Source organism: Vitis riparia, chromosome 8, assembly GCF_004353265.1.
Source record: "Vitis riparia cultivar Riparia Gloire de Montpellier isolate 1030 chromosome 8, EGFV_Vit.rip_1.0, whole genome shotgun sequence".
Lineage (NCBI taxonomy): Eukaryota > Viridiplantae > Streptophyta > Magnoliopsida > Vitales > Vitaceae > Vitis > Vitis riparia.
Window position 1 is genome coordinate 12,338,229 of NC_048438.1, and position 120,552 is coordinate 12,458,780.

General features: G+C 35.5%; 7 protein-coding genes across 8 annotated transcripts; 5 read left to right on the top strand and 2 right to left on the bottom strand.

The window, feature by feature from the left end:
* The first annotated feature begins 11,846 nt into the window (after positions 1–11,846).
* LOC117921151 (probable auxin efflux carrier component 1b) lies at positions 11,847–15,361 on the top strand. The gene is made up of 6 exons (XM_034838956.1): positions 11,847–13,589; positions 13,959–14,229; positions 14,318–14,403; positions 14,486–14,643; positions 14,742–14,818; positions 14,905–15,361. The coding sequence occupies exons 1-6, from the start codon at positions 12,455–12,457 to the stop codon at positions 14,969–14,971; spliced, it is 1,794 nt and encodes a 597-aa protein (XP_034694847.1). The 5' UTR covers positions 11,847–12,454; the 3' UTR covers positions 14,972–15,361.
* A 4,947-nt stretch (positions 15,362–20,308) lies between these two features.
* On the top strand, positions 20,309–21,974 carry LOC117919835 (transcription factor bHLH106). The gene is made up of 2 exons (XM_034837100.1): positions 20,309–20,724; positions 21,196–21,974. Exons 1-2 carry the CDS (start codon positions 20,437–20,439, stop codon positions 21,625–21,627), a joined length of 720 nt encoding a protein of 239 aa, XP_034692991.1. The 5' UTR covers positions 20,309–20,436; the 3' UTR covers positions 21,628–21,974.
* Positions 21,975–37,674: 15,700 nt separating this feature from the next.
* Positions 37,675–45,199, top strand: LOC117920467 (CDPK-related kinase 1-like). The gene is made up of 11 exons (XM_034838016.1): positions 37,675–38,939; positions 39,629–39,759; positions 40,384–40,425; positions 40,520–40,628; positions 41,845–41,923; positions 42,033–42,329; positions 42,598–42,710; positions 43,881–43,988; positions 44,071–44,133; positions 44,275–44,442; positions 44,577–45,199. The coding sequence occupies exons 1-11, from the start codon at positions 38,457–38,459 to the stop codon at positions 44,709–44,711; spliced, it is 1,728 nt and encodes a 575-aa protein (XP_034693907.1). The 5' UTR covers positions 37,675–38,456; the 3' UTR covers positions 44,712–45,199.
* Positions 45,200–47,533: 2,334 nt separating this feature from the next.
* LOC117920274 lies at positions 47,534–54,371 on the top strand. The gene is made up of 6 exons (XM_034837706.1): positions 47,534–47,965; positions 48,801–48,893; positions 49,154–49,387; positions 50,375–50,477; positions 52,386–52,615; positions 53,742–54,371. The coding sequence occupies exons 1-6, from the start codon at positions 47,652–47,654 to the stop codon at positions 53,962–53,964; spliced, it is 1,197 nt and encodes a 398-aa protein (XP_034693597.1). The 5' UTR covers positions 47,534–47,651; the 3' UTR covers positions 53,965–54,371.
* A 1,583-nt stretch (positions 54,372–55,954) lies between these two features.
* Positions 55,955–67,524, top strand: LOC117920275 (dual specificity protein phosphatase 12-like). Of its 2 annotated transcripts, none has more exons than XM_034837707.1 (8): positions 55,955–56,138; positions 56,730–57,202; positions 59,267–59,319; positions 64,576–64,640; positions 64,754–64,832; positions 65,955–66,263; positions 66,858–67,091; positions 67,241–67,524. In XM_034837707.1, exons 2-7 carry the CDS (start codon positions 56,763–56,765, stop codon positions 67,010–67,012), a joined length of 1,101 nt encoding a protein of 366 aa, XP_034693598.1. In that variant the 5' UTR covers positions 55,955–56,138; positions 56,730–56,762; the 3' UTR covers positions 67,013–67,091; positions 67,241–67,524. The 2 variants fall into 2 exon arrangements, with proteins under 2 accessions (XP_034693598.1, XP_034693599.1); XM_034837708.1 differs by lacking the exon at positions 55,955–56,138 and adding an exon at positions 56,434–56,548.
* A 115-nt stretch (positions 67,525–67,639) lies between these two features.
* LOC117920277 (rhomboid-like protein 20) lies at positions 67,640–95,706 on the bottom strand. The gene is made up of 8 exons (XM_034837709.1): positions 95,558–95,706; positions 95,138–95,238; positions 87,953–88,093; positions 86,643–86,709; positions 70,091–70,242; positions 69,831–69,932; positions 68,467–68,592; positions 67,640–68,241 (listed from the first exon to the last, which is right to left on the bottom strand). The coding sequence occupies exons 1-8, from the start codon at positions 95,580–95,582 to the stop codon at positions 68,071–68,073; spliced, it is 885 nt and encodes a 294-aa protein (XP_034693600.1). The 5' UTR covers positions 95,583–95,706; the 3' UTR covers positions 67,640–68,070.
* A 16,596-nt stretch (positions 95,707–112,302) lies between these two features.
* LOC117919622 (F-box protein At2g32560-like) lies at positions 112,303–117,092 on the bottom strand. The gene is made up of 5 exons (XM_034836822.1): positions 115,352–117,092; positions 115,125–115,204; positions 114,712–114,884; positions 114,448–114,522; positions 112,303–112,811 (listed from the first exon to the last, which is right to left on the bottom strand). Exons 1-5 carry the CDS (start codon positions 116,195–116,197, stop codon positions 112,624–112,626), a joined length of 1,362 nt encoding a protein of 453 aa, XP_034692713.1. The 5' UTR covers positions 116,198–117,092; the 3' UTR covers positions 112,303–112,623.
* Positions 117,093–120,552: the final 3,460 nt, after the last annotated feature.

Here is a 120,552-nt window from a genome sequence, read left to right on the forward strand (position 1 = left end):
ACGCTTGGTTGTGTAGAATGTGTTGATTTGGGGCACTTTCCTTCAAGTGTTCAACCAACGATTATTAGGTTGATGTGTGAAATCCAACAAGGGCACAGTGGTATTCTACAATGATCTCAAGACGGGTTTGACACTTGTTTGTCAAGTTAATATGTAAAATCTAATAAAAACGTTGATGGTTCTTCTGTGGGTTAGGCATCTAGTTTCCGGATGACTACACCTAGTATAGAATCAACTTGTGTTTGAGGTTAACTTGTCGATGAGTAATCAGTATTGAGGTCCTATCAATTAGAGGTACCTAAGCTCACCTAGTTCCTCAAGTCCTCACCCATCCAATCGTAGTTTAACACTAAAAGTTATATGGCATCATTATTTTTATAGAAATAAAAAAAAATAGGGGAACAAATTTCAAAAATTGGAAAGAAAAACCAAAGAAAAGTAAACATAGTAAAATAGTCCAAGTTTTCACAATTTTAATCCATGTAACTCTGTTAACCCTCACCAGAACAATAACTTAAAAGAAAAAAGACAAAATTACTTTAAATGAGATTTGATCATTTTGTTTGAATCACAATCTCCATAATTCATTTTGAATTATGAAAACTAATAATAGAATCTTCACTTTTCATTTCATTTAACAAAATTAACATTTTAGCTCATTGTGATTTAATTATAGATGTTTTCCAAACCGTCTTGGATAGATACTTCTAATATTATATTTATTTATTTATTTTTATGGAAAATGACTTAAGATGACATTTACTTGTTGGTGTCGTTCCCAACTGGAGTCAAGTCCGTCCAGCTTCATTGGAGTCGGGCAAACTTCTTCCCTTCTTTGTGCTTCTTGAAGAGTTCGTCCAGTTTCACTCGAGTCAAACGGATTTCTTCCCTGCACAAAAAAATGTCTGAACCAGTAGTTCGGGCACGCCCCTCCAAAACTTAAGTTAGAAAATGATAACTCTAACTATTTGTGGGAGAGAATGAGTGTATGTATGTGCATACCTTGTTCGTGCTTTTTAAGGGATTTATATAGAGTTGATAGCACTGTCCTTATCTTGTAATGATGATTGTGTGGACTGTCAATGTCGTTATTGCAGCATGGACTGGGCAATCATAACAAGTAAGAGTGGTTGACTAGTAACATTTGTTGACTGTCGTGCCAAAATCTTGGACCGTATAGCTCAAACGTCAGGCGGCTGATCCAATGCTCATATATCAGTCGTCTAAGTTGGCGCTCAAACATCAGGTGTGGTTAACCACGCATGCTAGAAATCCTGAGGACTTGACTAGATGGATTTACCCGTTTAAAAGATCTAGTCGACTCGATCTGTCCATTTCGATTGACATTTGTAGGCCCATCTGAAATGTCAGCTGACTCAGCCTGTCCATCCGTCTGGCATTGTGGAAGAAAGAGAGCTTCTCACTTTTGGTGCCAAACGAAGCTTATCTTGATCCAAATAGAGTGATTCAAGACGAGTTATATGTTTGTCCTTGGTCGACCAAAGGGTCTTGAGTGCGAGAAGGACACATGGAGGGAAGTCCCCCACATTGCTAACTTTAATTCTATCATTTTTCAAAAATTAGCTAAAGTCACTCTTATTGAAGATGGTTCCAATTTTATTTATTTATTTTATTTATTTTTGAAATTTTGATTAAATAGGCTTACAACCATTTTTATTAAGCACGATTTTCTCTTATGAAAAAAATGTTGAAAGAGTTTTTAACTTGATGTAAAGCACCAAATTACCACTATTGTTTAAATTGAATATAAAGCAAAGATTCCCCCCACCCCCACGATAACTAAGCTTCCACAAAACTCAATCATATAATTATCACCATTGAAAGTTTAGTCCATGTTAATTGACTATCGCTAATAAAAAAATTTATATCATTATTAGTTATGACAACTTGTATAATAAAGACGAAACATTTACTATCAACTTACATAGGATATTCGATTGATCATATTTGTATCCACAAATAAAAAAGAATCATTTTATCGTATAGCTGATTGAAAAAATAAATATAGAATCCTTAATGTCTTTATTCTCTGATCCATGATATTTTATATTCTAAATTACATATAACTTTCACAAATTCGTCGTTATCTTATAATTTATTTGTCATAACCCAAAGATGTCATAATACTTTTCTTGTAGTACTAGAAAATTAATATTATAATCACATAATAATATAAAATTTTTTAAATAATAATTAAAAATGTAAATAAAATTATAAAACCCATATATTTATAATAAATAATTTATTATATAGAGAATCACCTTTATAATAAATGTTTATTTGATTCTTTTCAACAATTTTTTAATAAAGTCAAGGAAAGTCTTAAACCCATCTTTTAGATTTATTATGTACCAAATTGTACAAGAAATCAAGTTGGGATGCAAAGATCTTTTTAAGTAAAGAAAGTTTCTTTATTATAAAAAAAGGAAAAAAGAGGAAAATAATATGCCTAGATGGGTGTTTGTTTGATGGAATCATGTACATGAATAAGATGGAGACATGTTGGAGAATAGGGAATTTGGAAAAGAGCCAAATGGAATAGGACAATTCCATCTGCCACTGTGGTTACGCATGAAAAGGAAAATTGAGGATTACAAATTAGAGGGAAAAGCAAAACAAAAAATTCCTCAAATGCTCGAATTATTGCAGCATCCATGGGAGTCTCAATCCCACATTATTTTTCGTGCCTCTCCATTTTTGCCATTTTTGCCACGTGTCGCCTGCGGGTGTAATCATTGTCTTGGGTTGGTCCTTCTTAATAAATTGGACTTTACCCGTTCGAAGGGACTTTTGCTTCCACAATGCAATTAATACATTGTTATTGTATGAAGCTTACCCAACAAGTAGTTTTATGAACGAATTCAAATATAGGTAGGAGATTTTATGGGTGTGATAGGTTTTACTTTGATTCTTCATCTTTGATTTTCACTAAAATTTTACTTTGATTGTAGAGCAATGGAGGTTATAGATTTTTATTTATTTATTTATTTAATTTGATTGATCATCCAATGTGTGAGCTTTTGAGGCATACAAGACCCGGGTTGCTAAGAGAAATGGAAGTGATAGAAGATGAAAATCAAGAGCTTTAGGTGATATTAACGAGGCTATCGGTGCTTAATCATATTTGTTTTTGATGTACTAGTGGTTTTGTTTGTTTAACAACCTTACCTAATATTATACGTTTGTGAGAGTTTTTGTTTGTTTCATAATAGTGGATGAGGATTTTATTTCGTTTATGTAGTTTGGAAATGGTTGAATCATGTACTTCAACAATTGGTTATTTTATGCAATTGGATTGTAATAGGTCAAAATTTTGGCATTTGGATAACAACTTAAACATCTATGTAATTTGTATTGATGTGTATCTAATAATAAAAAAGCTATAGAAATCTTACTAGTTTTTATATCATTGAACACTTAATATTTTATTTTTAGTAATTAGATTAAGAGGAAAACTAGAATGTAATAGTGTGGTATATGATGTTCAAAACATCACAATAATTAATAAGTAAATAACAAGATAGAAATAGTAATAAGTACAAGATTTCAATGGTGTTGCATATGATGTTCAAAATTACAAGAACACTTTAAAGAAGAATTTACAGAAATACAAAAATTTAGTCTCAAGCGATAAATACTTAAATATACCAGTTATAAAGGTTCTTTAAAAGCCTTTTTAAAGGTTTGAACATTTATTGCTGACCTTTAATACCTCATGTTTGATACTTTTGAACCTTAACTTCAATATTTGATGAGTTTTTTTGGTTTTCAATTTGCTTTCATTAAAAAATATAAGCAAATAATGCAAGAATTATAGGCCCAAATGGTTGAGTGGAGAAGGTGACAAAAGCTGAGAAATATTAAATGTGAGAGACAATTAAGCTTAGAGATCGAGGAGCAAGAATAATCTACTATTCTATATAGCATGATCGATTATTGTAAGCATTAACATGTAATTGTCCTTACTTGAACTAAGACAACTATTATAAAAAAAAAAAAAAAGGAAAGAGACTAGATGTTGAAAGAAAAGACAATCATGACAATAATCAAGCGCCTTAAGAAGCATGTGATCATCCTATCTTAACGGGTGAACGATCAAGTGCCTTACATAAAGATTCTAAATTAAGCTGGCACAAAAAGAGTCATGATCAAAATAAGTCAATGATAAAGATCAATACTTCAAATCTATACTTTTATTGTCCCGTGAAATTCAATAAATGATCAATCAAGTTACAAGTGAAACACGTTTAATAGTGCAAACTAGCCTTAATCATCCTGAATCACGATTATTACATATGATTGAAAATCACTCAACAATTGATTTTATTTTTATTTCACCGATCATTAAAGAAGTAGAAAAATGTTATAATGTTGTTATCTTTTCAAAAACTTCGATCGATGAACACCATGAAAAACATAATAACATTTTATACAATATTATCAACATACAAGAACTATCAACTGACATTAATAAACAATATCATCATAGAATTGCATATCATGCTCTTTGATATCCCAAAAAATATTAATAACCCATATCCCAAAATAGTCATTGATATTACAAAAGATTCAACAATCTTCTTTGCCTTTTGTTTTGATGCAAAGATAACCCATGGACATTGACCTTTGCAAATTGCTCTCATTTTATTCACAAATTTTATGGGTCTTCTAAACTTTATTGAACCTTACCTTGTACTTAAATTCTTCACCATATTTAAATAGCATGTCCAACTTGAATTCGAGGTTTAACAAATCAATGTCAATCCTATAATGAGGAAATTTAAGAGGTTTCACTTGCCCTTTTCATTAAGTTTTTACTCTTAAAGGCTTCTTCTCCTTAATTCACTAGCCACATTTATTTCCTCAACATTTTTGGATTATGCATTATTTCCAAATTTAACAATAGGACATACATTGACCTCAAAAAACAAATCATCATCTAATTCCTCATATGCAGCATTTTCAAAATCCTTATCTTTACTATACTCACCATTTCTACTACCTTTATTATTCTTACTCCCTTTATCCCCAACAACTTCTTTGTTCATGTCTTCCTTATCCTTATCCTTTTAATCCTCCTTCACATCTTTCAATCATTCACATACCCTCCTTCCTAATATCTTCCCCCTCTCTCCTTTATATGTCACCCAATACTAGGGCTTAATTCTTCATAAGTTTAAATTTATCTGGATGTTTAAAATGTACCCTAATTATTATAATTTTAAGTCAACAACTAGCCATGATAATTACATTAGAATCAATGAGAATAGGTTTAAGCCCACATTCATAATCAATGTCGATAACTCTATAAATACACCCAACAAGTTCGTTAAAACCTAGACTTTTTTTTTTATGTTAACCAATTTTATTAATGACATGTAATCTACATGACAATACTCACCATAATCTAATAGACCCTCAACAAATGAATTTCTATCATAATTATAAAAAAAAAACATAATGATTTGTAGTAAGCTTCTGTAATGAACATTTGAAATGAAAATCAAAACCAACTCTTTAGGGGTGGACCAAGTATGATGCATAATAAACTTTCAATTAGTAGGACATATAGTGTTCTTTGTTCAAAAGATGCCTAGTAAGCAAAAATCTAATAAGAAACTCATGGACCATATTTAACCCTTAGGAAATAGATAATTATTTATAATCATATAAAATGTGAATGCATATTTAGGAGACTTTGAACTTGTTTGGAAATTGTTGGTGAAAACAATTTTGCTTCTTTGGAACCAAAAAAATTGTGTTACGAAAAAACAAGAATAGACAATAAAAAAATAAGAACACATAAATTTATGTGAAAAACCCTAAAAAAAATAAACCATGGATATAAGATAAATAAATCCACTGTGTCAAAAATTTGTACAAAATGGGAAAGAATCGAGCAGCTACTCTATAAAAATAAACATCATAACCCTAAATATTATACACCATTGCATATGTATATGTCTGATCCCTTTGCTACCATCACAAACCCTAAAAAAAATCTCATAATCTTTCTTCACTACATATGTCAAACCGCGAGCTTTTCAAGTTAAACCAAATAAAATTCGGGTCACACTACCAAAAAATTAAGTATTATCAACCCACTTATATTTACTTTTGGAATGGATTTAACTATCAAAAATTTCTAACACACCTATTCCATTGCAAATTGAATTGTTTGTTGCTTATATGTAACTATTTACCAACGATAATTGCAACAAAAAATAATTGTCGGCAAAAATATTATTGTAATGGATTTAAACCATTACAAATGTTCAACTAATATACTTTGTCAAAAAAGTAATTTACTTGTAAATATTAAAAAATTTGGCGACAAAAAATTCTCATCAATAAACTTTTGCCAACACAGCTTTCCCCGACTACCATGTGCCAAGATTATCAGTTAGTAAATGTTTATTCCAACAATGTATATCAATCGGGAAAAGTCAAATTTCTTGTAGTGTCGCTAAACTTGAACAAAAGGTTTTTCTATTTTAGAAAATATGTTTGACGGGAAAACAATATTTTTATGATTTGTTTTAAAAAGATGTTTTTATAATGGATTGGAAGTATTTTTAGTTCTTTTTGTAAAATATTTTGAATGATAATTAAAAAATAAAAATATTTTAATAACTTTTGTATTGTACGTAATATGTCAATAAGTCAAAGAAAACTACTTTTCTTATTTGAATTTTCAAACAAAATTTTATTTTAAAAAAACAATTCAAAATTTCTTTAAGAACTGTTTTTGGGAACTTCTCACTTCTTCCTTCAAAAGATAATCGTTAACTAAAAGCATGTATTGTGAGTATCTTTCTTCCCTTTTTGACCTTTTGCCCACATGGGCCCAGAGCCCAAGAATGACTGAACAGAACTGTTCTCGCAACTCCTAGCATGTTAGCCCAAGGATTTGGGCCCATGACAGAATCGTGCCACTGGGCTTACAAGTCCACCACAGTAACTCCCTTTCACCACTGTAAAAGGTAGACAAAAAAATTGATCAAAAAGAAAATTAACATGACAATACAGGAACTTACATAAAATAAATAATTAAAGGGTTAATTTTACTTACACCTTAAGTTTTACTGTAATTAGATTCATTATTGATTCTAAATTTTAAAATAATTTTATAAATAAAATACATTTATACACACTCAAAAATAAAATCTGAGACCAACAATGGTTATGTACATTTTTATTAAATATAAAAAGGTGTAGGTGAAATTAACTTTAAATTTAATATTTATGATAAATTAATATAATGTAAATACGTTGTTATTCTTTATATTTCAATACATGAATTTTCATTTGAATTCTTCTAGAACATTCCTTTTCATCATGGTCTATGTGTTGTCTTTTAATTACTCAGTATTATAATTATTTGCGATAAAAGAATATTCTTTGAAATCATGCTATCATATTATCGAGAACACGATCATATAATCGTGTTTTTGTAAATACGATTATACGATTATAGTATCAAGAATACGACCACGTGTTGGCACCCCAAGATGGCTACCTCTGGTTCATCATGTGCCCACTTCTATAATAAAAAACATTTCAAACATATTATGAAACTTATTATTATTTATTTTTAAGAATATATTATAATTTTGTAGAAAGTTTAGGCATTGGCCACCCACTAGTAACAAGAGCAACATGGAAAAGGACAGTTGCGTAAATATGAGGAATTTGCAGCCGTGGTTGCCAGTAATGAACTAGGGATGGGAAACACTACCATCTTTTTCCCCTTCCCTTTTTAGCATCTTATTAAATGCGCCAAATCCGAATAATAATAATAATATCACTTTTTTTTTTTTCTTTTTTTACCGCCAATGCGTGCTGATTTGTTTCCTGATTCACAACTCCAAAGCGGTTTTGCGCCTCGCAGCGATTATATTAGAAAAGGTACTCTCCCGCAGACGCCGAGATGTGCGGCAGAGATCTTCTATCACATCAATCCTTGGGTTGATGACAGCGAGTACTGATTTTTTATGTAGGCGAGGCGGTGGGAGTGGGATGATTGAGTGTGGGTCTCCGCCACTTAGATTTTTTCTGACTTTAGAGAGTGGCGCCGCCTGCGGGAAGGCAAAAAAATCAAAGAATTTAATGATCGCCGTTTTTCATCTGTTACATTAATAAAAGTTAAAAACATTTACGAGGACAATGATACCCTCAATAAATAAAATATACAACTACAAAAAAAAATAAAAAAATAGTATATTAAAAATTAATTAATATATGTTACATTTAAATTTTAAGGGTAGGTGGGGGACGAAGCATGACATTGGAAACAGAAGCCCGGGCGAGACAATGATTACACCTGAGTGTGACACGTGGCAAAAGGGGCTCACGCATGACAATGAGGGGGTGGGAATTTCAGATTCCCATGGATGCTGCAATGATTCCAGCATTTCAGGGATTTGTGTTTTTGCTTTTCCTCTGATTTGGTGTTCTCTATTTTCTTGTTTTTTCATGGCTCATGAGATGGCACGACTGCAGATGGAATCGTCTCTTTCCCGTTTGACTCTTTCACATTCTACAAAAATGTCCACATCCCATTCATTTATTTCTATGATTCCCATCCAAATTAATACGCATCTTAGACCTATTATTTACTTCCCTATGTCAATTCCATGGAAGGGTTTTTCAAAGCTTTTTTGACTTTTTTTAAGTTAATGAACAAATATATAAAAAATAAAATGAATTTTATGTTAATAAAATTTCCTTCCTTTCTCCACTTCACACAATAGGAAAGAGCAAGCTATTAGTAACTCAAGCTAGCCTACAAATATCTATCATGTAAGTGATTTGAGGAGTCATCTTTTTGTCTTTTATGGTGGTTAGAAATTATTTAGAAGCTTATTTTTTATTAGTAAAATCGATATGTCAAATTAAGATCGAATTTAGAATTTTATTAATTAATTTATTTGTGATTAAAAACAATTGATAAATAGTGGGTCGAGGAAATCTATTTTCTTTTACTAATGTGATTATATAATTTTGCATTTATGTGTTAAAAGATTACACGGATTTTTTTTTTTTTAACATGCTTGTATGTGTGTTTTGTAATTATTTTATAAATGGGTATGTTAAGTTCAAACACATGCATGGGAAAGCCTATATGTATTAGGGTGATGTATGAGTGATGATGATAACTTTTTCGTATATGAAAAAGATATCAATTCAAAATGATAAATATGCAAAAATTAATGTAAAGTTTGAACTAGATAGATGTGATTAGGATTGTAACTTGGATGGATTGGTCTTATTGATGATTAACGCAAACCTAATCCAAATTAAAAAACATTAAATTCAAACTCTAACTCGAGACACTTAGTCTAACTCCACTTTTCTAAACTCAAAATGAGTTTAAGTTATTCAAGTTAGACTTAAATTAATTGAGTTAGATTCGAGTTTAGTAGGTTGAGTTTAGGTTGGTTAGATTGCACAATTCAAAATCCACGTATAATTTTTTTTAATTTTTTAAAATATATTTATATAAAAATTTAAATAGTAAATAAGATAAATTTTCAAAATACCAACGAATGAATAAACTTGAATTTATATATATTTTTTTAAAACGAAATATATACGATATAATATAATTTTATACTTAAAATAAATATTATTATATAAAATAATATATATTATAAATATAATAAATCGTGTTTAAACTAGACTTAAGTTATATGAACCTTAATTTGAATCTAACTCAAATTGAATTTATATTAAAAAAAAACCTAACTCAAGTATTGAAAATGATTATCTAAATTTGTCGGATTTAGACTAGATTCTATCTACCTGCCAAAATTACACCCCTAGAGGTGATGTTTTTCTGCTATTTGATGTAAAATATAATTATTTTTAATCTTGTTATATAGCAATATGACATGAATTGATTTTCTTCGATCCACTAACTAATAATAGTGACTCTTCTAGAATGACAATACTTTAGAATCTAGACATAGAAATAGCACACAAATATTATTTCAAAAGTCTATTTTGTTTTACTTATCCTCTACACCTTATATGTTATATTCACAACTCATTAAAGTTATTTATGTCGCATTCGATCCCACCAATATATTTATGTAAATACCTAAAGAGGTTAGGAATCATTTTTCAATCGTATGTCTTATTCCATCTAATGGATGGCTGGATTCCAAATTTGACTCCCACACGAATGTTGAAGAACCATTGTTGGGGAAGAAGCCACAACACTTATGAAAGGTGATTACAGCTTATGCATCGAATACAAAATTTTGTCACGAAACGTGATTCTAAAAAAGTTTGAAGAAGTAAATGAATTAGCGCAAAAGTATAAAAACACTTTTGGCGAAAGCTACTGAACACCGATTTTCATGACATGATTTTCAAAAACGGTGTCTCATTGATGGGGGTGAGGCCATCGTTTTATTCATGGATGCATCTGATTTGTGATTGCCAGCAACGAAGCAAAATTTTCGGTGGTCTCTCTCTCTCAAGTCTCATCTAATATATGCTTTGGTCTTTGGCATTCTTCTCTTCAGAGGGGTAGGGGGGAGCCCTGAGCGTTTTGAAAATGACATGACTGGTTGGAATTGTGTCGATTTTTTGGAGAGATAAAGTCATCCTTTGCGAGCTCAAGGCGCAAAATAGAAGACGATAATATCTCATTTAACATGAAAGATACCTACCCCTAACATGAAAGATTCTCCACCAATTTTCCTTTGGTGTGTAAAATTTAAAGGGCACGTTTGAAAAAGTTTCTAAAAATAGTTTAAAAATAAATTATGAAATAAAAAGTTATCTATTTTTTTAGAATAATAAAAGAATATTTAAAAACTTGAAATATTATAAACTTATTTTTTATATTTAGATAATTATTTTTAAAATAGTCTTTAATTGTTTACAAAAACACTTTCCTATTCTTAAAAAAAAAAAAAAAAGTTTAATGCCTAAGGATGCTTTTAGATATTTCATTTATTTTTATGGGTATTTTACAAATAATTAAGAAAATATGAATAATGATTAAAAATAAAACAGAACATATTAAAATTATTTTTAAAATATATTTTAAAACATATAAACATTTGAGGATGAATTTTAAAAAATATTTTAAAAAACTGTTTTCAAATAGAGTATAAAAAATATGAAAAATAATCTTATTTTAAAAAATATAAAAAAAATTAAAAAATAATTTCAAATAGGCTCTAAATAGATGTGTGGATATATATATAGTACTCATGGGGTCAAAGTCTAGTGACCCTAAGGACATATGGGGTTGCCAATGGAGTCGCTCTCTTTTTTAAGAAAGGAAAATTATTTCCAAATCTCCTAAAGCATGAATTATTGAATTAAAGATGAAGATGTATGAATTCCTAATGAAGAAAAGTAACAAAAGAGAGAATAAATGCAAATAGTATAACATTTTACATAGACTTGAAAATGAAAGAAGAAATAATGAAATTCAATTTCAAACCCGCCTGAACTTTCATTGAACACACAGTATCTAGAGTCAAACGAAACCTAACACAAACCCCACCCTTTACCAACTATACCTAAAAAGACACTGGGAGAAGACCCAGAGGTCTGTAGCTTATATGTGACAATTATATTTGATTATTTCCTGAAGTGGTACCTTATGAGAATAATTTCAAGAAAATGGGGAGAAGGAGCAAAAGGGGGTCCACAGCCCACTCCATGAGAAAATATATGGGTTTGGACAGAGGAAAAAAAGGAAAAATTTTAATTAATAAGTGGAATAAAGAGGCTATAAATTAGCGGAAAGTAGAGAATCTTGTGAAGGGCTCTCTCCTTCCCTCTGGTTTTTTCTTTTCTTTTGATAAACATTTTCTTCTGCTTTCAGTATCTCTTGGATGCTGTTTGGTCTTTTGCCTTCTCACACACACAAAGTACTTTTCCTCTTTACTCCTCTGAGATACCAATTTCTCCCTATATCTCTGTGAAAGTGTGAAGAGGTTTCTCTTTCTCATCCAGAAAGACTATAAAAAAGCGTCTGAAAAGCCCTCTGCTTTTACTTCTCTTGTCTGCCATTAAAATGCCTTAAATATAACTACGCTTCACTTCCCTCCCACACACCCCCCTTACGCTTCTTCGTCTATTCTCTCTTTCTCTGGAGCTGGTCCGGAGGCAAGCTCCGTCCTTTTATCCATCGTTTTTGTATCTTCTGTACCCTTCTTCTATTTCGTTTTGTTTGCTCTACTGTCTGTCATTTTTATGAAAATGGGTTGATTTAAGTGCTTATTCTCTTTATGGTACTGTCAATTTTGCGTCCATTTCTTACTGCACTAGCTCATCTTGTCGGACTGGTTTTCCGGTGACTGAAAAGGTTCCGGGAGTTTTTCTTCAATTTTCTGCTTATCCATCTTCATTCCATTTTTTAAGTAGAGAGTTTCTGCGAAGGAGGGAAAAGAAAAGGCAAGAAAACATGATTAGTATTACGGACCTCTACCACGTCCTCACGGCTGTCGTTCCTCTCTATGTAGCCATGATATTGGCGTATGGGTCTGTTAAATGGTGGAAGATCTTCAGTCCTGATCAATGTTCCGGTATCAACCGGTTCGTGGCACTGTTTGCTGTCCCTCTGCTTTCGTTTCACTTCATCTCCACCAACAACCCATATGCCATGAACTATAGATTCATAGCTGCAGACACTCTTCAGAAAATCATAGTGTTGGTGGTTCTAGCTATCTGGTCCAGAACCAGCTCAAGAGGGTGTCTCGAATGGTCCATCACTCTGTTTTCGCTCTCAACTCTGCCCAACACTCTGGTTATGGGCATTCCTTTGTTGAAGGGTATGTATGGAGAGGCTTCAGGAACCTTAATGGTGCAAATAGTCGTTCTTCAATGTATAATATGGTACACTTTGATGCTGTTCTTGTTTGAGTACAGAGGAGCCAGGCTCTTGATCGTAGAACAGTTTCCAGATACTGCTGGGTCTATTATTTCATTCAGAGTTGATTCTGACATCATCTCTCTGGATGGGAAAGAGCCTCTGCAGACCGAAGCTGAAGTCGGTGAAGATGGAAAACTTCATGTTACAGTGAGAAAGTCCACCAGTTCTCGCTCTGAAATATTTTCCAGGCGATCACACGGCCCTAATTCGGGAGTCTCCTTGACTCCCCGGCCTTCCAATTTAACGAATGCAGAGATTTACTCTCTTCAATCATCCAGGAATCCAACTCCCAGGGGTTCCAGTTTCAATCACACTGACTTCTATTCAATGGTGAATGGAAAGAATATGAACAATGTGAGCCCGAGGCAATCAAATTTCGGGAACTTGACTTTTGACGAGGAAAACGGAATAGGCGGATTCCCAAATCCTCCCAGAGCAAATGGTGTCTATTCACAGGGTGGTGGTTACCCTGCACCGCCGAGTGCCGGAATCTTCTCTCCGGTGGCGGGACCGGGAGCAAAGAAGAAGGCCAACGGGGCAGACGGAGGGAAGGATCTTCACATGTTTGTTTGGAGCTCCAGCGCATCACCAGTGTCGGAAGGAGGCATTCATGTTTTCAGAGGTGGAGACTATGGGAATGAGCTTGGTGGGGTACCTCACACTAAAGGTTTGACCGTTGATCTTTCACACTATAAGTTCATGGATTTTGGTTGTTTTCTAGCATATGGTGCTTGTGATTTTATATTTTTTTGTGCATGATTACACGCAAATTATTGGAATTTTATGCTTTGTTGATGTAACTGCGTTTTGTCCAGCTGAAATCGGTCTTGTGCGTGACAGTGGGGTTATTGGATTTTGTTTGTTATCTTTGTTATGTCTTTTCTATTCCTTTTCCCGTTACTATGGTATGGGCATGTTCTTCTACCTTTCTTCAACAGATTCCTCCAAAGTTTTGGCCTCATTAGTGACGTTTGTTTTGTTTTCTGTTCTGTTATTAGTTTGCTCATCAATAATCGTTTGCGTGCTGGTGTTTTAGATTACGATGAGTTCGGTCAAGATGAGTTCAGCTTCGGGAATAGACCGACTGTGAATGGGGGTGACCGAGAAGGGCCGACCATGTCCAAGCTCGGCTCCAGCTCCACCACAGAGCTTCACCCCAAAACTGCTCCCCAGTCCAAGCCAACATCCATGCCCCCGGCTAGTGTTATGACCAGACTCATCCTGATAATGGTGTGGAGAAAACTCATTAGGAATCCCAACACTTATTCTAGCCTCATTGGCCTCACCTGGTCTTTGGTCTCTTACAAGTATGCAAAAATCATTTCTCCTTCTCATTTTCCACTATTCTTTTCTATTTCTTTGGCTATTTCATTAACAAATATTGTAATTCTGCAGGTGGGAGATTGAAATGCCTGCTATCATAGCTAAGTCTATATCCATTTTATCTGATGCAGGTCTTGGGATGGCCATGTTTAGTCTTGGTATGCCCATTTTCATAATCCATTTAATGGAAATCCTTGGCCTTTTATTTCATGTCCTCATCATCGGTAGCAATGCTTGCAGGTTTGTTCATGGCTTTACAGCCCAAAATTATTGCATGTGGGAACTCAGTTGCAACATTTGCCATGGCTGTTAGATTCCTTACTGGTCCTGCGGTTATGGCTGCTGCTTCCATTGCAGTTGGATTAAGAGGGGTTCTTCTACACATTGCCATTGTACAGGTAAAATTAAGTGAAAACCCTGAGAAAAATGTTATCCAGTCTGCTTTTCCATTTTCCTTTCCAATATCCTTACAGCTCTTCTTGTTTTGAATTTGCAGGCAGCCCTACCACAGGGAATCGTCCCCTTTGTGTTTGCCAAGGAATACAATGTTCATCCTGATATATTGAGCACAGGGTTTGAACCAGATGCCCTTGTTTAATCTCTAATGTTTTTTTTTTTTTTCCCCTCATATTTTAATTTAATTTATTTCTTTATTGCAGGGTTATATTTGGGATGCTAATAGCTTTACCCATTACGCTGGTTTACTACATTCTGCTGGGGCTTTGAAGATGGAAACCACTGTCAGATGAAAAAGACTTGCTACCAGACACCAGTTGCCTTAGATTTTTTACCCTTCTGGTATCAGTTGTTTTTTTTTTTTTTGGCTTCTCTAACAGAACAAAATAGAATTTGAGAAGAAGTTAATAGAGCATAGAGAGATGGAAGAGGAAGGCAAGTTGTCAGGGACACGAAGGGTGAAGAAGGAGAATGCGGAAATGAGGGATATTTTGGAGCATATGACCGTTTTAGGGTTAAGAATTTTTGTATTCCTTTTTGGCTGTTCTGAACACCTCTGTGCTTTTGCTTTTGTTCTTTTCATCTAAAGAAAGAGCAGTTTGTTTGTAGCTGAGATACCAGTTACTTTTGACATTTTTCAGGTCAAAAAGATTTACCCAACTGGAATCCCTATGCAATAGAGAGATTGAGACCCTCCATAAAAACGTGCTTCTCTAGAAGTCAAAAAACAAACAACAAACCAAAAAAAAAAAAAAGAGAGAGGGGACCAAACGTGGCCCTGCCTCTATGGTTTTTCAGCCTTTCAGAGCAGGTACAGCCTTGGGGGTCCATTTTACTAATAAAATTGAACAGAGAAAAAGATTTATTGGTATGGTTGTCAACTTTAGCATAGCATCTGCTGTGGATTGAAGAACTCTAGTTACAGCCTATATTGGGACCCTTCTATAAGGAGTATCAAGGACATTGCAGCCCTTCGGATTATTCAATTGCCCCATAAATGTGGCTTTGTACTTGCATCATCAAAATTAAAATAATCACTCTCCTATCAATTTGCCTAACAAAGGCATTTTTCTGACCTGTGGGCTATGGGTTAATTTATTTATCTTTTTGTGATGATGAAAGTTTTTATATATAATACCGTTTGCCCCACATGAAAAGCAGCACAACTATGCTAATGCAGAGGCTGCCCATTCGAATCCCAAAAGTCCAGAACCCAACACCCAGAGACCTCCAGTAGAAGGGTTTCATCAGCCTCCAAAGCTGCAAGACATGCCTCCCTGCATTCGACACCCACAGTGACTGATGGGCTTACGTTCCTGCGGATCTGAAGAGGATGTGACACATTTGTAAGAGAGACAGCCTCTGGGCTTTGGGTATTTTGAGGCAGTGGGGTCCGGGGAATTCCTTGTCCCCACAAGTACAAAGGCAAACAAAAAGGTGTGAAGAAAACAATCAAGCATGGTTGAATTGTTTTTCCAGTCTTGATCAAAATAAACAAATCCTAATGTCTCATTAAATGGCTTGGAATTGTAGTTTGTGATGCTATGATAACCCACCCCATAATGAAGACAATGGAAAATAATCACAGTAGATTCTAATGATTTCACCATTTGCATTACTTAAATGAATGGATTGGATTTCAGAACATGTTTTCAAACACTCAAAATAAAAAAGCATATTGTCAAATTTTGCATCTCATGATGTCTCCATGGCCAAGGATGATGTCAAAAGAAGTGTAAAATCTCACTATTCTAGGTGGTGCAAAAGTGAGGCATAGTCATTTCACATAATCTCAATTGTAGAATCAAGTTGATGAGTGTTGTGACAGTGAGTGGCAACAAGGCATTGCCTCCAGTCAATGCAGTTATTCACACCCCATCATCATGATCTTGGGTTTGCTAAAGTAAATATTTTTTTTCATCATTTTGGTTTATTAAAAGCACTGCCTTTTCACTCAAAGCATGCCATTCAAAATTATGTGAAAAAGGGTGAAGGTGGAAAATGGGAATGGATTTCCCCTAAAAGGCTCCTTCTTTCTTTCTCTCTTTTGTCCTTTTAACCATCATTTAAGTTAAAAATGAAGGGCTTGAGCTTTACAACTCATCGACCCAATTAGGGTTATTACCTCACTTGAATGGCGTTGTGGTGTGTGAATGTGAATGAAACATAAATAAACATGTTCCTATCATTTCAATCCCCTCAAAAGTCAGTACTTTGAGGTAAAGCTTGCTGCAAATATTGAAAAGAAAAACAAGTAAGAAGCTGCCTTTTTCACTCACGACCACCAAATCCTGGTCGATGGTAGTGATTATCATAATGGGCTCTTTTAAGTTAAAGTGATCACACCAATCTCCATCAAAGCCGACAATCCCATATGGTCTGGCTTATTAATTTTCCAGTGGGTGGGTTCTACTTTTCCCCCATTCTCTCCATGGATCACCCCCCACACCAAGTGTACGAAAAAGAATGTCATCTCGGTGAATGAAATGATGAAACCAGATGCTTTTTATTTTTAAAACTCAAATCATCTTTCTAAGTATGGTATCAGTCATCACATGTGCCACTCAGGGGCCAACCCCACTCAAAAAGCTTCTATTTGGTTGTGCTTTTCTGAGTTTGAATAGTTTAGAATTTGGGAATTAATTAGTAAAGCAAAAGTGTAGTAGTACTGAACTTGAAAGGATGGATGATCCACAGTCCACACCACCCATTTTCTATATGAGCATTGTAGGTGTAAAGTAGTTAAAGTCACATGAAGCTCTGGTTTTATGTGGAGACCATGAAGAATATGTATCATATGTGGTACTTGGGAGTTTGGAAAAAGGGGTGGATGTGAAAGACTGGGTTCAGTGGCCGGTTGTATAGTAATATTAGTCTTGCTTTTGCCACAACGTGAACATTTTGTATACATATGATAATGGCTTCTGCGATTTCAACAGGCGGGCGAGTACGGGAAAGGCAGAAGCGACGCCGTTTAGGCTTAGTGGTAATAAAAAGTAAAAACAACATTACACGTGTTTTGCTTCGGTCTAAGAAACGGACGAAGTAATAATTAATAATAATAACCCCAAAAAAAGATATAGAAGGTAAGACACGTAAATATGGGATCATAAAACGACGTCGTTTGGGTTGGTCTAGGAACGTTAGAAAGCAAAAAATGCCACGCAGCGGCGTTTGGATTGTGTCAAGCAAAAAAAAACCCAACACAAAAATGCGCGCAGACAGAGAAAGAAACGACATATACCATGGCATACAGCATATGAAACTTGAAACGACGTCGTTTCAAAATTCCATGAGCAACATTTGGTTGGCCAGGAACGACGACGTTTAATTGGAATTGGGTATGAATGGCCTGGGCCGTAGGCTGTAGCCAGTGAGGAACAAAACAAGTATGAATGGTGGTCGTCTTCCACACTCCATAGTCCAGATCACATCTTCAGAAGCCCAAAAGAGGAGGAGAGCCTGGGCTTGGGCTTCTTATATCAATATGCTAGACCCATTGGGCTTTCAACCCAACTTCATAGGACTGGATTAGGAACCCAAAACATAACCCACCTTCCCATATGTCCTATTCCCTAATAAAGCTTTTCCACCACTTCGACACCAATAGGAGTATGATTACGTGTGTGGGTAATCAACTCACACTCACGTTTTAAATACTTATGATCCTTCGGATAAAATTAACTTCCACCCCCGACGTGCAACTCCCTTTATCACCTTTTGGCCTTTTTTCAAACACCTAACGAGTATACCATTGAAAAACTTATGTCACACAGACAGAGCTCCTCAGTCATACCCAATACACTGCCGCTTTCCACGACCGACGAGGACTATTATTAAAAAAAAAACACAAACAAACAAACAAACCCTTAGACCTAACAAAAAATTGAAAGCAACTTTGGAGGGACGACCACATCTTCAACCCCAGAATGATTTTGCTGTGTCTAGTGCGTACTACTGTTTTACCACTTAATATTCCACGTGACTTATTCCTACATGGATGATTTAAGCAATGCAATCTTTTTTACTGTGGGGTAATTACATTATTTAATTCGATGTTTGAATAGACAAAAAAGATATCCACACAAAATCAAAATAATAAATCTTACTAGGTTGCTATGAAAAGGGCATTCAAGGTCTAATGTCATGCAAGCACTGCCCGCCCGATCAAGCCAGCAAGCCAAGAACTGGCCTGATAAAATTACTGAACTAAAAATTGCCGCCCATGCAATGCAAAGGCAACATCTTCAGAAGTGCTTTTACACGTCCAAAAAGACTCTTCAAAAGCAAATGCGTGATATCATTACAAGAACGATATTATATATATATATATATATTTGGAAAGGAAAAAAGAAATTATTTCTGATTAATATCGCTTGAGATCGGTTTTCTGTTCGACGAAGATTAATCCATGAGGTGGAGCCTAACGTGAGCCACGGGTTCAAAATTTATGGTCCAAGGTAATGATTCCAAATTAACTTACCCATCTATTTTGCTGGTCAAGTTCCAAAATTTCATGTCCATCTAATTATTACTTCTATTCTTGTGCCAGCTGTTTCTTTTGACCGCAATGTGGGATTATTCTGCTAAACCTGTGAAGTCAAATTTTGGAAGTGAGACCAATATGTAATACTACTTCATTTAAATAAATGTCAAAATTATTTTATTTGAAGTTATTGAAAAAGTGATAACAAAATATTTTTAAATTTAGAAGAACAAAAATCTCAAATGAGAATTTCACAAATGAAACTAAAATAAACTTTGAAAATATTATGTGATGAACCAAGAAATTCTTAGGTTGTTGGGTGATTGGTTTTAAAAATAGTTTTTTTTGTTCTTTAAAATAAAAATTAGTAAATTCTAAATTAGTAAAATATGTTTAATAATAAAAAATTATTTTATGTTTTCTAGAAAATAATGCATTTTCAAAAAATATTTTTTAGTTATTTTTTTATTGTTTTCACTTTTTTTTTTTAGGATTATTTTAAAAAATAATTATATAAATATATAGAATGATTAAAAATAAAGCATTATATACAAAAATTATTTTTAAAACATATTAAAAGTAAGTTAAAATATTTTAAGTTTTTAAATAGACTTTTGTTCTAAAATAAATTTTTAAAACCTATTTTTCAAAATAAATTCCACAATTGTTTTTAAAATATTTTTCAAAATTGTTTTCGAAAATTATTTTTTAAAACTATTTTCAAAAACCATTTTTTAGAACTATTTTTCAGAATTACTTTCAAAAGCTATTTTGAATTGTTTTTGAAAGCTGTTACTAAAAGAAAATGCATGTTGAAAACTGCATCACAAGGATGAAAAATATATGTTTCTTGCATATGTTTCCAAATATATATTCATATTCCTTTGAAAGCACATACTAATAAAAAATGTGTTTTTATATAGACCATAAAAATATATATTAATATTTTTGGTTTAAAAAAAAATCCATACATGGATATTTCCTCACATAAATTAATTAAAAATAATTTTAGAAAAAAAAAATTGTGAAAAAAGACATGAAATAAGAAATATAGCCAAATCTTGAAGTACCACAAAAAGGTTTCATCGAGGGCCAAGCATGATAAAAGCACCTCAGTCTATACCTAGTGGGTCTCTTCCAAAACGACATCGTGGAGAGAAGGAAACGACTGCAAAGAAACACATCAACAGAAACCCTAAACCTGCAATCGAAACCCTCGATACATTCGGAGAAATTCTGAAAGCACGGCATGCAGCCAGAAAACACGCCAGAGGGTTCAGAGTTTTGCCGGTTTTTGGCCGGTAACGTCCTAAACGACGTCGGATGGTACGGGTTTCCTGGGAATTGTGACTTTCCGGCTATTCAAAGCTTTTGTAGCTCTTCGTTTTACCCTTCGGAGGTGTCGGGAATTGCGGATGTACCACAGTCCCGAGCTCTGACGGCTTCCATAAATCACAAGGAAGCTGAGAAAAGAAGAAGAGAGAGAATTAACTCCCATCTCGATAAGCTTCGGAGTCTTCTTCCTTGCAGTTCCAAGGTATAATCCGTTTGGTTGCTCAGAAAATTGAGGAAAACAAATGAAAATTTTAGATGTTATCTTTTATATAGCTTATGTTAACTGGCTCTGAATTTTTTCATGTTAATGAAGATTGTAACACGCATTCAAAATTCTCTTTACTTTTTCGCCTGCTTTTTCTCAGCAACCACATGGAATTTTGTTGAAAATTAAAATTTATGTTGCGCTTCTGCAGTTATGGTATTGAGAAGCTAGAATATGACGACCAAAAATTACTTTTCATCTTCTTTTATGGATTCAGATTCTGAATTTTCAGATCCAGACTAATCTTTAATTTGAGCCTTTTGCTGAACGAAACGATGTTGAGTAGTACTGTAGTAGTGTCTGAAAAAGAACGAATGAAGCCTTTATGGCATTTCTAGGGTTGATATGATTGGGAAAGTCGATTAGCTTTTCAAAATTATATTTAAGATTTAAATTTTATTTCCACAGACCGACAAAGCTTCGCTACTGGCAAAGGTGATTCAACGGGTAAAAGAGCTGAAAGAGCAGACCTCAGAAATCACACAACTCGAAACCCTCCCCTCCGAGACCGACGAAATCAACGTAATCCTCTCCGGAGATTACTCCGACGATGGAAAATCCATATTCAAAGCCTCTTTGTGCTGCGAAGACCGCACCGAGCTCTTACCGGAGTTGATCGAGATTCTGAAGTCACTCCGCCTGAAGACTCTCAAAGCAGAAATGGCGTCGCTTGGGGGACGAATCCGGAACATTCTCGTCGTCTCCGGCGACGGAGATCACAGCGACGAGTCTGTCCACTCTTTGCGCGATGCACTGAAAACCTTGGTAGACCATTCCAGTTCCAGCGGTCGGTCTAAACGGCGACGTTTCGGTGTAGATTGCAGAAAAGTTTCTGATTGATTGATTTGGTTCTCGTTTTTTAGCTTGATTATATTCTGTTGTCTAATCTGGTTTTTTGCGTGGATGCGTGGGTTTGTGGAATGAAGTAGCTAGGGTTTGTAGGAGTCGAAGAATCTCAGGTCACAATGAAGAAGACGATTAAAAAAAAGGGAAGAAGGTGTATATCAGTATATGTGATGTGTGTTGTTGTGATGGATGATTGACAATGGAGCCTGTAAAAGCAATAGCTTACTTGAGTTTTGTTTACAAACTTGAAAATGGCATATCATCATCATCATCATCACCATTAATGTGACCGTTATTATTGTGTTGAAGAAACAATCATTATTTTAAATTCTTGAAATGAAGGATGCGGTGTTTTTGCCATTTTAGGGTTTGTGGAGAGAGGCTCTGGCCTCGTGCTGCTGCTCAAAGACGTTGTAAAGGACAAGCGCTGTCCGTGTTTGGTAGTCTGAAGGTTCCAATTCTGGCATTGGGGAAGACAGATGAAACTGAATAACATTCTCACTTCAATCTAGGAATATTTTATATTTACTTGTGTTAGTATGTTTGCCCTTTCTCTCCGATTTAAAGGAAGATATGGAACACCCCCTCTTGTACTCTGGACTGACAGTAGTGCTTTGGGCATGCAAAATAAGCCCTTTAGAACTGGCTTTATAAGCATGGGAGATGTTCTTCTTCTCCAAGCAGACTCGTGCATCTGCTTTTTCAGAAACACTCCAATAATATCACTGTACTATTCTATTATTATTATTATTATTATTATGAAAATAATCTATATTTTTCATTTTTAAATAATAAGACCTCTGAAGTCTTATAAGTTTTTTTGTCTGGTCTTTCTCCCACTTTTTCTCACATTTTCATTGACATGCAAGAAGCCTGAATTTGCCTAAATCTATTAAAAAATAGATTATTACATTTTACCCCTTAATTTATAGCATATTTTGCATATTATTCCCTCAAATTTAAAATCAAGTAATATACTATCTATACTTTATAATTACATGTAATAGATATTTTTAAAGTGATGGTGTTACAATTTTAGAAAGAAGATATATGTGCTTTTTACATGATTTGTTTAAGTGAGGGCAAAAGGGTAATTTTGTAACCAAAATGAAACCTCTCCAACCCTCTCCTCTTCCTCGTCATTCCTTTTATTGAATCTCCAAATTACAGTTGAGACCCTAAAATTCCAAAGAAGTTAATATAAGCATCAAAGAGTTGACATTGAAGAGAAGACATAGAGTTCAATGATAAGCTTTTTGTCTTATAATTTCTTTAGTAAAAAAATCTCAACAAAGAGGGTTAGAGTTGGGGTTTCTTTTTTCTGTTTCAAAAAATTTGGAGAAAAATTATGGAATTTTAAAAAAAAAAACTCAATGAAGAAAATTTTTATGTAATGCTTTAGTTTGTTGTTTTAGAATAGGATTTCATTTTGATGTTTTAGAAAAGTTAGGAAAACTTATTTGCAATTTGTTATGACATTTTTTTTAAAATTTTAAATTTGGGGGAAATTTGGTTCATCAATATTAGTTTATTTCTTTATAGGTCTGCATTTTTTCAATTGATTTTTCATACATCAAGTGATTTTTTTTTTTTACTTAATGATTGCCTTTTGTTTTAATTATGTCTTTGTTTTTGTTTGACATCTTTGTTTTTCATTGCTTCCACAGTTTTTTAAAATTTTGATTTCTTTTAGTTTTATTTGGATTTATACTTGTTTTGACATAGAATGTTTTTGGACATATCCAATGATTTTTCATTTTTTTCTTTTTGGTTAAGGGCATAGGTTTTTGGATTATGAAAGGTTTTTCGAGAAAGTATTTTATATCGAACAATCAATGGAACCTTTTCTAGCTTCTTGCTTGTCCCATTCATTTCTAGGTAAAACAACTTGTTTAGTTGTGTTTCTTTTTTTTTTTTTTATGAATTTGTCTATTTTTTAAGACACTACAAACATATTTAGTCAAATTTGTTTGGTTGTTGAGAAAATGTGGTTTATGGAAAATGAAGGAAGGAAAAAGGAGAAGGGTTAGGTTAGAGTTTTGGGGTTTTAAAATGAAATGACTCTTTTATCCTTAATTTTTTAAAACTACTATTTTACCCTCACTTACATTGAGAGTACATGTCATTCTATAAAAAAAAAATATAACGTCGTGATTCAAAAAATACATATTATATATATTTATAAAACTTGGAGGGTGTATTGTTTGATTTTTAATTCGATGGGAGAATATGTAAAACATGATATAGATCGGAGGTCCGTATAAATAAAGAAAAAATGAATGGGTAAGCCAATTAAAGTACTTATCCAACCAATGTGAAAATGAAGGTCCGTATAAACGGTAATGATATATTATTTATGGTAGGTCTAATATAAGAAAGAAAAGATGTTTGATCTTGTCATCCCTTTACGGCCCTTTCTACCGTGTGATTGAAGTACTAAAAGAACCGACTTGTATGAAATAAAATATTTAAATATATTTTCCATTCAATCATCATCTAAAAAATATATGATTTAGGAGAAGTGGGATCAAGTACATTTTAAAAGACAAACAAAATATCCAGTGGGGTTTCCAAATCATTGAAGGAATGAATGTCATTTTTATTAACTTTTGATAAACGACAAATAGATGTTAGCTATTAATTTGCTTTTGTATCAGACTAGTTTTTAGTATTATTTCATTGAAAATTTTTTAAAAAAATAAAAAGAAAGAAATTTAATTAATTTTAAGAGCAATTTAAGAACATTTAATTATTTTTAACCCTTAACTAGTTAAAAAACATGATATAATTTTAGTGGAAAGTTATATTAGGTGCTTCTCTGGTTTTTTTTTTAATGAAGTTTAATTCTTAAATATTTTATTTAAATATAAAAATAAAAAAATTAATTTAAATTAAATAATTCTTTTATATCTACTTCAACTTATATATATATAAAGAAATTGGAAGGGGGAAACGGTAGAAAAGGGTAAGGAAAGAGTAAAAAACTAGGAGGGATTTGGGAAGTGGAGTGGATGGAAGTATGATGAAGAGGAAGTGGCAGCGTGATTGATGGAGGGGGAAATGAAAGGAAAAGTAGGGGAGGGAAGGGAGGAGCGTGCTGGAGCAGGCTGACAAGGACAATGATGATTCAAGACTAGAGACAAAGTCGAAGACTATGAATGTGAATGATATGGGGCAATGGATTTAAAAATTGAAAAATATTCATTTTTACATTCATTTTTCTCTGACTACGTGGGCCGGCAGAAAGACGAGAAGAAAGTAGAAAAAGCAGAGGGTAGAAGGTAGAAAGCAGGAGGGGGAAGCGGTGGATGAGGAGACAAGGTGTTGGGATACCGAGGGCTGCTGTCGGGGACGTGCTCTGCTGCTCTCTGCCCACTGCTGCCGCCTCCTCTCTCTTTTCATTCCCCACCTTTTATTCAATCATTACTCCCACTCCCTCCTCCCCCTTTACTTCCTTCTTTCTTCGTTTAATTCCCTGTCTCTTCTTTCTTTTCTTTCTTGGGATACGATATTTCTGATGTTTTTTTTCTCTTTGACCCATGGGGAAGGGATGGATGAGCATCCCAATGCCAACTTGTATAGAGGAAGAAGCAAACGTATTGATCTATTAATCTATGGGAGAAGAATATTCATCAAATTGTCATTCTTATCTTATTTTATTCTTTCAACCATTTTTTATGATTGAATGAGAACTAATCAATTGATTGAATGAGAACTAATCAATTGTTTCTTATGTTTATCCATGTACAGGTGTCCTTATTTATGAAACTCAGGAACACCACACAGCTTCTATAACTAATAAATGCCACAATAATAAATATTTTAGTTCAAACTGTAGGGATCCAATAATATTATTATATTTTAAAAAGGGTTGTTTGATTTAAAGGTAGATCGAAAACAAATTTGTAAATCTAATATGTCATTTTTTTAATTTCATTTTAATAAAAATGTCCTTATTATTTTTTATAAAAATAATATTTTTAAAAAATTATAAATATTCAAAATAATAAAAAATATTTAAGTTAAAATGAACTATTTTTCAAATAAAAATATGGGAGATGATAAATTTACAAATATAAAGATTGCTTCATGGTTTTTGACGAATTATTTCTTTAAATAAAATATATTTAAAAAAGTTTATATATATATATATATATATATATATATATATATATATATATATATATATATATATATATTAAATGAAACAAACATAAGAATAGGTTTTCAAAAATGGTATGATTTTAGAATGAGACAATCTAAGATAGATTAGAAAAATGACATCAAATGAGTTTGCCTATGACACAATAAATTAATTTTTAGAACATATGGTGAAATCTTCTACCCTACCCAACTAATGCTATCATATCCAACATTGTTAAGGCCTATAAAACGCAATTTTTTGCCTTATGACAATCATGGATCATAATTAATCAATTATTATAATCCAACTTGAGCTCCACACTAGCTAATATTTAATCCCAAACTAATGGGTATATGGTTGTTAAGCCTTTTTTTTTTTTTTTAACTTAATTGAAATATTAATAAAAATTTTAAATTTTAAATACCACCCACCCCCATTTCTCATTTCCCTCTCCGTATATATAGAGAGCCTCTCTCTCCTCACCTTCAACATCTGCCTTCTTCAAACCCTTTGTTATTCATCTCCTACTCCACTCCAACTCTCCGACATCCTACATTTCGTGCCAATCTTCAATTTTCCCCCTCTTTCACTCCAACCAAACACCTCTTGCCTCATTTTTCTAACATCTTGTATCCCGTTTTCCTAGCATCCAAACACCTTGCGTCTTGTTTCTGTTCCTTTATTGTTATAAATTTTATGATGGACAACCCTGCAGGGTGGGCCAATAAGCGAGTTAGGGAGGAGGACTCAGATCCTGACTCGGTCGAGTCGAAGCGGATCCGAGTTGACCCCCTCTTGGCATGTGCTGGCTCTGCCAGTGTTCATACGTGACCTCGTAAAATTGCATTTACAAGAATGGTATGCAAGCACATTTGGGATTAAGCCTTGAACTTGCATGACGATATTTCTTTTTATTTGAAAATTGAATATGTTTCAATTTATTTAAAACTTAAATAAATATTAAATATTAATATAAAAATGTTATTCTAATAAGATAAAATTTAAAATTTTACTTTAAGGATGAGGAGAATATATTTAATAGAATTTAATTTTAAAAACCAACTATACTAAAACATTTAATCTTTAATAAAACTTAAAAAAAAAAAGTTTTTTATTTTTATTTTCAATTTTTTAAGAAAATTTCAAAATCCAAATTTATTAGAAAATAATCTTACCATTTCGATTTGACTAGCTCGGGGTGATGTTTGATTCTTCGAAAAAAAACGAGAACAAAAAATAGAAAAGAAAAAAAAATCATAAATTAATTTTTATATCATATTTTTAAATTATTTTATTTATATAAATATTTTACATAAAAATTAAATAATTTTATTAATTTTAATTATATGTGACTTTCTTTTATATTTTCCTTAATAAAATCAAATATGAGGAATTGTTAATATTTTTTTCTTTTGGAGAATCAAAAAGAGTAAGTATTTTATCGCGATTAAATTTTATCCATTGGCTAATTTTAGAAGAAATGCATGGTGTGATGACATTGAAAGCAAATGCATCGTGTGAATCGTATTCGTAATCTGGTGTTCGCGGGCTGGAAGATGACTGGGCCCATTCTGGGGCCAGGCCCAGACATGCCAATATTTTAAGGTCGTTTTTAACGAGCCAAAATGTAGAAACAAAGCCCACACCATCACAACATGTCCGTTCAACTCATATTGGGCCTAAAATGATTTGTTTATTTGTTAAAGAAATGGAAAAGCCCATTGGCTCTGCCCATGCATTTAAACCTTCACCTTAAAACGGTTTCATTATGGATAGTTGGATTTTAACGTTATCCAGGACCCATGAGCCTTAAAAAGAAAGTGCCGTTGGGTTGGTAACTTGGTATAAAGTAAGGGAGAATTGTGTTTTGGATCTGTGCTCAAAAATTAAGATTTGATCCATAAAAGTTATATAATTGATGGAAATGATATAAAATATAAAAAAATCAATATACCCTTCAAAACCATTTTCTACAATGTTTGATAAACTTTTATTATCTTAATTTTTTTTAATAATTATTTTGAAAATTTATTATTTTTAGAAAACTAATTTTTTTAAATATATTCTAAAAATATATCATTCAAAAAAAAATAAATTTGATATATTTTAGCTATTTTTTATATACACAATTTAAAAAATATATATTTTCCAAGATGTTTGATTTTTAAATAATAATAATAATAATAATTTATTTTTATTTTTTTGGAAAATAGTGTTTTTTTTTCCAAATCACTAAATTATATTAAATTTTATTGAGATTTACAAAATGAATAAAATTTAAATTAATGTTTTTCTGCTCTTTTTTTTTTTTTCATAATCAGCAAATGTCATTTTTGGAAATATAAAAAATTTATATCATTCTTCTCAATTTTCACACTTCATTTAGGTATCGAGCTTAAATGGTGAACTTATATGGATCAAAACTTAATTTTTAAACTCAACTAAGTCCTAAACACAATTATCCTTGAAAGGAGTTGGAATAAGAATAGGAATGAAGGTGAGTTACCATATCATATACCAAAGAGAGATTTAAATCTTAAGGATTTCATTTTCATCCCTTGTTCCGACATTCCAAACATATACTAAAACTATAAGTATGTATGTAAAACACAATCTAACACATAAAAATGTTTAAATACTTATTTTTTGCTTCACTAAGATGGTTCAAAACCGTTGAAATGAATTAAAAGATTTCTTTGATCGTAAATTCAGGCAATGGGGTGATTCGATTTTGAGACCAACAATATGAAATGGGTATTTGGCTTGGACATGAAGACCAAGTTATGTTATTTTCATTGTCTGATTTAAAAAAAGAAAAGAAAAAAAAAAGGAAAAGAAATCAAGTCTAGGATGATGCTTGTTTTTTTCATTTAAATCTAAATAGAACTTAATTTAATTTAACTCTAAATACAACATAATGATATTAAATATTAAGTATTAAGTTGTTTGGTCGATACAAAGACTCGATTTAAAGTGTTAAAATATGAACTTAGAAGATATCATGAGAGTAATTTTCATTTTTTAGAGTAAATCTTGAGGTATAAACTAACAGGACTTTACATGGGTTGGGCTATTCCATCATAAGCTCACATTGGGCTTGCTTACTTATTGGGCCTAAACTAACACGACTAGGTCATATGTTATGGCACCAGGGAGACAAAGTAACGATAATTCCATTTTTCACCTGTCGGACTAAAAAAGGAAAAAAATAAAAAAATAAAAAAATAAAGTCTTCCTTGAATTTCCATCATCCCGTTAAGAAATAAGTTAACCTAAGTTTGGTCTAAAATGTGACTAAGTTACTACATGGCATGATTAGATACTTCTAAAATTGACAGAGCTACCTAAGTAGACAAAGTTTTAGTTACTTTCCAATCTAATCAAATTACCGTTCTAAAAAATCAGATTCCAAAATTGAAAGAAAAAGGAAATTAGTTTTTGAATTTGGGTTGGTCAAAAGAAAATATAGAGTCAAGTTTGAATTGGATCATATTAACCTAATAAGACAAGACGGGTGAGACAAATTGGGCTTAAAGTTGTCCTTGATTATGTTTATAGATTGGAGTTTATAATAATAGTGTCAAAGAAAATATGTGATAAGTCATGCCCCACTGCATTAAAAGGTGTCACATGGGGGTTCTACAACGCTCCCCTAAGCCTTCTTAACTTGTCTTGTGTTGCACAATCACCCTCAAACAAAGGACTATATGCACCAAACATTGTTCCACGACATTGTTTATTTTAGTCTCCTCTCTCAACTCTACACTATAAAACAAGATTGGCCTCAACCCTTCCCACTCCACTGGGGTTTCAAATGTCCTTTCTTCTTGTTCAAAATGAAGGAAAGATGTCTTTGATTGGGTAGAAAGAAATATGGTTAAAAGCCAGATTTTCTTTGGACTAAGAGTGTAGGAAGTTGGGTGCAACCATATGGTATTAAAGGGTTTTGTATGATAACTTAGAATTCAACGAAGGCTGTTTTTTTTAGGTATTGCATATTATTTTACATGTGTGATAGATAGCCATAAGTTTTGGCCGGATTGTGGCACATATTATGGTGAAATTGCTTGGTTTGTTGTTGGTCAATTGAGTGCACCTAACCATAAATGACTGGAGAAAGAAGGAGGCTAAGCAGACTTAGCTTATGACTCTCGATCACATCGGGATTTGAATTAAATAACGGAGGTAGGAATTATATAGTGGTGTACAACTGACTTATGAGAATATGTTTGTCTAAAAGTCAAAAGCTATTCTTTGAGGTTAATAAGAATTTTTATTTACGTCTTATTTATCTTATTTAACTTAAAAAATTGTTTAATATGAAAATTAGAAAAATGTCGTTTTTCATAGAAACTTTATTTGATTTATATAAAAATAATAAAACCTACAATGTGAATATTATTTTTTAAATATTATAATATTTGACTTTGTTAAACAATATGATATATATATTGAATTTAAATCTTATAAGTTTAAATGTGACATCCCACATTGGACATGGGAGAAAGTTTCTAGCGTTATATATGTAGAGGTTTTTCTTAACCAAGTAGACACGTTTTAAAGCCGTGAGGGCCTTTGGGTCCAAAACGGACTTATTCTACACGGTTGAGAGTGAGTTGTTACAAATGGTATCAGAGCCGATCTCCGACCCTAGTGTGGGGGTTTGTTTAGCCCCATAAGGGGTGTTTGTCTGTTTGGCCCTGCAATCCCATGAGCTGCATGAGGGGGTGTTTGTGATGTCCCACATCGGATATGAGAGAATGTTCCTGGCGCTATATATGTAGAGGCTCCTCTTAACCAAGTAGACGGCTTTTAAAGCCATGAGGGCCATTTGGGTGCAAAGCGAACAATATCTACACGGTTGGGAGTGGGTCGTTACAAATGGTATCAGAACCGATCCACAACCCCGGTGTGGGTTTGTTTGGCCCCGTAAGGGGTGTTTGTCATAGAAGTTCCTCTTAACCAAGTAGACGCGTTTTAAAGTTGTGAGGGCCCTTTGGGTCCAAAGCGAACAATATCTATACGGTTGGGAGTGGGTTGTTACAAATGGTATTAGAGCTGATTCTCAACCCCAGTGCGGGGGTTTGTTTAGCCCCATAAGGGGTATTTGTCTATTTGGCCCCGCAATCCCATGAGCTGCATGAGAGGGTATTTGTGATGTCCCACATCGGATATGAGAGAATGTTTCTGGCACTATATATGTAGAGGCTCATTTTAACCAAGTAGACGCGTTTTAAAGCTGTGAGAGCCCTTTGGATCCAAAGCGGACAATATCTACACGGTTGGGAGTGAGTTGTTACATTAAATTTTTAGGAAAATTAGTTGTTTGACATGATATCAAGACTGTGTGGTGTCTCTATCTCCTTTATTTATCTCGTCCATTAGATATCTTTCTCGAATATAAATCATTTTACCTTTTATCTTCTAATTAAAACAAAAAATAAAGAAGCTATCCCAATAGTGGTATTATTTTTACTTTGATATGTGGTTGGGATTTGAGACATTGGATTTTGAATAGTGACCCATGTAGTTGGGGGTGGCCATGATTTTATTAGTAGCTAGTAATCTTAGACTTTGACCAAACTTGGAGGTGATTATTTTATTTTAAGAAAATCTTTTTCTTTCACTTCACCACCTCTTTTCACACTCAATCTCTCTCTTTCCCTCCTTTCCTTCCCCCCTCCCGAAAATCCAACTTTACGGGTCTGCAACATCTTTGATGTGCCTCATATCTGCTAAAAAGATAAAAAAATGATGGAAGGCATTGAAGAGACTCCTACTGTCATTATCTCTTTCACGTGTTATTTGAATAAATCAGTTGAGTAAAAGAAATTCACATATATTTTTTAACAATCCATTTTTTTTTAAATAAATCAATTAAAAACTTTCACATATATTTTTGAACAATCCATTTTTTTTTAAATAAATCAATTAAAAACTTTTTTTTTTAATTATTATTAAGATGCTTCCAATTCTCAAACAGTTGGTACACAAAAAGAAGGAAAGGGGTGGGGATGAGGAGAATAAAATTAATCCTTATACAAAGTCCCACAAAGCATAGTCTTTTGGCCAAGGGAATACTTGGGGGGAATCAACCATCTCGTATTTGGCACGCATCCTGGCTCGGTCCTTGAAAAATAAATAAGTAAATACAAGCAACATAAACTTACATTTCCCCAAGTGGCACAAGGGTCCTATATGTGATAATTCCAATCATCATACCCCCCAAGTGGTGGTCCATTTTTTGGGCTATGGCCAGAGCATCAATATAGTGAAAAGTGGCGATGGTGGGTCACCTAACAATGGCCATAATGGAAAAATGTAATACAAAAATAATGACACTTTCTCAAGGGGTTTCACTGCATATGCTAGGCAACTCAGTTTCAACACCTTCTCATTTAGACTTTTTTGCTCAATCTACTTTGAGAAAAAGAGCAATTTATTTTTCATGATTTCGATGATTATGGATTTGTTAAAAAGGTAAATGTTTAGGGTTTTGTTTTGTGACTACCATTGGATTCTTCATTCTCATCACAACAGTGTGTTAACAACCATTGACCAAATGGCTAATGGTGCCTTCATGGTCAAGGAATTCCCCCTTGGAGATGGCTTGGAAACATCTGTACCCCATGTTCTTGCATGTTCACATGCAATATTTAATTCACACCCTAGCTGATTCTCCCCCTCTCCCTCCCTCTCCCTCTCCCTCTCCCTCTCCCTCCCTCCCTCTCTCTCTCTCTCCCTCTCAATGTATATATATTTCTGTGGCTTTTATTCTCCACCATTAGCTTTATTCCATTTTAAAAGGGAAAGGGGCATCAAAGAATAAGAATTTTTTTTGTCTCGCACTAACCTCCACTCTGCAATAAAGGACCACTAACAGAATACTTCTTTGTTTGTCTTTCCCATATTTAGGGTTCTATCAATATGTACAGTCCCAAAAGATAGCCTATCCCAAAATCTTGTTTAGGTCCCTACCCTAAAAGGGATCTATGATAACTTAAACCCCCACACACCCCTCCCCCCGCCTTTTTGTTTTTTGTTTTTTGTTTTTTTTGTTTTTTTGTTTTTTTTTATTTTTTATAATTTAATAATAAAAGCTTTTATGTTTCTTTAACTAATTTTATTTAAAAAATTAATATCAAAATTTAGAAAAATATTATTTATTATAAAAAATCTATTTTAATTTATATTTTAATAATTTTTTTTTATAATATCAATATTATTTTTTAAAAATTATAATAATGATTTCAGTGCCTATAAAATACCAAACACCAACTTTATCATTAGTTAAACTTTGCTTCAAAAAGTGGCTTTTAATTCTTATTTATACCCTCGTCTATGCTCCAATTCATTTTGTTTAAGGGTAATGATTGGTACATTTTCCACATTTTGAATTTATTTATTTTTGTTTGGTCAAAGACCTGTTTTAATTTCAAAGATTTGGTTGAGGGCCATGGTTTCATATTCATATTGATATAGAGTTGACCCAATTCAGATTTCCACTAAATAATATAAAGGTTTTAAAATTAGAACGAGTTCCAATCCGGGTTTGAAAAAAGGGGAAAATTTGACATGCTAACTCATGAAGTATATGTTACGTGTGGAGAAAGAAAATGTTTTCCCGGAAAATTGAAATTTATGTACAATAATTCGTAGCCTGTGATTTCGGGAATAAATTCTTGGGGCCTTTCTTTTTCTTTCTTTTTTGGAACAGGGCTCGTTGCTTGCCATGTTGCTGATTCCATGGCGCATTTACTCATCCGAGTCATGAGAATCAATTGAATGGAACTTTAAAAGTTACTTTTGGGAATTGAAAGTAAACTTTTTTTGGTAAAACAAAGAGAAAGGGAACACGCAATTTTAAAGATTCTCACCCGATTTGAGCTAACTTACAAATTTGTAACTTTTAATAGTTCTATTTGCAACATAATTTACGTATTAGTAGGTTTTTGAGTTTAATCATGTATGTAGAAGTTTTTCCAATTCAATTTGAACTTTTATTATTAAAATATCATTCTAAGTTTATTCTTTTTTCGGTCCTATCATTTGAACACCATCCTAGGTTCTATATATATTTATTCTTAATTTTTTTGTATTCATACTAGTAGGATATTATCCTAGGCTTTATATAAATTTATTTCTTGTTTTTCTGTACTACCATCATCGGGACACCATTCTATTTTCTATTTAAGTTTATTCTTTGTTTATTTTGACTCTTATCATTTGGATCTAACTTCTAAGTTTACAACAAAAATCATAATATAAGTATAAATCTCAAAAGAACATTAAAGGTTTGTTTGGAAATATAAACTATTATAAAAAACTATTATGGAAAAACAAAAACAAACAACAAGAAAATATGAATATATATATTTATGTTATCAATCCTAAACGGGAAAAATCATGAGAAGAGAAGAAAAAAATTTTACTATGTCTAAAATTGATACAAAAAAAATGAGATAATCAAACGACTATTACATAGACATAAACATCATAACATTAAATCATATACATTATCGCATATATATATATATATATATAAGAAAAATAAATAAACCAAACCCTCTACTACCACCATAGACCCTAAAAAAAGTATTGTAATTTTTCTTCATTACATATGTCATAGTACGAGTTTTTTTAGGTCGAAAGAAATAAAATTTGAGTCATCAAACTCTAACAAAAACAATTTTTTTTAAAAATAGTTCTTAATTGTTTCCACCTGTTTTGCAGAGCTCAAGCCACAAGATGATCTCAAGTTGATGCGAGCACAATGACATGTTACATTCAGATTGGTGTGAAATCAAAGGGCCTTCACCCTCACCCATGGTCCAATTTTTTAGCTATCGGCTGTAGACATTTATGGAAGCTCACCAAACTTGAGAAGACTGATCATCACTGTTGGTCACTTGATTAATTAGATGGGTTAGATTCCCACTTTCAAATTGGCTTAAAAGTCATAAATTAATCAGATGGGGTGGTGCACCAGGCCCTTTAATGGACCAGGACCCAGTCTCTTAAGGACCTTTTCAACTTTCAAATGCAGGTTTAAGTGGATTAATATTTCATCCACATTTTGCTGTATTTATTTATTTATTTAATTCTTTTGTATTGGGTCTGCAGCAGTTCCATTTGATGATGTACAATTATGCTATTGCATGATTACAAAAGCGTTACATTATAGAGGACACGTACAAAGTGCCTGAGAAAAAGGCTTTGTAAGTATAATGTTGATGATGATTGATAATTAAATTAATACTGAGTCCAATGTCAACTTGCTATAAGATGGTGAAAAATGATTACTTGGGTGTCAAGATTACATTTTGATTTGTCTCTCAAAATTGAAAGTTAGTAGCATTCATTTTTTAACCTACTATTTAGTACCACACTGCATTAAAATATTTTTTTGTGCATGATTAAACAAAAAAGAAATTAAAGATTTATTTAACAATATTTTCTAAAATAATTCTAATTTTTTTTATGAGTAAAATTTTATTTGAGAACTCAAATTTGGAAATGGGTTTCTTGACTTATGAAGTTATTATATACTTACACCCTATTTGACAATTATTTTTAGAAATAATTTTTTGTTCTTTAAAATAAAATAAAATATAAAAATACATTTGGTAATTGAAAATTTGTTTTTTGTTCTAAAAAAAAAGGGGTGTTTTTAGAAAATAATTTTTAGTTATTTTTTAAGGTTTATTTTAAAAAATAATTATATAAACATGTGGAATAATTACAAATAAAGTAATAAATATGTAAATTATTTTTAAAAATATTTTATATTTCAAACAAAATTTTATTTTATAAAACATTAAAAAATAATTTTAAAAACTATTTTTCATTGTTTTAAAACTCTCTCTCTTTATGTATATATATATATATATATATTATTGCTCCTCAAAACATTTTACAAAACAATAATTGAAATTCTCTTAAACCGAAAAATAATCTATTTTTAAAATAAATCCTAAAAAACATTTTTCTAAAATACAAAACTATTTTCAATCCACTTTGAATCCAACATATTTGTGAAATATATATTCTAAACTTCTAAGTCCGACTAATGTAGTATAAATAAATCTATTTTTCTTCGTATAGATTTCACCCATCTCATAACAAGGCTCCACCTAGACTATGATTAAAATATATATTTACACATCAGCAAAATTGAGATGCACAAGCAACAAAAAAAAAAAAAAAAAAGCTAGCTGTTAACCAATCTTGTATATACCATATTAAATGCGCCTCGAGCGGTATGCTGAAGTGTTACACTTGAGATTAATTAAAGGAAGACAAATAATACTTGAAAATGACAGCTCACCCTGTTGCATGCATAAGGAACTTAAAACAGGTGTACCTACTTATGAGTAGAGACCCGTTAAAGACCAGACCCAGAGCCACTGCTATTAATCAACCTAATCCAACTGTTCTAATGCCAACAACACTAATATCATTTTTATTTTCGTATTAGATCAATTAGGTGGAGTCCATCCCAAAAATTCCTAGCAGGAGGGAATTCATTCTTCTTCACCTTGTCTGATATGAGAAACAAAAAAAATTCTCCAAATGGGGTGCAAAAAGTTACTGAAGACAAATGGTTCTCATTATGTTGTGTCTATTCCTCCACCTAAAATCGATTGCGATAATGAGGGTGATTCAATATAACCAGCCACTTGGTTGAATAATGACATGAATTTAATGAGTCAACAAAAAGGGGGCATATATATTGGATGCCCACCCTTCAAAGTCTATGTTTAAATTATAATCTTTCTTTGGATGCTTTTTTTGGGGATTGGTTACCTGTGTTTTTGGTAAATGGTAAGGGAAATAGATTCAAATCATTTCAATATGGTAGATGAGGAGAGATTGCTTGATTCTCATTATCCCACATCGGAAGTGGATGAGGATAGAGTTAGAGAGAAGTTTTTTTTTCTTATAGAAGTTTTAAATAAATAAATCAAGAGAGAAGCTTTGGGACATTCTGGGTCATCTACCGATATGACGCATGGTCTACATTAGAAGCTGAATTTGGGGGATTTGTCTAAAAATGAAGCTAAGAAGTTACACATGTATTGAAATATATGTGGCCTAAAAAAAAGCAAGCAAATAATGTTTGTTGTTTGTTTTAACAATGTCGCTTCCCAAATTAGTAAGCTTGGATGGCATAACTTAACTGCAGTTTTTTCTAATAATTGGCGAATTTTCAATAGTTGATAATATATTATGAATATAAATAAATGATATTGAAGTATAAATAAAGAAGATTATATATAAATAGATGAGATTAAAATATAAAATAATAGATTACGGTATATACAAAGAAGAAAAAATAAAACGTGAAACAATATTATCAAATTTTATATGTCTCGATTTCTTTTATAGGCATTGATTTGTATTAACTGTGATATGAATTTGAGTTAATAACAAAGTTATTTTTTAGGATTTAGTCATTTAAAAATTAAAGCAAAAGATGAAGTTTGGAGAATGTTATTGTATGCTAAATTTAATTCAAACAAATTTGAGGGAATTAGTGAAATGCAAATTAAAGGGAGAGAAGATGTAAATGTTGAAAAAAAAAAAAGGAAAAAAAAAAAATTGAAGGCATTAATCTCAAAGGTACAAGTTTGTTGTTGTAAAGGGCAAACAAGCTTAGAGTTTGGACAAAAAAATGAAAAGGTGGAAAAAGAGAAAGAAAGATGCCCAAAAATCTGCAAATCAAAAATCAAAGATTAGATGTATGATATACATGGAGGTGGAGAGCTAAGACAAAGGAGGATTCAAATCCACAACAAAAGCAGGTCAAAGCTGAAATAGAAAGACAAGCTTAGAGCACCTTTACAATGCCCACAATCTACATATGAAATGAAAATACACAGCTCTCAGTTGTTTTGGGATCAATAAGGACAGGCTGGAAGGATCCAAACCCCAACCCCACTCCATTATTGTTACGAGTCCCCTCCCCTCTCCATCCCTCTAATAAAGTGGTATTTTCACACATAACCCCATCAACTACAGAAAAAAAAGGAAAGTTAGCTTACAGAAAAGCAGAAAAAGGAGGCTCTGTTTCTTTTCTTTTTCTTGCAGCTTATGCTAAGCATCTTTTCCTCACTTCTCCTCTCTTGTCATTCTTCTTTTTCTTCTTACAAAATTTTTGGGGTTTCTTGCTTTGGGGTTGAACCTTGCCTGTCGTTCTTCTTCTCTTCCTTCTCCTGAAATTTGCTTCACGTTGGGCTTATTTTAATGTCGGTTTCTGCCTGGCATTGTTTGTTTGCTCAGGAAAGTTGAATTGCTTTTTTTTTTTTTTTCCTATTTGTTTCGGGGTTGTATTTTTCTTTCTTGGGATTCTGTTTTTTTCTTTTGGAAGTCTCTTTACATTTGAATTTTTTAGTGATATTTCGTTCTGGGTTTTGTTCAATCAACTGAAAATTTCTGTCTCTGGGGTTTGATTTTGATTTCAGAGATTGGAAATTAACTTTCCTCTTGTACTGGGTTTTCTGTAGATTCTGGGTATTTTCTTTCTTGAAGTTCATTTATTGTTCAAGTTTCTCTGTCGAGCTTTGATCTTCTCGATTTCGTTTTCCACTTTTCTTTATAATTATCCTAGAGAACTTCTGAGTTTTCTTGTCTACTTCCTCTGTCATTCCTCTAATTCTCTTTTCTTGGTTTTGATTCCATGGGACTCTGTCAGGGAAAACCCATTGAAAACCCTCAGACACAGTCCCAAGACCTTATAATTCCCGGTGATGGCGAGCTTTCTACCAACACCCAAACCACCAAAACCCCAAAATTCCCCTTTTACAGCCCAAGTCCACTGCCTAGTGGTTTCAAGAACTCGCCAGCCAATTCAAGCGTGAGTTCCACCCCCTTGCGGATCTTTAAGCGGCCGTTTCCGCCACCTTCTCCGGCAAAGCATATTCGGGCATTGCTTGCTCGAAGGCACGGTTCGGTTAAGCCGAATGAGGCCACAATTCCCGAAGGAAACGAGTGTGAAGTTGGTTTGGACAAGAACTTTGGGTTCTCGAAGCAGTTTGTAGCTCACTACGAGATGGGTGAGGAGGTGGGGCGTGGCCATTTTGGGTACACTTCTTCCGCCAAAGCCAAGAAAGGGAGCTTGAAGGGGCAGGATGTTGCTGTCAAGGTTATCGCCAAATCAAAGGTCCGCTTCTATTGGTTATTTCTTGTGATGCTTCATAGTTTTTATTGATTGGATTAATCAGTTATATCAAATATGAAATCCTAATTGAAGTTCATTGGTAGTAAATTGTGTATATGGCTGTAAATATAAGGGGCGTTGGATGCAATTGAAGACAGTCTTGTTTACTCAGCAGACAAGTTGTGGAGTTATGGTCAATCATTCTAGCAGGGTTTTGTGTTTCTAGCTGTGTAGATCTTTGAAAGGCGAAAGACTTGTGTTTTAGGTTGATAGAAAACGTTCATACGCGGGCATAGAGTAAATAGGCACCTAGTTGTATTCTATATTACATCACAAAAGTCTTTTATTTATGTATGTATGCCTGCATGATTTTGTATGAAAAATAGTCTAGTATCAGCATAAGTATGATTGGTGGTGTTCTGTGCCCTCAGTGCGTTCAAGGCCATTGTGTTTATTGATTATTTTAGATGATTCAGATAAATGGTGTTTTGATAGTTTTAATGGTTGTGATTGTGATATTATATTTTAAGTTCTAAACTCATACAGAAAAACCATAGTACTTAATAGTTTTCCCAAAATTTTTGTCATTTCTTGGTATAAGCAGAACAATTGTGATATTTTAGATGTGGAATGTGTAGAAATCAAGGTAACTCTTTGTTTTGTTCTCACGGGAAAAGGTAATTTTTTGGCAGATGACTACAGCAATTGCTATTGAAGATGTGAGAAGAGAAGTAAAAATATTACGAGCTCTAACTGGACATAAGAACCTAGTGCAATTCTACGAGGCCTACGAAGATGATGATAATGTTTATATAGTAATGGAGTAAGTTGGACTGCTTTTGTTTTCTTCCTCATTATAGACCTTATTCTGTTATGTTTGATGCCATTGGCTGTGGTTGTTCTTATTAATTTTTCGTAGAATAAAATACTTATGGTTCACAGTTGAGAAAAAGGACCCATATTAACTTTTCCTTCGATTTTTGGCTACACTACAGTTGGATGTTGTAGTCATAGAGGTGGGTCCTGTGTTTGATTTGGTCCTCTGAAACGCATGGGAGTTTGATGTCTACTCCACCAAGTTTTATGTTTCTCGCTGGCAATTTGATGAAATGTGGCAAAGGTTTTATCCATGTAATTGGTTTATATAAGCTGGCTGAATTGTATGTAACTTGGTTAAAGTTTTGAGCTTTTAGGCTTTAATAAATTGGGAATATGTACTGACACATGCTTAATCATTTGGGTGATTTTAATGTACCCTGATTGTTGCCCTCCTCTATTCTCCAAATATTTTTTGTTTCCTCAAAGTAATGGGAGAGATTCATTGAGTGCTTGAAGTTACTGAGTTGTTCTTAGTTTTAAACAGGTCTTGCTGTAGCCAGGAATAGGAAACTATAATTTGATTTTGACATTTTGAAGCTTACTTTCTATTCCATTTTTATTTGTCTAGGTTATGCAGAGGAGGTGAACTTTTAGATAGAATTCTTGCCAGGTAATCAAATTTTTTACATTTTACTGCTACATGGCAAATCTATGGCCTGTTTTGCCGCCCTCTAATTGGATAAACTTTCTGCTGCACTCCCTAGGGGTGGAAAATACTCTGAAGAAGATGCCAAGGCTGTAATGGTCCAGATTTTGAATGTAGTTGCCTTCTGTCATCTCCAAGGTGTGGTTCACCGTGACCTTAAGCCAGAGGTAAGAGGACAAATAACGATTAGTGTTTTTTTACATAACTTAAAACATGCTATCTTCCTAAACATATTAGTTTTCTTGGATGTTTACTTTAACATTCATAACAATATATCTCTCTTGAAATTTTATAAATTTTAATGCTTAAAATTGGTGGAGATATCAACATATTGACAGATATTTATTGGAGATTTCAATTTATAAATGGTCCTAGACATTGGAGATATTGCCATATTGTCCAATATTATTATTATTTTTCCTCAAATGGTTAAACTGATGTCTTGAACTACATCCATTATTCTTGAGAAATTTGTTTCTTATTTGATGAGCTTGACTGTAATTTCACAGATTGCAAAAAGTTAGAATTTGAGAATTGTTAAGCAAGTGAATAATTTGGAATTTAAGAACTATTTGGGAAAATAACATATGGAAGTCAGGAAACTAGTAACAATGAGTTTTAGTAGAGGGATGATTCAATAACGGATTGAGAGTGGGGAAAAAGGAGCATTTGATGTTGACATTTTGGAATTTTTCGCAATACAGCCGACGAGTTAGGAAATTATATTTCATGATATTTGGTTGCTGTTGATGAATAATCCACATAAACTCTGAACTCTGAAATAATTTGGAAAAATTGTTCATGGTATTTGTAGTGAATAAAAAGAAATTTGATTGTGTAGATTGGAGAATAGTTACCATACAGTTAGTGAGCTTAAAGCGATCACAAGGAGATTTATTAACTGGACTGGAGTACTTTCCCTATTAATCTGAAATTTGGTAGCTATTTTTTTTCTAATTCAGGATGGAATATGAAAATTACTGCAGATTCTTGTTTGTTTTTGTCCTCTGGGTGGGTGATTGTTAGTGCAGGGTTGGTATGTTGGGTGGTCACTAGATAGGTAACCACTTCCTTGAGATGTTCCAAATTTTCTATTTCCAAGCCCTTCAGAAAGAGGCTGCCTTACTACCAGTACCATGATGGGATGAAAGCTTTTTTCCCTCCCAACATATTCAGGTGTTAGACACAATCTTTCCATTTTACTATAAATGTTGTAGATTAATGGCTGGATGCCTTGATTGTATTTTATCTCATCTTCTCGTAGTCATTGATTAACTTGGATGTTATAAAAAAAATTTTCTTTCTGGTTTATTTCCTGAATTGCATTTCTGTTAACATTGGGAAACTTTTCCATTTTTAATGACATATTGCTTTCTTCATCAGAATTTTCTTTTCATTTCCAACGAAGAGAATTCTCCACTGAAGGCTATTGATTTCGGACTTTCTGACTACGTAAAGCCAGGTTGATCTACCATTCAAGTTCATTCCTTCTTTTTTCCCCATTTTTTTTTCCCTTTTTTTCCTTGCCAAAATAATGCGGACTGGTGGTTTGATATTGGAACTTTTTGCAGATGAGAGGCTGAATGATATTGTAGGAAGTGCATATTATGTAGCTCCTGAAGTTCTTCATAGATCATATGGGACCGAAGCTGACATGTGGAGTGTTGGTGTAATTGCTTATATTCTTCTATGTGGAAGTCGGCCCTTTTGGGCCCGGACAGAATCAGGCATCTTCAAAGCTGTCCTTAAGGCAGATCCAAGCTTTGATGAAGCCCCTTGGCCTTCTTTATCTTCTGATGCAATAGATTTTGTAAAGAGATTGTTGAATAAAGATTACCGCAAGAGGCTAACTGCTGCTCAGGCTCTAAGTAAGTCCCTGAAATCATCTAAATTAGTTTAGTGCTGATTTAATAGCCACCAATGATCTATATGTGTTAACCACGTGTGCGCAGAAGGAGCAGCGTACCTTCTTAGTTGCCACTTCTATTTTCATTCTTAGTCAAATAATTTTGGAGCAGAAATAAATCAATAAATGAGACAGGGAGGGGCAGTACTCTGACCCTCATTCTTCCATTTGCATTATTCTCTCAAGGGTGTCATAAACTCTAATTATCGCAATTTGATTGTTGTGTTTAGGTCATCCATGGCTGGCCAATTATCATGATGTCAAGATACCATTGGATATGATAGTATATAAACTTGTAAAAGCTTATATATTCTCATCTTCTCTGCGAAAATCGGCTTTGGCGGTATGCTCTTCTGTCTTTCAAAGAAACTACTTGTGTTCATAACTTTGTAAATATATTTGTTTGAATATTTAGGAAATATGAATTATAAGAAAGTAATATATATTTGCACCCTCAAGATGGACTAAAGTCTGTCTTTTGCTCTATTGTCTCAATTATCTTAAGGTTAACAACCCCAAAAGAAAAAATCCAATGACCTATTTAGTATTTATTGCAACCAATCTGGAAAGAACTTTTTATTTCTCTTATATTACAAAATATTGCTAAAGTGTTTACTCAACTTTACAAATCCTTTATTGTTAATTATTTGGGCTCAAACATGTGAATCTTTTTTCACCTTAAGCTTGGTCTAAAGCAATATCCTCTACTGGATCTGTGCTTACAGTGTCTGGCCTCATGCTTCCAAATTAATTCCCTTTTGGTTGTCCACTTGTTCTTGTAAGGCTTTAAACTTGGATTGAAATTTTCAGGAGTTATATTGATCGAGGCATGAGTAAGTTTCAGACTATCATCAACTACAATGACCTCTCTTTAACCAGGCCCAGGACTGGCTTTATGAAAAGAATGTTGAAAATATTCAAAAATGAAAATTATAAAATCAGGTTGGAGATATAATCAATATCTAAGAATTTCTTTTAGTTTGAAAAGTGCAGGCTGGTTGGAGTAAGGAACAAAACCCTATAAGATTAAACGTCATCCTTATACACATCTTATCTTAGCCTGGTGTTAATTGCTGTTGACTTTTAGGTGGCAAACCTGCTTCTTTGGAAATCCCTTTTCCTCAACCAAATTAAACTTTTTCAAGGTGTAGGGAAAACCTTTTGAACGTTTTGAAACTCTGGAGCTCTTTCCTAAAATGATTTGGGAACTTTTGACAAACTTTCTTGAAAATCCTAGGGATTTTATTAAAAACATGTTGCCCATAAAATCTCTTCTTTCCTTTCCCCCTTCCTGCTTCATGGGTATTTTAAAACTTGTCTAGTTATTCCTAACTCTTTATTTGGGTTCATCATTTTACTTTTTACCATTCATATGGGTTTCATCTAAGTTTCTCATTGTGTTTTTCAATAGGTTTACCGTCAAGTTCCAAATTTTTTCAGTTCACATTTTCACTTCCAATTCCCATTCTTATAACTATGCCTTGGAGATTTAATAGTTCTTTTATTTTGTCAGGCTCTTGCTAAGACATTGAGTATAGCTCAGCTAGCTTATTTTCGGGAACAATTTACACTTTTGGGGCCAAACAAAAGTGGATTCATATCTCTGCAGAACTTTAAGACGGTCAGCATATTTTTTTTATTCTTTGCTCGTTTTCTGCTTATCTTTTATTGTGCCATCATCCTTAAATTGTACTGGAAATCAGGCTGTGACAAAGAACTCCACTGATGCCATAAAGGATTCACGGGTCCTGGAATATGTCAGCATGGTAATACTCCCAAAAATCATGGCTTCTTTTTTTTCCTTCTTTTCTTCATTATACTGATGTGTTCCTACTTAACTAAATTTACTGTCTTGAAAATCAAAATAAAGGGAATGGTGGCTGAATGTATACTCATGTATTTTGCAGGTGGGTTCTCTTCAATATAGAAAGTTGGACTTTGAAGAATTTTGCGCAGCAGCCATAAGTGTGCTTCAGCTGGAAGGAATGGAGAGCTGGGAGCAACATGCACGGCGTGGGTATGAGCTATTTGAGAAGGATGGAAATAGGCCCATTATGATAGAGGAACTTGCTTCAGTATGTTCCTCTTTCTCATTCTTGCCTTTTTTATTTCTCCCTGATAAAGGCATTGCTTCAGTTTGATATAACCTCTATGATGTTTTATCATCTTCATGGATCTGAGTACCAAATTTTCTTTGGTTTTTTACCAGGAACTTGGACTTAGCCCATCGGTACCTGTTCATGTAGTTCTCCAAGACTGGATAAGACACTCTGATGGGAAGCTTAGCTTCTTAGGGTTTGTTAGACTCTTACATGGTCCGTCTCGTGCATTCCCCAAAGCGTAAAAACAAATACCGAGCTACACTGGCTACATCCTCATCCTTTTTCTCTCCTTGAACTGGAATGTCTTTAAGGGGATAAAATGCATGCCTAAACCGAGAGCTACTCTTAACAAGCAAGTGTTGTGTCTTAGCTGCATAAGGGGTTGCTGCAAGTTGAAATTAGAGTAAATGCAAATGACCTTACCACCGAAGCCAGGCATTGCTGGCATATCTCATGTTGGGTATGCTCTTTTTTTCTTCCTTAGTTGTCTTTTACTTGTTTTCTTGCCTTGTATAATTTTTTTCCCCATGTTTGGTGCTATTGCAATCTAGAGGATTGTACAGATGAGAGTAGATCACAATGTATTTAGGGGTTAGTGAAAAACTCAGAAGAACTGAAGTGAGTTTTGTGGTTTTTGGGTTTATCCCTGGTGTACCCAATGCACTTTGGTTTCTCAATAAATTCTTACTGTGATCTACAGAAGTTGAATGACTGATAACTTCTTTTGTTATTTGATGTTGAGGCCATTGTTTCTCAGGATGTTTGTATGCAACTCAATATATATATATATATATATAATAATAATATTTAACAAATACAATGAATAATAAATAAACATTCAACAAGGTATCTATCTTTTTGTAATAAATAAATAATTTCTCACAATATTTTAGTATCATTGATGGAAAATGAAATTGAAGGTACATATATTTTCATATTTAAATTTGTGGGAACCGACCTCATAGACACAACAACTTGGGTCAGACTTTGGTTCTATGCTATAAGCGATTGAATAGGAGGAACTATAGATTGTTGCTAGGTTGACATGGGACTAAGGCCTCATATGGTGCCACCAGCAAACCTTAAAGATAGGGATAATAATTAGAGGAGGTTTTTTTTTGGGTACTTGTGCTATTAGCCTCGAATGGAGAGGTTTGAGATAAAGATAAATGGTTTGAGGTGGATTTAGGAAGTTTTCAAAATCATGAGACAAGTTTGGGATGGGTTCAGGTATCACTCTGTCTTGTGCCGATTATACATAATTTTAAATAAAAAAATTATTTTAGTTGATTTTTCTTTTTCATTTTTCAACTTTTAACATAAATAAAATATTACTTTTTATAAAAATAAATTATAAATGTTTCTCATATTTCTTTATTTATAATCATATTTATTTATAATAAAATTTAAATTTTAAAAACAAAAAATTAGGAAAAAAAATAAAAATAAAAAAAATAAACGAGGTCAAACATGTATGAGAATTTCCTATACCCATTTAACCTCATTTAAACCTTTTTTTTTCGACGAGAATAAAAATAAATATAAATAAATAGGATGGTAGTGGGATAAGGGTGACTTGTCTCAAACTTGCTTCGGTGCCATCTATAGTTGGAGACATGCCATATTCAAGGTAGGGTACGAGCCTGCACATGCAAGAGACCACATGGATGGCTTAACTCGATGAAAATTTAAGTTTGAGATTCCCTTAATTCGTGATTTTTATTAAAGGAGATGCCAAAGAAGTTTTAAAGAGGAGAAATATTTTTTCAAATTTATTTTTATCATAAAAAAAATATGTTGTCTTAAAAGCATTTATAATGTCTCCTTCTACCAAAATAGAAAATGCTTAAAAACCTAATTTGAGGGTGATAATAAAACACGGATGATAACTATTATACCATATCAAGAGCACAACATAGAATCTCGGACATGAGCAAGGTGTGATAGTGGATTATACTAGCATCTACGCATGAGTGTAACACCATGTGTAGTGCAAGCCATGAATGTAATGTCATGGGACAACTATGACACACAACACGAGTTATGCATGTCATGGATGAAAGGAATCAACAAGGTTAACACCTATGAATTACTAATGCAATGGACATAGGCTATGGGCTAAGAAAAGGGCTTAGTATATGAAGGCTATTTTGCAACAAATATGTAGGCTAAGAGGGGGCTTGGCACCCATGGGTCACCTATAAATATATTAGTGGGCTGAGTGATACATATAAATCAATAAGATATAACACTTGAAGTTGATGAGAGACTAAAGGTTAAGAGCATGACACCTTGGCCTTGGGGAAGCATAAGGGGCTATTGGTATATCAAAGAGATGACACCTGACATAGGATATTGCAAGGCATCTGACATGAAGCACATGGTAACTTGAGATGCTACATATAACATGAGCCAAGAAAATCTTTGCAATGGTGGGGTAAGCAGTATACAATAGTATAACAAGAGCTATAAAGGTAGCATGCCCAAGAATGAGTTAATGAGCAAGATATAGGTGATATGAATAGAAGCAAGTATTGCAATTGTTGTGACAAGTGACATGAGTAGAGGTATGAAATATAACTATTAAATTATTTAATTAATGATATTTAAATAGTAATAAATTTTAAGAGTTTAATTAATATTTAAATGATTTATCTTATATAAAAGTTAAAATATTAACTTCTTATTTGCAAAAATTAAACCGTTTTTCTATGCCAAATTGTTTAATTGGATTGATGGATCTCATATATTGATAGGATAATTCGAGTTATGAATCAAGTAGGGTTGAATTGTTGCAGATGTGATTCTTGTTATGATAAATTTTATAAATTTGTCATAAAAAGGGTGACCAACATTAAAAGAGATGAGTTGACCCGGAGAATTTTTAAAAAATATAATAACTTAAAAAAAAAAATATTAAAATGTGATACTTTTAAAGCTATTTTCAAATCTATAGAAATCCAATTAAAAGATATCTTTTGAAGGGACAACATCAATTGAAATAATTTGGTAAATGAAGGAGATTATATTAGTGGCTTCACTCAAATCCGAAGAAGTGGAGACACATGGGGCAGATGAATACTAGGTCCCACGTGGCCTTGGATCTTTAATTTTCATGGTGCTTCCAACTCCTTCCACATGACTCAGCTCCTCCACCTTCTTCTGCTTCCTCTGCAACATCAATGGCGATTTACAAAACCCTAAGGACTAAACCAAAACCCAACAGATCCCCCATCCTCTTCCTCGTCCTCTCCATCCTCGCCATTGCGTTTCTCTGCATTCTTTCCTCTTCCATTTCCATCAATGGTTCCTTATTTAGATCCGAAAAAACCCAATTAAACACCCTTAAATCGAGGCACAGTGTTGGCCATGAGAAGTACCTTTATTGGGGCTACAAAATTGATTGTCCTGGAAAGCATTGCGACTCCTGTGAGGGTTTGGGCCACCAAGAATCGAGCCTCAGGTGTGCCCTTGAAGAAGCGTTGTTCCTCCAGAGGTATATGCGCATACTCATGTCAATCTCCATCGCTGAAATTCTTAAAGCTGTTTTCTTTTCTTCCCACTCTTCCCATGGAACGAACGGAGGGTTAGATATTTCATGTTTCAGCTTAGGTGGGTTGAATCAATTGCTCCTCGTTTGGAAACGCGAAGAATTGGAAACATAAGATCGAAAGTTTTCCTTCGTTTTGCTCGCTTTTGTTTTATCAGGAACTCTACATAGTGGTAGGGTTTTGATTATGAATTTCTTTTAGAACTGCGGTCGATGGATGACGGTATAATAACATTATGAAATCCAGAATACAGTTGTGCGAAATTTGTAAAGAATGTGCTCTATTTTGATCATTGGGAAGCTTGCTTCGTGAGAAATCTTCACCATGATCATACTTAAGCTTGCTTTGTGCAGGTTTTCTTGTATATATATATATATATTACTAAAAGCTTTGTTATCAGAAATGTGGATGTGATCATTGCACTTGCTTTTGCAAAGTTTATTCCTTTCTCCGGTTGAGGATCCTAAAGCATGGACATGTATGTGAGGAAATTGATTTAATTGATCGGTTTTTGGATTTGCTAGAAAATCGAATTGGGCCATTTGTTTTAACAATTGTAGCATAAAATGAGGATATTTTGGGTTTTCACCAAACTAACATTGTTGCTATTTTGCTTTGGTGATTATGATGATGTCTCCTTGTCATGGTTACCAGCTTGTATTTTTTCAATACTATGTAACAACAAAAATGGAGCCATTCAATATTCATGAAATTTCCACTTTGGATAATGATATTTCTCTAAGTTCTGTCAAATGAGTTACTGTATTGTGCTCTTTGCAGAACTCTTGTGATGCCTTCTAGAATGTGTATCAACCCAATACATAACAAGAAAGGGATTCTTCATCACTCCAGTAATGCGACTTCAGAGGAGATGTGAGTTTTGTTACACTTCCTTTGTTGGTTATCTTTGAAGAAATTTGGTGGTTCTTTTGTTGTTTTAAAAATAAATTTTCTTTCAAAATTGTACATGTGTTACTAATTCCTTGTCTTCTGAAAAAGAAAATTTTGCAGCAGTTGACTGGTTTCTATTTGCATTTTCCCTTTCTCTTTTCCGAATATATGTTAAGTACTAATCAATTGTTAGAGAAGAAAATAGTTATGCAAATTGAACTTGCTTCCTTTCATTTTTTTAGGTGGGCAGCAAACTCTTGTGCTATGGATTCTTTGTATGATTTAGATCTGATGTCCAACACTGTACCTGTAATTTTAGACAATTCAAAAATGTGGTATCGGGTACTATCAACAAGTATGAAGTTGGGAGCTAGAGGGGTTGCCCATGTGGCTGGAGTTAGTCGGATTGCTCTCAGAGACAACAGTCACTACTCAAATCTCTTACTCATAAACCGAACTGCAAGCCCTCTTTCATGGTAAAGTAACTATTTACATCTTATTGCAAATTTCCACCTTTTTCATGTCAAATTCATGATTTGGTGTGTGTCATATGCAGGGAATTGTTTGGAAAAGTTCTTTTAGATGATAAGAAAAATATATTATTAAAAACACCAAAAGAGGGGATTGTGAATGAGTTGGAGAGAACTTCAAGATTGGGAACATTTATTTTTCCAGGAATGTTCGATGGGGAGTTAGCTGGGAAAGAAGTTTTTGTTGTTGTGATTGTAAACTATTTGAAAAGCTTAAGAAACTTCACAATTACTTTTGAATTGTTCTCTATATTAGCAGTATTTATGAATTATAAATATTTCCACAAACTGTTGAATTTGATGCAATTGCAACTTTGCAGAGCCTTAATAAAGAAGTTAGGCATGTTCTATACTTTTCTAAGCAATTCAGAGAACATTTTCTGCATTATTCTCAATATTATGAATATTTTTAAATATTTCACAAACTGTTCAGTTGCAAAACTTTGCATAGCCTTAGTAATGAAGTTAGGCATATTCTGCTCTTTTTAAAGTGATTCAGCAATTTAGTCCTATTACTATTTGAGTCATGAACCTCTTCTCTCCTTTTGCAACTTGTAAGAGTTTTGTACATGCAAGCTTACTGCATTTATTTTGTAGGAAGTCTACTCATTCATATGCATGAGTTAATCCAGTCGATGTTGATTTAAAGAACATGGAGCAATTGAGTGTGGGATAGATTGAATTATTACTGTAGTTTCTGATCAAATTTTTTGGCCTTGAAAAGTTCTGATCTGGTTGAGCTAGATTTCAAATGCTGCAATCTTACTGGTTTCTTCAGAGGGGGACAGAAAGACATCTGTTCCCTGGATTTGGCTTTTATTCATCACAAAGCATTATAACTTGCAGTTTCCTTTCAAAAGCTCACTATAAATCCATTAAGATTTTTCAATCCTGCTAGTTTTTATATTTGCTTTAATCATGATAGACATTCAGGTTTATGGAGTGCAAGGATCGAAACAACCGTAGTGCTATAATGTTACCATATTCATTTCTCCCTTCAATGGCAGCTAAAAAACTGAGAGATGCTGCTGGAAAGGTTTGTTATATGTAATCCCTTTTGAGTTTTGGTTATGTACTTATATTTTATTTACAAAACTTTGCATAACCAACAAATATCTTTGTTCACTGTTTGCTAATGTCCAAATGTGGTTCTGAATCACATCCCATTCCCATTCTTATTCTCAATATTCTTTTCACATGCAGAAAGAATACATTAACTGAATTTAGTCCAATCACTTTATTAACATGGTTCTGTACTCTTCAATTCCTTTCCTCACTTTTGTAAACTATATACATGGAATATATTAGGGTCTTCCACATCAGCATTTATCTATTTTCTACTTTCATCATATAATGTAAGGTTATATTTATGAAATGTTCTCGCTACTTATAAAGTAAAATATTAATTAGCTGAGAATTATTGGGAGGGAATTAGTTGGGCTAGGGTATACATAAAGGACCTCACAGTGATTATGATTAGATTGTTTTAGTAGGAATATGATAGAAAAGCTGCCATGAGTAATAGAATTTGAGACTAATATTGTGAAGTTCTGAGAGAAATTTGGGACCATGCAGCAATAATACTAGAACTATATTGTCTACTTCCATGTTATTTTTACCCTTGTGCTTAGTATGCTTTAGCTGTATGTCAATTTTTTCTTGAAACAGACATGAAATTTTTTAATTATCTTTGCATTTGGTATGTGGTAGTAGTATGCGAACTTTTCCTCAAAAAAGCCTGTTCATTTAACTATTTGTAGTGCTCTAGTTTAATTATTGGGTAGTCGGATGTTATTCACATGTTTGACTAAGGAGTGATGGACATAAGGCAAGATTTATTGAGGATGCCTTGGGTTCAAGAATATTAAGATAAATCAGTTGAAAACTGAATACATGAATGCAAATCTTAGGTAGATGATAGAATAAAGTCAGGCAATTGTAGGTTTTACCTTGGGGAGAGAATGATGGTTCTGTCTGGGATGCCTATGGGATTAGAGTTGGGTGGATAAACTCTTTTTGCCTAGTTTCTTGGTTGATGTTTGTATACTTTGTGTGTACTGTTTTCGCCGCTTCTAGACATTTCTAATACAGGCTCTTATTTACCGATAAAAAAAAAAAAAAAAAAAAGAGCTGGGTGGATAAAGTGGACATGTGATTCCAAATTATCATTTGGCTTTGCACTATAAATACTATAAAGGGGAAATCATGTAAAACAGCAGGACTAGTTTATTTTATGAAGCATATTGTTAAGAAATGGAGTGTTCATAACAGAAGGAATGACATGATGAGGATGCTAAGGTGGATGAGCAGGAGACCAGCAAAGATGGTGTTAGAAACAAGTATCTAGAAAAGAGACTTAAAGGTGCTCCCAATAGGTGGTAAGAATTCAGAATGCCAATTTAGGTGATCTAAGTAATGTCCTAAGAAAACTAATGGACCATGGCTGTCCCAACAAGTAGTGAATATAGGGGTTAGGCATCTGGCGCAGAGCTGCTTGCAAATCTCAAACCTCAATTGGTCATATGTTTCAATCCATTCATGTGGATTCAATTGGAATAAGAGTTATTGGTTATTTAACTTACTACATAGTTATTTTCACCATTATTGTGATCTCCTTGGTTTTTGTGCATGCAATTGTATGCTTAGCCTGTGCAGGCACATACAAACATTCAGTATCATAGATTACAAACATTGTCATATATAGGTGTCCTTGTGTCTAGATTTTTTGTTGGACACCTTGTGTTGGTTGAAACACAATAACTCATGGCCATTTTTTGAGATCAAAGTAGATGCATAATTTACTTTCAAGTTAAGTATCTGCATTATTATTCTCTCCTTGCTTCACTCCCTTCATATGTTGGTGATTATGCAAAAACAGTATCAGAAAAAGCAACCAATTATCCTCTCCTATCAACCTATTTGTAAATCAATCTTGTCTCCACAGATTAAGGTGCTCCTTGGTGATTATGATGCCATGCATGTTCGTCGAGGTGATAAGATAAAAACCAGGAAGGATAGATTTGGGGTTGATAGGACCTTACATCCTCATCTGGACAGGGATACACGGCCAGAATTTATTCTCCGTAGAATTGAGAAATGGGTGCCCCCTGGACGAACTCTTTTTATTGCCTCGAATGAGAGGACGCCAGGATTTTTTTCACCTCTCTCTGCCAGGTAAAATCTTCTGAAGCAAGATCCAGCAGTGCTGTAACCGCAGTTATCAGTATTGTTTATTCAATTTTTTATTGGCTGTTGAAATTTGAGTGGGAACTTGGAGGCATAAAAAGAATACGCATGTTTGCTTTCCCTTCATTATGGCTTGCTCAATTTACAACGCATCATATGCCATTGGTTTGCAGCCTGCATCAATCTTAAGCATCCCAAAAAGAATGTGTTTAAATTCCCATTTATGCCAAAGAATTCTTATCTAAACTATTTGGGTCAGCTGTACCATCTACCATTTGCAGCAAACATATTTATGATGCATGTTCAGAAATGCAAATGCATTTGTCTGGAAGGCTTATGTCTTCCAAAGAACTGTTGCAAGATTTGAAATGATTTACCATTTGGGCATTATCTATACTCTATACTACAGTGAGCGGCCCATGTATGCATAGATGCTTATTGACATGATGTTGGTTACCGTCGATTTTTTTCTTTGGGGAGGGGAAAACAAATAATAAAAAAAAAAGAATTCATCCCAAAAGGTCAGACAGATTCACTTCTTCTAAGTCAGATAGTTGTTCTATGCTCAGTAGAGTGGAGTTCTCATTTGTTCAGATCCCAAAAATTAAATTCTGAGATTTGAGGTGATTTTTTATCCCCTTTGTCTGGCAGTAGAACTGAGGAAATTCTTATTCCAAAGGAATCAACTCATATGACTGCTTTGAGGCAAACTTTTGTAGCATTTATTGATGACTTGTACTGTGGTTTCTTGGTTATCATGGTTCGTTTTATTTTCTCTAGTTTTCCCTTCTATTTTAATCTTCTGTAATTCTGCCTTTCCTGGATTTTTCCAATGTATACATCCTGTGTATGAGGGTTCACCCTCTTCAAAGTTTCCCATATTTCTGCTTTTAAAAAGGAACCACATTTTGGGTTTGTTGTGATATGCTGATTCCCAGTTTTCAACACAGCAATCTTTCTTAGTAAATTTTATCTAAATTCTCAGTTTGGTAAGTTGAGAAAGCTGTAATAGGTTCAAATTTTGAGTGCAAATTTTTAGCATGGTTAAAACTAACTGATTTTCTGACATTACTATATTGGGGGCTTACCTGACCTTGTTGGCCATCTTTTGCAGGTATAGGTTGGCATATTCATCAAACTACAGTAAGATTCTGGATCCATTAGTTGAAAATAATTACCAGTTGTTCATGATAGAGAGACTGATTTTGATGGGGGCCAAAACATACATTAGAACATTCAAGGAAGATGAAACATATCTCAGCCTGACTGATGATCCAAAGAAGAATACCAAGGCATGGCAGATACCGGTTTATACATCAGATGGGGAGGGAAGCTGACGTTGCATCCTTTCTGGTCCCTCCGCCGTTTTTTCTGTTATTCAGTTCATTCTCTGATCCCTTAATTCACTTGGTTTTTTGTGGCCTTCCTCTTGCAACCGTGAAAGCAAACGTTGCATGGCAAACTGGAACATTGTAGCTTCAGATGAAGAATCAGATCCTGGAAAATGAGAGGCTGGCTGCGTTGTCAATGTTGTAAATTGCAGTCAAACTCTAGTGGAGAGTTTCACGGTGTTCTTTTTATACTGAAAATTTTGAAATATATATCTCTACCATGATATTTTGGCTTGTAATGACAAGTTTTGATTGGAAAATGTTTTTGTTTTTATTTTTTATTTTATTATTTGGAGTGAACAATGTTTCGCCCTTATGATGGCATTGCAATTTACAGCAGTTTGGATCCTCAATCGGTATATTGATTTAAATTTCCAGGTGAATGAAGAATGATTGTAAGATATGGCATGGGGAGTGGGTTAAGCCCAACAATACCAACAAGGAAGGCGCCGGTGGGTTAAGCCCAACAAGACCAAGCACTGCCTGATCAAAATGACTTGAACGCTTGAAGCACCAAATCAAGATAATGTTTAGGGTCCCGTCCGTGGAGATGAACAAAGCATGTGGATGGGTCATGGGTGGGGGGTGTAGTCATCAATCATGATTCGTCACTTGGAAGCCTTTGGTTGGCTTTGATGATGGTTAGGCGCTATATTTTGAAGTCTTGGATATATTATTGGCCCAATAGGAACCATATATGTCATGAAGGGTCATCAGATCGAATGTCGCTGTCATATCACAATCACAAGTGCCTACGAATGGCTCAAATAGTTGCGCCGCTTTTCCGTTGTTTACGGAGGTGGGTCAAGTGAAGAATGGTGGGAGGGGGTGGTGTCCAAATCCAAGGTCCATCCGTCAAGATTCCATATATGGAGTGGCCTATGTTTTGCGGGTGAAGTTGGGTTTGATGAATTGTTAATATAGCAGCACATGCCAATCCAACCTATTTCTCCAATCACAGCAAAATGCGTGGGGGTCTTACACTTTCGGCCATCAATTATGAATTATGAACAAGCAGAAGATTGCATATTTGTGGGTCAATAATGACGCATACGCCAGTGACATTTTGGCGCTTTTCACATAATTCTGGGATACTGGGACTCTGCAGTTGATTCCTTCCTTATGCTTGATGTGGACAGCCCACGTGTCCCCTTGCAACCGCCTTTATGAAACAGACATTGGAATATTCCCTTTCTCATTCCAGAATCATTTCTTTCACCCTTGCTCCTGATATATCCCTCTAGGAACATTACGAATTAGTACCTCCACTTCCCATCTTCTTTACTAGGTTAAATATGGAACATTCGAGGCAAATTTTCATATTATATATTTGATTATTATTAATTTTATATTATAGTTATAATTTAGGGATCGCAAAAGGACAAGGACAGGAGACGCATCACTCATTCCGTTAGGGGCGAGATGGAGGCCAATTTGTTCTTATAAAATCATTTCTTATTTGTCAGCCAACAATGAACTTGACACATACCTCAATCAATATCTAGTTGACGAAAACTATAAAGAAGCCTCACCCTCTTAGAGATTCGTCTTCCTCGAACAAACCCTTTGGCTAGCTTCACTAGTTTGTTGGAGAAGCGTAGCTGGTTTCACTTCTGGGTTATGCTTTATTGCAGGTGCTAACAAGTTCTATATCGATCGGAGAATCAATACATATCATTGTTGGAAGTTGGAACTCCTCCATTGCGAATAGACTCCCAGAACCTATCCCATATTACCCCTAAAAACTTGCCTTAATGCCATCTCTATTAAAGCCTTTGAATTCAATTAATTAATCACCCAACTCCGACAACCTTAGGGGTCAGCCTAAAACACTAATAAGAAGAGCCCAGAGCCCAGAGCCCAGCCGACTCATAAAAGCGACCCACTCGAACAGCACTTCCGAAAACGCCTTGGCCTCACCCTTAACTGAAAGCGCACTCAGGGCCAGGCTTACGTCTTGGACACGTGGAATCTCCCGATTGCTCCACAAGATCGCACGTACCAACCCCTGATAGCAGCTATTCTCACGTGCCATGCCCATATATAAGCGGCTAGTAACGGAATCAATGATAAGCAAAGCAAGAGAGAGGAGAGCTTCTTCAGAAACTCCGAATTTTCAGGTTCGATATTATAATTGTTTTTAAAATGGAAATATTTTCTTTATTGTTTATCTGATTTTATTTTTGGATTAGTCGTATGTGGCGAAGAAATTCGATTTTGAAAGAAAGAATCCTATATTCTACTTCGTTTCCTGTTTTCTTTTACCGCAAACCCCTTGTTTGGCTGCCGAGAAATCTTCGGAAAAGTATTTTGGTTCTTGCGTTTCGTATTTTCTTGATTATTTATTTATTTATTTATTTGATTTGATTTGATTTGATTTTTTTTAATAAATGGAAACGTCTAAATAGTGATAAACTAAATTATTGAATTGGGGTCGGTGGCGGGGAGGTTTTGATGTTTCGGATCTGAATTCTTTTCCGACATATCGTCAGCAATCAAAAGGAGGATAAAGATAGTTACGAGAGATACGGTATCTAATAATTAAAATTTTAGTTTTTTTTCCCTACATTTTCTCGATAACTAAACACGGCATATACATCATCTCGGAAGTTCAGTTTCCGATTGTTTCAGGACCAGTTCTAATTCAAATTTTAGGTTAAAACTCATATTAAAAACAGAATCATTTAATTTCTTGTTTTCCCACAATCTAGGGTTCCGACAAAGATCACTGATCGAGTGTTGTCATGCCGTACCTTGTCCGGGAGAATCTATTCATCGGTAACATTAGTGACGCAGCGGAGATTCTCCAGAACGGTAGCGCCGAGATCACGCATATCTTATCGGTTCTCAGTTCCGCCTCGATTTCTTTTTTCTCTGAATGGCGCGCCGGACTTTCTATCCCTACCAAAGAAATTCGCACAGTCTTCGTTGGTGGGTCTGGTAGTAGTTCAGAATCCGAGGATAAACCGGTCAATGGTTCAAAGAGTTGTTTATCGCCAGAGAAAATTCTCTATTCACTGGAATATGCGGGCAAGGATCTGAAGCTGGTGAGGATGGCGGTCTCATTGAGGGATATGGAGAGTGAGGATTTGTTGGATTATTTGGATGTGTGTTTGGATTTCATTGACAAGAGTAGGAAAGAGGGTTCGGTTTTGGTACATTGCTTTGCTGGGGTATCAAGAAGGTATGTATATATGTTCTGAATGTAATTGATAAGAGTTAGTTTCTTCCCCCCCCCCTTGGTTTATGCTTTCTGGTTGGTGATGCATATTTTTTAGTTACCATGTGAAGTAGAAATTCTTGTTGACAGCAAAGTAACTTTCTGCATTGTATGTTGAAATTGTGGATCTGTTATGAATTTATGAAATTTATTCTCATATTTTTTCTATATTAATGATATGTTTATTTATTTGATAGGTTATATTAATGTTATGTTTATTACCTTTATGTGAATATCAAATCACCCAAATTTTCTATGTTCAAATTTGTGCTAAAAATTCGAGAGTAAGACTTTGAAGATAAGCCTGACATAAAAGTTTATCCAATTTCTCTTTGCTGGTTAGAGTCTCCGTAACATAGAATGGATATGAGGATTGACAAACCTTATATGAGGCTATTCCAGTCTTAGCATGAGAAAGCAGTGTGCTAGTAACATTATTTTCCAAAGACTGTCTTTTTGCCAATACTAGTAATATAGTATATACATTTTTTTCTTCCAATAGGTAGTTTGAGGTTTAGAGCTTCCTTTCCTCTGGAACCGTAGTTCTGAAAGGGGAAAGGCGCAAAGTTGCCTAAGCCCAAGGTCCAACAGCCTAGGGTGCATGTGCAATTATATAGAACACTATGAATTTGGGCATGCAAATGTGTTCATTTTAGAAGGGCAAAGAAAAAAAAAAAAACGGTTTTTGCCATGAGCTTAGAAAAACAGAAAGAGGAAAAAGGAAAAAAGAAATAGATAGACAAGTTGTGCCTCTTCAATAATACACTTCCTTGGTAGGTGAGGCACCATAACTGGGGAGGTGGTCCTAGGCACCCCTTAAACAACCATATGTATTCCTTGGAAAAACTCTTTAAAATACTGATTTAGTTACACCCTCAAACTTATTCAGAATAGAGTTTTTTTATGGTATAAACTAACTAATTGCTTTTACTTCTAGTTAGGCATGGTATGAGTATGGTTGCAAGCAATAAAGTTGTGGCTTTAGCAAACTGCAACTCAAGAGACATTCATCTTCTTTTAAATAGGAAAGCCACATTAGTCTTTTTTTTCTTTCCCCAATTTAAGATACATTAATTACTTCCCACCTCTTCACTAGTCAATAGTCTATATGATGTATTGAAACAGTGTGGAGGTATAACAGAAGACTGCTTTGTTGTCTAGGCATTTCGTTGGCAACAAACTGTGTATACCTTTTGATAGGATTTATATCTGTTCGTTGGTCCAATACCTTCCCTGCAAAATCGACAATTAATCACATAACAGCCATCAACATTGAGTCCAACTAGTATGACTACATTTAAAAGGTCTTAGTTACTAAAATTTATGAGGATGAGTCCAAGAGATCAGCCATTGTTACCTTTTTTTTTTTCATTTGTATAAAGTATTGTTTTAAATTGGAATCATAACAACCCTTTGTATCTAGTTTTTGTCTAGACAAATAATTTAATCTAGTCTTTGTAATTATTTATGATGTGATGACACGGCTTCAGTCTTGCTACCATTAAGCAAAGTTTTAAGTAGACAACCTTGATAATGTTGGAGAAGCAACCTTTTCTGTTGCAATATAATAAAAGCTTTCATTGATACTGGTCGAACTTAGATGTAACAGTCAACCTACATTTATAAGGCCAAATATTGACATAGTAGCAGTGGTATATTGATCCTTAAATTACTTAACATGGCTTATAGCATACACTTGTAATTTTGTCCTTTCATAGCTTTTGATTCTTGAGGTCATGGATGTGACCTACTTTGATTTTTTTTGGCCACTTGATCCAGTTTTTGTGCATATAAAAACGATTCTGTAGCTTGTAACTAGTCAAGCGATTTATCTGCTATTCTTAAATTTATTTTTATGGATTTCTCAGTCTTGTAGTGCATAAAAGTATAAAAATTGTTTTTCTTGTCACTTGGCCTATAAATGCCCAAAAATTATCCACAGCTGCCTAGTTTGTAATAGCTTTCCAGTTTTTATGCTTTGACATGTCCGAAGGGTTTTACACCCTTCTTTCTGTGTGTTTGTTGCAGTGCATCTATCATTACAGCATACCTGATGAGAACTGAGCGTCTATCTCAAGAAGGTTCGAACAATTCCCATGTTTGTTTGGAGTATTTTGGGTCTATGTATTGGTATTTACTTGTTGCCTTTTATTTCATTTCTTGCAAATCTTAATTGCCTTTTTTGTGATGATACAGACTGTGAAGAGAGAGAGAGAGAAAAGAGAGAATCCCTAATTATTGTTATTGAAAAACTGTAAAGAATACACATTGGACTTGGGTATATATATACATGCTAGTGGGACCCACAATGCAGTAAGGAAAGAAAAGGGAAAAGAAAAGTAAATAACCTAAATAACTATACATTGTCTAACACTCTCCCTCAAGCTGGAGCATATATGTTATATGCACTAAGCTTGTTACAAATATATTTAATTTTAGGACCTCTGAGAGATTTAGTAAAAATATCTGCTAGTTGATCATTTGAATTGACAAAACTAGTCGCCACACATCCTGATGCGATCTTCTCTCTAATGAAGTGACAGTCAACTTCAATGTGTTTGGTCCTTTCATGGAAGACTGGATTGGATGCAATATGCAAAGCGGCTTGGTTGTCACAGATGAGCTTCATCTGTTCATCCTTTCCAAATCTCAACTCCCAAAGAAGATGTTTCAGCCATATGAGTTCACATGTTGCCAGAGCCATAGCTCGATACTCGGCTTTAGCACTAGATCTAGCCACTACATCTTGTTTCTTACTCTTCCAAGATATTAGGTTACCTCCAATAAAAACACGATACCCGAAAGTGGAACGTCTATCTGTGGGTGAGCCAGCCCAATCTGCATCTGTGTAACCAACAACTTGGGTATGACCTCTGTTCTCGTACAACACACCTTGGCCTGGTGTGCTTTTGATATATCGAAGAATGCGGATTACAGCATCCCAATGGCTATTACATGGTGACTGTAGGAATTGACTAACAACACTTACAGGAAAAGAAATGTCTGGACGAGTAATGGTGAGATAGTTCAGTTTACCTACAAGTCGTCGATATCTACCAGGATCTCCTAAAGGCTCCCCCTGTCCTGGTATAAGTTTGACATTTGGATCCATAGGAGTGTCTACCGGTTTACAGTCTAACATACCGGTTTTTTCCAAGATGTCTAAAGCATACTTCCTTTGGGAAAGAACCACATCGGAACTGGATTGAGCTATCTCAATCCCTAAGAAATACTTGAGTTTCCCCAAGTCTTTAGTTTGAAAGTGGGTGAAAATGTGTTGCTTTAGGTTCTGAATACCATTCTGATCACTGCCTATAATGTCGATGTTGTCCACATAAACTACCAGATAAATACACTGCCCCGAAGAGTTATGATGATAGAAAACAGAATGGTCTGCTGTACTGCAGAACATGCCAAACTCCTAAACAACAGAACTAAAACGGCTAAACCATGCTCGAGGACATTGTTTCAAGCCATATAGAGAACGGCGTAACCTGCACACTAAACCAGACTCCCCCTGAGCAACAAAACCAGGTGGTTGCTCCATATAAACTTCCTTAGCAAGATTCCCATGAAGGAAAACATTTTTAATGTCTAACTGATAAAGAGGCCAAGAGTGCATAGCAGCCATGGAGAGCAATAGACGAACAGAAGCTATCTTGGCAACAGGAGAGAAAGTGTCACCATAATTAGAACCATAAACCTGAATATAACCTTTAGCAACTTAGCGGGCCTTAAGCCGATCAACCTGACCATCAGAGCCAACCTTAACTGTGTAGACCCAACAACAACCAATTATAGATTTACCAGAGGGTAAAACAACAAGATCCCAAGTGCCATTGGAGTGTAAAGCAGCCATTTCATCTACCATTGTCTGTCGCCAGCCTGGATGGGAAAGAGCCTCAGGGGTGCTCTTGGGAAGAGAAACAGAAGATATAGCAGAAACAAATGCAGAATAGGGTGAAGATAATCGATGGTAACTCAAAAAATTGTAAATGGGATGAGGATTACGAGTAGATCGATTACCTTTCCGAAGAGCAATGGGTAAGTCAGCAGAAGGAGGCAGAGCCGGGGCAGGAGAAGCCGAAGGGATAGGAGGTGAGTTAGCAGGTACCGCGGCCAAAGAAGGAGGAACAGCGACACGATGACAGCGATGATAAACCTGAAGTGGGCGAGAAGCACTGCATCAGGTGGGGAGATAATGGGAAGGGATAAAACTTCAGAAACAGGAAGAGACTCAGAGGTGGAGAAAAATGGTGAGTCCTCAAAGAAAGTGACATCAGCGGAGAGAAAGTAGCGATGAGTCTCAGAGGAATAACAACGATAACCCTTTTGAAGTCTGGAATATCCCAAGAAGATGCATTTTGTGGCTCTGGCAGAAAGTTTGTCCTGTCTAGGAGTGAGAATATGAACAAAGCAAGTACAACAAAAAACACGAGGAGGGAGGAAATAAAGTGGTTGATTAAGGAAAAGAAGGGAATGAGGAATCTGATTGTGTAATATAGATGAGGGCATACAATTAATCAAATAACATGCTGTAAGAACAACGTCCCCCCAAAAACGAAAAGGAACATGACTATGTAGAAGGAGAGTACGAGCTGTCTCAACAAGATGTCGATTCTTACGTTCAGCTATCCCATTTTGTTGAGGAGTATGAGCACAAGAAGACTGATGAATTATCCCATGTTGAGACATAAATGAAGTAAATGGTGCAGAAAAATATTCCCTGGCATTGTCACTGCGCAACACATGAATAGAAATATTGAACTGGGTTTGAATTTCAGCATAAAATTTCTGGAAAATAGAGAATAACTCAGCTCGATTTTTCATTAAAAATAACCAAGTACATCGAGAATAGTCATCAATGAAAGTGACAAAATACTGAAATCCTAAAGTAGACGCGGTCCGACAAGGACCCCAAACATCAGTGTGGACAAGTTCAAAAGGAGACTTTGCCCGATTATTCAAACGCTTTCGGAATGAGACACGAGTATGTTTCCTAAGCTGACAGGACTCACACGCAAGTGACGACAAAGATGAAAAACTAGGGACCATTTTCTGGAACTTGGATAGACTAGGGTGGCCCAGGCGACTGTGGATGAGAAGGGGAACATCAGTGGAAATGCAAACTACAGGTAAAGGCGAGATGAGGTGATAGAGGCCTTGAGACTCACGTCCTATGCCAATCGTCTTCCCCGTACTCCGGTCCTGCAAGGTCACAAATTTATCAGAGAAAGTGATAGAACAGTTAAAAGTGCGAATTATTTTGCTGATGGAAATAAGATTAAAAGGACACTCAGGGGCATAAAGGACAGAATGGAGAGGTAGGGAAGGGAGAGGATGAGCGAAACCAAAACCTTTAGCCATAGTTTGGGAACCATTAGCTAAAGTAATAGTAGGTAAGGCAGAGGTAGTAGTAATAGAAGAGAAAAGATCCTTATTACCAGATATGTGATCAGAAGCGCCAGAATCTAGAATCCAAGGTCCAAGAGAAGATGTGTAGGTAAGACAAGCAGAAGCTTTACCAGTCTGGACAACAGAAGCAATAGAAGCTGACTTGGTGGCCTGATAGCGGAGATAGTCGTCATACTCACTGTCAGTGAGGAAAATACCCTGAGATGTGGAGGAACTGGGAGGCTGAGGCGACTGAGGATCAGATGACTGGGCCACGTGGGCAGTGCGGGGAGGCCACCCATGTAACTGATAACACCGATCACGAGTGTGGCCAAGCTTATTGCAATAGGTGCAATGAGGACGTTGGCCTCTACCTCGGTTATCATTGCGTCCTCCTCGAGAGTTAGTTTGAGAAACTAACACAGAAGAATCTGAAGTGTTATCAGATGGCAAAGTCTGAGTGGAGGAGATACGGAGGAGGCGAACAAACACATCATCCAAGGATGGAACGGAGGAACTGCCAAGAATTTGATCGCGGACGGTCTCGAGATCTGGACGGAGGCCAATAAGCGTAAGAACCATGAAGAACTTGTCAATCTGTATGCGTTGATCCCCAACATCAGTAGTAAGAGGCATCACGGTCAAGAATTCCTCCTTAAGAGAGGCAATCTGGCCAATATAAGTAGATAAATCCATGTCTTGTTGTCTGACATTAACAATAGAAGAAGCCACCTTATAAAGACGTTGGATATCATTCGTGTATAACCCTTTCGCCTGATTCCAAAATTTAAAGCATGTTTTGTAGGCCCGAAGATGATGCAAAATCTTAGGATCAACTGATTGCCATAACACACTACATAACTGTGCATCTATCTTCCTCCATTGTACTTTGTCAACCTCAAGGATATCCACCTCCTGCATAACAAGATGATCCTCATAACCTTGACCCATAAACCAAAGCTCCATAGAGGCAGAGTAGGACTAATAATTTTCACTGCCAACCAATTTCTCCGAAGTAATCATAGGAGATCCAGATATGACAGAGGAAAAAGTGGAACTTTTAGTAGCCATATCTACTTATCTAGTGAATGAAATACGTTTGGATCGAAGAGAGCCCTAATACGGCTTATCGCGGACTTCCTAAGACACGTGCAGGGCTCGGGGTGGAGAGGAAGTCACCGGAGGTCGTCGGAAAGGCGGTTTAGAGGGCCGACGGAGACAAAAAACCCCAAAAAATGCACTTTTAGGGCTCAGATGACACAAGCACAGATGGAGGGTGGCTAGAGGGCGTCAGGTGAGGTTGGAAGTGGAAGCGCGTGGCCGGAAAGTGCCCCACACGCCCTCACGTGCCGGCGCGTGAGATTCAGGCCGCCGGAGAAGAGACGCGCGTGGCCGGCGCGTGGTTGGGATTCTTCCTTCGGTGCTTTGAGAAAAGTTGAAGATCTCCTCCTTGCGCACCTGATGGTATGGTCGGTGTCAGAAAAGGACTTCGCCAGAAAAGTCACCGGAAGAGGTTGTTGGCGGTGAGGGTTTTCCGACGACGGTGAGGGTTGATCGGAAGCTTTAGGAGATGGGAAGGGTGACCGGAATGAAACACAGTCACTGAAAGATTTCTCAGAATGGATTCACGGATAAACCGGAAATAATTAGGGTTTTTTTCTCCTTAGGCTCTGATACCATGTAAAGAGAGAGAGAGAAAAGGGAGAATCCCTAATTATTGTTATTAAAAAACTGTAAAGAATACACATTGGACTTGGGTATATATATATATACATGCTAGTGGGACCCACAATACAGTAAGGAAAGAAAAGGAAAAGGAAAAGGAAAAGTAAATAACCTAAATAACTATACATTATCTAACACAAACAATTTTGGAGATACTATCTTTTTTATTTTATGTTTTTTTTCTAAGAGTTGACTTTTTCCCCTCTACTTTCCTGCAGATGCACTTGAGTCCTTACGGCAGAGCTGTGAGTTTGTTTGCCCTAATGATGGTTTTCTGGAACAGGTGATAAAAGGCAATGCTATATCATCTTTTGATTTTTGGGACAGCATTGCTAGCTTACATCATGTCCATGTCATGGATTCTAAATGTCTTCTTTTTCTTTTCTCCTGTGGCAGTTAAAAATGTATGAAGATATGGGTTTCAAGGTCGATCATGCTAACCCCATATACAAGCGCTTTCGCCTAAAAGTATTAGGTATATTTTATATACATATATATTCTCATTTGATTTATTTTTCTTTTTTGTTTCATCTTCTATTTTGAGGTTTTGATGAATTTGCAAATGGATCGGTTCATGAATGACTCAGGTCTGGCTTGTAATGTGTTCATTTTTCTGTGTGTTTTGAAAATTTTGGTGTTATCTCTGTTTGTTCATGTGGTTTTTTGAGAATTTAGGGCTTCTAAGTCCTGTGGAGACAGAAGACCTTTAGTCTTTCCTGGTTTTAAACAATGTGTACAACTAGAGAGAGATCAAAAGGGGATAAGTGTTAGAGAAAGTAAATTAGATGATAAGTTCACAACTTTTGATCAACAAAAAGATCAGTTTTTTAATTAGCTTAGGATGTGTTGCAATAACCTAATGATGTATTCAACCATCAACTTTGATTGTACTGCACTTCCTGGACAAAGGGGGTATGGAGGAAATATTAGAAGCTTCTGAATGGGATCTTACTGCACATCAATCTGTAAGTCAATGTTATTACTGTTTTTTTTTTTATTGCTTTCTCTCCTGAATTACTGTTGAATATTCTATTATATCTGTTGTCCCTCCTGATTAAGCAACTGAAGCATTTTTGTAGCCATATATATCAGACATTGTGTAACTCACCTTGTATTTGAGTTTTAGATCTAAATAGGAGGGCTTCATGGAGACATTCTGTGTGCTGCCATTCATAAATTTTATGTCCTGAACTTGGTATCCTTATTTCCAAAATATACGCTATCAACCTTAGGATGTTCTTTCTTATCCATTTGAATTTTCCTGTTTGCCCCTTGGATATATTTAGTGAAGCAAAATCCAAATCTAGAAGTATGGCTTGCAAAAGAGCCTCTTTACCTTAAAGTTGATGTTATTTATTATGGACCATGCATTTAATCTATTGCAAACTATTTTATGTGTGGTTGTACTCATGTTTAACATTCTTTTACAAATGAATTGTAATTCTGGTGTTTGGTATTTTTCTTTTATGTTTTGAAATGATTATGAGAACTTTCCCTTTTATCTTTTTTCCTTTTTTTAATATGAAGTTTTAGAATGAGGAGCAAGGGTAAATCCTTATTTGGATCTAAGTTAAGGTTTTATGCCCAATGTCTATAGGTGAACTTTATAATCGTGGAGAGAAAATAGACAGCTCTAAATTTGGGGCAGATCCTGGCATCTCAACAGAACCCATTTCTTCTAAAGTAGAGGCATCTCCAAATGGAGTAATTAATTCAACTGCTGCATACCGCTGCAAAAAATGCCGAAGAGTTGTTGCATTGCAAGAGAATGTTGTGGATCATGTTCCAGGTGAGGGTGAGACTTCCTTTCAGGGGTCCAAGCGGAGAAGTGGCAACCCTTTTGACAAGTCAAGTGAGTTTGAGTGCTCTTCCATCTTTGTTGAGCCTTTACGGTGGATGACAACAGGTAAAAATCACCTAACAACCTATTTCTAGGGTCCATGATTCTTTCGACCCTTCTTGCATAAAGCTGTAGAGATAAATGAAATTACAATATCAACCATAAAGCTCTACCCTTCCCATAAACCCCACTGCCACTTTGGTGATGAGGAACTAGCTTTTTTTGTAAGCATCTTGAATAAAAAATACAAATAGATTACAAGAATAGATTAAAATGAAACTGTAAGATACAAATGAAGGTAAAAGAGGTTTTTTCAAATCAGCATTTTCAACTACAAGATCTGCCCGTCTAAAAACTTTTATAAGAATATATACAGGCATAGGTTCTGAAGTGAATACGGGTACAGGTTTCAATCATGACTGACATTTCCACCACAAGAACCAACTTCTGGGCGGGGAAATTATTATTGCTGGGAATAATTTATAAATTCTGATTGTGATATCAGAGGCATATTTTGATAATCTGGCAGTACTTCAGAAATAATCCCAAATTAAAATGAACCTACTATTATGGTTCCCTAGGTTTCATGTGCTCTATAATTTGTGTTCACATGTATGAAATGGATGTAGTTCTGAGTCTCTCGTCTCTCTTGTTGCCCAGTTGAAGAAGGTGCGTTGGAGGGCAAGCTGACATGTGCTCACTGCGAAGCCCGTTTGGGTTATTTTAATTGGTCAGGGATCCGGTGCAGTTGCGGGACTTGGGTCACCCCTGCCTTTCAGATCCATAAAAGCCGAGTTGATATCAGCACTGTCTAATATTTTTCTTTTGGCAAAAGGGATAGGCTAATGCTTAGCTTTCCCCCTTTTTTACTGACAAAAAAGACGGTCATGTGAGGTAAAACCAGTGCCTAACATCAATCCAGTAATTACTTTTAAATTTTGGTTTACTTTGGATGCCGTAGAGACAGTTTATGATTTTATAGGGAGAAAAAAAAAAAAAAACACCATTCCATTTTTACTTTGCACCTTGTTTGGGTGATTCAGGAGCTGCAGCTGGAGGTAGGGGCATGGCCTTGTGCTAGTGATTTATGGTATGACGTGGCTTTTACGATATGCTTCAGTGCTTAAAATGGATAGCCGTAATGGAGGTTCAAGATACGCATGTCAAAATGCTTTTTGGTACAAATATGTATTTATGAGACATTCAAGCCTATTATTATTGCCATTGTGGAGGTCGGCCTCATCAAATTTTCATTTGCCTTTGACTCTTGTTACAGATTGTCAATTGATGGTTTTGGTGTTTTCAGTTCTTGGTTCATAAACTTCAATTCCCAATTTTTTTTAAACCCTTTCTTTCCTTACTTTTCCAAGGGGGACTAATACCTATTCAGATTTCCCTCGACCAGATCCAGCGCAGTTCAGTTCGCTAAAGAAAATCCGTAATAATCCAACTAGAGCACGCAACTATCAGAAAACACATGGTGTATATCTGGGTACAAAGAATATAAATTTTTTCTCAAGTGGCTGGCTCTAAAAACAGAAATTAAACATTTTTACAAACATGTCAGCATGAACAGCCTGCAGCTATGCATATCTGAGTCTCTATGGAAAGATGATATGCGTGTTCCATGTGGTGTAAAGAATGGTACAGGCTCCTATAAACCCCATAGTATATCAATACTGGTCTCAAAACTATTACCTACGAATTTGCCATAGACGGGGGGTGGACAAAAGAAAGAAAAATCTTGCAGAAAGTTATCAATTAGTGCCTTGATGGTTCCCAAGAGCAGATCTGTTTGGGTTCCCATTTCCAATCCATCCTTCTTTCAAAACAATCCCGAGTTTCCTTTTGCTAAGCCAAATTTCCATTAAAATTAATGGGATTGTGCTTCAAGAAGGATGTTAGTAGCTGCATTGACATCATTTCTAGCATGGACGAGCGCTTGCCTGGCAGAGTTCCTGTCAAAGCCCATTGAAACCAGAGTGGCAATGGCGTCTTCTGGTGGCTCTATGGTGGCTGCCCCCATGCTGGAAGGATAGTTGCCCTGAAACCAAGCAAGAGATTATCTAGTAGGATACCAAAAAAAACTGAAGCTGATAAAAACTAAATTTATTCTGATTTACATATAGCAAGAGAAACAGGGATTTCTCTTTTACTTTGTTCCAGTGAGTGATGCCGAGCATGCCCATGTGAACTCATGCATGTGTGAACCACAAAGGAAAAAAGCCTATGCAAATGAAACCCAAAACATTCAGGAAAACTACTTAACCTCCACTTGGCGACCAGCATAGGATGGTGCATTTCCTAGAATATTCCTGGATGGTGCTGCAGTTGAGGAGCTCCCTGTTGCTGGTGAAGAAAGCCGCGAGAAGAATGAGCTGATGAATTCAGGAAACTGCAAAATGGAAGTATACATTCATTTTTTCAAACTAACATGAAACAAAGATTTAGAAATGGGAACAAAGTTGAAACAAAACAACATTACAAAGAGTTGGAACATATGTTCACACTTCACAATGAATAAGAACAAAATCCAGTAAGTGAAAAGAACAATAATGTCGAAGTACAGCAGCATATCAGCTGTTATGAACTCAAATCTGAAAGCTCTTGTTGAACATCAAAGAATACTTTATTTCTGGTTTTAAATTGATACCGCTTTGTAAAATTATAATAGCTCAAACAGCTAATATGTATGAAGATACATGGCCAAGTTACAAAGCAGTGCAGAGGAAACCTGTTAATCATATACTACAGATGAAACACACAAACAAAGATTATATTCCAGATGTACAAACATACAAACATCACATCAACTATCTGTTAGTTTAATGGCATTTTGGGATGCCTCTCAAGTGATCCCAGTGTAAGAGGATAGAATTCTGCACAGGGAAAAAAACAAATAAGGCAAGATGTGATGCAATTTTACTCATGTTGTATCTAATTTATTTTTTCCCACAGATCAGGATAGATGTTTTTATGTTTACCAAAGGCAAAACAACCCTAATCATCCCAAAGCAAATGCAACAGCAAAAAGTCACCCCATGCACACAATGAATATTGCTAAAATAGTAACATCATCAATCATATGAATCAAGAGCTTTTACTGGCAGTTATACTAAAGAAATGCTGAAATCCATGTTTTATGGTTAAAATTCATGGCATGAGTCACTGACTTGGGACATCCAAAGGCAGATAGATCAATATTAGGATATACATACACATTACACAATATTAGGCTTAAAAAAAAGGTAATGTAGAAATGATAGAAAAAAGGACTAACCCCATTTCAGAATCTACTTGAACTGAAGCTTGGTAAACTTATGTAAAGGTAAAGGTAAACAAGATGTAGAATAGAATCTCACGTTTCTAGCACAGCAGTGACTCATTTACACTTATGATTTATTTTACATACAATGTATAAACTCCATCCTACAGTGTAAGAACTCAAGAGTTACCCTGGCAGCTGTCAGGGTAGCAATCATAAAATGTTTTAGTAAAAAAATGTATTATTTAGCTATCATATATACTTGTTGACCAATAAATGCAAGAAGGGGGGAGAGAGGGAGAGAAGGAGAGAGAGAGAGAAACGATGTTGACAAATTTTAACATACATAACATGGATCAGAACATTACCTTCATCTTGCGGATGTGAAAGAAATTTAGGCGATATAAGGAACCAGCAAGGATGCCGCATATCCCTGGCAAGATAGATCTTTTCCAGGATGACAAAAGAAGCTACAGGATGGAAACCAAAATTAGAAATCAGGCCTAGTGAAGATAAGAAAGAGGCAGAGGTGTCGAGGAAAGGAAAAATTAAAAATTTTCAGCACTGGGTTTCACTTGCATGTCATAAACAGAGAAAATAGATGGTGACCTCCTAAAAGCTCCATTACCTGAAGACCGGCTAAATATATGAAAGATTTATCAGTGAATCGGATGCCAAATACACGGTACCGTGTTGAAATTGGAATGTCGAAGTAGAAGGGTACAAACGAAGAGAATATAAGACCATAAGGTCCAGATGTGAGCAAGTTTAAGGTGGGTTCTGCAAAGAATAATTAAAACAAATTTAGTTTAACAATCAAATTTAAGAGAAAAAAAAAAGAATAAATAAATGTTCCCAGAAGATAACTATGTAGCATCACAAACATTGTCCCGACTAAAATTTTGTCAAGAAATAATTAAAACCATAAACAAAGACACAAGCTACAAGACAAAATATATGAACCAAACACAAAAATTACATGTGAGAAAACATATGGAAGGAGAGAATCTGGAGATCATTTTAAAGTGAGGAATAGTATTGTAGTCTTTTAATGTGGGTTAGAATGTTTATATAGATGGAGGCCCAATGCCCTCGGTTGATTTTATAGATTCATAAATTGGTTGGGTTCTTGCTGAGGGAGGAAGTTATTTATTGTTCTCTTTTTTGGTTGTCTTTTGGCATCCTTTAAATACATACTGTGTACTTCAATCTGCTGCTTTGTTAGGAGTTTTTTATAATATTATCTTGCTTACCAATAAAAAAAAATTACATGTGACATAAAAAAAATGGACAATCATTTCATGGATTAGAAGTCATTCATCTCTTAATTAGGATGAGATAGGTGAGGGAGTTTTTGGAATCCATGTTTCTCTTGGCACTTAAATGATTGAGAGTTAGGCATTGTTGAGACTTTTCTCTCAAGATTGCAAGACAAGTTGATGAGAAGAGAAGATATGATGTAGGGCGGACAGAAGTCCATTATCCCATCTCACAAAGTTGATTGAGACTGCTTCTGACACGCTGCCAGGGTTTATTGGGTTGAGACGATGGGCAGTTCATTTGTGGTCTCTGAAAAGGGGGTTGAAGCTATCAACCCTTGGGGGTGCTTTTGGCCATGCAAGTAAGGGGCTCACGGAGTTTTAAGGGGTTTGTCTTGCATTTGGAGAGGTGGAACCCAGAAGTAGGTGTTTTCAAAAGGGTGTAGCACCTAAGGAAGTGTGGTGAGAGTACTAGGTCTTTGCGGCATCTTTGGAGTCGAGAGGTGTTCAAGAAGATTTGGGACTCTTGTAGAGGCTTCATGGCCATGGATGAGCACACCGCTGTCCTGTCTCATTTGCAGTGGGGGCTAGGATTCTGGTGAAATCGGGGGAGCAAGCTTTGCCTGGCTTGCTTCAGGTGGTAGTGGGTTCTTCTAGCTTCTCTGTTCAGCTATGGTGAGAATTTCCACCCAGATTTTCAGTTGTGGTTCCAAAGTCTAGCGGTAGTGGTTGCGGTTGCTTGGATCAGGAGGTCAGGGATGATGCCATGGGAGTCTCATGCACCGCTGAGGGTATGATGTTGGGGCTGCCTGTGGTGCAGGATGCAGGGGTTAGTGTGTCATTTGCTAGTGGTAAGAGGAGTGGAATGGGTGTGGGAGTAGCTTTTGGCCATGCAAAAGCTACTGTTGTGGTGTCAGAGAAGGGGGGGCGGTGATAGTGGGGCTGTTGCAGGTGAAAGGAATGATGGGGGGGACTGGACAGTGGAGGTTTCAAGAAAGGAAGTCCAAGGGGAGAAGGCTAATGGGCTTCCTTACATGGACCACGATTTTCGCATAGTTAAAGGAATTTTAAAGGCCCTTGGGCCCAGAACTTTAGAGGCCCAACGAGCAGCTGGTCATTCTTCAAGGGTTGTCTCAGCTGCAGCCCAAACTCAGTGGCCCTCATTGAGGGGGGGCCAAGTGGGGATTGGGCTCCATGCGAGGTTGTTACTGGCAGAGAATCTCAGGGCCTTGACTCTTCAATTGGAGCCCGTATTTCTTTGGGTCGTGGCAGTGTGGAGACCCAATGCAGAGGAGGCCAGGTGGGATTATTTTTTAGAGAGTGAGCCACTGGAGGTGGGCCAGGCATGCCAAGAGGCTTTGCCTTAGGAGGGCTCTTTAAAGGGAGAGAGGACTTTTTTGGCTCCTAGTGTTGTAGATGATAGCCCTGTTGATGGCGCTAGGGTTCTGATGCCTTTGTCTCCTGCTAACTGACGAGGTTCTCATAAAGGAAGCAACAAGATTCTTAGTTGGTAAGTCTTCAATTCCAGATGGTCCAAAGGGGGGATGATCTTTTTCCTCAGCGCTCTCTTTGTCCATTAACAAGGGGTGTTCTATGGGGAGGACGTGGTTGAGGAAGCCCCAAAGAATCAGCCCAAGGTTGACAAGCTTGCAATCCTAGAGGTGAGTGGTGAGGAAGGGGCCTTAGGTTTTGAAAGTCCTAGCAGGGGCCATCAGAAGTAGAGAGCCTCATCTCTTATAAAAAACTCATCTCGTTTAGCAAGTTTTTTAGGTTTGTCAGTTGATGGGAATGAAAAGGAAATCGTGTCCCTTCTAAGGAAATTGGAATCCAGAAAGCAGCATAGAGCTTCAATTGCAAAGAGGAGGCCCCCTTCCACGCCTCATTTGATTAGGGAGCTTTGAAATTTGGAATGCTAGGTTAATTACTGTAGTTCAAACAAAAAAGAGAAAAACCATAGCAACGAGAGGGAGTTGGTTTGTAAGCAACTGTCGAGGTTGTGTTTTTAGGGTTGTGGTAGGTTGTAGTAGCTTTCTTGGTGTTAGTTTGGCTGACAAGGATAAGTGGTGGTGGCAGTGGTGGGGTGTTTCAAGTTGTTTTCACCTAATTGTTGGTTAAGTCTAGGTTCTTGTTTTTCTAGGCTTTTGGCTAATGTCTTGTGTTTTGGGGGTTGGTTTGCTGTCTCTCTTTCCTTTCGCTTGTTTTTAGTTGCTATTTTTATACTTTGTGTGTGGTTTGGGTGCCTTTCTCAAGCGCTTTTAATATATTCGCTTTGTTTACCTATCAAAAAATAAAAATAAAATTATCCCATGTTAACTGACTACCAACACTTTTTAGGCCTCATGTGGGACTACCTCTACCCTCATTAGCTTATACTTTTTCAAGTGTATGTGATCCCACATCATTTGGTATCAAAGCAAGGTCTGACCTACCTCACTTTGCGCTCACTAACTTGGGCACCAACAATTGAGTGGGGGTGTCGGATGTAGGACAGACGAAAGTCCTATATCCTCACCAACATTGTTTGGGCCTTATATGTAGGGCTACCTCCACCCCCCATGAACCAGATTTTGGTGGGACATGCGGGTAGGAGATTCTAAGCTAAAGGATCTCTTCCCTTTGCTGTTTAGAATTGCAGCTAATAATTCTGCAATAGTGGCTGATCTGTGGGGAAGACAAGAAGGTGGAGGTGGGGGTTGGGAGGTGCACTTTAGAAGACCCTTTCAAGATTGGGAGTTAGAGGAGGTGAACCGCTTTTTGGGTTACATTTCTGCAGTAAGGGTGCAAGAAGGGGAGGATTTTCTGGTTTGGAAAATTGAGAGAAAAGGAACGTTTAAGGTAAATTCTTATTATAGGTCTTTGAAGGAAGACAATATGCCCCTTTAAGAACTCGTTTTTTTGCTTGGGAAGCAGTTTGGGGTAAAATTTCCACTATAGATATGCTAATGAGGAGGGGTTGGTCTATGGCTAATAGATGCAACCTGTGCAAAGAAAATGAGGAAACGGCGAACCACATCCTAATTCATTGTGGTAAGACAAGGGATCTTTGGAACTTATTGTTTTCTTCGTTGGGGTGGTGTGGGTGCTCCCGGATTCGGTGAGAAATTTGTTTCTTGAGTGGAAAATGAAAGGCATGGGGAAGAAAAGGAGTGTAGTTTGGAAAATGGCGCCTATTTGTCTGTTTTGGTGTATTTGGGGAGAGCGAAATCGAAGAACCTTCCTAGAGGAAGAGATGACAAATACGAGCTTGAGGAAACTTTTTCTTCGATCCCTGCTTGAATGGTCTCAACAATTTGTGGACTTGGACTTGGACTATCTCTCTTTTCGGATTTTGTTGGGTGATAGGGTTGTTGTTTAGCTAATCCTTATTAGACTTTATTTTTCTCTTGTTGCCTTGTTTTGGGCCTTCTTTGTATACAGCCTGTGTACTTAGGGAGCGCCCCTTGTTTTCTGGCCTTTTTTAATCTAATGGTTCTCTTTGTCTATAAAAAAAAAATGGTCCCTTATCAAGATATTGATAAGATGATTAGGAAAGAGTAGAAGAATGGAGTTTTTTTAGTTAAACCCCTTTACTATGCCCTGGAAACCAGTGAGGTCAATCCCCTTTCTGTCGAGCATCGTTTGGAAATCATGGGTTCTCACTTAAGCGAACTTTTTTTGCTTAGGAAGCCGATTAGGAAAAGTATTGACATTAGATTGACTCTAAAAACAAGAGTGGCCATTGGTGACCAAATGTCTAAAATCAAAGGGGAATCAATTGATCACATTTTTCTTCATTGCACCAAATCAAGGGTTTGTTGTCCTCCCTGTTTGGCATGGTTTGGGTGCTCCCTCCACAATTAGAGACACTCTTTTTTTATAAGCAAATAGAGAATCTATTGAAAGAGTGCCAATGAAAGGGGGACATACCCTATGCATACAAGAAGTGTACACAGAAAACAAAATAAGGAATACCAATACGTATCTACAAAAAAACAACTTCAAAACCAAACTATCCACAACCAAGGCAATCTATGAAGACAAACAAAGAGAAATTTCCCATGTCTAACAAAGCTTTAGACCAATCAAAGAGGATTGATTAAACTCTCCTTTAACCTCTCATTTGCAAGTTCTTCTCTAATAAAGATTCTACAATTCTATTCCTTTCAAATGCACCAAAACAAGCAAAGGGGCGCCATCTCCCAAACACGACAACTTTTCTTATCCAATCCTTAGAATTTTCACTCAAGGAGCGGATTCTTTCTTGTAACTAGAAATATCCAATTCTAACCAAAAAATGATGAAGGGAACATCCATAACACCTTTGTCCTTGCACAATGAATCAAAATGCGATCAACAAACTTTTCACTCTTTTTGCAAAGATTACATCTATCACCCATCATCCAACCCCTCTTCATTAATAAGTCTAGAGTTGAAATTTTCCCTCACGCTACATTTCAAGTGGAAAAACAAGATCCCATCAAAGCTCAAAAACCCTAGCTAGGAAGTCCACTCTTGATTTAGCATACAAAGAACTATAGAACTACTTTACACAGAAAACTCCCTTGCTTTCCTCTTCTAAACAAAGAAATCATCTTCTTCATCTTACACTTTCATTGTATAAAAGAAGCTCAAGAAATTGGGTCAACCCTCTAGTTCCCAATCTTGGAAGTTTCTAAAATGCACTAGCCACTAGCCTCCACCACCTATTGCTTCCCACATGTCAACAACAGTAGCATTCTCTTGAGAATGCTAGACCGAACAACCAAAGAAAAGCTTCTTTCAGATAGATCCCCCACCCACCTAGCCCACCAAAATTTTGTACGTCTACCATTTTTAACTTGAAAAGCTATCTTGTGACTAAAATCCTCCCACCTTTTTCTTTTGTCCTTCCAAAGACTCATACTAAAAGTCTCCCTCACCTCATAATTGTTCTAACCCTCAACTATTTCCCTAAACTTTCCTTGGATGATCTTCCTCTAGAAGCATTCTTGTTTAAGAGCAAACCTCCACAACCATTTGCCAAGTAAGGCCTGATTAAGAATCTCTAATCTTCTAATGCTCAACTCTCCAAACTTCTAAGTGGAAGTCTGATGGCTACAAACCTGAGGATGCTCAGATCTAAGGCTAAAGCTTTGCAAACCTAATTTTACTTCAGATTCATGCAATCTCTTCTAAGAAGCCTCAGAATTGATGAGATCTGTGTTTTTTTCTTTGGGGTGGCAACTTTGATGTTATGGGGAGGAGTCGTTTTGTGGTGGAGTCCAAGTCGTTTGAGATTGAGGTTGAGGAGTTGGGTGGAAAGTTGAAAGGATGCATATGGGAGAGATGCAGGGGCTTTGATTCTTGGATTAGATTTGGGGAGGCTAGCCTTCGTTGTCTGTTGGAAGGCATTGAAACATGTTGTAGAGAGGCGGATGATCAAAGATGGGCTATTGAATGGTTGAAGGGAAACAGAAAATTCAGAATGGAGCGACGGATGAACAAAGCAGGGAGGTTCATCCTATGCTCGGTCCGAGATATGGAAGCAAAAAGATACAGCATCATCTTTCCTGAAGGGAAGGGTCAGGCCAGTGGATGGAATTTGTTGGCTGTAAGGTTGAGAGGGCTGGGAGTGATTCCGACAGAAGGATTAAAGCCCACCAATATGCCAGAGGCTCCGTTGAAGCAGAAGGGAGTCCTGAAGGTTCAGTGGAAGGAAAAGAGGGTGGAAACGAAATCTTATGCAGATGCTGTTAAATCGACTCCGAGAAGGGTGGGTGAGTCAGTGTGGTTAGAGGTAGGGGATAAAGGGGTGCGTGGTAGACTTGAGCATCTGAAACATTGTCTAATAGGAAGGTGGGGTTCTATCTCAGCTTCTTTTCCTGAATTGGATTACGTTAGATTTTGGACCCGCCATAACTGGGAGGTTAAGGGGAAGTTGTCTATTGTCGGGTTGGGTAGGGGTATTATGTTGTTTGATTTCGAGCAGGCTCAAGAGGCTGAGAGAGTATTGGTTAGAGGCATAAGGAACATTAAGGAAAATTGGCTTTTCTTGGACAGATGGAATCCTGAGGTGGGGTGTTCCCTTAAGGACTCTTTTGCCGCAGAGTCTTGGGTTAGGGTGGTCGGGCTCCCACTCCATCTCTGGAGTTTTGAGGTGTTTAAAAATATTGGAGATGGGTGTGGAGGATTTTTAGCAGTGGATGAAGGTACCAGGTCTATGTCTGAGTTGCAATGGGCGAGGATTTTGGTAAAGCGTGTGGATTGAGAGGTCCCTAGCTCTGTTCATATTGTTCTGGGGACGGGGTGCTTTTCCCTTCATCTATGATGGGCACCTTGGTTCTCGCAGGTGGTTTCGGCGGGAAGCGGCTCCGGGAAGGGTGGGTCAAGGTCAGGGGAAGAAGACGCTGGGTCTCATCGGGTGGATTGCTGTGGGAGTCAAAGGAAGGGGGTGGAGCAGTTGGGGGTGCAGGTGGAGGTACAAGACGTGACGCATAATGGAGGAAATCCACTTCTTCACTCTGATGAGGCCCCTGCAGAAGGGACTGTTGAGAGGAGATGGGTTGATGGCTCAGCCGTCCTAGTGGGAGGGGGTAGGGAGTCTCCTCTTATCGGTATGGACATCAGTGGAAGTGGGCTGGCTGGCCTTTGCAGGAGCTGCGGCCCGTCAGCTTTGTTCTGTGGGGAGGCCCAAGACTGTTGTCTTGTTAGCCGGGTGGGCTTGGGCTGGGTTCCAAGGCCCTTCTCCCTTTCCTTAAGTGATGGTGTATCGGGTGAGGCCTGTGGGCCAGGTCAAGCTGAGGAGGGGGCCTCTTATGGAATCAAGCCCCCAGTCTCGCTTCCTAGGGCTCGGGTTCTGCAGCCGCCTCCCACATCCAAAGGTGCAAGTCAAGTCACAAGAGGAGATGACGATCCCCTCGTCGGGTCGCCGCCGCATCCAACATCCAATGGCGCAAGTGTTGCAAGAGGATTTGACGATCCCCTCGTCGGGCTGCCGCGAGACTCGATGACGCGAGTTTCCTCTCTGTTGATGGATCGGGGGCTCGTGACTGACGAAGCTCTTTGCGAAGAGGCTTCCAGGTACGCTGTCCTCTGTCATATTCCTATGGGGGGTCGGGATTTCTCTTCTCCTTCTTCTTCTTCTTTCGGACGGATGCCGTTGAATGAGGGGTCCATCGGGGTTTCGGTTTCTGAGGTCAACGAAGAGGAGCAGACTCCGCTGAGTATCATCCTGGCTGACGGTAGCAATGGGGTGCTAGCCCCTAGGGGAGAGAAGCTAGTGGTTGGAGAAGGTCGGGGGGAGGAGTTTGAGGGGATGCTTTAGGATCTGGATGGGGGCCGGTGGGACGACAGTTACCTGGCGAGGTTTAGTAAATTCTTGGGCTTCTCCACGGACGGTTTTGAAGGCGAAATTTTAAATCTGCTCCTAAGGACTAAGAGAAGAAGAGAGCAAAATTTGAAGAAGGGCTCGGTAGGGACCACTAAGTTTGACAGGGAATTGAAAAAACTTGAGTGGTCTATCAATTACTCTGGGGCAAGAAAGGAGAATTCTGTGGCCAGAGTTGGTGGGGATAGAATCTCGACAGTTAGATGAGGCTAAAGATTCTATCCTGGAATGTCAGAGGGGCTAATGACAAGAATAAAAGGAAGGTTATCAAGGCCCTAATCAGATCGCAAAAGGTGGATTTGGTGTGCTTGCAGGAGACCAAAATCCAAGAAATGTCCAAAGGGGTCATTCACAGTCTTGGCGTGGGAAGATTCTTAGGATGGGGAGCTGTAAATGCAAGAGGGGCAGCTGGAGGGGTGGTGGTGTTCTGGGATAAGAGAGTGTTGGAGTTAGTAGGCCTGGAAGTGGGAATTTTCTCAATCTCGTGTCGTTTCAAGAACTGCGAGGATGGGTTTATGTGGTTTTTCACAGGGGTTTATGGTCCTACTACGAAAAGGTATAGAGAACCTTTTTGGGAAGAGTTAGGTGCTATTCGAGGTTTGTGGCCTGATCCCTGGTGCATCGGTGGGGACTTCAATGTTATTAGATTTCCCAGTGAGCGGAGTAGAGCAGGAAGACTGTCTGGCTCTATGAGAAGGTTTTCGGAGGTGCTAGATGAGTTGGCTTTAAGAGATTTGCCTCTTTAGGGGGGTCCTTTTACGTGGAGTGGGGGGTTAAACGGCCAGTCCAGGTCAAGACTGGATCGTTTCCTGATTTCGGAGGAGTGGGAAAATCATTTTGGTGGAGTTTCTCAATGCATTCTTCCTAGGCCTGTGTCTGACCACTCCCCAATCCTGTTAGATGGGGGTGGAGTTAGGAGAGGTCCTATTCCTTTCCGTTTTGAGAATATGTGGCTGAAGGAGGAAGGTTTTAAGGAGCTTCTGAAGGGCTGGTGGCAAGGTTTTAATTGCAGTGGCTCTTATAGCTTTGTCCTCTCAGAAAAACTTAAGGCTTTAAAAGTTAAGCTGAAGAATTGGAATAAGGAAGTCTTTGGTAAAGTGGGGGTGAATTTGAGGATGGCTTTGGGCAAAGTTTCTTTCTGGGATGAGCAGGAGAGGCAGAGAACATTAAACGAGCAGGAGTTAGAGGCTAGAAAGGAGGCCAAGGAGGAATTTAAAAAATGGGCGATTATGGAAGAAATCTCGTGGAGGCAGAAATCAAGACAAATTTGGTTGAAGGAGGGAGATAAGAACACGGGATTCTTTCATAAGATGGCGAACTCTAACAGTAGAAGGAATTGTTTGAAAAAGATTAAAGTCGGAGGTATCTGGCTTTTAGACGATCAAGATATTCAAAGGGGAGTGGTGAGGGCCTATCAGGACCTGTTATCGGACCCTGGTGGCTGGCACCCAAGTATGAGCAGCTTGGAGTTTGATAGAATTGGTAGAGAGGAGGCTGCCAGGCTGGAGGAGATGTTCTCCTTGGAAGAAGTGTACCTGGCCCTTTCGGAGCTGAACGGGGACAAGGCTCCTGGTCCGGATGGATTTCCCATTGCCTTTTGGCAATTTTGTTGGGATTTTGTCAAAGACGAAATAATGGGATTCTTTAAGGATTTTTTTGAGAGGGGAAAATTCGTTAAAAGTCTTAACTCCACGTTTCTGGTCTTAGTTCCCAAGAAAGGTGGGGCTGAGGATTTACGTGACTACAGGCCCATTAGCCTGGTGGGTGGGCTGTACAAGATTCTCGCCAAGGTTCTAGCCAATAGGCTGAAGAAAGTAGTGAGTAAGGTGGTGTCTCCTTCCCAAAATGCCTTTGTTGAAGGAAGGCAAATCCTTGACGCAACGTTAATTGCAAACGAGGCCATAGACTCGCTGCTGAAAGGGGATGAAGCTGGTGTGTTATGCAAACTTGACCTGGAGAAGGCTTATGACCATATTAACTGGGACTTTCTAATGTCAGTGATGCAAAAAATGGGTTTTGAGGAGAAGTGGGCTGGCTGGATCAGGTGGTGCATCTCTACTGCATCCTTCTCAGTTCTGATCAATGGCTCGCCAGCGGGTTTCTTCCAGAGCACCCGAGGGTTAAGGCAAGGGGACCCTATTTCCCCCTATCTATTTGTCTTAGGAATGGAGGCCTTAAGCTGCCTCATTAACAAAGCAGTTAGGGGGGGCTTTCTTTCCGGATGCAGATTAAGGGGCAAGGGTGGAAATGGGATTCAAGTATCTCATATGTTATTCGCGGATGACACGCTGGTCTTTTGCAAGGATTCCCAAGACCAAATGGCTGTCTTAAGTTGGCTTTTAATGTGGTTTGAAGCCATTTCTGGTCTGAACATCAACTTGGAGAAGAGCGAAATTCTGCCGGTGGGAAGAGTTGAGAATGCTGAGGCCTTGGCCGCTGAATTGGGCTGCAAAGTGGGTTCTCTTCCTTCCACCTACTTGGGGCTGCCTCTTGGTGCTCCTCACAAATCGGTGGTTGTGTGGGATGGTGTGGAAGAAAGGATGAGGAAGAGACTTGCTTTGTGGAAGAGACAGTTCATTTCTAAGGGGGGGGAGAATCACGCTCATCCGGAGCATTTTGGCTAGCATGCCGATTTATCTTATGTCCTTGATGCGTATCCCAAGGGTTGTAAGATTGAGGCTTGAGAAAATCCAAAGGGACTTCCTTTGGGGTGGGGGTGCGTTGGAAAAGAAGCCTCACCTTGTAAAATGGGATGTGGTTCGCTCTCATAAAATGAAGGGTGGCTTGGGGATCAGAAATTTTTCTACCCTCAATAGGGCCCTGTTGTGTAAATGGAGCTGGCGCTTTGCGGCTGAAAGGGAGTCTTTTTGGAAACTTATTATCAGCACGAAGTATGGGGAAGAAGGAGGGTGGATCTCTTGTGAGGTTAGGGAAGGCTATGGGGTGAGGTTGTGGAAGGAAATCAGAAAGGAAGGCGGGCTGTTGTTTAAAACGTTTCCTTCACCGTAGGGGATGGTAGAAGGGTGAAATTTTGGAAGGACATTTGGTGTGGTAACATTCCCCTTTGTGAGGCATTTCCTTCTCTGTTTGCTTTTGCGGGTTCCCAAGATGCGTGGGTAGAGGATTGTTGGGATTCTATGGGGGATGTGGGGGGATGGTATCCTCGTTTTACTAGATCATTTAATGATTGGGAGCTGGAGGCGGTGGCGAGCCTCTTTTCGGTCCTTCAAGGTAAGAGACTCAACGTTGGGATGGAGGATAGTGTGGTGTGGAATGCTGCTAAGAATGGGATATTCTTTGTAAAATCCCTATACAATACTCTTGATTCTGGTGGTGCAGTCCTGTTTCCGTGGCGAATCATTTGGAGCCCTTGCGTGCCTACTAAGGTGGGTTTTTTTGCTTGGGAAGCTTCTTGGAGGAAGGTTCTAACCCAAGATCATCTCAAAAGGCGGGGCTGGTCTCTAGCAAACAGATGTTTCTTATGTTGTGATGATGAGGAGACAATTAACCACATCCTTATCCATTGCCCCAAGGCGAGGGTGCTGTGGAATCTTGTGTTTACGTTGTTTAGAGTTAATTGGGTCCTTCAGCTCACGGTTAAAGACACTCTCCTTGGCTGGTCCGCTTCCTTTGTAGACAAGAAGCGTGGGAAAATTTGGCGGGCAGCCCCCCTTTGTTTATTTTGGACGATGTGGAAAGAAAGAAATAGGATAGTGTTTGATAATGAGGCTTTGTCGATCCAAAGATTGAAAGTCTCCTTCGTTTGTAATCTTTTCTCTTGGACGAAGTCTTGGTTAGATGGAGAGCCCCGTTCCTTAATTAGCTTTGTAGATTGGTTGGGCTCTAATTGAGGGTTGGTGAGTGTAAGCTTCTTTGTGCTTTTTGTTTTTGGGGCTTCTCGTGTATACTCCCTGTATGCTTCGGGTTGCCTTCTTGCTACCCTCTTTTAATGAAAATTTTTCTATGTTTATCTATCAAAAAAAAAACTCTCCAAACTTCTTGTCTTTGCAAACCTTAGACCAACTCATTAAATGCATCTCATTAGCTTCCCAAATATTTCCTCAAAAAATCTTTCTGAATCCTTTCTAATCTGATCATCACTTTCTTGGGCATGACAAAAAGGGACAAAATAAATTGGTAGCTATAAGAGAGTACTCCTTAAAAGAACTAATCTTCTTATTTTTGACTACTACGTCTTCTAAGAAGCCAATCTTCTATTAAACCTTTCCTTTACAGAGTCCCATACAACATAAGAGTTATAGGGCACTCCCAAAGGCAAACCAAGATAAGAATGGGAAGCCACTCAACCTTACACACAAACAAACATGTCGATCTACCCACATCCTCCACTTCCCCCACTATAATGAGTTCACTTTTTTGCAGGTTTATCTTCAAGCTTGACACAACCTCAAAGCTTATAACTATCTACCTCCAATATCTTAGTTGATTCAAATTGATCTCACCAAAAAAACAAAAAACAAAAAAAAAAAAGAACAAAAAAAGTATCATTCACAAACAAGAGATGGGATACTTGGAAACCTTCTAACCTCCCTACTCAATCCTCGAAATCATACAACTTAGAGCTTCCTTAGCAATCACAAAAAGAGTAGATGATTGGGGAGGATCACCCTGCTTCAAGCCTTTAGATGTCTGAAAGAACTCTAAAGGGGAACCATTGACTAAGATTAACATCCTTATGTTAGAAATGCAAAAAAAAAATAAAAATCCACTTTTTCCTTTTTTCTACCAAACCCCATCTTTTCCATCACAAATAGGAGAAAGTTCCAATCAACATGGTTGGAAGAGATTTGACACTGTTTGGGAGGAATTGGGGACCATTAGGGGGCTTTGGAAGAACCCATGGTGTATTGGAGGGGATTTCAATGTTCTCAGATTCCCAAAAAAAAAAAGAAATTGCGGTAGAATTTTGTTCAACATGAGAAGCTTTTCAAATTTCATTGAAGAGTTTTTCGTAGGTTGATCTACCCTTATCAGGTGTGGCTCTTTCACTTGGTGCGAGGGGGCTAAATAGACAATCAATGTCGAGAATTGATCGTTTTTCTAATACAACGCAAACCCTTTTACCAAGGCATGTATTGGATCATTCTCCTATTCTATTGGAGGGAGGTGAGGTGAGAAGAAGTAAAACCCCGTTCAAATTAAAAAACATGTGGCTTAAGGTGGATGGGTTCAAAGACTTGGTGAAGAGATGGTAGGAAGGTTATCGGTTCAATGGGGTCTTCTAGCTTTATTTTGGCTTCCAAGCTGAAGGCTTTGAAGGAAGACATCAAAGTTTAGATTCTTTAGAATAAAGGAGTGTTTGGCAATGTTGTGACTCGTAAGGCTTGTGCTTTGGACCAAATCAAGTTCTAAGATGCCAAGGAGAGGGAAAGTCATCTTACTACAGATGATATGGATGCTAGAAGACTAGTAGTTGAAGAATTCAATTATTGGGCTGTTCTTGAAGAAACCTCTTGGAGGCAAAAGTCCTGAGAGATTTGGTTGAAGAAAAGAGACAAAAACACAAGTTTTTTTCACAAAATAGTCAATGAAAGGAGCAGTAGGAATTTCATTGGAAGAATCAGGATAAATGGTGAGTGGGTAACTAAAGAACCGGAAATTGCAACAAAGATTGTTCATTATTTTAAGTTGCTTACTTGCTTCTATCAAAACCTGTTGGGGAGTGGAGACATAGTATAAATGGTCTACTTCTCAAATCGTTGAGCATTGAGAACTCTGTCAAGTTGGAAGAGGGTTTCACGAAGAATGAGGTCTTTGAGACTCTTATGGACTTGAATAAGGATAAAGCCCCGGGACCTGATGGTTTCTCCTTGGTTTTCTAGCAAGATTGTTGGGAGTTGGTGAAAGAGGAGATAATGAGCTTTTTCAAAGAATTTTAGAAAGGGAAACTTCTGTGAAAAGTTTAAACTCCACCTTTCTAGTGTTAATTTCGAAAAGGGGTGGAGTTGAAGATTTGAAGGATTTTAAGCCCATAAGTCTTGTTGGTAGTTTGTATGAAATTTTAGCCAAAGTCCTAGCTAATAGGTTGAAGAAGATTATGGGAGACTTGGTGTCGGATTCGTAGAATGCATTTGTTGAAGGGGCGACAAATTTTAGATGTTGTCCTTATTGCTAATGAAGCCATTGATTCAAGATTGAGGAGCCGTATAGGGGGGATTGTGTGCAAATTGGACATAGAAAAAGTTTATGACCATGTAAATTGGAGCTTTCTTTTGAAGGTGATGGGAAAAATGGGCTTCGATCAGAAATGGATTGAATGGATTCGGGTTTGCATTTCCACAGCCAATTTTTCAGTTTTGGTTAATGGGGTTCCTCAATGTTTTTTTCAGAGTACAAGGGGATTGCAATAGGGGGACCCTATCCCCTTACCTCTTTGTGTTGATTATGGAGGCTTTAAGTTCTCTTTTGAGAAGGGCAATGGAGGATGGCTTCATCTTAAGCTTTAGGGTTGGAGGGGGAGGTAGAGAAGGAGTTTTATCTTCTAACCTCCTATTTGTAGATGACACTCTTTTGTTCTTTAATCCTTGTCTAGACCAGCTCACTTATTTAGCATGGGTTTTGCTTTGGTTTAAGGCTTCTTCAGGTCTAAAGATTATCTCGAGCAAGTGTGAGCTTATTCCAATAAGAGATGTCCCTAATGTAGAGGAACTAGCTTTGGTAATGGGTTGTGGTATAGGAAAACTACTGGCTACATATTTGGGCCTACCCCTTTGTACTTCCTTTAAGGCTAAAGATGTTTGGGATTTAGTGGAGGAAAGGTTCTTCAAAAGATTTGCTCTTTGGAAAAGGCAATATCTATCAAAAGGAGGAAGAATCACGTTTTTTTTTTTTATAGATAAACACAAAAAAAATATATATTAAGAAAAAATGGCGCTTAAGAGGCGACCCAAAGCATACAGGGAGTATACAAGAGTCGCCAAAAGGCAAGAACAAAAAGAAGCAAAAACTCACCAACCCTCATCAAGAATCATGTTATTGAATAGTACTTTGTGCAGCCTCCCAATTTACTCCGTGTCCCTTTTCATTATTCCTAAGTCGGTGGCTAAGAGATTAGAGAAAATCCAAAGGGATTTCCTTTGGGGAGGAGGTTCTATGGATAAAAAAACTCATCTTGTGAATTAGTCGACAATTCACAAAGATAAAAAAGGAGGAAGTCTTGGTATTAAGGATTTATCTACTATCAACAAAGCTCTCTTGGGTAAATTGTGTTGGAGATTTACCTCGGAAAGGGATATGTTGTGGAGAAAACTAATATATGGAAAATTTGGCGGAGAACCGAGAGGTTGGTGCTCTCAAGAAAGGAGAGAAGACCATGGAGTTGGCTTGTGGAAGTCAATTAGAAAAGTATGTGGAACTTTTAAAGCCAAAAAGAGATTGAGGTGGGCAATGGAAAAAGAATCAAATTTTGGGATGACGTGTGGCGTGATGATATGCCTTTGAAGAACTCTTCTCAACTTTCATGATTGGGAATTGGATGTTGTAAATAATTTTTTTCTAAAACTTAGTAAGTTTGGTAGATTTAGAGAAGAGGAGGATAAAATGGTTTGGAAAGCTAGCAAGAATGAGGTGTTCTCTGTGAGGTCTTTCTACAATGCATTGGAAGATAAGGGTGAAGTGACTTTCCCTTCAAAGATAATTTGGGATTCTTGGGCTCCTACCAAAGTGAGTTTTTTTCTTGGGAAGTGACTTGGGACCGGATACTATCTATAGACCAGCTCAAGAAGAGAGGATAGGTTTTGGCAGGTTTTCGTTGTACGTGTAAAGATGCGGATGAATCGGTTGAACATCTTCTCATCCATTGTGGGTAGCTAGAGAGTTATGACACCTTCTCTTCTTCTTCTTTGGCATTTCGTGGGTTCTTCCTTTTTCTGTTAAGGATTTGTTGGAGGGATGGCACGGTAGCTTTGTGGGTAGGAAAAAAAAGGTTGGTTTGGAGAACAACCCCTCTTTGCCTTTTATGGATAATTTGGAAGGAGCAAAATCAAAGAACTTTTGAAGGGGAACAACACACCATCCAAGCCCTCAAGAATTCCCTCATAACTAACCTGTATATATGGTCTCAAGGGTTCATTCTAGGAGATGGGCAGGAAAGCCTAACCTCTTTATTAGATTTTATAGAATGGTCAGGCTCTTCTTTTTAAAGTGGGTTTGTAGCTACTATAGCTGGTTTTTGGTTTCTCACTTGTATACTTCCGGTATACTGTATTTGTCACTTTAATCTGGCATCCTTTTTATATTTATTAATATACATACACTTATTTACCTATCCAAAAAAAAAAGACTGATTACAAATTTTTCAAATCCCTATTAAGGGAAGAAAAAAGAAAGCTCATTAAATGGAAAATGTGAAAGAGCAAGCAGAAAACAGAAGATAGTAACACAAAGATCCAAATGGCAATAGAAACAGAAAAAAATAAAGAAAAGAAAAAAAAAAAAAAAAAAAAAAAGAGGAAAAAGAAAAACAGAAGATACTAAACAGTGTAAACTTAGAGATTAATGTGTCACATAAAACCCTGATAAAAAAAAAATGGTGTCGCATAAGACTAAATGCATACCTTTAAAGAGTGATAGAGCAAGGATCTCGAACAGTAATGAAACTATAATAGAGAACATGATAAAAACCTGTTGGCAAAGAAAAATTATGAGGGGACGACTTAAAACTGTGTAACAATGTTTAAAAAAATAATCGATTTCTCTTTTTTCCACCCTTCTTTTTTGACAATTTGATCAGTAGCAAGATCAACAAATACATAACAAGTCATGAATAAAGGCTTTCATTTTTTCCAATTGAATGGTACTTAATTGAATTATCTTTATTTAAGGGAGAAAGGCTTTCTTAGTCTTCTTCTTCTTCTTCTTTTCCTTTTCCAAACTTCTTTTTTCGTTTTCCCCCCTTTTGGAGATTAAGAGGTTGAGGAAATAGGATAATGCCATGGGCCCTAGGAGCTCATCATTAGTTGTATTCTAATATATTCATCTCAGCAACTACTGAGCCTCAATGGGAACAAAAGAAAAATGGATAGGTTGGATAGGTGGTTCTAATAGCACATGAAACAGAGAAGGTATCTAAAAGAAGGTGCCAAGGTTTTCGATTTTACATGATATATCCAAAAGCAGACTTCACCAACATCTCACCAGGTTCATTGAAGTAAAATCTTGTTATAGCATACCAATGATTGGATGGAACCTTAGGGTGATAGCAACAGGAAATTTGAGCTAAGTTAGCTAACTGCGATGGTGTGAGGTGGTGGAAGCGAGGTTATGCTGACAGTTGATATTATGGTGAGGAAAAAAAAGGTAGTGATGCTGACATTGATATTGTGGTGGAGGCAGCAGTGGCGGTGGTATAATGCATATAGTCATGGTGTCTATGGTAGTAGTGATGCCAATGGTGGTGGTGAAATTACATGGTAGTGAATGTGGCAATGGTGGTGATGGTTGTAGGGATGTCTGTGGTTATGTGGGATCCCCCTTAAGTCTTGATGCAGTTTTGTTTCATATACTTAAATAGCTCCTTTGTTGTTATTTCCTCTTCCCACTATTTCATTTTCCTTTTTCAAGAGCTTAAAAAACAACATCATACTTTCTAGCTCCAATTTCTTAATTTCTTGAGAATAGAGGAGATAGTTTTATGTGCAACATGCAGATGCCAAATAAATGAGCCTAGTTAAGACATTGATTTTTTTCCCCTTTTCATAATTCATTAGAAATTGCATCAGAATGACAATAACATAGTCTTATAACAATTATATCATCATCTGTATTTGATCAGGTGCACAAAATATCAAGATGACTTTCCTACCAAAAACCAAAAAAATAGAAATACCACATGAATATGCTCAGTGGTTTGAATCTGATAACTTACTGAGTACTTATTCGAACCTATCTGTCTCTCAAAAACCCTGAAGTAGTATAGCAAATACAGTCCAAACATCAGTTCTGGTGTAGATGAGAAGGCAAAAACTGAGACAATTAGCTTCCAAAGCTGAAGCTTTTTGAAAATATCCTGTAATGCAGAAGAAAACATTTACATGAGGCATCATAATTATAATTTCCAAGTGATCTGCATTTTTCAAAGAAAATCCAAATATTTGACCCTAATATATTAATATATTACCATTCTATCAAAAAATAATATACCACCCCACTTTACAAGGGCAACTAAATGGATGGATGCATTCTACGAGTGGGAACCACAGTAACAAAGCGAAGAAAAAAGTGAATGTGGATCCTTTTGGGTGCTAAAAGTCAGTTACCAAATAAACTCAAATCCAGAGATCTAGGGAAGTTAAGAACAGTTCACCAAATCAAAATAATTTTTTACTTCTTACTTTTTGGGGGGTTTGGCTAAAAGCAATACCCAATTGAACTCAAAGAGATGACTAGGAAAACCTTTTTTATTGTGTAGATGAGAGACAAAGAGACCAAAAGGTTTCCCCCTTTTGGTTGGTGCTCTTAACATATTCTCTGTTTGTCTATCTAAAATAAATAAATAAAAGGGGTTATTGTTGGAAAAATCTTCTCGTTTTGAAGGTCCATTTATTTCATGGAAATTTTCTAAGGAATACTTGGAATTTTTTTTTTTTTTTTTGATAGGTAAATAAGTTTAATATATTAAAGGCGCTTACAAAAAGGCACAACAAAGTACACACGGAGTTTACAAATCTGGCCCAAAGGCAAGCACGAAAAGAGAAGAGAAAGATAATTATTGTGGGAATACTGAGAAATATTATCACATCTCTTTATTTATTGTGGGAAATATAATTAGCATCTTGCATTGACGTCTTATCTTTTCCTTAAAGAACTATTTTCTGTTGAAACAAGTTGCATCTTAGGAAAGAAGTATAAATCATTAGCAAAAGGACATCAAACACCCCTGTACAAAGTTCTACACATCTTTATCTAGTACCTAAACCAAATAGTCATTTTTCAAATAATCTATATACATATATATACACATACAAACGTTTACAAGTGTAATAATGTCCTACAGACACATGTAAACGCACATGTAGCAAAACTACATTCATAAAGATTTTTTTTTTTTTTTATAAGTAACATTCATAAAGATTTATGGTTTAAATGAGAGATTTCTCCATTTTGAGGACCTTCAACTGATTCTAGTAGAAGGTCCCCTTCACCCTTCCACTCAACAGTTTGTCGAAGGCTATGGGTTTTAGTAGTTGAATTGGCCCCTCTTATCAGGGTTTTGAGAAAGACAAGAAGGCTTCACACTGCTACTGAAAAGTGGCGGATTCCAAAAAAAGGTGTAGATCAAGAGGAGAGGGACTGAATCATGAAATAAGGAAATCATAGTTAGTGATTCAGTCCCCCTCCTCTTAATCTACACCTTTTCTTAGAATCCACCACTTTCCAGTAGCGATTTACAGGTTAAAGATCAATCCACATAAAAGCGAATTGATTCCAATAGGGGAGGTTCCTAATTTTGAGGATTTGGCAAGGGTGTTGGGTTGTAAAGTGGGTTCTCTCTCCTGTTATTTGGGCCTCCCTTTAGGAGCCACTTTTAAATCCCCTTGTGTTTGGGATGTAGTGGAGGAGAAATTTTAGAAGCGACTCACTTTGTGGAAGAAGTAATACTTATCAAAAGAAGGGAGATTGACTTTGTAAAGAACACTCTTTCTAGCCTCCCAATCTACTTTATGTCCTTGTTCATCATTCCTCGCAAAGTGTGCTTAAGATTGGAGAAGATCCAAAGAGACTTTCTTTGGGGGAAGGAGAGCTCCAGAGTAGGCCTCATTTGGTGAATTGGTCTATTGCTTGCATGGAGAAAAAGGACAGGGGCTTGGGCATAAAAAATCTTTCCATGTTGAAGGACTTTCTCGGAAAATGGTGTTAGAGATTTGCTTTTGAAAATGAGCCTTTTTGGAAATAGGTGATTATAGGGAAATATGGAGAGGAGAAGGGAGGTTGGTGTACTGGTGCTTCAAGAAAAGGTTATGGGGTGGGTCTTTGGAAGACCATCAAGAATGGATGGATGGAGTTTAGAAAAAGGGTGGCTTTTAAGGTGGGGAATGGGAGATGAGTGCAATTCTAGAAGGATAGGTGGTATGGAGAGAATTCCTTGAAAAGAGGTTTTTCCAAGCTTGTACTTGTTAGCCTCTTCTAGAGAAGTTTGGTTAGCTTAATTATGGGATTGGATAGGGGAAGTGGGTCACTGGAACCCTATTTTCACAAGACACAACAATGATTAAATGGACAAGTTCTTAGAAGGGATGTCATGAATTAGGAAACTTGGAGGGAAAAGTTCACTTGGTTAAATGGGATGCGATCTGTACAGAAAAACACAAAGGAGGGTTAGGAATAAGGAGAATAGCCACTTTGAATAAAGCCCTGCTGGGCAAGTGGATTTGGCGGTTTGCTTGTGAAAAGGATAATCTTTGGAAACAAGTGATCATTTCGAAATATGGGCAAGAGGTTTATGGTTGGAGGTCAAAGAGGGCTATTGGGGCGGTTGGAGTAGGGGTCTGGAAGGAGATTATGAAAGAAGCGGATTGGTGCTGGGAAAACTTGGCTTTTATAGTTGGGAAGGGCTCCAAAATCAAATTTTGGAAAGATAGTTGGTGCACTGACACTCCGTTGTCCCAATGCTTCAATCATCTTTTTGTCCTTGCTGTGAATAGAGATGCTACGATTAAGGAGATGTGGGATCAGGATTCGGGTCAAGGAGATTGGAATCTTGTCTTTGTGAGGGACTTCAATGATTGGGAGTTGGATATGGTTGGGGAGCTGCTTCATACTTTGAGGGGTCATAGGCCCTCCATGGAGGATGATTCAGTTATGTGGAGACAGGGAAGAAAGGGTTCGTTCAGAGTCAAAGAAGCGTACAGGCTGCTAGACAAGCCTAATGCCACAATATTTCCCGCAAGGAGAATATGGGTGGATAGGGTGCCAACTAAAGTATGTTTTTTTGCTTGGGAAGCTACGTGGGGGAAGGTGTTTACTCTGGATAGACTACAGATAAGAGGGGTGCAACTCCCAAACTGTTGTTTTTTGTGTGGTTGTGCAGAAGAGAATGAAAATCATATTCTTTTACACTGTATAGTGACTAGAGCCCTATGGGACATTATTTTTGGGTTGATAGATGTTAAGTGGGTCCTCCCAAAAACTGTAAAGGAGACTCTTATCTCTTGGAGGGGCTCATTCATAGGGAAGAAAAGGAAAAAGATTTGGAAATCCATTCTGTTATGTATTTTTTGGACGGTTTGGAAGGAGAGGAATAGGTTAGCCTTTAGGGGGGGTGAGTTGAATATTCAGAAATTAAATAATTCTTTTGTCTGTAATTTGTGGAATTGGGCCAAAGTGTATTTAGGTGAGGAGTCTTTCTCCCTTATAGGTTTTTTGGAGTGGATAGCTTCCACTTAAGGGGAGGTAGTTCTCTTTGGTCCTTTTTCTCTTTTTGAGGCTTTTGCCGTTTTGTATACTCCCTGTATGCTATGTGGCGATTAGCCTTTTCTAATGCATATCCTGTTTACTTATCAAAAAAAAAAAAATGAATTAGAGAATCTCAAAGAAAGGCCTCTTCACTGTGAAGTCCTTTTACTCCTCCCTAACGACTTGCAATGCTAGAGAGTTCCCTTTAGGCATTGTTTGGAACCCTTGGGTACCGAAGAAGGTTAGCTTTTTTTCTTGGGAAGCTTTCTGGGGGAGGATTCTAACTATGGATCAACTAAAGAGGAGGGGTTGGACTTTACCAAGTAGGTGCTTTCTATGTAAAGCTGAGAGGAGTTAGCAAACCATTTACTTCTTCATGATCCCACAACCATGATTTGGCAACTCATTTTTGTTTTTTTTTTTTTATGTTCAGTGGGTTATGTTATTTTCCATCAAGGATTCTTACTTAGCTGTCACAACTCTTTTGTTGGGAAGAAAAGGAAAAAAATGTGAAATGCAGTCCCTTTATGCTTATTCTGGACCTTATGGAAAGAGAGAAATAGAAAAGTCTTTTAAGACACCGAACAAGCAGACCAAGCTATTTTACGGTCCTTTTTGTACATGTTTTTGGAATGGGTCAAGGTTCAAGTAGGCTCTAGCTCGTGGTCTTTACTTGATTTCATTAATTGGTTAGGGTGCAAGTAAGGTGGTGGTTTTTATGTTTTCTCTTCTCTTTTTTGGCTTTTTAGCCTTGTATACATCATGTATACTTTCAGGTGTACTTCTTTAGGCATTCTTAATACAATTGCTCTTACTTATAAAAAAAAATCCAAAATTAAAAAGTTAAGAGGAAAGGTGGGGAAAGCAATATTTCCAATGATCAAGAAATTATTCTCCTAGACAGGTAAAAGGTTCTAGGGTTAAGATCAAATTGTTGGTTAAGGTGTTGCTTGATCGTATCAAACTAACATGGTTGTGTGTTAGTGCTTTTAAGTCAAAATCACCTAGGCTAGGGAAAACAAGGAAAGGATAAACAAAAAATAAACTCCCTCCCCTTACTTGAAGCTCAATCAATCTACAAATTCTATCATAAACACTAAATGATCCTCTATGTATACTCTAGCCCAATCCAAAAAACTAGACATAAAATACAATTTGATTGTTTGATCTAACTACTTGAAATCATTAAATGACCTTATTTTTTTTCCTTCCATAGGGTCCAAAAAAAACACAAGGGAGTGCCCCTCCAAACTTTTTTCTGCTTCTTTCCCTTAAATGAGCCTTGCCAACTCAATAGGTTCCCTTTAATTGAAGAGTGTGTCAGTCAGACCACTCCAAAAGGAGAAAAGATCACCTACCATAACATTCTTGATTTAGAGCAATTAAGAATGAAATGACCCATCAATTCACCCTCCCATTTGCACAAAAACATAATAAAATCCATCATCTCCTTTTGAGTTGGTCTAGTGTTCTGCCCCATGTTGTTTCCCATGCAAAGAAGCCTACTTTGTTGGAACCCAAGTACTCCACACTAGCCATGTAGGGAAAGGCTCCCTACCTCACTTGGTTAAGGAGGGATTAAGCAATCTAACCAAGAAATTGTCGCACTTGGTTTCCTTCCAACTCAACTTGTCTTCCTTTTCCCTTTTAATTGACAAAGTGTACAATTTCCATAAGAATCCCTCCACATCCTTGAGTCCCAATCATTAAATTGTCCTGAAAAGCAAGGGCCTCCACTAACCCCCTTCCTAGCTTGCTCCCATAGCTCTGTTACCCATCCTTATAGAGAATAACATTTGGAAGGCTTCTTCTAAGGACAAGTCATCACACCATCAATCTTTCCAAAATTTAATCCTCATCCCACTCTCAACTATGAAGCATGACCTGCATTTGATAACCTTCCCTCCTTCCCCTTTTCTAATAACTTTCCACACCCTCACCCTTATAGCCTTCTCTCACGCCCCTCAAACACACTTCCCTATTATGATTTGTTTCCATAAGGATCCAATTCCACTTGGCAAGCAAAGCCTTATTTAAAGTTGAAAGATTATGAATGCCCAAGCCCCTCGTCCTTTTCTTCCCAAGCAAGCAATAGACCAATCAACCAAATGAGATCTTTTCTCTAGTGCACCACCACCCCATACGAAGTTTCTCTAGATCTTCTCAAGCCTTAAACTAACCCTTCTCGGAATGACAAACAATGAGATGAAATAAATTGGATGACTTGATAACGTGTTTTTGATCAAGGTAAGTCTCCCTCCTTTAGAGGGATATTGTCTCTTACACACCACCGGTCTTCTCCAAATTCTCTCCTCCACCACATCCCATACCTTAAAGGTTTATGAGGAGAACCCAAAGAAAGACCCAAGTAGGTAGTGGGTAACTTCCCCGTCCTCAACCCAACATAGAAGCTACTCCCTACATATTAGTTACTCCTTTAATATGAATAAACTCACTTTTCTCCAAATTATTTTTTAATCCAAAGATCCCCTCAAACCACATAAGAACCTAACTCAAATATTTCAATCAATCTTAATTGGAATCACAAAGAAAAAGAGTGTCATCAACAAAAAAATGATGCGACACTCCCATCCCTCCTTGCTCCTTCCATCCACCTTGAAACCTAAAATAAAACCCCCTTCCTTAGCTTTGCATAAAATCTAAGTGAGAATCTCCATCGCCAAAATAAATAAATAAAGAGATAGGGATCCCCTTACCTTAAGCCCATCAAGCTCTAAAAGAAACTAAATAGGGTCTCATTAACTAGAACAGAAAAGCTTTTCATAGTTATGCACCATTTTACCCATCTAATCCACTTTAGACTAAACTTTATCTTAGCTAAGACTGCAATTATGAAGTCCCAGTTGACATGATTGCACACCTTCTCAATGTCCATCTTGAAAATAACTTGCACGTTATTGACCTTTAACCTTGAATCAATGACTTTATTAGCAATAAGAATGCATCTAGAATCTATCCACTGTCCATAAAAGCATGCTAATAGGTTGAAACCACTTCTCCCACCACCTTTTTGAGCATGTTTGCCAACATTTTAGCTAAATGCTTATATAATCCCCCCCGCCCCCCTACTAAGCTGATGGGTCAAAATGGTATTTCTTGAACACTCAAGGCTCCTCACAGGATATTGTGAAGTTGAAAAAAGCATTACAAAGAAAGTTTATATGGTACTTGGAGGCTTATCTTTTTTAAGGTTCACTAGCTTGATCATCGCTCCAATAAAGTCATCAAATTAAAGACCACAAAAGGATGATATAATTTTGATGTCTACAGGAAAAAAAAAAAAAAAAAAAACCTACGTCTGATGACATGTTGAGAGCTATAAATTTATCAGTACCGAAGGAACAGAGATAAACCTCATTTCTATACGTGCAATTATTTTTCATCAAGAAAGAAAACCATATTGAACCAGTGAATCCTAAGAACACCACGGGTGAAAACATGAAGATCAAGATAAATGATAGGCAATCTGGTTTTAATCTAAATTCAAACTATCACTAAAACAACAAAAACGAAAACGAAAAACAAAATCCACTTCTGATTAAATCTAAAGTTAAGAAATTCATTAAAATCTACATGAAAAACAGTTCCCAATATAAATCATTGAGATAGCAGAAAAATAACCCCAAAATCGCCGCACCTGATATGACAATCCGAGCTTGTTAGGACGACCTTGGATCCCAAAGAAGATCGTGAATAGAGCACAAGCAATGACGAATGCTCTTGTAACGGATGCATTGTCTGTAACGGAAGAATCCGAAATGTTTCACCAAGAATTGCAGGGCGACGGAGTGAATCAAGAAAAGAACCAAAAGAAATTAGATTGACCATATAGTCGGTTCGATTGCCCAAAAAACCGCAAGAAAAATAAAAAGAAAACTTTGAAACCTGGTTTTTATGAGGTTAGGGCTGTCGATATAGAATATGCAAGATTCAAAGTTTTCTTTTCTTTTTCTTTTCCATTTCTCGATTTCCCAACAACCAAACGACACATTTCGATGTTCTTTTTTTCTTTCCCTTCCTTTTTTTCATGTGATTTGTGAGAATGAAAATTACTTACGGAAACCAGATGGACCGCCGTTCATTTTCCAACTTCAAAACCAAAACCCGATCCCCCCTTCTCCGTCTTCGTCTTCTTCTTCCTGGTGGGGTTTTTGTTCTGTCCCTTTTCTTTTTCCTATTTTCTTTTCTCAACTCTCTTTCTTCTTTCCTCACTCACCCTACTCTGACGGCTTCGCTCAATCTCGATTTTCACTCCATTTTATTTTTCCACGTCACTCTCATTAGTTATTAACCCATCCAATGATTTTCGATGAATTTTAAAGTGGAAAAAATCATCTTTTGATTTATGTCAACGATTATTTTTTTTTATCATAAATAAAAAATGTATTAATTAATAATAAGATAAGAAGGAGAAGAAATCTTTCCGTTAAATACAAACTTGATTAAATAAGAAATCTTTACATAAAGATTTGTAAAAAAAAAAAAATTATAAAAAACATTTTCAAAAGCTCAACCAGACTCCCACCATGTAAGCCCAATCCTAAGGTGTATATATCGAGAGCTAAACTAGATTAAATAAAGAAATAAATCAAGTCTCATATCATCTTACTCGTCCAGCAAATATCCTAAAAAATCTTAACAATCATCTTTCTCCATACAATCCACATCAAAATGAGAAATAATTTTTCAAAAAGGTTATCTCATAGTGTTCCCAAAACACATAAAAGAAATAACCATCATGCAAATACTTCTTGGTTGAACTCGCACCATTCCAACATGTATCATTATCCCCCAAATAATCAAATGATGATCAGTCATCTCTCCACTTCCCATTCCACTTAAATTATAAAAGCAAACTCTTTCTTCTCATCTTTTCTAAAACATGTATTTTTTTTTCAATGTTCTTTTAATTTCTTTAGAAAAAAAATTAATTTCATTTATGGAAGAGTTATTTGGTTAAAAGGATCTTAATGATACTCATATTTATACAAAGAATTAATTTCACTTACTTCCTATCATAATTTGATTAAATACACTTATACATTCATTGTTTGAAATTTTATCAAATATCTCGCTTCTTTTCTTCTCATCAGGATTTGACTAAAAATATGTATTCTCATTGTTTTAAATTTTCATCAAATATATATATTTGAGCGAGTGAAAATAATAAACAAAAGTTATAGATAAGATATTTGATGAAATTTCAAATAATAATAATAGATGTATTTAGTCAAGAGAGGTAAATAAAATTAACCCTTTATAGAAATAACCTTCCACATGAAAGATGATTTAAATAAGATTTAAACCCTTGAAATTCAAAAGGGGAGAGCAATAAAAGCTACTTTTTCTAACCTACCATTTGTACTTTTTCTTCTCCACCCAACCACCACCTTGTTTTGAAACCCTACATTTGTTATTTGCTCCATCTAAAGCACTTTTTGTCTCCTCATAATCACTAACATATTACTTTCTCTTCAAATCCTAACCCTAAACACAAATCCGCTGCAATTTGAGTAGTTTCAATTCCAAAGAACCAAATTTAAACTCCACTTTGGCAAGATTTATATTCTCCTTTTTGTTTTGTTTTATTTATTTATGTCTCTAAACTTTGTATTTCTCAAGTTTTTTTTATTTTATTTTTTATTTCTACATGTTTTCTTTTTGGATCAATTGAGCGAGGATTCGTTTTTGGATTGAAGGAGATTATTTGTGTCAAATAATATTATCGAAAGATATTCTTAATCAGTGGGTACAGAAGAAAATTTATTATTTTTCTAGTTTGTACTTATTATTTTGCATAATGACCTTTTTTTCATAATTTTTAAAAGTTGATATGACCATATTGTTATATTAAAATATCATCTTATAAGGTTTTCCTTTGTTTTCTATTATTTATTGCAAGAAAAATTATTGTGATATTTTATTGGATTCTAGAATAATTAGATTGTTTGCCATAATTTAGGGTTTCTTTTTTTCTTTTCATTATTTTGACTTTTTTATGAGCAAATATTTTGGTGTACCTTCTATTAGAGAAGAATATATGATATACAATTTTAGTTTCTAATAAATAATAAGTTAGTAAGCCTCTCTTTTATGTAACCAAAATTTAAGAGGTATATTAAATGTTATACACAAAATTTTAAGAGGTATATTAAATGTTATACACTTCCCTTAATTTCTCATTTGATTATCAATAAATTGCAGAAAAAGAAAGAAACATTTTGGTTTTGGTCATAAGTATACTAGAGTTGTAACTTGGACAAGTTGGTCGAATTAATGGCTAACCTAAGTTCAATTTGAATTGATAAACAATCAACCTAAACTCAACCCAACTGGACTTCTAACACAAGGTATTCAACTCAAGTCTAACCCAATCTTATTTTTCTAAATTCATATTGAATTCAAGTTAGTTAGATTAAATTTGAGTTGATCAAGTTAGACTCAGATTGGCCAAGTTGATTGGATTGCATGATTCAAAAACCATTCATAGTAGTTTTTCAAAAACTTTTTTTCTATATATTTATACCAAAATGTATATACTAAATTAGACATAATTTCAAAATAACAATAAAAAAGTAAAAATAAATTTATTTATCTTTCTAAAAATAAAAAATATATATATGATATAATTATAATTTAATATTTTTCTTTAAAATTTAAAATATGAATATTATCATACAAGATAATAAACATTATAAATATTATAAAAACATTAAATTGGGTTCGGGTTAGACTCGGATTGTTTGAACCTTGGCAAGAGTCTAACCCCATATTGAGTTAAAGCAATATGGGATTGAGAAAACTTAACCTAAGTTCAACCTGAATATTGAAAATGTTTGTTCAAACCCATCTAAACATCAGGTTGGGTTCGGGTTGGGTTGGGCTAACCCATCCAAGTTGCACCCATAAGTATACCACTCAATATTCATGAATCAATTGCCAATTATTTTCTTTTCTTTTCATCTCACCTAGGTGTGAAGGATAAAAATATGGTAAGGGCGTTGAAGGTCTATGTGGAGAGGAAGACCTTCTTGGTTAGGTTGGAAGACAAGCTCGGTGGAAAATGGTGCTCGATTACAGAGCACAATAGAGTCTCTGTTTTCGTCTTAGGTTTTGAAAAGGATGAGGTTGGGTGGCTGATCAAACATTTGATGAAGGTCATCGAACTGAAGAGTTACATGGGTTTCAACAGAAAGTACAGGGAAAAATCCAGTGTCCATTTAATGGAAGTATGCTTCAACAACCACAGAAGGTTTATAAGGATTTCAAAGTTCGTATCCAACAAAAAATCAACTTTTGCTGGTAATAGTTGAGGGTGAGAATGACAGGGGATGAGAAAATCTAAAAAGCATGTTGTCTTCAATGATGGTGGTCTCCTTCTCGAATGTAGATGAAAAGGGAAGACAATGCAGAGAGGAAGGTTTATCCACAAACATGTGGGTCCTTTGTATCGGTCCTTCGCGAATGTTGTTAGAGATAAATGATCGAGGATAGGTGGATTTGTTCCAGTTGGTAGGTGGGCGCGAGCTATGGTATGCAAGTGTACTGCAGATTGTGTTAATTGGGTTGAGGTTGGCCGTGCTGTGGCAAGAAGCTTAGGACAGAAAGATGTGGCAACTATCATACCTTTCTCAGGCGGAAAAAAATTATTTTTTGTAGAAACGATAGAGGAAGCTCTCTTTCTCCAGGATTTAAGCCTTCTTAAGATTAAGGGAGGGTATACAGTCCAGTTGAGAAGGTGGTTGCCAAAAAAAAAAATCGGAAGTCGAGGGAAAGTTCAAAGAAGGTTGGATAGAATTACAAGGACTGCCTTTTCATTTATGGTCTGAGGTACGTTTGAAGAAATTAGTGGAGCAGTGGGGAACGGTGATTGAATTTGATTGGCGAACGTTGAAATTGTTTGATCTTAACAAGCGATGGTAGGAATTTCAAAGAATGAACGGTCAGTTCTTCTAACTTTGATCGAGGTGATGGACGAAGGATGGGTGTTCACAATTTCTGTCGCAGTGGTCGGAGCTGAAGAAGTTAAGAGAGGTAGAGAAATGGGTGAGTCGACTCGGGAGGTTTTTGCAACTCACTCGGGAATAGGTGGTAGAAAGCAAGTGGAGAGAGATAGATCAACGACTTACGGAAGTTCTTGTGTTGGGCCAACTAGTAGAAAGAAAAAAAGAGGAGAAATGCAAAAGACTAAAGCATTTCCCATGGGAACACTTGGCAAGAGAGGACAGGTTGTGGGGAACAACTGGTTCCAACCTGACTCATCGTTCATTTTGAATTCAAACAAATTGAGCATAGGGCCAGATAGGTCAGAGAAGGCGGGCGAAGCTTGGGTCGGTGGGGACAAGGCCCACCCAAATAAGAAAGGGCATCGGGCTTCTTTTTCAAAGCTAAAGAGAATGATCCACTCTCTTCCCAATCCCAGTCCACTGGTTGATGCAAAATTGGGTTGGGAGAGGGGCTGTAATTTAAAAGGTCCGTTTTCGAAGTTGGACTAAGAAACAAGAGGTAAGAAGCCCTTTATTAAGAATGACTTATTACGAAGTGAAGACGTCTTTGAAATGGGAAAGGAGAAATGTGTCTCAGAGGTTTCTGATGTCCAACCGAGGGGTTCCACGATGAATGAAGTGAAGTTTGGTTCAAAGACCCTGTGGACTACTATTTTTCCTCCAAGTTTTGATCGTCGACAAGGGTTTCAAAGTCGAAGCGAGCCTCTAATGCATAAGAAGCCATCGTCAAATTGTGAAGCAACTCCAAAGAAAGAGGCTTTCGAGGTGGGATCTTAGTTGGAATGAGGATTCAGTGCGAGTCCTCTCAATTTTTGTCTATCATTAGGGTACCGAAAAAAAGTGTTCGGGGGAAAGGGCTTCGTCGTTAAGAGGAGTAGAGGTTTTGCGTAAACCCTCTAATAATGAAGATAAAAAAGGATTTTTGGGCCATGTGGGTTTCGATCATCGTGGCTCTTCAAACACGGTTTTTCCTTCTAATCTAGTAATCAGAGGTAAAAGACTCAACTTTATGGGGACTTGTGGAATGGTGGTAATGAAAAACATGGAGGTATCGTCTCTACCTTCTCAGTCACCCTTGTCTTCTTTTCCTCCTTCCTGTGGCTTGATACTTCCAATTCCGAGTCCTTCTGTTCCCGTTCTTCCCAGTTCAGTCATTCAGTCTCAGTTTCCTATGGAAAATCGAGTAATCTTTGATTTTTTTTTCCAAAAAAGACGATGATGGTACTTTATGTCAAATATCCGTTGGCAATCCTAACCTTGATGTTGTGGAGTCCTAGTTTGCTTATCTGAACTAGATGCCCGAGGGTTTTAACCCTCTTAAGTCTAATCCCAATTTTCCTAATGAGGTATACAACTTGGTTACAGTTAGCCAGGGTGATGTTGAGTTCTCTCCAGTGGGCGAGTTCCAAATAGAAGGTCTTTCCCTTAGGAAAATGGCTAAAGTTCGTGAGGTTTTAAGTTATCTGGATATTAAGATGTATTCTATACGGAAGAACAAATTCTCCACAGGTATTCGAGACCTGTTGGAATTGGTTTGGAGGTTTAGGGTCAGTAAGGTTTTTCCATGAAAATTATTAGTTGGAATACCAGGAGTTTGGGATCAAGGAAAAAACGAAGGGTGGTTAAAGATTTTCTGAGACTAGAGAATCCGGATGTTGTGATGATATAGGAAACAAAAAGGGTGGTATGTGATAGAAGGTTTGTTGGTAGTGTCTAGACTGTTAGAAATAAGGAATGGGTTGTTTTTTCGGCGTGCGGGGCTTCAGGTGGGATTTTGATTATTTGGGACTCTAAAAAACTGTGCAGTGAGAAGGTGGTAATAGATTCTTTTTCTGTCTCAGTCAAGTTTATGTTGAATGGACAGAGGTCTGCAGTTTTTGGCCCAAATAGTCCCTTACTAAGAAATGATTTTTTGGGTGGAGCTTTTAGACATTTTTTACCTTTATTTTTCCTTTATGGTGTGTGGGTGATGATTTTAATGTCATAAGGAAAAGTTCAGAAAAATTGGGAGGCTCTAGTTTAACTTTAAGTATGAAGGACTTTGATGGTTTTATAAGAGACTGTGAATTACTTGACCCCTCTTTACGGAACGCACCATTAACTTGATCAAACATGCAAGAGGCACCCTTGTATAAGAGATTGGATTGGTTTCTCTGCTCAAATGAGTGGAAGCATTTCTTCCCTCAAAGCTTTCAAAAAGATCTTTCTAGATGGACATCAGATCATTGACCGATGGTTTTGGATATTAATCCTTTCAAGTGGAGCCCAAAACCTTTTAGGTTTGAGAATATGTGGTTGCAACATCCTAGTTTCAAAGAGTGATTCAGTAGTTGGTGGAGAGGTTTTCAAAGAAATGGTTGGGAATGTCACAAGTTCATGAGGAAGTTACAATTTGTTAAGGCCAAATTGAAAGATTAGAATAAGGTTTCCTTTGGAGAGCTAAACGAAAGGAAAAAAAGTATCCTGAATGAAATAGCTAACTTTGATGTCATTAAGCAATAAGAGGTTCTCATTTCTGAACTTTTAGTACAAAGAGCTTTAAGAAAAGGAGAGCTAGAGGAATTAATTTTGAGGGAAGAAATTCATTGGAGACAAAAAGTTAAGGTGAAATGGGTTAAAGAAGGGATTTCAATTCAAAGTTTTTTCATAAAGTGGCTAATGGTAGGAGAAATAGGAAATTCATCAAGTTGTTGGAGAATGAAAGAAGTTTAATGTTGAATAATTTCGAGAGCATCATAAAGGAGATTTTACTTTACTTTGAAAAGCTCTACTCGAGTCCCATGGAGAGTCTTGGAGAGTTGAAGACTTATATTGGTCTCCTATATCCGAGGAGAGTGCGTCTAGGTTGGACTCCTCTTTTACTGAAGAAGAGATTTCTAAGGCCATTTTTTAGTTAGATAGGAATAAGGCGTCGGGGCCTAATGGTTTTACCATTGCAGTGTTTCAAGATTGTTGGGATGTGATCAAGGAGGATTTAGTGAGGGTGTTTGCAGAGTTTCATAGAAGCGGGATTATTAATGTCTCCTTCATTGTTCTTTTGCCTAAAAAAATTCCGACAAAGAAAATCTCAAACTTTAGACCTATTAGCTTGATCACTAGTCTTTATAAGATAATATCCAAAGTTCTATCAGGGCATCTAAGAGGGGTACTACATGAAACTATCCATTCTACTCAAGGTGTTTTTGTTCAAGTGAGACAAATATTGGATGCAATTCTTATAACCAATGAGATAGTGGATGAGAAAAGACGATCATGTGAAGAAGGAGTTGTCTTCAAAATTGACTTTGAAAAGGCTTACGACCATGTGAGTTGAGATTTTTTGGATCATGTGTTGGAAAAGAAGGGGTTTAGTCCTAGATTGAGGAAATGGATGAAAGACTGTTTGTTTAAGGTCTCTTTTGCAGTTTTAGTGAATAGAAACGCTAAAAGGTGGGTCAAAACATCTAAAGGATTAAGACAATGTGACTTTTTATCTCATTTTTTGTTTACGTTAGTTGTAGATGTACTGAGCAGGATGTTGTTGAGAGCAGAGGAAAGAAATTCGTTGGAGGGTTTTAGGGTTGGTAGGAACAGAACAAGGGTGTCCCATATGCAATTTACAGATTATACAATTTTCTTTTCTAACACTTGTGAGAAAAAACTGCAGACTCTTAAGAGTTTATTGCTAGTGTTTGGGCATATTTCTGGGCTTAAGGTTAACCTTGACAAGAGTAATTTTTTTGGCATCAATCTTGATCAAAATCATTTTTCTAGGTTGGCTAAGTTGCTTGATTGCAAGGCTTTTTAATGGCCTATACTCTACCCGAGTTTTTATTTGGGAGGGAATCCAAAGACTTGTAGCTTTTGGGATCCAATGATTGAGAGAATCTCGAGAAGATTAGATAGGTGACAAAAGGCTTACTTATCTTTTGGAAGTAGGATAACTCTTATCCATTCTTGCCTTACCTACATTCTTATCTACTTTATCTCATTGTTTAAGATTTCCGTTTTAGTGGCTGCAAAAATTGAGAGATTGCAAAGGGATTTCTTATGGTCAGGGGTTGGGGAAGGTAAAAGAGATCATCTTGTTAGTTGGGATGTAATGTGTAATTCGAAGGTAACAGGGGAATTGGGATTTGGGAAGATTTCTCTAAGGAATCTCGCTCTCTTAGGAAAATGGTTGTAGAGGTACCCTATGGGGGGTTTAGCTCTGTGGCATCAGGTTATTTTAAGCATTTATGGGGCACATTTCAAATGTTGGGATGCCAACACTATAGTCAGATGGTTACATCGTTGTCATTGGAAGGTTATTGCACAAGTCTTTCAAGATATTTCCAAGTATACTCGATTTGTGGTAGGAGACGGGGAAAGAATTTAGTTCTGAAAAGACTTATGGTGGGGGGACCAACCTTTGGGTTCCCAATATCCAAGACTATTTAGAGTAGTCACGGATAAAAATATTCCTATATCTTTAATTCTCGGTTCTACTCGCCCTTTCTCTTGGAACTTTAATATCCGTCGTAACCTTTCTGATTCTGAGATAGAAGATTTAGAATGCCTCATGCGGTCACTTGATTGTTTGCACTTATCACCATTGGTTTCAGATACAAGATCCTGGTCTTTTTCTTCTTCAAGGCTTTTTATTGTCAAGTCTTTCTTTCTAGTCTTGTCCATATTTTCTGGTTCTTCTCCTATTTTCCTTACTAAGTTCGTTTGGAATTCTCAAGTCCCTTTCAAAGTCAAGTCCTTTGTCTGGTTAGTGGCATACAAGAAGGTAAATACTAATGACTTGCTACAATTGAGAAGATCCTACAAAGCTCTTAGTCCTGACATTTGTAAGTTGTGCATGAAGTATGGTGAATCAGCAGATCATCTTTTCCTACATTGCTCTTTGATGATGGGATTGTGGCACAAATTATTTTATTTAGCCAAAATGGATTAGGTTTCCCCGATGAGCATTTTCGACATGATGTCTATCAATTATAAGGGTTTTGGATTATCTAAGAGAAGGATAGTTTTGTGGCAAGCTGCGTGCATTACTTTAATTTGGGTTGTATGGCGGGAAAGAAATACGAGGATATTTGAGGATAAAGTAAGGAATTCAGAAAATCTTTAGGATTCTATTCACTTCCTTGCTTTTCTTTGGGCTTTTTGTTCCATGGTTTTTAAGGGGATTCCTCTTAATGTGTTACAATTAGATTGGCTAGTAGTGTGTAGCTCCAATGGGATGGTCTAACCTAGAGAGATTGTTAGTTGTTACATTGTAGATTCTTGTTTTTGTATTCTTGTAGTTTAGCTTTTCTTTGGTGGGAGGATTCATCATCCTTCTCTTGTACTTTTTTTTTCTATCAATATATCTCTTTGTCGTTTCCTATCATAAAGAAAAAAAAAGTATACCACTCAAAAATTAATTTATGTCAGAAGTTACATTATTGTGGTTGCTCATAATTTTGTTAATCAATTAATTCATTTCTTAGTTTTAGTTTGATGTTGGATATGTGAATTATCATTTTCAATGTAGTGTTTTTTCTTTTTTTTTCTTTATAGGAACTTGGTTTAGGAACATAGTAGTTCACGGTTTTGCTTCACAACTATTGTAATGTGAAAGTGTTACATTCATTTCCATGAGTTGATGGTCAGTCTCTATATATTTGTCTTAATTGTGTAAATCAATCATATAGTTTAATGTATAAAAATTTTAATATGCATATTTCTATAGTGTTTTTATTTGGTTGCTTTTTTGTTTTCATGTCTAAGTTTGTTAACGATTTTAGAATTTGTTTAAACCATGTCAATGATTTAAGGATTAATTCTTTGTGTCTAAACTAGAAAAAGATGGCAACATTCATCATTTGCTTTTATTTATTTGTAAATTGTAAGTGTGAATTTGTGATGTTTTAGTTGTTTCAACTAATGCTTATACTTATCAAGCACTTTAGTGGATTACTTCACCAAATTATTGTGTATATGACTTTATAGGAAATGACACTTAGCTCCTTATTTTGGTGTTCCTTGTAGCGGTGACCATGACATGTTTGTCATCAAGTTTGCAACATTTTAATCTAAAACTAATTATTAAGTTCAAACAAGGGTGATCATATAGATTTCTTTTGACAAAAGATGACATGAAAATTACTTACTCATTTGATTATTATTATGTAAATATTGTTGAACAATGATATAAATTTACGTTTGTGTATTAGACTTAATCTTGCAGAACCACTAACAGTTCAATACTTGGATGAACTTATTACATGGAATAACAAATTCAACAAGTTTATATTTATTCACAAGTTGTATTGCAATTATCCATATTTGAAATGCACTTAATAGGAGTTGAATGGTTATCTATACACATGAAACTTAACCATCCATAGTTTAATTTCAAGTAAATATTTTGATTGAGAATTTAACCTTAGTTAAGTTCTTCATAAATTATAACTCAATTATAATTAATTTCAAGTAAATATTCTAACTAAGAACTTAACCTCAATGAAGTTCTTTATATATTAAGCCTAATCATAAATAAGCTCAAATGAATATTCTAAATGAGAACTTAACTTAGTTAAGTTCTTCATAAATGAAACTTAACCATAATTAAGTTTATGTGAATATATTGATTGAGAACTTATCAACGTACTAAAACCACTATGATTTTCCACACATAAGATTCATTGCTTATCATCATTTGATAATATAAATAAAGTTTTTCAACTTCTTTTAAACTAACTATTTATCTTTCTTTACCTCTTTTTTCATAGCCAATAGTAGAGAGTTCCCTTCTTTTGATTTACAATGGTGAAGTGAGGTTTAATAATTTTTTTTTTTGGAAGGAAAAATGAAAAAGAAAAATGATATAAAGGAAAAATAATATTGTTTTTCCTTTTTTTAATTTCATTTCATAGCCATTAATGAAAAATAGATAAGAGAAAGTAAAAAACTCAACTTTCTTTGTTGCAAGGAACAAAAAGAAGGAAAAAAATCGAAAGAGAAAAAAATGAGATGAAAATAAAGGGAAAATCCTATGTTGAAAGGAAACAAAAATAAAAGGGGTACTTTTGTCTATGATAGGTTATCTTCCAATTTTGAAATGAGGGGGTTATTTGTTCAAACTAGTAGGTAAATGTAGAGAAACCTAGATTTTTTCATCCTATCCTAGGACTAGTTAGGGTACATGCATTCTATTCCTATGGCTCTCTAGACCTAAGTACGATGGAAAACATGACAACAAAAACCATAACAACATAGATCTAGAAAGGATAAAGATCATACTTGTGATTTGGATGTTCTCATATCAAATATAATTCGGTGAAGAAACTCTATAGGCATCATAGATCTAGTAAACTTAACAATCATCCATCCAATCACTTATTTCACGGATCTTAGCATAAAATAAGGGCAATATTCTCTTTGAAATGAAACTAAGATTTTCTCTTTAGAGTATGTGTACGCACAAATTTCGTAAAATGTTATCCTGCGAAATTACCAAAATAAAATATGAAAAATAGATGCGAACAAATGATGATTTATTAAATTTAAAAATGTAGTGCGGGTACAATATCAGAAATAAGTAATATTCTTTCCAAAAGAATATTTTTCCCTCTGATTCTTTTGACTTGATCACACTTTGGAAGACGATGATGACGTTTTCTTGATTTTGAAGGTCAATCGAGGGCCACAAGTGGCTTATTCCCGAATGACCTTGTTGAATGGCAAAGAACGAGTGTATTAGTTCTTTTGCCGCTTACCGAACTTGCAAGGAGATTTGATGAAACTTTCTATTGTTGTGAAACCCCTTCTCCTATACGAAGTTACCTTTGAATTTTCTCCTTAGGATTTTCCTCTCTCGAATTTTCTCCTCTAGAATTTTTTTTTTCTCTTGATGGAAGACACCTCTATTTATAGGTGAAGATAGGGAATTTGAATTTCAGAATCCCCAATTTTAGTTGCTTAATTCAAGGGATTTAGTTCCTTAATTTTAGCAAATTTTCTTATCCGGGAGGTTTTACCAACAAGATAATAATAATAATAATAATAATTTTCTTATTATTATTGTTATCATTTTTATAGTTGGAAATGAGAGAGACTTATCCATAAGATGATTTTTTATATTTTTTTATTTTTTTTATCCATAAGATGATTTTTTTTTTTTTTTTAGAAGACCAAATTAGTGGTAATTTAATCCACTAATTTTTTTTATGTCTACAGTATGAAAGACAAAGTGTAAAAATTGAAGCTTTAAACCCTTAAAATGGTTTATATAGGCTTTCTTGTGGACTTAAGTGACTTGAGTCTAACTTGGACTTAAATCATTTAATCCATTCTGTTTGGGTTCTAATTAATTAATTAGTTTGAATGGATTTTAATTAATTAATTAACCAAGTTTAGGAAAATAATTCATAATATCCAATGCAACCTTATGTTTATTACCAAAATGTCCTTATGCACCTATATGAATTAGAAACCTAAAATTCCCTAAAAAAATCGTTCCATCATGAACCAAGAACTCAAGTGCGGATCATTAGGACCCATAAGAAAATATTGGCTCCCTTAGAATTCAATTTTGAAGTTGACTTTTGCTCTATTATGTGCACCACTTCTTAATTTGAATGATGACTTGTCTTGGCCGTCGGGATGAGTTTCTCATGGTAAGTGCATTAGTATATGTGATGCACACTAGACAAGACCTATGGTGAATCATGACGTAAGATTATCAATTGTCATGATTCACAAAGCTACTATATTATATGAACTCTCAATCTTGAGCGAAAATTGAGTTTATGCCAAAGTCAACAAAAGGTTTTGACTTATGGGTAAGACCCTAAAGTAGTCATATATCCTTATGGATTAGGTTACCGTTGATGGAGGTTGGTGACAATATGTATTTTCACTAGAGACACCATGATATTTTATGGGATTCAGACAATGTGTCTCCTTTGGGTTATCCAAAGGATATGTGATCATGAAGTTTGTGGTCATAATAATTCTTCTAATGGAATTTGACATATGCTCCTTGAAGTTAAAGTATGTCAGTTGATCACATAATAAAGGATTTGTAACTTAAGGATTTGAGTGGTAATCTTGATAGGTGATAATATTACCTTATTAGATTACATACACCAGTTCATGAGGAGTTTGTATGCAGTGAATAGTAGATGACGGGTACAGGCTTTGTCTTGTTGTTATTTATATAGTGCATTGAAGTTCAGTTGATTTTCTTTAGTAGAATGCCAAATCAACTTCATAATTGGATTTTGAGGGAGCCAGTACTCCTATAGGTTCTAATGGTCCATGCTCTGAGCTCATATATCATGATGACACAGTTTATGAAGGTTGGATTGACTCTAGGTTTATTTTTATGTATAAAAGCGTTTTGGTAATTACGTAAGGTTGCACAAGGGATAATGAATAGAGTCTTTGGATTGAGTTAATTGATTAATTAAATGACCTTACATGATTAATTAATCAAATAGAACTTGTTTTTGGCTAAATTAAGTGACCCGAGCTTTGATTGGCTCAAGTCATTTAGGTCTAGTGGACAACCCTATAAATACACCCTTAAAGGATTAGAGTTTTCAAATGACTTTAGTTAGTCATTTTCCAATTCCAGAGAGAGAGTAAGAGAGCCAAGGTTTCCACCCTTCCAAAGTCCATACTTTGGAGTGCCAAAATCATGATTCAAGTCATCAAGTAGAAGATCTTGGGTATACGAGATCTCCAAACTATTTAGAAATATTCTTCACTATAAGGAAGTGATTTGGAAACATCTAAATCCAGGTATAGGGTTCATATCTCTAGACTTATAGTTAATAATGGTTTTTAATTAGTACAAAAAGTCATATAAAATGAATGAATATGTACAAAAAAAGTTATTATAGGGAATGAAATGATGTGAAAAAAACATTTTTTTAAGAAGAAGATTTTTTTAGTGAGAAAAATAAAATAAATAAATAATGATTCTTAATATTTATTTTGGTAAATAAGTATTCATAAAAAAAATGAATTAATATAATAATAAAGACATATTACATGAAAAATTTATTAAATTTCTTCTTTGAAAAACTTATATCATCTTGAAATATTATTTTTTAAAAAATTGAAATAACCATTAAAATAATAATATATTATTATCATATCAATTGAATACACATTAGAGAAAGTTTTATGTTTAAAATTTGGATTCAAAAAGATAAATTAATTCAAACCAATTTTTTTGTATTTATTTGATTTTAATTTTTTTTATTGAATAAAAAATTAAATTATGATAAGTTTTTTAAAGAGAATCATTATCTAAATCAAGTTTTTTTAAAAAATAAAAATAAAAAATGTGATAATTTTTCTAAAAGATTATATAAATTAATTTATAAATTGTTCACAAACATTATTTGAATTAATTACATATAATAATAATAATGATGATATATAAACACATATAATATAGATGATGAGGCTACTTTAAGAAAAAAAAAGTTGACATATGCTAATGATAAGAAATCTCAATTAATTACATATAATAATGATATGATATAAATGCATAAAATAAAAATAATAAGATTATTTTTGAAATAAAAAATGTCAAATCACTTCGTATTTTTATATATAATATAGATTATAGACTTAAATTAAATTAATTATAAACCAACAAAAAAATTAAATATTTATAATTAATTTCAATTATAACCAATTAAAAGTCACTATATGACATAAATTTGCTACTCTTTATAGAAATTAATGGATATTTTTAAGTGCTTTTACAAAATAGCTTTTAATTTAAAATATAATATAATATAAAAGTAAGGCCAATATTACTTTATGAAAAAGCTATTTTTTTAGTCTATCAATGAAGTCGTTTAATTTATAGTTAAATTTTCATCGGTTTCAAGACTGACATTTTAAATTTTAATAATCGACTTCTAATTAAAAGAAAATGAAAAAATTTGATGGGAATTAAGTCAAAAGGCAATAGTAATAATATAATAATTAATAACACAATTTATTTTATATATATATATATATATATATTTTATTATTTGTATCCTATAAACTCATTTTATTTACATCTTTATATTTTAATCTCATTTACTTGTATCCTTATTCAATGGTTTATATCTCACTTATGATCCAAATTTGAAATATGATAAATACCATAGTAATTTTCATATATATACTTGTAGACATAAAAAAATTTACTGAAATAAATTATCACTCAATTGGTCTTAAAAAAAATATGGCTCCCAAATTCAATAAAACTTGGGATAAATAAGTGATAAGTCTTATAAATAAGTTGCTAAAATCAATGAACCAAATTCTTTGAATTAAACAACTAAATATTTGAGGATTTCAAAATTTAATTCCCTAATTTTACCTATATACAAGGGTGACTTCCATCAATGAGGGGACTTCTCTTTCAATTGACAAAAATGATTTTATACGGGAATAAAGTTTTACAAAATCTTTCTACAAGTCTAAGAAATGACATTTAATGAGTTTATTCGAAAACGAAATGACATTTAACGAGTTTATTTAACAACAAATCACTTGTGGCTCTAAATTGATTTCTAAAATTAAGGAAATATTTTCATCATTGTTTTCCAAATTATGATAAAAATAAAAGAATAAGAGAAATATATTCTTTTGTAAATGAATATTTTAATAAGGATTATACCCTATAATTATATAAATTTAATGAAAAAATTTGTTTGCATTATTTTTTTATAATTTTACCTATTTTTACAGGACTTCACACGAAATTTGTGCCTATAATACCATTAAAAGTAAGTTTGGGGAGTGTAACAGACCTTGCCGACCAATCCCTGTCACCATTTAAAAGATTGTTAAAGTACCTAAAACATATGCGCACCATTTTCTGACATCTAGTGAAGTAGTTATTCGCTTAAAATTTGTTCCATGGCCTACAATTGAACCTGATTGATTCTCCAGGAGAAAGAACTCCTAGCGAAAAGACGGAATATTAGAAGAGATTGATTCAATTTCAATGATATGAAATGGAAAGATATATGAGCATTGCAGAGGAAAAATTGGGGGATTGATTGGAATCAATCATGATGGAGAAGAGATTGAGTGGTTCAAGGTCTTGAGTTAAAGTATAAGAAATTGTGGGTGTCTTCAAAAATAATTTTTGGATTTTTTTGAAATAAAAATTTATTTAGGAACTTGAAATATTCCCATTATCTATATAATTATTATTTTTAAATAGTTTTTATAAAATAAATGAAAATAGTTAAAATATATTCAAAGAAAAACACCATATTTTCAAAAAACTGTTTTCTATTAAAAAAAAAATTATAGATTTAATTTTTTAGTTTAGAAAACAGTATTTTAACAAGCAATTACCAAACAGGCTCTAAAGTTTTTCTCTATCTAAAAACCCCTTTGGCCAATTGGCCAATAAGACAGTCTCATGGACATCTTGTGTGGAGTAGCTAATACTTAATTGAGTTAGGAAGAAGTCTAAGAGGAATATTCCCAGGAAGATCCAGCTAAAAATCCAGCAGCATGTCTTCAAGTTGACCTGCAGAGTTGTTTAACCAGGGACAGCTGCTTGATAAATACTCATTTTCAGGTTGAAGAAATGCACATGGATGAAACCAGGGGTGCTAGACCAACATTCATGAACCCACCTATATAAAATTTGAATTTTTTATTTGAATTTTTTTATGATTATTAAAAATGGTATTGACAATATGTAACAGAGAATCTGATGTTTGGGTCCATGGAAAAATTACTCAGATTGTAAATTTTGCATTCCGAATTTACCCAGGTAAGAACATCATCATTCATCAGAGACATGTCAGTGAAACAGCCAAAAATTGAGACATGATATTCTGGAGTAATGTGAAGCACAAAAAGCAGCAAAACAGTTGGTTTTCTTTTCCTCCAATTATACAAGTAACATTCACTACAAAATTACATACTGTAGTATTTATGGTACACTATTTTCATGTATTAAAGAGCTCTTCAAGTTGACCACAAAACTGAATCCTAAGCTTATTTCCATAGCACTGATTGTATGACTTTAGATTTTTTCTTTCCTTTCTTTTTTTTCATGGTCACATGTCAAGAAGAAAAGAGCTTGTTTCCAGGGCAATCGCGTGTAGAACTGGAAGGGAACATGCTATTATTGCAAGACTTGGGTTGGCCAGAAGCTCTTCCATATTGAGATTTCTTCTTTGTTACAGATCTTTCTGATTCCTCCATAAAAGCCATCTGCTCCATTGCCTTCTTCTTGATGATTCTTCCTATTTATCACTACTTGTCTCCATTGTGAGCCAGGGGAATACTGGTTGAACTCCAGAATCAGCATGTCTGTCATAATGATTTCATAATGAGAAACTTAACTAACATTGTTGAAGTGATACAAAAGAATGCAATGGGCTTGTTTAAAATGATATGTAGAACAAAGTAAAATGGTACTTCCATCTGTGTTTCCAGAGGCCTTCTATATGTCCATGGCCTAAACATGGAAAGAAAAGGGAGGAGTGTAAATGTTGATTGCGAATAACCCAAAGATTGGATGTGTGGGAAAGTAAAGAAAATTTATGTGAAAGATGCTTAGTGTCTGTTTAGTGACCAGAGTTTCTTGTCAACTTGTTATTCTAGAAATATGAAGAACAAGCGAACAAAGAGGTTCCACATCCAATTCTAGGCCAAGGATATCAGGTGGATCACATTCAAATGTACAGCTCATCACTGGACTAGACTCATCCAGTCACATGGAGACGATCCCATCAAAAAACATGTATTCAGTGAATCACACTTTCAATATTAGGATAAAAACTAGAAGTGGAAAAAAATGAAGTACAGAACCCAGAGTTTGATGGAATTATTGTGAGAGAAACAAACCCAAAGCATCTCAGATTAAATAATAGTTCAATTAATATTGGAAATTAGTGTAAGTGCAATACTCAATCGTGTTCAGAATTTAGCTTCTAAAGTTCGGCTGAGGATTAAACTTCAGTCATTTGAGAAGACACTAAATTAATTCAAAATGAATATTTAAAAATTAAATGAAAAATAAATATAGATACAACAGACCCAACAAGGTACTTTAACTTTTGCCCCTTCCATCACATTGCATTACACGTATACCTCAGTGTTGGGCAGCCCAGCACTCATTTTTTGTTTTTATTCTTCAATTTTTAGGATAGCTGTGTCTTTCCATATTTGTGGGATTTTGTGGATGAGAAATGCTTAATGAAGCAATTCTGAAAGCATACATTGAATATGGTAATAAACATGAAAAAAAGTGTATTACCAAAATTCTCCTGTCAGAAACACTTTCTTTTAGAGATTCATCCAGTTCATGTTTAGGTCCACTACAGTCTATGGGCAGTAACAAAGCATCTTGACCTCACACGAACACAAGGTGTCTAAACTAGAAAGACCCCAAAATCCACACATGGAGGCAGGGTACACATTTATGCAAAAGATTCATACACAAAAAATGTACATGCAAGGTATGTCATTTCAAGTTTGTTTGTCTGGGGAAATATGGAAAACTGCATTCAATTGTGAAGTTAAAATATGCTTGCTACAGCATTAAATTTATAATCCTAGTCCTTGAGTAATAATGCATAAAAAAAATTGCAAGTTAATAAAGAAATTCCTTTGTTTGTAATAGGTCAATGGAGAAAAATGCATCATAAACATGTTCTTTTTCCTGATCAATCATTTTTTATTTGAAGTTAAGGTCAACTCAACTGTGAGATTCTAAATTGGTGTGGAACATGTTAGAACACCATCATCATGTGGACAATGTTTGACACACCAAGCAATGGCACGGGAAAGTGTCCTACACATCATAGGCTGAGGAAGATGTCTAATCTCTACCACATTTGTTGTTAATAGAAAATGAAAGGACAAAGGTTCCATTTATGTCCTGTGCAGGAAACTTCAAGAAGAAAGTTGAGATGAATGATGGAATATGGGATACTTTACTCACCATTATTGTGACAGCAGCAGTGATTCTCATTCCCATTACATGTTTCCAAGTGACTAATGATGCCATACCACCAACCTGCAAACATTTAGCAAAAATAATCACCTTGTTCATCCATAATCACAATTAAACATTAGCATACAGTAACATGTATTTGTTCTGTAGAAGATGATGTGGGCACAGTTATCGAATAGCATATACAAAAGCTTTTGAAAACAGGCCAAATGCAATGAACCCCAGGGATGCTATGATAGTTTGAGGACGCACCGTAAGGCAACTCTTTGTTTTTCCTCCATTGAATCTCAATATGATCCCCTGGTTTTAAATCATTTAAACAGTCAGAGACATGAAGAACATGAGGAGGAACATCAATTGGGGGTGCCCTTAGCCTGTGCCATGGTATATTTTCCTCTATTGTCTGCGGCCCTTGGGGTGAGTACCTGCAATACAATATCAATTTGAGTTTCAATACAGTATTCTGATCTAACAATTTCTTTCAAACCAGCTTCAGATTCAACATAAATTACAATCCAGTTGGAAGTTCTTTTTGTTTTTTTATTTTTCTTTGACATCAAAATAATGAAAAAAATTTACAAGAAAACTTAAAATTGATTAAAATTACCAGACCCAGAGTTCTGAGCTTTCTCGAGATCAAATCTAATGTTCTCCCAAGTTCTTACCTTGCTCGAAAGGTGTCTGTGCGGGAATCATAGCTCAGAAGGGCATCATAACATGACATCACAAAACCAAGATGCCCGTTCTGCACCCAGAAAGGAAAACTTCATTCATATGTTCAACAACAAAAAGAACAATAACAATGGCATCAACCAAAGATTTGTAATTTAATTTGATATGAAGAACGACAAACTTACTTACGGTTAAAACATATATAATTCGAGCTGATTACCTCACGGTTATAGACCTGAGCTGGGAACCAAAGCTTGCCACTCTCTAGGGAGAGATACCAAGCCTTGATTGAATCAACAGATAATGAACACCTGGGCTCACCACTACTTTCTAATTTTGGTCTAATCCAAGAAAGAGGGCATACACTAAAAAGAGACCTGAACAACCCTCTTTTATTGCATTTTTTCAAGAGGCTTGGTCTCTTTCTTGAGGCGATATGCCATTGCCATTCTCGATAAGCAGCTGGACCGATCACTCTACCCCATTTTTGCTTCATGTGTTTTTCCCATAGGTGGTCACTTCTACACCTATCCCTTAACGAAGTACACACCCTTGCCATACTACATAACCCTGATGGAGAAAGCCGCTGAAGAATGCATTCCAAGGCCAGTTCAGGCAAGTCCAGAAGAGAAACATCCTCTTCCTCCTCCGCATTCACTACTTTTGAGCTAATAGTCATCTTCAATGGGAAGACGAAAGGAACTTGTAAGAAACTAATGATGCCTAATTTACCTTTCCGGATATATGACACAAGAAAACTCCATAATTCTCTCCAAAACCAAGGTGACAAACATCTCGTCTCACTCTCCCATGGGAGGAGTGGCCTGAGAGGTGAATTGGATAGGAGAATGAAAGAGAAACAAGATATGAAGAAGAGAAGCATTGGACTGAGTGAATTCACAAATGGGTTAATCGAGTTGGGCATCAAAGCAAAAGCAGACAAAATGATATACCAATTGCAAACAAAAGAATGGTGATCGCAACCATAAATATAAGAAAAAAGAGAGAGTAATTTTCTCTCTTCCGCCCAGAGGAAGGTGGAGTAATTTTTTTCTGCGAAATTCATGGAGTTGTTAAGTGGGCCTGTTTTCAAAAGAGGGACATGTGTAAAACACGATGACTGACAGGCTTTAATGGTACGCTTAGAAGTTAGAGCGCCATTCACAACAAATAACAAACACCCAAGCTGCTTCTTAAATGGTATGGCATCCAGATACAGTGAACTTGCCCCACCCTTTCTACCACTGGAGGAGAACCAATTTGTACGGACGGTGGGAGGCAGCTGTCAGCTAAAGAATTGGATTATTGGATATGAAAAGAGGAATAAAATCTAGGAAACATGTTGTGTTAGATTGAACTAATGGGAACCCATCAAAGATATGGCAATAAGCAGGGGGACCCATATCTCCTAATCCTTGAATTTTCGGTAAAAATGAATCAAAGATCTCCGAAAATGGAAGAAAAAACGACATGGGTTGGGTCGATAATGGACCAATATTTTATGAATCATACTGAGAAGTGTCAAAACATGCAGAAACCTGCAAATTGAAGATTAGCATCAACTTTGAAGTGGGTCCACCGCCCACCTCAGTTCAGTTCAGTCAAGCCCCTCTTACACGCATAAAAGGAAGAGAAGAAAATGACTAATATCAAAATGATTAATGGGCTTTTAGGAGTCGGCACGCAATGGAGGATGGCACTCTGATAAGCCTCAGGTGGGTGGAGTGGTCAAAGTGATTTTTGCCACAATGCCCACGACACCCATACATACAAGCCACCTGATCCTTCCTTTCTTTACCTAACTTCCACCCAACTTCACCACCTCAGAGCAGACCACGCCATGAAAGTTGCTAGAAAGTTTTGTGCGTCAAGGAAGAGAATGAGAATTTTGAGTGTGATCAAACAAAAAGTCCCAATGCTCACCAAGTTTAAACCATTTTAAATTGTTCGTCAAAAAAGAGAATGCGATGTGAAACCGCCAATCACTTTGTTCCATAACCATGAATCCTGTGACCCGTTTGTTTCTCTCTCTCTCTCTCCTATATTTTCCTTTTGTTTTTTCCTTTTGTCACCAATGGAGTTCTTCTCTGATCCCAACTGCCACCTCTCCCTTTTCATTTGTTTAATTATCATTATTTTATTAATGGCACTTTATCTATTTCTACATAAAAGTGAACTTTTTAATTATTCCTTTTCGGATGGAGGAGAGCGATTCTTTCCTTCTAAGCAAAGCAGGAATTTGATTCGTGTTCTAATAGAAAGCATTACACATATGAATGGATAGAAAATTCAAACTTAAAAATGATTATAACTTGAAAATTAAACCTTAAGAAAATTCACTCAAATAGATAAAATATAACAAAAATCATTTATTAAGATAATAAAAAGTGAAAGCAATTTAGCAGTTAGATTTATTAATTTTTCATTAAGAATACTATTTTTGCATATTTAATTGTCTTAGAGAAAAATGTTAAAAAAAATCAAATATAATAATTTATATTTGTTAAAAAATTTATGTATTTTTGGACCACCTAAATTTTATATCAAAAGTTAAAATAAATTAAATGAATTTAAAGTAATATATAAAAATAATTTATTGGCTTAAACTTATTTTTTATTTTATTTTATTTTACTTTTTCTCCCTATTTTAATTTTCTTGTACTCTTCCTCATACTTTTCAAAAACTAAAGGTAGCCTAAAACTTTGTCATATTTATGTAAATTTAGTGGGTTGTTTGGATTTCACTTAATAAAAATAGAAGCAAAAAGCTATCCAAACAAAGCCTTACATATTCCTATGTTATAATAATTAGTATAACAATTATTACATTAATTTAAAAATTCTCAAGTAAGGAAAAGGCCTTCCGACTTCCTTTCTATGCTATTCATTTAAGCCCCTATCTCCCATTTGTCTCTTATGGTCACTTGTAGGAATTTTATGCTTTTAGCATGGATTATTACTTTTAGCTTACCAAAGTTTATTAATACATGTTGGAAAATGTTATAAATTCGTAATAAGGAAAATTATTAGAAGTATCTCAATAAATATTTTAAGTTATAAAGGAAAAACTTATGAAATGCATATAAGCTTGTAAAAACTATACAAGGTAGACAAAGATGTGAATAAAAATAAAAGAGACTTGATGGAACGAAGAAGCTTGTGATTCAAGATGTAAATACAATGAGTGGGAAAATATGTGATATTTCAGAAACCCAATAATTGTATCTAGTTCTATCATTTATAATATTTTCTATTATATAATGTAATGATTTTCTTTTATTCGTGGATATAGATATGACTGGTTGAATTGTGTTAAAACCTCATGTATGTTTATGTGAATTATTTTATTTTTGTGTTATTGAACTAACGTTGTTTGCATTAAAGTTTTGGTTGTTTGTGTTTTTAAATCTTTCTTTTATTATTTTTCTTCCACTTAATACTTTAAAAGGATTTTTTTTTAAAGAACTATTTTTCTCTCTCAATTTTGAATAAAAATTTAAATCGACCAAAACTTTATTTTTCAAACTTTTCAAATTTATTGGAACTTTCCAAAAAATAAAAAATAAAAAATAAAAAATAAAAAAATTAATGATTTGTACTTTATATTTCTTGTTATTTTTATTAGCAATATAAAATGAAAAATTATCCCCCTTTCTCTAAAACATGTTGCATACAAAAAATTTTGACCTCTTTAGTAGATCATTAACTTGACAGGAGGATAAAAATGTATACCATATTTGAATAATGAGTCAAATTTGAGCAATAGATTTTTAAACCAACCGTGTTCAAGTTGTGTTTGTGTGTTTTTAAATTTAATTAATTAATTTTTTTAATGATTAGTGAGGAAAATTGTTAACTGATACATCCAAAAGCTCAAAATAAACAACAAGTCAAAATAACTCTTTCCTCAAACAAAATGTAGGTATGGTTCGAAATAGCTTCCTTTTATTTTCTTTTTTAAAATTAGTTTGAAATTGTACTTTAATATACAATTTTTTTTATAGAAATTGAAATTGTAATTTTAAGATATGGTTTCTATTAGCCTAAAAGTTCTCCTACGAATATTTTGATGATAACAAAATATGATTAAATGTACTAACATATTTAAATTAAGTAAAGTTTCATGTTTTATTGAGAAATTCAAAAGAAAAATCAAGATCGTCCAACATAAATTCAAAGGACATTAATAGATAAATCCTTGAAGACTTATAAGTTCTAGAAAATTCTATAAGATAAAATCTCTTGTGTATATTTAGGATTAAACTAATTTTCATACACTTTCAATGCATTCATTTATACTCAGTTTTTCATAAAAATAATCTTAAATGTTCAAAAAAATTGAATGGATATGATTTATACATCGAAACCTAAGGCTAAATTCCTTTACAATTGACTTATAAAGGTTTCAAAATGATTTACCTAAATATTTAGGAGGTTAAGACTGAAAAAAGAAGGTTTTTGGGAAAGAAAATTTTCAATTGGTCATGGGGAACCCTAAATCAATCTAATCGGTTAGGAACCAATTCAACCAATTGGGTTTTTCCGATTAAGGACTGATTAAACGAGCTTAAAACTTTCCCTCTTCCAGAACCTTGGTGCCTTGTAGAGGTCCAACCTTTCGTGATCGAGCATTGATTGAAGGTCAATTGAGCATTAGAAAAGATAAACAATCATTTATAGTGCATTAAATGCTCCACTTACTACTTAATTAGTTGAATCAAAGTTTGATCAATCGAGGCTTGCTTTTGTAGAATGAGGTGTTTGATATTGTTTTTCTATAAATTGAGAGCTCTTATGTATTTATTGATCAAAGAACATTTGCATTAATTTGCTTACCTACCATTTTCTCTCATTTAAAGCTCTCAACTCAAGTACATTTACTTTTCACTTGCAAATCCATTTAGTGCACCCTCTTGTATTCATCCTATCATTTCTTTGTATTGAGCCTAACTTGTGTTAGGATTGAATGTTATAAAATCTCATTTATTGAGGAAAGGTTGATTGATTAAAGCTTCAAGTTAGTTATTGAACTTGAAGGGAAGTGTAATGTTCAATGGAGCTGTGAATCCAAGTATATGATTAAAAGTTTAGTTTGAAATCTTGATTAGTAGAACCCTCAATAGAAAAGGAATTTGAGGAGAGTGGACGTAGGTGGATTAATCGAACCACTATAAAAAGAGTTTTCATCTCTCTTCTGTTGTCTATTTATTTATTTACTTCAATTATAAATTAATAATATTCACCATATTAATTTCTTATGTGAAAAGTGAAAATCTTATATGTACTTTTCTCTTTCCCCACCTTATATCTATATTATTCCTCTACAACCTCCAACTTACACACCTACAGCCATTGAAAACATTTTATCATAAACAAACAACATCAATATTTCATCAAATGTAAAAAGGTATCTCAGTATAA

Bases quoted from the DNA above. Each gene is read 5' to 3' on its own strand.
- LOC117921151 (XM_034838956.1), top strand. From the start codon at position 12,455: ATGATTAGTATTACGGACCTCTACCACGTCCTCACGGCTGTCGTTCCT. The intron at 14,404-14,485 runs GTATGCCCATTT...CAATGCTTGCAG, and splicing joins GATGGCCATGTTTAGTCTTG to GTTTGTTCATGGCTTTACAG. The intron at 14,644-14,741 runs GTAAAATTAAGT...TTGAATTTGCAG, and splicing joins TACACATTGCCATTGTACAG to GCAGCCCTACCACAGGGAAT.
- LOC117919835 (XM_034837100.1), top strand. From the start codon at position 20,437: ATGCAGCCAGAAAACACGCCAGAGGGTTCAGAGTTTTGCCGGTTTTTG. The intron at 20,725-21,195 runs GTATAATCCGTT...TTATTTCCACAG, and splicing joins TTCTTCCTTGCAGTTCCAAG to ACCGACAAAGCTTCGCTACT.
- LOC117920467 (XM_034838016.1), top strand. From the start codon at position 38,457: ATGGGACTCTGTCAGGGAAAACCCATTGAAAACCCTCAGACACAGTCC. The intron at 42,711-43,880 runs GTATGCTCTTCT...TTATTTTGTCAG, and splicing joins TGCGAAAATCGGCTTTGGCG to GCTCTTGCTAAGACATTGAG. The intron at 44,443-44,576 runs GTATGTTCCTCT...GTTTTTTACCAG, and splicing joins TGATAGAGGAACTTGCTTCA to GAACTTGGACTTAGCCCATC.
- LOC117920274 (XM_034837706.1), top strand. From the start codon at position 47,652: ATGGCGATTTACAAAACCCTAAGGACTAAACCAAAACCCAACAGATCC. The intron at 47,966-48,800 runs GTATATGCGCAT...TGCTCTTTGCAG, and splicing joins GAAGCGTTGTTCCTCCAGAG to AACTCTTGTGATGCCTTCTA. The intron at 49,388-50,374 runs GTAAAGTAACTA...ATAGACATTCAG, and splicing joins ACTGCAAGCCCTCTTTCATG to GTTTATGGAGTGCAAGGATC.
- LOC117920275 (XM_034837707.1), top strand. From the start codon at position 56,763: ATGCCGTACCTTGTCCGGGAGAATCTATTCATCGGTAACATTAGTGAC. The intron at 59,320-64,575 runs GTTCGAACAATT...ACTTTCCTGCAG, and splicing joins TGAGCGTCTATCTCAAGAAG to ATGCACTTGAGTCCTTACGG. The intron at 66,264-66,857 runs GTAAAAATCACC...CTTGTTGCCCAG, and splicing joins TTTACGGTGGATGACAACAG to TTGAAGAAGGTGCGTTGGAG.
- LOC117920277 (XM_034837709.1), bottom strand. From the start codon at position 95,582: ATGAACGGCGGTCCATCTGGTTTCC. The intron at 95,239-95,557 runs GTAAGTAATTTT...CTTCCGTTACAG, and splicing joins CGGCGGTCCATCTGGTTTCC to ACAATGCATCCGTTACAAGA. The intron at 68,242-68,466 runs GTTAAGTAGTTT...GCTTGGTTTCAG, and splicing joins ATGCTGGTCGCCAAGTGGAG to GGCAACTATCCTTCCAGCAT.
- LOC117919622 (XM_034836822.1), bottom strand. From the start codon at position 116,197: ATGAATTTCGCAGAAAAAAATTACTCCACCTTCCTCTGGGCGGAAGAG. The intron at 115,205-115,351 runs GTAATCAGCTCG...TTCTGGGTGCAG, and splicing joins CTCAGGTCTATAACCGTGAG to AACGGGCATCTTGGTTTTGT. The intron at 114,885-115,124 runs GTAAGAACTTGG...ATTGTATTGCAG, and splicing joins ACAGACACCTTTCGAGCAAG to GTACTCACCCCAAGGGCCGC.